Source organism: Canis aureus, chromosome 1 (genome assembly GCF_053574225.1).
Source record: "Canis aureus isolate CA01 chromosome 1, VMU_Caureus_v.1.0, whole genome shotgun sequence".
In the NCBI taxonomy this organism is placed as follows: Eukaryota; Metazoa; Chordata; class Mammalia; order Carnivora; family Canidae; genus Canis; species Canis aureus.
Window position 1 is genome coordinate 25,974,251 of NC_135611.1, and position 144,179 is coordinate 26,118,429.

The window sequence follows — 144,179 nt, forward strand, 5'->3', positions numbered from 1 at the left end:
CAGTCCTGTGGAATTTCATAAGGAGTTTCTTAAAATGTAGATTGACAGGTCCCACAGGGATTTCTAGTGAGGTAGGTTTTTCATAGGCTCAGAAATCTGTATTTTAACCAGCTTATTCCAATCCAGGGCTTATCAACTACACTTCGTGAAGCCCTGGTGCAAGGGATCAGAGGTACAGTGTCTTGTCTTTTTGGCAACAAGGCATAGGCTGGAATTTTTTCAGCTTTCAGAATGGGAATAAGTTTCCGTCCTAGTTCTACTGTATGGTCAATCTCTGTATCTTTTGAGAATTGTACAGGTCCACATATTCCAGAAGTTATGCAGGTGACACCTTGGACATTTAATAGTGGCTTTAACCATTCTTTACTACTTGAGGTAAAAACCCCTGACTCAGGGCAGCAGGGCAAGGCAGGAAGAGTAGGAGTCACAGAAGGTATATTCCTTCTTCCAGAACATAGAACTGTGGAATTTAAATTGTTGTGGGCAAAAGAAACATACAATTTTGTATCCTATTTTTTACTTACATCATATCTTTAGCATCATTTCATACTTCTATAAAATCTTCATGTTCTGCAAAACATAAAATCAAGCAGGCTTTCAATAATTCAAACAACTGCTCTGCTATGTAGGGTATAATATATCACTTCAAAGTTTTTCCTATTACATGGCAATTAACATCTCGGATGATAGAGTGTCTTTTCTTGTTTCCTAGGCTAAATTCCTACAAGTCCCAGGATACAGGTTGGGATCCTGCTCAAATGGCACATGCCTTTTTGTTCAGCTTTGATACATACTGCTAAATTGTGAGAATTGTTTAATGCAGCATAACCCTTGTTTTCAAGGAGACGCTTCCATTTGTAGTCAAAAAGAAGTGCCATAAAATCCTATTGGTTCCTAAGTCTCAAAATCCAGTTTCACAGCATCTGTGACATTACAATAGATTTCTCAAGATATTCAAGTATCTGGGATAATATGGAGGAAGCTAATATCATTCAATCTGGACCCACATTTATATTAATTCGTCTGAAATTAGAAATGCTTCTTATGCCCTATGAAAGAGGAAAAACCAAATAAGATTTGTCAGATCAGCTACAGGCATCTATCGCACTAGATAATTGCAGCTCTACTAACACTTTATGATAAATGTGTATTTGTGAAAACAAATACCCTGCCCCAATTCATGTCCAGATTCTACACTAAGCCAGCTCATTGCACAGACACAGCTCATTGTCAGTAACACTGCCAAAGATGCCTAGCACAACAATGAAGTCTTCCATGTGATATTTCTGTGGCTTCTGGGGTTTTCTCATGCTTTGTATAGATACTAATTTCTAGAGTCCTACTTTTCAGTCTAGAAAACATGAAAAAAGAGGCAACAGAGCTGAGAAAATTGAATATACACATTGATTTGTCCTCATGCCAAAGTGAGTCTTAAGGTAAAACGAAGGTTCATTCAAGCTCATTCAAGATTAGTTAGGACTAGAATAGCCATTGAAGAAAAGAGGAATTGTTCTGGAGGGAGATTGTAAGAGTAAAACAAAACAAAACAAAAAAAAAAGTTTTGAAAGGTGAAGATAAAGATGTTGGCCACAGGAAAGGCCAGAGCTTCCTGGTAGGATGCAATCTCAATGAAATGGATTTTTGTGAGAAACAGTAGTAATTACGAGGATGGGCAACATCTTTTATCATTGTGAAGGCGTGGGAGCAGAATGGCACAGTAGTTGAGAACAGTTGGCCTAGGTTCAAAACTTCTCCATATGTTAGTTAGCTGTGTGACTGGATAAGCTACCTCCCTAAACCTCAGTTTTCTCTGTCAATAATGATGGTGTTAATACCCACCTCCCAGGGTTGCTGTGAAGATAAAAAGGTAATGCATAAATGGTTCTTAGCACAAGAACCATTGTGGGGTCCCCTTTAGGCACTCTATGAATTTAGCCATTAAAGATGCTGTGGGTCCTAATGACAATTATTAATAACTGCCCATAAATAGCACAGGACCATGAACTATAACCGAGTAGAAGTTAAATGTAAAAGCATATTATGAGCACAAGGTAATTTCTGTATTTTCTCCCAAACTCCAATCCGTCAGTAAAATTTAATGTCACACAAATGTATCTATGTAACCAGGGCCTTGGAAAGTGAGGTGAGACCATGTTCAAGGTTTGAAGAAAAGAAAACCAGAGAAAAGCTGGAGCAGTCAGTAGCAGTAAAGAGGAGCCAATACAAACCAATATGCAGTCGATTTCAGAACAAGATCTGGAGGTAACAACCACCCACATATTAGTATCCTCCTCAGGAATGGCTGAAACAACTGAAGAAAATGTCAGATCCCAAAGCTACTTAAGATGGGGACTGAAGTTATCTTATTTGATTATTCATGTAAAAGGTGACCCCAATATCCTGGAAAACTTAGAAAGATTTGAGTTACATACATATAAATGTGGAATATCTATCTACATTTTAAAAATTCTGGAAGGATATAAATGGTTAAACAATATTTCCTGGGAAGGGAGATAACTGGAAGCCTTTGGTTTTCTACTTTCCATATTTTTACATTGTTTAAAAATAAACATGGACTATCTTTATAAACATGAAGATCAGTAAAGATCTTTTCATGACCATTATTTTTATGTACCCAGTGATAACTTACCTGATGGTGTTGTTTAGAAGGTCTGAGCTTTATTATTCCCACTCTCTCTGCTGACTAGCCAACAGGACCACCAAGGCATCCTTCAGCCCTGCCATATGTCTGGGAGACTCTTGTGGGAAACAGAACACTAGCATCTCCTCATCAGTCACTAGAGGCTGTTGATTGCAGAAGTAGGGCTATATTGCTGGTCATTTCTTGCTCTGAAAGCAACCAGGTGACTCTCAGTGGATGTGGCTCTTCCTGGAGAATTCTTAATGCGAAGGCAATTCAAAATAGGTCATCTGATGTTCCTCTAAGTCCCACCCACCGTAGTTTCTCATAGTTACTTCTAATCTTACATTTGATAGACGGATAGACAAATAGCTTCAGTTTATCAAGTAACAAAATCTCAGTCCTTTCCCTCTTGGGTTTGTCTAGAATTTTCTAGGAAAGAGAAAGAGTGTGTTGCATGCAGTTGGAGTCGGCTCATTGGTTGCTTCGCACCAGCTGATGTTCTGCGTTCAGGAAAGCATCTGCCCCTGGACTCCAGCACCTTAAACATATGCCCACAGGCATGCTAAGAGATTCAGCAATTATGACTTCAGTGTGATCTCCTGGGTGCCCACTTTTTCCCCTCTCCCATCACTGCCAGAACTCTTCCTTCCTGCCACTAGGTCCTTGGACTCTAAATGATGCTACCTCAGCTAAGGTATGTCCATGGATGTGCTGATCAGGACCTGGCCTGTGTAACCCTGGGAACCTGTTCATGCTCTCATGTCTGCTATCTCTTGTCCGAGACTCTCTCTGTCTGCAGTATGACTCCTGATCCCAGTACTAATTGCCCTCTCTGCCAGACAGGAAGCATTGTTCTCTCCCTGTGTCCAGCTCTTTCAAAAAAAGTCCTCATAGCAAAGAAGTAGCTTCTTAGCAATCTGCTCTATTCCCTTTCCTTTATAGTACAGCTTTATGTGGTAAAATAGACCACTTGAGCAATGGTTTATGAATCTAACTGCTAGACAATTTTATTGCTACTAAGGACCCTCATATCCCTCCTGTCTTCCTTTGCTTCCACACTCACCATTACTCTCACCCTACTCAATCTGTCTACTGGCCTATCTCCATTCAACTAAACCCAAAGTGTGAACCAATTCAATGCCTTTTGTGGGGATGTATGCTAACAAGGGCGAATTGTTTCTAATTGCCTTCTAATATTCTGTGACAGAAAAGCTTTGAAGCCTGTTTGGCCATGTACACAGATACCCTTCAGAGAGATGTTAGCTGTGGTCAGAAGTGGATTTATAGATTTACCATGTTGTTAGCAAAGCTTAATATTTAGAGTCTCTCAATTGCACCTGCTCTAAAGCTTGCAGTATTCTCTGAGTAACAAAGAAAGAAGTGGCCCTAGCCATGTGCAGGAGGCAGAAATGCTGGAAGTGGTACTAAGACTGTAGTGGGACTTGTAGGCTGCCAGGAATACTTCCGTGTCATCCTGGGCCTCGACTTATAACCCCAGTCCCTATTTTGGACTCCAAGGAGAAGGGCCAAGGAGATATTTCCCTGTCTGCAGGGCACTATGACTTTTCTGTCCGCCATCTCAGATACTTCCCCATGGGAAGAAGGGCAGCAAAGACCTAATCAAAGTGGACTGTCTTCTGTGCCAGGGGTCATCAGCATCCATGTTCAGTGAAAAAACATACTGGAATTTTGCCATGATTTTCCTGATCACTGCCTGAGCAAGAAATCCAGATGTGGTATCACCAGTAATGAATGATGAGCCAAGCAAACTTTCTCCTCTATGTTTCCACCAATCACAATAGAGGAAAGATTGAATTATATTTTTAGTTTCTAGAGGAAATATTACAATTTTTCCTATGAAGAGATAAAGTGTACGCTGCCCCAAAACAGGAAGAAAATTGTTATAGAGGTGTTGGGCAGGTCATAGTCAACATTACTACTGTTGTTATTAGAAAAATTTATTTTTCTAAATGTTGTGTTTGTAGTATTTTTCAGATTTTTTTTAAAAAATAAGGTTTAGTGATTCATTTTCTTATTCTACTCACTTTTATAATTTTTATATTCATAATTTTGTGGGTTTCTTAAAAAAGGTCCGCCCACCTGGTATGTCCAACACTAGCTGTTGTCTGGTTCCCATTCAGGCTGTTACTTAGCAAAAGCTGACCCTGCAGGGACAGATGCAGAAGGTACAAAAGTTTAATGTTGATGAACTTCAAAATAATTAAATCAATTTACCACAGTGTAAGGACTTATATATGGTCTCTCAAATCTTTTTTTTTTAATTTTTTTATTATTATTCATTTATGATGGTCACACAGAGAGAGAAAGAGGCAGAGACACAGGCAGAGGGAGAAGCAGGCTCCATGCACCGGGAGCCTGATGTGGGATTTGATCCTGGGTCTCCAGAATCGTGCCCTCAACCAAAGGCAGGCGCTAAACTGCTGCGCCACCCAGGGATCCCTCTCAAATCTCTTCTATTGATCTGTATGCCTATTCTTGTGCCAAACCACATCATCTTGACTACTGTGCCTTTACAGTATGTTCTGAAATCAAGTAATATAAATCTACCAATATTATTTTCCTTTTTCAAAATTGTTTGGCAATTCTATAACTTTTGTATTTCCATGTAACTTTAGGATTGGCTTGCCAATTTCTATAAAAATCCCTATTGGGATTTTAATAGAGATTACACTGAATTTAGAGATCAATTTAAAGATAATTGCCATCTTGCAATATTAAGATTTCTATCAATAAACAAAGTACACCACTATTTATTAGATATCTATTTTTCTCAGCAATATTTTCTAGTTTTCAATGTATGAGTCTTGTTCTTCTTTGTTAAATTGTTAAACCTATTCCTCAGTATTTTACTTTTTTTATTTTACTCTTTTTGATGCTAATGTAAATAAAATCATATCTTAATTTCATTTGTAGAATTTTCACTGTTACTAAATAGAAATACAATTATTGATTTTTTATATTATCTTGCATCCTCCAACTTTGCATAACTCATTTATTAGTTCTAGGAGCTTTTTTGTAGATAATATCTGATTTTTTATATAAATGGTCATGTTATCTGTAAGCAATGACAGTTTTACTTCTTCAATTCCCATCTAGATGCTTTTTTTCTTTTTTCATTATTGCAATGACTATAAACACTAGTACAATGTGATATAGAAGTGATAAGAATGGGCATCTTTGTCTTATTCTCATTCAGAGGCAAAGCATTTAGTCTTTCATCACTGTGGATGGTGTTAGCTTTGTTCTTTTAAAGATGTTTTTATCAGGTTGAAGAAGTTTTATCATGAGGCGTATTGGATTTTGTTAAGCGAATTTTCTGAATCTATTAGGTTGATCATGGGTTTTTTTGCTTTGTTCTATTTATATGGTATGTTACATTAATTGCTTTTAGATGTTAAACCAACCTTGCACTCCATTTTTGATGTTTATCTTGTTAAATGTAATCTTTCCTCATCTCCTAATAAGGAGTACTCTTTCTGAGCTAATCAATGGAACAATTGGAGTTTCTCCAAAACGAAGAAGCATATGTTATGGCATTTATAGGCACACCGCAGGGTCCAGATAGGTAAATACTGTGTCGCTATAGTGATAAGTGGCAGTGATTCTTCCCAGGATGACTTAACAGTAAATATTTTATTTATTTATTTATTTATTTATTTATTTATTTATTTATTTATTTATTTATTTGAGAGAGAGAGAGAGAGAGCACCTGTACAGTTGGGAAAAGGGCAGAGGGAGAGAGAGAGCAAGAGAATCTCAAGCAGACTCTATGCTGAGCAGGGAGCCTAATGTGGGGCTCAATCTCACAACCCTGAGATCATAACCTGAGCAGAAATCAAGAGTTGGACACTTAACCAACTGATCTACCCAGGTGCTCCACAAACAGCTCCTCTAGAAGTATTTATCAATGATCTTAGAGTCCCCTACCCTGAAGATTTAATAGAAATACAGATGAAGTCTCTAGTGAAGTACAGAGTTTAGTCTAAACTTTCTGTAGTATGTTTGCCTGTGTATGTCTCTGTTTGTATCTCCCCAATAATTAGTTGTGTATGTTTCAATAAAAAAAAAATAATAGTCTTCTAAGTAGTAGTGTCATTTTGTAAAAGATTAAACACTATTAAATTTACATAATTTGGAAACACTCAAGCAGAGAAACAAAAATTAAATGATAGTATTTAAAGAAAAGTTAGGTATAAATAAGTATTAGGTAAGTATTGAAAGATTTTTTCATTTCTTTCAATAAGGGTAATATTTACCTTTGCCTTAAGATCTTGATATAACAAATATTTTCCAGTTAATGATTTGTCCAACAAAAAGAGTCAATTTCTCTTTGCTCTGTTCCATAGAGCTCAAGGAAGTTTTTATATTAAAAACAATGAAGAAGAATACAAATGCCCTATTGGAACCATTAAGTGGGAGCTGTTGGCCTTTTATTTATTTATTTATTTTTTTTTTAAATCATTTTTTTTTAATTTTTATTATTCATGATAGTCACACACACAGAGAGAGAGAGAGAGAGAGAGGCAGAGACATAGGCAGAGGGAGAAGTAGGCTCCATGCACCGGGAGCCTGACGTGGGATTCGATCCCGGGTTTCCAGGATCGCGCCCTGGGCCAGAGGCAGGCGCTAAACCGCTGCGCCACCCAGGGATCCCGCTGTTGGCCTTTTAATTTGTTCTTAATACAATGATTAAATTCCTCTCAGAGGACATTCCTCCTCTCCATCTGTATTTTAGAAATACAGAAAAATTAATAGATTTATAATGTAATCAATGTTGAATTAAGACCCATCAAGCTAATTAAGTGCTTAGGATACCAGCAAAGCAGACAAACCATAAATAACTAAGAAAAGTTTAACTGTGGTAAATTTATACAGCACTTCAAAGTAAGAAAATCTACAAGATAGTAATCTTAATTTCAATATTTTCGTGAGTTTATGACCTTATGAAAAAATTAATTCTTTTCAATTACATGTGGGGTTATCATAATCTCTTCTGTATTTGGAGCTTCTAAAATTCTCTATCCGGTTCTGGATACAAAAACTCTCAACTCTCTTAAGGCATCAAAGTTGAAAGCTAGTACACTTACAACTATTTATATTGCAAAACCTTTGCCCTTCTGGGAGAACATGCAGTTTCCCAAACACTAACCTCTCTTTACAAGGTTATGCTTATTAGCTGGGATTTGTAGCTCAATGGCAACACTGTTCATCCTTGGTTCAATTCAGATTGTAATTTCTTTTTAAACTACCTGACCCTTATAATCATATGGTGAGTAGGTCTGATCATTCATCTTCCCGAAGCCAAGTTTTTGGTCTGAACACAGAGTCACTTGTGTTTCTGAAGCCTCTCAGCATTATGATGATTGGGGTAAAAACTGAGAAAAGTTTGAAAGAAACCTTTCATACAATGTTTTCATTGTCTTGTTCTTTTTCTGGAACTAAAAATCCTGATTGAAAAAACCAAAGTCTTTCTCATTTATATTTTCTCTCTCCTTGTCTGTCTTTGATACAATATGCATTATTTCCTCAATTTACTAATGATTCCTTTAGCTGTAACTAATGCTCCTAAACTATTCATTGAGTTATATATTTCAATAATAATATTTCACAGTTCTTTAAGGTCTGTTTGGCTTTTTTTATTATCTGCCTTATCTTTTTACATACTGCTTATATCTCTTAAATTCAGTTATTTTTTTAAGAATTTCATAGCACTACATTCCTGCTAATTCTAATATCTGAATTCCTTGAATATAAAATCAGTTTCCCAGTCAAAATGGCTTATTTCTCCATGTGCTTGATTAATTAATCTGAAGCATTAATTAGGAAGGCCTTCTTTCGGAGAGGATTTTCATTCACTTCTTAGAGAAACCATCAGAGTTTATTGACCTGGGACTACTTTCATGCATTAAAGATTCCTGGTTGGGGATCCCTGGGTGGCGCAGCGGTTTAGCGCCTGCCTTTGGCCCAGGGTGCGATCCTGGAGTCCCGGGATCGAATCCCACGTCGGGCTCCCGGTGCATGGAGCTTGCTTCTCCCTCTGCCTGTGTCTCTGCTTCTCTCTCTCTCTCTCACTGTGTGCCTATCATAAATAAAAAAAAAAAAAAAAAAAAAGATTCCTGGTTGAATGCAGGAGTCTTACGTTCAGCTTCTTTATTTACCTGTAATCCTTAACTTATCTCAGAATCACAGCCTTTTTCTCTTTCCCAACTACTTTCGGTTTGATTTGTAAGATGATTATCTTGCTTTTTAATGAGCCAAAAAACGAACCAGATATTATGTGTTTTACTTTATCCAATAACTTACTTATTTTAGTGGAAGGATAATTGAGCATATCTAGCCAACCATACTGCCAAAAGCAGAAATCATCTACTCCTTTCTTAGTCGATTTTGGCAATTGGCACTTTTCATATAACTGTTTATATGTTATCTGTTTTGTAATGTGTTTGTATAAAGTTGTTTAAAGTGCCTTCTTATTTTTTAAATCTCTCCTGTGTTTTTATTGATCTCCATCTTCATTCCTAATAATTTTGTCTCTTCTGTTTTTCCTTAATCAATTTCACCAAAGATATATATATATACACACACATATACACAAATATATATATACACACACACATTTTTTTTTAAAGACCAATTTCTGACTTAGTTTAAGTGGACGCTCTCTACTGTATCAGTTTTATACTCCAGAGGTCAGCAAATTTTTTTCTGTAAAGGGCCAGAAATTTTAAAACTGAAAAATACAGTAATCAGAATAAAACACTTAACTGATGGGATCAATAATAGGATAGAAGAGACAGAGGAATAGGATGGAAGAAACAGAGGAAAGAATCAATAAACTTAAAAATAAAACAATAGAAATTAATCGATCTGAATAGCTGAAAGAAAATTATTTAATATTTGTGTCTTCAGAGTCCTAGAAGAAAGAACAAAAGCAAGATGGAAAAGAACTTGAAGAAATAATGGCTGAAAACTTCCTGTATTTGGCAAAAGATATAAATATATCGATTTAAGAAGTTGACCAAAACTTAAATAAGTTATTAATCTCCAAAAATCTACACCAAGACCCATCAGAGTCAAAGTTCTAAGACTAAAGGAAGGAAGGGAGGAAGGGAGGGAGGGAGAAGGGAGGAAGGAAGAAAGAAAGGAGGAGAGAGAGGGGAAAAAATAGAGAAATGACACCTTACTTATAATGGAAAAACAATTTAAAAAAACTGAGTTTCCCATCAGAACCACAGAGTTCAGAAGGAACTTTTGGGAAAAAAAATCTCAAAAGTTCACCAGTTTGTTAGTGTTGAAATGAAAAAGTAGAATCCTGTATTTAGTGAAAACATCCCTCCAAAATGAAGGAAAAATCAAGAGAATTTCAGGTGAAGGAAAACTAAGAGACTTTAATGACAATAGACATATAATAAGAACAATAAAAGGCCAACAAAATTTCCCTAAACAGAAAGGAAATGCTACATAAAGGAATTTTAGAAGATCAAGAAGGAGGAATGTACGTAGTAAGTAAAAATCTGGGTAAGAACAATGTACTTTTCTCCTCTTGAGTTTTCAAAATTATATTAGATGGTTGAAGCAGAAATTACAACAAATATGGTTCTAAATATATGTAGAGGTACTATTTAAGATAATGACTAATATAGAAGAGTAAAGAGACATGAAGGGAAGTAAGATTTCTACATTTGACTACAACTGGTAAAAGGATGACACCATACATGTTGTGAGCTATGTATTTATAATGTAATACTTACAGCAAACATTGTTTATGGTTTATAAATGGTTTATAAAAAGATGTGCTAAAAACATCATTGAAAAATTAAAATGGAATTCTAAAATCTATTCAACTTATTCCCAGGAAAGCAAGGGAACAAATTAATGAAGATGGCAGAAACCAATAAAATTGAAAACATTAAAACAATATAGCATATTAATGATGCAAAAAGCAGGTTTTTTTCAAAAAAAGTCAATAAAATTGACAAACTTCTAGCAAGATTTACAAAGAATAAAAGAGATAAGACATGAGTTAACAAAATCTGGAATGAAATAGTGGATATTACTGCAGACACTAGAGACATCAAAAGTATAACAAAGGAATATGACAAATAACTTTACAAACATAAACTTGACAAATTGAGATGAAATAGTCCAATTCTTTGAAAAAACACAAACTACCACAACTCAATATGAAATAGGTAACTTAAATAGCCGCACAAATATTATGGAGATTTAATTTATAACTAAAAACCCCCTCTCCAAAATTCCAATGTCTAGATGCTTTCATTGGACAATTCTACCAAGTGTAAAAATAATTAGTATCAATTCTAAACAATCTCTTAGAAAATAGAAGAGGAAGGAACATTTCCCAATTCATTTTGAAGCTATTACCTGATAGTAAAACCAGACAAAACACTACGAAGAAAAGAAAGCAACGATAAGTGCCTCTTATGAATACAATTGCAAACATCCTTAACAAAACATTAGCCGATATAATTCAGTAACATATAAAGAAAATTATACACCATGACCAAGTGGGGTTTATTTCAAGGATGCAAGGCTGGTTCAATATTTAAAACTCAACCAATGTATCTACCATATTAACAGGCTAAAGAAAAAAAATCACATGATCATATCATTGGTGTAGAAAAAACACTGGACAAAATTGAACACCAATTCATGAGAAGAAAAACTCTCAGAAGAATAGGAATAAAGGGGAAGTTCTCCAACTTGATGAAGAGCATCTACAAGAGACCTACAGCTAACAATATATTTAATGATGAAACACTAAATCCTTTCCTGAGATTGGGAATAGGGCAAGTATATCTTTCTCCACTCTTGTTCTGAAAGTTCTAGGCACTGTATTAAGTGGGAAAAAAAATAAAAGGAAATAAAAGGCATACAGATCAGAAAGAAAGAAAATATTGCTATTTTCAAATGTCATGATCATCTATGTAAAATATCCCAAGAAATCTACACAAAGCTCCTAGAACTAATAAGTGAATTAAGCATGGTATTGGCATACCAGAAAAACATACAAAAAAAAATTGTATATATACTTGCAATAAACACATGAATATGGGAATTAAAAACAGTATCATTTACAATCTCTCAAAAAAATGAAATGCTTAGGTGTAAATCTAATAAAAGCATATGTAAAACTTAATATGCTGAAAACTACACAATACTGACTAAAGAAATCAAAGAAGACCTAAATAAATGAAGAGACATCTTGTGATAATGGATTAGAAGACTTAACATAGTAAAATGTCAAATTTCCCCAAATTGGTATGTAGGTTTAACATAACTCTTATAACAAAATCTCAGTAAGATATTTCTGTACATATGGGTAAGAGTATTCTAAAACTTATATGGAAAGATAATGGACTAAAAAGTACCTAAACTGATTTTGAAAAAGGAGAATAAAGTAGAAACAAGCAGTCTATATGATTTCAAGCCTTAGTAAATAGAAAAATCAATATTGTCTAGTATTGGTGGAATTACAGACACATAGATCAATGGAATATAACAGACAACCCAGATATGGACCCACACAAATACACCCAACTGATTTTTGTCCAGCTTGTTTTTGACAGAGGAGCAAAAACCATTCAATAGAGAAAAGAGCCTTTACAACAAAAATGATACTGGAACAACTGAACATCCATAGGAAAGAAAAAAAGAAAGAACCTAGATATAGGTCTCACATTTTATGCAAAATTAACTCTAAATGGATCATTGACTTAAAAGTAAAATGTAAGACCACAGAACTTTTAGAAAAGAATGCAAGATAAAAGTGAAAATCTTTGTATCTAAGGATAGGCAAAGAGTCTGTGATACCAAAAAAAGGAAAAATTGACAAACTGGACTTCATCATCAAAATTAAAAACTTTTGCTCTGTGAAAGACCCCACTATGAGGAAGACAAGCTACAGAGTGGAAGGAAATACCCGGAAATCAGTTTAGATGTTGGACAAAGGACTAGTATCTAGAATACATTAAAAAAAAAAAAAAGGCACTGAGAACTCAACAATAAAAAAATAAACAACTCAATTAGAAAAAGAGGGAACGACATTAAGAAATACATCACTGAGGAAATACAGGTGCCAAATAAGCACTTGGAAAGGTGTTCAACATCATTAACCACTGAAGTATAAAAGAAAACCTATCACAACAGCTAAAACTAAAATTTGTGATATCACCAAATGCCGATAGGGAAGTGAAGAAACTGGATCATTCAAACTTTGCTGGTGGAAATGCAAACTGGTATAGCCACTCTGGAAAATGATTTGGCAATTTCTAAAAAACTAAACATTCAATTACCCTATGACTCTGCAATTTCACCACTGGGCATTTATTCCAAAGAAGTGAAGACTACGAAAACACAAAAACCTGTACACAAAGGAATATAGCTTTATTCATAATAGCCCAAACTGATCAGACATCCGTCAGCTGGTAAATGTTTAATTGTGATACAGCCAACACTGTGGAACACTACTCAGCCCTAAAAAAGGAAAGAACTACCAGGTACACTTGATACATGCAACAGGTGGTATGACTCTCCAGAGAATTATGCTGAATGCAAATAGCTAATCCCAAAAGAGTACATTCTGTATGATTCTGATGATATAAAATTATTGAAATAATAATTATAAAAATGGAGAACAGATTATGGTTGGAAGGAGGCTGGAGCAAAGGAACTGGAGAGGTTTTTGTGCTTGAATGCGTATATGGAAAGTTCTGCATATTGACTTTGTCAATGTCCTTATCCTAATGGTGATATTGTTGTTGTTTTGCGAGGTGTTACCATTGGGATAAATTGGGTGAAAAGTACATGAAAGGGTGTTCTGTATTGGTTTTTACAATTGAATGTGAATGTCCTATTATCTCAAAATGAAAGTTTAATTTAAAATTTTAGCATTAAACACATTTCACATTTTATAAAATGGGCTTTTTATTTGAAGTGCCTGTGCCTTTCCAAAGGTAAGTATTGGTCATTTACCTCCATTTCAGGTTTGAGAAGTTTCATGTAACATAGACAACTTCTAAATTACTAAGAAAAATGAGTGTAGATAAGAAAAGACACAAGGGAAGTCTGAATTCAGAACAAATAATATCCTTTTGCATCCAAAATAGAACTAATTTAAATGATATATGATGGTTATCTTACCAAGTTGGGGTATAAACCCCACCCCAAAGTAATAATTAAATGTTAAAATATGGTAACCGTTAGGAAGATTAAAACATGAAGCCTGGCATTAGATATAGGTTAGATATGGTCACGTACACTGAAAACACCTTTAAATGAACTTAAAATGACTATAGTACTTGGGTTTAGAAGAATGAAATAAAATACAATATTCTCCACTAAATTATATATATATTTTTTAATTTCTAGAATCATTACTGACATTAGAATCTGCTTTGATCTGAAAGCTTTTTATGGTTAGGTCTTTAGTATACAGGTTACTAAAAGCTTATATCTCTGTCTTGGGTCTGTCTAGTTTTTAGAGCTATAAACTGGTTGTCTTTATCTGGTCTGACTTCAGTATTTCAGATCTGTCCTTAAATAGTGGTATGAAACTTTCAGAAGGCACTAGAAACTGAAATTAGTGTCGGGAAATCTTCATCGAGGCTAATAACTGCATTTCTAAGTTTTCCACCAAGGCTAATAGGTTTTGGAGTTAGCAACTACTGTCTAACAGTACTTACAGTAAACACTTAAAAATCTGTACTTTGGGTTTGCCAAAGTGGGAATTAGTGTCCTTTCAAGTTTATTTAAAGACACAGTGCAGTTCTAGCAGACTCCCTCTAAAACAGGTAGGGGTGTTATGCATGTAACGACTACACAGGAAATCTGGTTTTGGATTCCACCACTTACGTTTTAAGCAGAAATGCCATCACTACACAAAACCTACAGGAATCCCACTCTGAGTAATTAAGTGACCAACCTCTTAAAAACCTGCCAGGAGCAACAGTGTCTATAAAAATCTATTTAGTGTGTGTGCCAGTTATTTAGTTCTATTTCTGCACTTAAAATTACGATTATTTGGAGAAAAATAAATTATCACATAATTTTCACGCTAACCAAATAGTTGCCAAAACAAAGGATTAAGATGGACATTCTGACACCTCCGTGTGTCCATTACGAGCACATGAGTTAACAAGAGCTGCTGTCACGCATTGTCAGAGAAGTGGTACAGTGTAGCCCTTTCAGGTTCCTGCTGGTGAAATTTCCTTGCTTGAGACATCAAGCTCTTCAAATCTTAGGGTGGATTGAAGAGGCCTGGGATCCACAGGGCACTGCTTCATTTTCTTAAGTCAATCATGAAAATACACAAACTGACTCCCCCGCCCCTACCCTGGGGAAAGCAGGAAGCCTGATGATGTTCTTTACCACTAATGAGAAATTTTCATCATATTTAAATGAACCAAAAACACCATTTAATTCATAACTTGCCCGAACTCTATCTCCCTCTGAAATTTACTTTGATTGCAGTAATCTGGACATGTGTAAACAGTAGTCAATTCTGACTTTAGAAACACAAATGCTGAGTATGTTACCCTTGTAAACTGTTCTTTACTATGAAGGTGGACGAGGACTTTTTTCTTTATACAGGTTTTATCTTTTATTGTTTTTTTTTTTCTACATGAAGAAACAAAAATTACACCAATTAGAAACACTATTCTGCACTTTCCTTGCTAAATCAGACTAATTTAGTGGGACAAAAAGTCTTCAAAAATCATTTTTCATAATAAATTCATTGAAAAACATTGATATTCAAAACACTGTTTTTCTGTACAAAATGTCACCATTTCCTAAAAAAAAAAAAAAAAAAAAAAGCAGTGAGGATGGTGAAGGACCCAGCGGCAACCTCTTCAAGGTTCAGTGTCAGACAACGCTGCCCACGCTGCTGCTGGGTGCACTGGGTACTCGGAGCCTGACTCCAGATGCTGCCTTCATGCTTTGCTGGCCTGGATCAAGCTCCATTTGTGCTCACATGTATATTTTTCTAGAACTGATTCCATGCCTACTAGAAAACAAGCTGAATTATGTTGCAATGGCACCTGTTATTCTTTTACCATCAATTGTTGTGCAAAACCAAAATATTTCCATATTTAACGACCAGTACAAGTGTCAAACACATCCTGCCACACTACCACTCAATCTCAGCACAGAGATTTCAACGTGCGCTATTCTAGAATGTCTTTGGAGCACACTAAAACGAACAGGTGTCACGTGATGAGGAAACTTCTTCAGTCTGAGACTCAGTTGGACCCAAACAGATTCAAATATACTGACTGCCATAAAAACAGCCTCAACTTTATTTTCTATAGTGTAAGCTTCACCTTTCTAAGCGATTCTAAAATTAACTAAAGGAAAACTTTGAGAACTTGAAAACTTCGGCTATTGTGCTGTTTTTCATTTTATTGTTTCAAATCAAGGCTATTCTTTTTGCTCCAAATATTTTGGGGTAAAACTTTCCCTAAATATCAATGCAAGCTACTAAATTTCTTGTTTTTAATCAGTGATCTGTGTCCCAAGTAAAATAACTGATAAAATATTACACTTTAAATGAAGATCCTAAAATCATGCAAAAAAAAAATTAAGTGCTTTTGCTATTACAGGGAACTCAACATGAAGTGAATAGAATAAATGCATTTACCTATATGAGAATAAACATTTTATCAAGTACAACTCTGGCAAAAATATTGAACTGACTTGTAGGAGCCATTGGGAGTTATGTGCAGCCATAAGATACTGGTTTATCGCATGAAACAACACACTTCTTTGTGCTCTTACAGAGAAAGACCATGTTCAAGCAGGCCTGATGGGCTTGCACTGACCTCAGAATTCCACTCCCTGTCTGGCCCATTCTGTTTCACTAAAGCAAACTGATCTGGTAAACACAGTCTCCAAGTTCCCAATCACTCCCAAGAAAATTTTCTACAGTCTCTTGTGGAAAAAAAAAAACAAAAAACAAAAAACCAGAGTTTTGCTGACACGCAGCTTCTACTAGTAGCAGCACTTAAGACTGCCAAAATAAAACACCAAATAAACCAGTACTCCAGAAAGACAGAGAGCTGCTGTGTGATCATGTCAAGTGTTGGTCCCACAGAAGCAGAATCCTCATGAAACAGAAATATCCAGACACTTTTAAAGTCATCTTTATTTTGGTTGCGAAGATACAGTTTACTTAATATTTTATTTGTTCCCATTTGAAGTCTCAATAGCTTTGCCATGTAAAACACTGACTTCACTATCAAACTGCTATATAAGAACATTATAAAATACAAACTATAAACTAAGATAATCCCCTTTACAGTATTCAGATTAGTGCATTAAAACAACATTGATTTTAAAAAAGCAAGTGAGTTAATTGGCAAACATCCAAATTGTTTTCTAATGAAGGATGGTACAAAATGGTAGGCAAGGTAAACATTAAATTTTTAAGTGTTAGTGCTCAAAAACAGTGATTCTGGGAAAGTTTCTCACCCAAAGTAATTCTGACCCAAGGATACACATGTAGCCATCATTTTAAAGGACTTAAGGGAAGGAAATTAATTTTCCACAGTGATAGCTGTGGAAGTACACAGCAAAATAACAAGTTGGGATTTTTAGATTTCTAACAATAGGTACTGATTTTTCATACTCTTCCTTCAAATTACATTAAACATTTCTAGTGACTACACATATCTCAGCAAACATCAGACTTTAGCAGGGTCTATGTAAAAACAACCTACCCTTAGTATTTTAAGAGGCAATCTACAGCAAATGCTTAACAGATACACATCAGGAGTATGAGATACTCTAGGAAATTATTCATTGATTTCATTTAGAGTAAACAAGAGTTTTAAGAGAAAACCAATAATAAAAGTTAAATCGGTAATGTGTGCTGCTATGCACCAGAAAAACAAAACAAAAAACACCACAAACAGGTCTGTTAATTATTTTAAGTTATTAAGAATATTTCCTCTGTTGGCCCAAATTGAAATTAAATTTGAGATTTTTTTATTGAAGTAACACAAATCTGGGTGCATGCCACTCTGTGACAGAGACAGATGCACATGGAACGCACACACACCTTTACATTTACTCATTCCAAGAGCTAAGTCAACAGGGTAAATAAATTATAAATGAAAGGCATATACAATGTGAACAAAACCTCACAGTTGCTAGATCGAAAAGCATGGAAGTAATGCCAGAGGTCATATGAGGAAAACTTTCAGTGTTAGAAAATATCAGATTGAATCTAAAGGAAACTCCCCTCTCCAATGAAAGTAACAAAGTTTTGGGAGCCATCCTTTACGAAGTACTTTTAAAATAATAATAATAATAATAATAAAAACCATGATTACAGGAATCCTCCTACATAATTTAGAGAATGTAGTGCAATAGTGTGCTCCTTTATAATTTAGCTTTTCACTTTCCATATGATGAGACCAAGAATTACAACTCCGATGACAATGATAAAAATGATGATGCACAGGGTTTTTCTGGATTTGCGCTGCAGATGCAAAAACAAAAAACATGTTTACTGATGTAACAGAGCATCTCTCTAGCAACTGAAAATCACTTGGTTTACTTCTGGAGTAAAATCAATAGTAATTAACCATCCTCAAATTTTGGGCTGTATTTTTTTGCTTTTCAAAAATCTCTTCAAATACAAGTGGCACTATTCTTTCAAAGAATAGTCTTCTTGAATTAATGATATAATTCAGGGGCCAGTTATTCAACTTTTGTCGGTAATTTTTCTGGGTGTGGTTAGGCTTAAAAAAGACACAAAGAAATGCAAGTTACTGACTTAGGTGACAGACTGAGCAAACCTATGTGTAATAACTAAGAACAGCTTAAAAGCTTATAGATTTTTAAACTTTCATCAAAGAGTTGCTCTGCAAAATGAGTTCTCTGAAAATATCAGCAAGTACAAATGCTTGGCAATTTTTCCTGAAGTAAATTATTAGTTTCCAAAATTCCCATTTTTTAATATTAATGGAAATTGCATTTAAAATCTCAGCATACAAATAAAAAAACAAAAAGCTAAAAAATTATAAAGTAGCAATTTAAAATAGAGAGTTAAGAGTTTTGTTCTATTCTTCATTCCTGGTCCAGCTGCAGATTTCTGTATTTCTTTAACAGCCTGCATATCTCACAGCAACATGCAAAAATCCTTTTTATTAAAGATTTTATTTATTATATTGACAAAGAGAGAGAGAGAGAGAGAGTGCACAAAAGAGAGCACAGGGAATGGGACAGAGGGAGAAGCAAACTCCCCATGAGCAAGGAACCCGATTGCTCAATCCCAAGACCCTGGGACCATGATCTGAGCCCAAGGCAGAGGCTCAACCGATTGAGTCAGCCAGGTGCCCCCGAAATCCTTTTTCTTACAAAGTTGAAAAGTTTGTAAATTTTCTTTGTCAACTAGTAGTACCATAAAATTTATGGAAAGATAGGTTTCCAACTCTGAAATTCTCCTGAAAAACTATGATGCCTTTCAGTATACCATATATTCAGTAATTTTTTTTTCAATTGAATACTCTTCCTTATACGAAGCACAACTTCTCTAGAGTTTCAGTCATCTTGCCTACAGATTTTCCCCAGCTCCACCTGAGCATCACAGACACATGTGTGATATACCTGTAAGAACCATCACAGGCTTCCCCCTATGGGGTATCTGTGGCCCAGGGACCCTCCCTAGTGTGGTGTGGTGAGGTCCCAGGGTACTGCAACGAGAAAAGTACTAAGCAGCTTCCCTTCCACTCATGGTTCACCCAAACTATTTAGAAGTGCCATATTTTGCAGAGGCAAGAGTCTAATGTCAAGGCTTCCAAGAAGAACTACAGGGAAGCTGCTTTTTTCCTAGCACTTGTGCTGCATGGTTCTTTCCTCATCCTTTCAGGGCCTGTGGGATTCAGTATGGGGCAGCTCCAGATATGGAGGTTTGGCTTGGGAAGATGTATTTCTTTCCCCCAGGGTGGCTGTAGAGTTTTGCCCTTCCCTAAGGAAGGGGAAAAGTAAAACTTAGGAGATATATCTATATCCTTCCAAATACCAAAAGCAAAACAAAATTAACATGTAAACCTAGTTACTAATAAATCCTGTTAAACACTGTATTTGAGCAGTCAGGACTATTAGCATTTACGGATTTTTGTGTGTGTGTTTTTGACATTCATGAATGATACCTACAGTCTATGATATTAATTCTACTGAGCTGCATACCTGAATCACATGCACATAGAAGGTCAAGGTGAGTTAGAGCTACGCCATCACTGAATACAGTTGGCTGTAACTCAACAATCTCTATAAAGCTTCACTATTCCCTATGTAGCACTACGTACGCAGTGATTTGTCTAGTGTAAAATGGCACTGAAATGAAAGGGGACTTCTGAGGTTAGTGAGCAAAGTGAAAAGCAATTGGAAAACATCTAAGACTGTGACAATATCTTAGATATTTTATAAGGTGGCAACATGGTCTAAGAAAAATAATTATGAACGACAACATGAAGTGGAGTTTTAAAAAGGAAATCAAATGCTACGGTGGTATTTAGGGCTTCCCAAAGGGCCTGGCCTCATTTTATATTGTATGATATATTCATAGTTCACAGTCCTAATATTTGTGTAGTAGTGTCATGTCTTTTATATTGGTCACATATATGGACTCCTTAATTAATTAATTAATATAAGGTCACATATATTAATCTGATCCATCTAAGAAATCAGTTCATTCCTGGTGAAGGATCTGCTGAATGCTGATTATACCTAGTGATCAAGGACACTCCAAGAGAATATAATTTCCATAGGACTTGAAGAGAACTCTCTAGAGCAAAGATCGTTGCCTTTTCTGTGCAGAGTGTCACAGACAAAAAAGAAAGAAAAGGTGGAAAGAAACAGTGAGAGAAACAGAAGAAGGGTATCAAGGAGATTTCTGGGTTGGAAGGTTGGAAGGTCACAATGGCATCAGAGACCGCCAGCTGTCAGAAACGCCTGGAGGTGTCCATCTATGGCTCCTCTCAGGACTCTATAAACACTGAACTTCCCATCCCTGGGGGCCAGAATTCTGGTTTGACCCTGAGAATAAACAGGCCAACATCAGTTTCAAACTAACTGGCAGATTTCTGATCTGTCTTCCATGGGGCTTTTACAATTTAACATCTCCTGATCAGTCTCTCTCTCTCTCTCTCTCTCATACACACACACACACACACACACACACACAGAGTGGAAAGCCTAAATTACGAGAGAATTTACTGCAGTTAATATTACCTGATACTCTGCTGCCCTTGACAGCTGCTGGTTTGCTTGCTGAACATGCACGTCTGCACTTTCCACATTGGCTTCTATGCTGTCTTTAAAACAAAACACACACGCGCGTGCGCGCGCGCGCACACACACACACACACAGCTGTTAGATGCTCCAGTAAGAGAGGTGCATAAATCACAAGATTTCATTCAACATAACACCAAACATGTTCACTATTCAAATGTTACCATCAGTTTACCATAGGGGGAAATTTGAATGTTTTTTTTTAAATGGCACTTGGTCTTCCTTATGCTATTTGTCAAATGATCCAGACAACACACAAATATTTGGAAAGAAACTGGATCATCCTCGTTATAACACAATTCCAGTTCTACCTGGTAACTCCTGAAAAGTACTATTTTGTTTGTGGGCTCTGATGGCCAAAGCAACTCTAAACATCTAACAAGTGTTCCTGAGGAAACAGAGTACTGAAAACCATCATTTGCTCTGCGGTCATCACCAACCTACTTCTGTGCTAAAACCTAGTCCTCCCTGAGGGCTCATGCAGCCTCCTGAAGGGGCGCCAGCTTTCCTCTGGCCTAGACATAGAACCAGCGGCACCCTGCAGCCTGAGACCTCTGTGTCTCGCTTCTCCCTGCCAACTCTCACTTATTCTCTGTCGCAGACATTTACAGAACTCCGGTCTTGCCTTTATTCTTGGAGTATTTCTGCTCTGGATTCACTGATGGACCCTTCGATGCTTCTATTACCCAAAACTGGCAATTTCACAAGCCAACTGCTGACCTAATACCTTGCCTTTTCAAAGCCTCGACCATACTTTTTCAACGACTTTGCCTGTTTCCCTCTCCCAGCCACCCATCTCCAAGACCATATACCAGCCCTTGTCATTACACTATTGCAACCTCTCTATAAACTCATTCAAACCTCACTCCCTGAGTATCACCTGCTACCTACATAGCACACTCCTTCCAACACCCGACTTCACTGACCCTACTACTGTTTCACCATCTCTCAACACACTTCGTGCCCTTACGTTCCTCCTTACCCAGCTTAGGTCCCCTGGGCCACCAGTGAACCACACTTTCTTGCATTCACCCTCGGCTCCCTTGCCACCTACTTTAGCCAGACTTACGTGACGAAACTCCAACCTGCACCTTTGTAGCTGAATATGGGTACAAAAAAAAAAAAGACTGATGCTGATTTATTTCCCTTGTAATTTGTGACTGCCTAGCAAGCTAACTTCATTTCAACTTGTACCTCACACTTAACACATCTAAAAATTGTTGATTTCTATCCCTCTAAACCTGCTCTGGTTATAGACTGCTCCATCTCAGAAAATGGCAGCATCATCCTTTCTCTGGCCTTGCCAAAAACCTGAAGAACCGTCCTTGAATTAATTCTATCTCACACTCACATCCAGCTGGTCAGTAAATCTTTTTGCTTCTACATTTTATTCATTCATTTATTTATTTATATTTTTTATGGTTCTACATTTTAAAGCTATCCACAATTCTGCTTCTCGCTGCTTCGCTGCCTTCCATCCTGATTTGAAGCAACACACTGCTCACTCCGATTCCTGCCATCATCTTCTAAGTGCTCTCTTTGCTTCTGGTCTTGTCCCTTTATGGTCTGTTCTCAAAACGAGTAGCCAAAGGGAGTCCTTTAAACCTTGTGTCCGATAATAACATTCCTCTGCTCAAATCCTCCTGTGGCTTTCCATTTCCAACCATCAGTAGTAACACAAGTCCTCATGATGGCTCAGGGGCCCTCCACAATGCCAAAGTTTATGACCTCTGACCTCATCTCCATCTCCCTCATTTCACTCACCAAGAACACCAGACATACTTCTGCCTGAAAGGCCTTTGCACTTGCCCTTTGCTCTGCCTGGAAATTTTTCTTTCACTTGTTTCCTTAATGCCATGAAGTCTTCACTAAAATGTCACCTGTCGGTAAGGTCTTGCTTGACCACCCTAGGAAAGCAGAAACATTCCCCACTTTTAGCAGCCCCATCTCACTGCTTGCCTTATTTTCCCGATAACACTTCTCAGCATTTACTTACTTTTCTTTCCTTTTAAAAAATCGTCTCTCTCTTCCAATTAGATTGTAAGATTTATGAAGGCAGAGCCTTTAATTTCATTTACTTTCAGCTAAATCTCCAATGCCTAGACTTGTGCCTGGATATAGTAGGCACTCAATAAATACTTACTGGATGAACAAATTAATTGATTTTTGAAATTTTACCCTGTGATCTATTGTGGCTACAGAGAAGCTGTAAGAATGGGCAAATAACAGTTATAGTAAAGTACAGGTCCAAGTGTCTCAATGAACCAAATTCAGAACATTTATTAAATGTATCTTTAGACACATCCATTGAGATCTTCATATTTCGAAATGATAAAAATGGTCAGGACACTGATCAGCGCCAATGGTTATATCCTAACTGAAGAGCTATCACATTCAAAACTTAGGGGGAGTCTTAGTTGCTGACTTTTTAAAAAAAGAATTTATAAAAGAATGCTTAGCATCTAAGTAACACTACTAAATTAATCGACCAAAAAGATATTCGAATAAATGATTAGGCAAATGGATACCTATTCCCTTTAGTCTAAGAGACAAAATAGCATGCACAATCATAAACAGCACAGGTTTTCCAGGAAGTGCTTGTTGTGCTGAGAATCAGCAGGGGTTAAGATGGAAACCAGGGATCCAGCAAACAGGCGGCAGTGAGGATATGTGCTGCCTTCCACAGTCTTAGCACAGGAGGCTCTGATTAGATCTGGGGCTTCAGGAATAAATGAAGCCAGTTGATTCAATCAGTAGGAGCCAAAAATGAGATCTGTTTTAGATAATGACAAGGGTGATGCTTTGTCTGTTGTAGACACTGTGCTTTTCATTCCAGGGGACCCCCAAGAGACAGGCTACTCTTGCTTAAGAGGTTACCACAGGTAAACTGCGTAAGTAGCCTGTTCCCATCTCAGCAGGGCTTACCTATCACATCTCCTTGCTCATGAATCATCATTCCCAAATCTTTAAATATTTCATTAATATCCATAATATCAGCCTGAGAGAAAAAGGCACATGTTATTATAATCAGAATTCAGCTCCCAATCTACAAAAGAAGAAAATTAAAAAACAAAAACAAAAACAAAAACAAAACAAAACCCAAACCACCACTTAGACATAAGAGAAAATGACTCTAGGCTTAATACATCAATTTTGGAAATATCAAGAAACTATTAGACAAAAGGAAGCTTAAATAAGATGACCTTGAAAAACTGTAACCAGTTCTTTAAAAGTAAGTTTGTGACATTAAAAATACCAAGTGAGGCAGCATGGAAACCAGGAATCTTTGTAACAGAGAAGGACCCTGGGTCATTGAGTTTATGTTTACGTAGTCTGATAATTTTTTTTATTACTAGCAGTATTTCCTCATAAGAGTATAAAATACCATTGATATTACACATCAACTTGACAATATAAAAGTATAAAACATTAGGTCTAAGTCTAAACTCTCATGTTAATAAATTTGATTATGCAGTGGAATAGCAATGAACAAGTTATAAATTCACTTTTCTTTAATATATCATAACTATTACTTTGCCTGATTAAAGAGTAAAGTTTAAATATTCTATATTGGGGGGCAATTTACATATTCATCCTGTGCCTTAGTTTCCCAATCTATAAAATGGTGATGATGATGACAAGGTTAACTAACTACTTCATGGTTTTTATGAGAGCTGAACAAGATAGTGCAAAGAATTTATCAAATGTGGCTTGAAAACCCTCAAAAACTGTAGCCAACCTTCTAGGGAATAGGTAGGTTTCACAAGAACTAAGGCTTTCTCCATGCTAAGGACCTGAGGTGATCTCATAGGATAAAAAACAAAAGTTGGAGACGAGGGAGGTATGCTTTCATTTTAGCGCATATTCTAACGAGATTTGTTTAAAAAAAAGAAGAAAACTATTCTCATTTATGAGAAATGCCACCACAATGATATATTTAGTTTTCTTTGTCAGCCCCTCCCCTAGCACTGTCTAAGCATCTTGAGGACAGACACACTGAAGATGCCTGAGGACAGCGCAGCCACCCAGCTGCCACGGCAAACTTACTTCAAGTTGCCTAATGGAAGATTCTCTCTCATGAATAAGGCGGAGGTCATCTTCTGTAATTTCTTCCTCCTGCACCTGTACCTGAGGTTGAGCTTGGCTAACAGAACAAAACATCGGAAAAAAAAAAGAATGGTATTAAAATAATGGAAGTAATGGGATTTCTTTTCTTATTTAAGAAGCACAAAATAGTGTGTCTTTTCTTCAACGTCAGAGAACTGCTTCAATTTCTCATTTGTATTCTTAAGTTTTAAGATTATAACAGAAATATTAATCAAATTTTATTCATGTTTCATTTCATTGGTATTATTTTTTTAGAGTTATTAATTATTGGACTCTACATTTGGCAACCGGGTATTTCTTCTTGGTTGACCTAAATGTCACATGAGGAAATAAAAAAAATCTCCATCAAATAATAATTAAGTCAATAAAATTTACTTGTATAAACATTTACAAATTACTGCCGAATTGGAATATTTTATATATATATGCTTTATAAATGATTACTTTGAAAAAATTTTTCAAATTTATTGCTTTGTATTTATAACTTAGGATAGTCATGACATAATAAACTGAAAGCTTTCATTCTGTTCCAGGAACCATAAGGTAGAAAACACATTTGAAAAATCATCTTCTCATCTGTATGGTTTATATTTCTTACCTTTCCCAGGAAACGAGATTCCTTTCCTTTGAGCTGTCTTCAGGAAAACCACCCTGGATAATTCAGTAATAGAATGCATTGAGAAGTGGCAAAGAAAAAACACCATCATAACACTCACATTTTCTCTTATGATAATCTAAATGGGTTTATGTACACATGTGTATGTCTATGTACAGAAAGAGAAATGTTTTTGTTCTAACTTTTTAGGTCAAGTGCTTCAAATAACAATAAAATTATTTCCCTAAGCTGACAAGGAAGGAATTCATTAAATATTCTCAAGGGCCAAATAATCAATATTATATGATTAAAATGTAATATAGTCCAGGAAACTCTACATTAAGGAATAAGGAAACAACCGGCAATGGTTTTTGAAGAAATTTAAAATGAGATAAACTCAAAATTCCACTAAAAGTTATCCCTTTGTTTATTTTCTTCAGGCTTATATTCATTTTCAGTATTCATGCAATTGATTCACTCTGTTCCTTTCCATCATCTTCATATAACCCAGGAGTAAAGCATTTCCTACATTGGCCCAGATGCAAGGTGACAGCCCCTAGTACAAACCAAAGTGGGAATATCATTCAGGATCTGAGCCCTAGTCTTTTCTGACAAAATGTTCCCATATTTTTATATAGTAATCTGTAATCTTTGGCTCCCTGACATGGACAAAATAACTACAGCAATATATAACTGTCATCCTTCTTAAAACTGAGCAGAAAAACCTGAAAATAAATATTCAAATATTGACTTCCAAGACAGTCAGTCACAGATCCTTACGACTTAAGAAAACGCTGATGCAGGCCTTCAAGGGAACAGCACATGCACTTTATTACGCCCTGTTCAATACTCACAGATACTCTAGAGCTGGCTCTCACTCGAGCAACAAACTCTTTCTCTTTTTCAGCGGCTTGCCTCTGGACCTTTTGGAAGTTTGTCAGTGACGTTGTGAATTCAGCTACTAAGCGATCCTTCTGTATTTTCCTTTGACGCTAGAGGAAACGGAGAAACCTACTAGAATCAAGGTATAAGGTTCTATAGAATTCACCAAGGTTGTTTCGCCACGAGTTGGCTCTTTATTCTGAAGTTTCCACTCACTCTCCAATTTCCTACTGTTTACATCTAAGCAACATTTTGACAATATATTAAAGTACTATGTATATGTACTATCTTGAGGCAAAAGGTCCATAATGTTGGATTTCTCACCCAAAATTTTCATCTTAAAAACTGGGTCATGATTTTGAGGTTATTTTGAAGTAGTAGTTCTTTTGTTTTCTTTTTAGGAAAATAAAACCTTGTACTCTTACCTAACTATAACTTCCACTAAATGATAAGCAAGGAAATAAACATGCGCCCCTAGGAAACCTCACATCATGAATGTGTGCGTGTCACATGGAGTCAGTCCTGGAAGGCCAGGAAACAATTACTCAGGGGGCATTTTCTGAGCACTTGCTTAATTATGGGTCAGGGCAACTGCATGGAAATAATTTTTGCTTTATTGAACCACAGGATACTACCAGGGCAATTAAATATAGTTTTGTGTTCTGTGAACTAATCTCAAATACAATTTTCCCCCTTCATTTCCTTTCTAGCATAAAAGTTCAAAGACCCTATAATGCATGTAATTTCTTTCACATTCAATACATCAACAACATGTCTTAAGGCTTGATACCTGTTCACTGGGGGTGGTGGGCAGAGATCCAAACTCTTTAATGTACTTATCTGTTTCTTTGGCAAGTTGATTAGTATACTGCTGCTTCTGTTGCCTAAAGTAAAAAAAACACACATTATAGAACCAAAGAACAAAGAGATTTCTTTAAGTTACAACTCTGCCAGTTGAATCAATCCTTATAAATAGTTTGATAAAAATCACTATTTTATAGAGTGGCTCTAAATTTTATCTATGAAAACAAAAATTTCAGGGCACCTATCTGGCTGAGTCAGTAGAGCACATGACTCTAAATCTGAGGGTTGTGAGTTCAAGCCCCACATTGGGTGTGGAGCAAGTTTAAAAAAAAAAAAAATCCAGATTCTATTTTTTGATAAATACTGGTCAAATATTACATGGAAAGTTCTTTACTCACACAGGGCAACCAAGCTTTGAGAAATAAATCTCAGCAGCCATTTAGAAGGGAAGATGACTCGAATCAAAGCCAGACTATGGGATGTCTGATGTTTTAGATATGGAGGTGTTGGGTGGTGAGAGCCTTTTGTCTGCATCCCACTGTTGGGAGATCATTTTAATAAATGAAGAGGATTTGTCGCCAGACTTTGTCTTGTTCTCAGGAGTACATCTAGCCTCTCTTCTTTCTCTATCTGGACATTTATATCCTTATAGATTTTAAAAAAAAAAGGTGGGGGGAGAGGTAATCAATATACATTTACTATTGTTTTTATATTTACTATTTTTAAGTTTGCTTTGGAAAGAATAGCATTTCTCTGTAAACAGAAAGAACACAATAAGAAGTAAATCCTATCAGTATCTGTATCTATCTTTTTTAGCTAGCTTATAAAGTAAAAAGTCAGATTTTTAACTCAAGAACTTGACTCTAAAAAAAAAGCTTAATCTAATGTTATGCTTTACAAATTACAACATCAGTACTTTTCAGTATATTATCTCTCCTTTTAAACACTTATTTAGTTATACTTGGAATCCTTTAAAATAATGAGATACTGTATAGGAGTATTTTTAGATATAGATACCTGTATTTGACTGATAAGGAAGAATTACAACCTACTTCTATCTATTTTCCAAATCTTCTACCTTTATTATTCCTTTAAAATCTTTAGAAATTGTAATTTAGCTAAATTTCTGAAAAGAAGGCTTACTGATGTCTATCTATTCACAATCTCCACTACTAACCTTAGCAAAATATATCTATTAAGAATTACATGTTTCTATTCCATTTTAGTTTTTTTTTTTTAATTTATTAATTTATTTGAGAGAGACAGAGACTCTGTTCTGAGTGGGCAGCCTGATGCAAGGCTTGATCTCACAACCCTGAGATCATGACTGGAGTGGAAATCAAGAGTCAGACGCTCAACCAACTGAGCCACGCAGGTGCCCCTACATTCCATCTTAGTTTAACAAATGGTGGTTTGTTATTTAGACTTGGGGTATTTTTCCCACCCCAACATCTCTCCATGGCAGAAAAAGTCCATGTAAATTACACATCACTATAAATTCTTCAAACTGTACTTCATAAAAAACACGAATTCCCATCACCTATCTTTTAATTTAGTCCTTTTTGCGATTTTTCCTTCTATAGCTAACGTTTTTTGGAATATCATTTATGACATACATATTACTTGAAACATTGCTGTAACAGCACTTAATTAAGACTCAACTTCACAATGATGTTAGGCAAATCATTACGCTCCTGTGAGACATATTTTCCTTATGAGCAAAATGAAAACAGTTATTTGATCTATGTATTTTACCCCAGATGAGAAAGATTCAGATGAGAAAATGTATAAAAACACTTTAAATATGCAACACCACAAAGTATTATTGTTCTTCTAACAGCATATTAACTTACTGAAACATGTACCACATAACTTCACTAGACCTTTTTTTTTTTTCTTAACAGAGGCTAATGCTTTCTGAAATTCAAGGATTTAGGCATAAGTTTTTGGAGGGATAACAATTCATACTGAATATGTACTGAATTTAAACCAAATAAAAATCTAGTCACTGGAGAGGAGGGGCAAGATGGCAGAAGAGTAGGGTCCCCAAATCACCTGTCCCCACCAAATTACCTAGATAACCTTCAAATCATCCTGAAAATCTATGAATTCGGCCTGAGATTTAAAGAGAGAACAGCTGGAATGCTACAGTGAGAAGAGTTTGCGCTTCTATCAGGTAGGAAGACGGGGAAAAAGAAATAAAGAAACAAAAGGCCTCCAAGGGGTAGGGGCCCCGCGATGAGCCGGGCTGAGGCCGGGGCGAGTGTCCCCAGGACAGGAGAGCCCCGTCCCAGAGGAGCAGGAGCTGCACCGACCTTCCCGGGCGGAAAGGGGCTCGCAGGGAGTTGAGCAGGACCCCAGGAGGGCGGGGATGCCCTCGGGCTCCCGGGGACAGTAACAGACACCTGCGCCCCGGGAGAGTGCGCCGAGCTCCCTAAGGGCTGCAGCGCACGGCGGGACCCGGAGCAGCTCGGAGGGGCTCGGGCAGAGGAAGAGGCTCCGCGGAGGGGGCTGCGCGGCCGGAGCACAGGGCGCCGGGACACAGCCCAGGATCCCGCCTCCCCCGGGACAGGCAGAGGCCGGGAGGGCCCAGGACAGCGAGGACGCTCCTGCCCCAGCTGAGCAGATCAGCGGCCCCGCCCGGGAGCCTCCAGGCCCTGCAGACCGAGAGCTCCGGAGTTACTGCGGGGGCTGACTCCAGGGCTCCAGAGCTGGCCCCGCCACTGGGGTTGTTCCTCCTGGGGCCTCACGGGGTAACAACCCCCACTGAGCCCTGCACCAGGCAGGGGGAGAGCAGCTCCCCCAAGTGCTAACACCTGAAAATCAGCACAACAGGCCCCTCCCCCAAAAGACCAGCTAGACGGACCAGTTCCAGGGGGAGTCAAGGGACTTAAAGTATCAGAATCAGAAGATACTTCCTCGGTTTTGTTGTTGTTGTTGTTGTTGTTGTTGTTTTTGCTTTTTGATTTGTTTGCTTCCCCCACCCCTTTTTTCCCATTCTTTCTTTCTCTTTTTCTTCTTTTTTTTCTTCCTTTTTTCTTTTTTCTTTTTCTCTTTTCTTTCCTTCTTTCTCTCCTCTCTTTATCTCCTTTTCCCAATACAACTTGATTTTGGCCACTCTACACTGAGCAAAATGACTAGAAGGAAAACTTCACCTCAAAAGAAAGAATCAGAAACAGTCCTCTCTCCCACAGAGTTACAAAATCTGGATTACAATTCAATGTCAGAAAGCCAATTCAGAAGCACTATCATACAGCTACTGGTGGCTCTAGAAAAAACCATGAAGGACTCAAGAGACTTCATGACTGCAGAATTTAGATCCAATCAGGCAGAAATTAAAAATCAATTGAATGAGATGCAATCCAAACTAGAAGTCCTAACGACAAGGGTTAACGAGGTGGAAGAACGAATGAGTGACATAGAAGACAAGTTGATGGCAAAGAGGGAAACTGAGGAAAAAAGACACAAACAATTAAAAGACCATGAAGATAGATTAAAGGAAATAAATGACAGCCTGAGGAAGAAAAACCTATGTTTAACTGGGGTTCCTGAAGGCACCGAAAGGGCCAGAGGGCCAGAATATGTATTTGAACAAATCCTAGCTGAAAACTTTCCTAATCTGGGAAGGGAAACAGGCATTCAGATCCAGGAAATAGAGAGATCCCCCCCTAAAATCAATAAAAACTGTTCAACACCTCGACATTTAATAGTGAAGCTTGCAAATTCCAAAGATAAAGAGAAGATCCTTAAAGCAGCAAGAGACAAGAAATCCTTGACTTTTATGGGGAAGAGTATTAGGGCAACAGCAGACCTATCCACAGAGACCTGGCAGGCCAGATATTCAGGGTCTGGCAGGATATATTCAGGGTCCTAAATGAGAAGAACATGCAACCAAGAAACTTTATCCAGCAAGGCTCTCATTCAAAATGGAAGGAGAGATAAAGAGCTTCCAAGACAGGCAGGAACTGAAAGAATATGTGACCTCCAAACCAGCTCTGCAAGAAATTTTAAGGGGGACTCTTAAAATTCCCCTTTAAGAAGTTCAGTGGAACAATCCACAAAAACAAGGACTGAATAGATACCATGATGACACTAAACTCGTATCTTTCAATAGTAACTCTGAACGTGAATGGGCTTAATGACCCCATGAGGGGTTCCAGACTGGATAAAAAAGCAGGACCCATCTATTTGCTGTCTACAACAGACTCATTTTAGACAGAAGGACACCTACAGCCTGAAAATAAAAGGTTGTAGAACCATTTACCATTTGAATGGTCCTCAAAAGAAAGCAGGGGTAGCCATCCTTATATCAGATAAACTAAAATTTACCCCGAAGACTGTAGTGAGAGATGAAGAGGGACACTATATCATACTTAAAGGATCTATCCAACAAGTGGACTTAACAATTCTCAATATATATGCCCCGAATGTGGGAGCTGCCAAATATATCAATTAATAACCAAAGTGAAGAAATACTTAGATAATAATACACTTATACTTGGTGACTTCAATCTAGCTCTTTCTACCCTCGATAGGTCTTCTAAGCACAGAATCTCCAAAGAAACGAGAACTTTAAATGATACACTGGACCAGGTGGATTTCACAGATCTCTACAGAACTTTACATCCAAACTCAACTGAATACACATTCTTCTCAAATGCACACGGAACTTTCTCCAGAATAGACCACATACTGGGTCACAAATCGGGTCTGAATCGATACCAAAAGATTGGGATCGTCCCCTGCATATTCTCAGACCATAATGCCTTGATATTAGAACTACATCACAACAAGAAGTTTGGAAGGACCTCAAACACGTGGAGGTTAAGGACCATCCTGCTAAAAGATGAAAGGGTCAACCAGGAAATTAAGAAAGAAGTAAAAAGATTCATGGAAACTAATGAGAATGAAGATACAACCATTCAAAATCTTTGGGATGCAGCAAAAGCAGTCCTAAGGGGGAAATACATCGCAATACAAGCATCCATTCAAAAACTGGAAAGAACTCAAATACAAAAGCTAACCTTACACATAAAGGAGCTAGAAAAAAAACAGCAAATAGACCCTACACCCAGCAGAAGAAGAGAGTTAATAAGGATTCGAGCAGAACTCAACAAAATCGAGACCAGAAGAACTGTGGAACAGATCAACAAAACCAGGAGTTGGTTCTTTGAAAGAATTAATAAGATAGATAAACCATTAGCCAGACTTATTTAAAGGAAGAGAGAGAAGACTCAAATTAATAAAATCATGAAGGAGAAAGGAGAGATAACTACCAACACCAAGGAAATACAAATGATTTTAAAAACATATTATGAACAGCTATACGCCAATAAATTAGGCAATCTAGAAGAAATGGACGCATTTCTGGAAAGCCACAAACTACCAAAACTGGAACAGGAAGAAATAGAAAACCTGAACAGGCCAATAACCAGGGAGGAAATTGAAGCAGTCATCACAAACCTCCCAAGACACAAAGACCCCACCAAAAAGGAGAATTACAGACCAATATCCCTGATGAACATGGATGCATAAATTCTCAACAAGGTACTAGCCAATAAGATCCAACAGTACATTAAGAAAATTATTCACCATGACCAAGTAGGATTTATCCCCGGGACACAAGGCTGGTTCAACACTCGTAAAACAATCAATGTGATTCATCATATCAGCAAGAGAAAAACCAAGAACCATATGATCCTCTCATTAGATGCAGAGAAAGCATTTGACAAAATACAGCATCCATTCCTGATCAAAACTCTTCAGAGTGTAGGGACAGAGGGAACATTCCTCAACATCTTAAAAGTCATCTACGAAAAGCCCACAGCAAATATCATTCTCAATGGAGAAGCACTGGGAGCCTTTCCCCTAAGATCAGGAACAAGACAGGGATGTCCACTCTCACCACTGCTATTCAACATAGTACTGGAAGTCCTAGCCTCAGCAATCAGACAACAAAAAGAAATAAAAAGCATTCAAATTAGAAAAGAAGTCAAACTCTCCCCCTTCGCTGATGACATGATACTCTACATAGAAAACCCAAAAGCCTCCACCCCAAGATTGCTAGAACTCATACAGCAATTTGGCAGCGTGGCAGGATACAAAATTAATGCCCAGAAATCAGTGGCATTTCTATACACTAACAATGAGACTGAAGAAAGAGAAATTAAAGAGTCAATCCCATTTACAATTGCACCCAAAAGCATAAGATACCTAGGAATAAACCTAACCAAAGAGGTAAAGGATCTATACCCTAAAAACTATAGAACACTTCTGGGAGACATTGAGGAAGACACAAAGAGATGGAAAAATATTCCATGCTCATGGATTGGCAGAATTAATATTGTGAAAATGTCAATGTTACCCACGACAATTTACACGTTTAATGCAATCCCTATCAAAATGCCATGGACCTTCTTCAGAGACTTAGAACAAATTATTTTAAGAATTGTGTGGAATCAGAAAAGACCCTGAATAACCAGGGGAATTTTAAAAAGAAAACCATATCTGGGGGCATCACAATGCCAGATTTCAGGTTGTACTACAAAGCTGTGGTCATCAAGACAGTGTGGTACTGGCACAAAAACAGACACATAGATCAATGGAACAGAATAGAGAACCCAGAAGTGGACCCTGAACTTTATGGTCAACTAATATTCGACAAAGGAGGAAAGACTATCCATTGGAAGAAAGACAGTCTCTTCAATAAATGGTGCTGGGAAAATTGGACATCCACATGCAGAAGAATGAAACTAGACCACTCTCTTTCACCATACACAAAGATAAACTCAAAATGGATGAAAGATCTAAATGTGAGACAAGATTCCATCAAAATCCTAGAGGAGAACACAGGCAACACCCTTTTTGAACTCAGCCACAGTAACTTCTTGCAAGATACATCCTCGAAGGCAAAAGAAACAAAAGCAAAAATGAACTATTGGGACTTCATCAAGATAAGAAGCTTTTGCACAGCAAAGGATACAGTCAACAAAACTAAGACAACCTACAGAATGGGAGAAGATATTTGCAAATGACGTATCAGATAAAGGGCTAGTTTCCAAGTTCTATAAAGAACTTATTAAACTCAACAAACAATCCAATCACGAAATGGGCAAAAGACATGAACAGAAATCTCAGAGGAAGACATAGACACGGCCAACATGCACATGAGAAAATGCTCTGCATCACTTGCCATCAGGGAAATACAAATCAAAACCACAATGAGATACCACCTCACACCAGTGAGAATGGGGGAAATTAACAAGGCAGGAAACCACAAATGTTGGAGAGGATGTGGAGAAAGGGAACCCTCTTACACTGTTGGTGGGAATGTGAAATGGTGCAGCCACTCTGGAATACTGTGTGGAGGTTCCTCAAAGAGTTAAAAATAGACCTGCCCTATGACCCAGCAATTGCACTGTTGGGGATTTACCCCAAAGATACAGATGCAATGAGACGCCAGGACACCTGCACCCCGATGTTTATAGCAGCAATGTCCACAATAGCCAAACTGTGGAAGGAGCCTCGGTGTCCATCGAAAGATGAATGGGAAAAAAAAAAAAAAAAAGAAAGATGAATGGATAAAGAAGATGTGGTTTATGTATACAATGGAATATTACTCAGCCATTAGAAATGACAAATACCCTCCATTTGCTTCGACGTGGATGGAACTGGAGGGTATTATGCTGAGTGAAATAAGTCAATCGCAGACGGACAAACATTATAAGGGAGTAGAGGGGAAGAGAGAAGAAATGGGTAGGAAATATCAGAAAGGGAGACAGAACATGGAAGACTCCTAACTCTGGGAAACGAACTAGGGGTGGTGGAAGGGGAGGGGGGGTGGTGGGGGTGAATGGGTCACGGGCACTGAGGGGGGCACTTGACGGGTGAGCACTGGGTGTTATTCTGTATGTTGGCAAATTGAACACCAATAAAAAAAATTTATTATAAAAAAACATTGTACACCTCAAACTTAAAAAAATCTAGTCACTGAAGAAACGGTTAGGTATGAGAAGTAAATCACATAAACAGAGAAGCTTAGAATATCATTTTTCAAAAGCCATCAAAACAACCTATTCAAAAAAGTATAAGACAACTAACTTTTTTTTGCTAGAGTAAGCCAGCTCTTTAAAATAAAGAAAAACATCTGCCTACCTTGAAAAGGGAAAAACCAATACAAAAACTTGTACAAATAAAGGAACTGAAAAATCTTACTACTTTTCCATTGTTTCTCCAGTAAACATAACACTACATCAAAGGAATATAACAGTGGGGTTTTTGGGTTTTTTTTTTAATTATTAAATACTTACAGCTGTTGCCTCAGTTCAGGTGAATCTTGAGGTGTTCCAAGTTGATTCAGACTCCTCTGTATTTCCACAGCTATTTTGATGGAAAGATAAATGTATAATTGTTACAAATGTTAGAGCAACAGAAATTAAGTTAGAAATCAGTACAGGCAGGGATGCCTGCCTGGGTGGCTCAGTGGTTGAGCGTCTGCCTTCAGCTCAGGGCATGATCCTGGAGTCCCGAGGTTGAGTCCTGCACTGGGCTCCCTGCATGGAGCCTGCTCTCCCTCTGCCTAAGTCTCTGCCTCTCTCATTCTCTCTCATGAATAAATAAATAAAATCTCAAAAAAAAAAAAAATGAAATTAATACAGGCAATTGGGCAATTAGAAAAAAAAAACCCAAAGAGATGAAAAGAGAACATTAACTGAGAAAAAAATGAAAAATAAGTGGTTTATTGAAATCTAATTAGCTACAATAATGAATTAATTTTCAAGAGGAAACTGTGTGGGACGATAACATGTGAAACTGCACTTATGATCCGAAAATACTATTTTCTGCTCTAGCTCCTCAAAACATTTACAACAATGGCACATGGACTTTCACTTAACTCTACTGGCATAAAAACTATGAGGAAAATAATTGTAATAGTTACATAATTCAGTGGGATACAAAGTGAATGAATGATTGCTAATAAATGAGGGAGGAATAATAGAGATGAAACAAATATTTTATAATTTTCCATGTAATAAGGGATCTAGGCAAGTGTCAAAGAATGTAGAAACCATAGGATAATCACAGATTCTGAAATTATTACCATATGGGTGACATTAATTGTAAAAGAACTAACTTCATTTTAGATAAATTAGTTGCTTAAAACAAATGATCAGGTGGCTCAGTTGGTTAGCATCTGATTCTTGATTTTTGCTCAGGTCATGATTTCAAGGTCTTGATATCCAACCCTAGGTTGGGCTCCCCACTCATTGCGGAATCTGCTTCTCTCCTTCTGCCCCGCCCCCACATTCATGTGTATGTGTGCTTTCTCTAATAAAATTTTAAAAAATTACAAATGATCAAATTTTTTTGTTTTTAATTTTAGAGAGATGGGGAGAGAAAAATAGTGGAGGGTGGGAGGGCAGAGGGAGAGAGAGAATCTTAAGTAGGTTCCATGCCCAGCATGGAGCTCCACCCAGGGCTCAATCTCATAAGAGATCATTACCTGCCAAAATCAAGAGTCAGGCACTGACTGAGCCACTCAGGGGCCCCAGAACAAATAATCAAATTTAGCAGCACCAGTGAGAGAAAGTGGCATGATAAGCTTTCTGACATGATGCAGTGAAAGTCATAATATGATCTAAGTATTTTTTTTTTTTGCCAAAATGTTTAACCTGAATCTAATCATGGGGGGAAAAAAGAGCCCAGACCAATCTAGACTGCAGGATAATCTACAAAACTGGTCTGAGTTTTAAAAGATGTCAATGTCACAAAAAGAGGAAAGAAAAAAAAAAAAAAAAAAAAGACAAGGCCGGGGAGCTTTCTAAATTAAAGAACTAGGGCAGCCTGGGTGGCTCAGTGGTTTAGCGCCACCTTCGGCCCAGGGCATGATCCTGGAGACCCAGGATCAAGTCCCACGTCAGGCTCCCTGCATGGAGCCTGCTTCTCCCTCTGCCTGTGTCTCTGCCCCACCACCCCCAAACCCCGTCTCTCATGAATGAATAAATAAAATCTTAAAAAATAAAAAATAAATAAAAGAACTAAAGTGCCCAAATTACTAAAACACCCAAAAGGCAAAGTAGGATTTCTGAATGGATTCTAATCAGAAGGAAAAAAATGCTATAAAAATATGGGCAACTGAAAAAACTTGATTTGATTTTGAAATTCAAATTCAGAAAGAGATATTAAACAAAAGTGGAAAAATAACTGGTGAACTCAGGTAAAGGATATATGAAAAGTTCACTGCACTATATTTTTCTGTAGGTTTAAGATATTAAAAATTAAAAGAGTTAAAATTCAGGCTAAGCACACAGTCCAAAGTCTACAAACACTGCAGTTTTATAAAAAGATTATTATTCACAAATGGGAAGGTCCTATAGCTTTATGCACGTGTGCAAACAAATGTCAAATACAAGATGAAAATCCATCTCCAAAGTAAAGAATTTGCACATTTCCAAGAACTACAGAAAAATGATCCAGCCCACCATTCTTTTTATTTTAAATGAGTGGTTTATTTATATAGCTTAAATGTTTTTAAACAGTCACTACTTATTTATGGGATCAAGGGAATAACTATATCCCAAATTCAGGATAACCTTTGTTCATTGAGGATGATGTAATGACACTGCTTTCAAGTCGAAGCTGAAAAATATAAATTCTGGAAAAGAATCATATAGCATACAGCAACTATTAACCATTCACCTAGTTTCAAAAGAATTTTTTTTTTGCCTTTTTTTTTTTTTTTTTTGCGGGGGGTAGTAGATTTTTCTTTTGTAGAGCAGAGAAATTTTGTTTGCTTTGTTTAACTTATGACTGCTTGCTATTAGTTTTATACTTCCTTTGAATCTCAATAGGTTTTCTTGGATTGCCTTATAGGAGTTTAAAGTTTTTATTTTCAAAAATAAGTATGTCAATAAGATAAACTGTAGCATGACCATTTATCTCATCTCTCGAGGGTTCTTGTCATTTAAAAAAGTCGTATTATGTGAGAAAAAAATGGAAATTTGATAAATGATAGCAGGAAAACTGATTACCATTAGAAAACTACCTTGTGTTAGCAAAATAAATCTGCAATTATTAAGCTGAAACCATTAAACTGCTACATGAAATGATAACATAAATTTATCATATGACTTTTTTATGATCTTGGAGTGAGGAATAAAATATCATTTAAGCATGATATTAAACTAAAAACCATGGAGGAAAATATGTCAAACTTGACAACATAAATAATTTTTAATGTGCTATGCAAATGTGTATTTGTATTACAGATATACATTTAAATAACGTGTATGTGTGAAAGCATCTGCAGCATATGAAGAGCAAAGGGGTTAATGTCCCTAATACAGGGGGAAAAAAACACCTCCTATGAATTGATAACAGAAAAATAGTCCAGTGCAAAAAGGATAAAAGACGTCATCATGAAACTTACAACAAGCAAATACACATAGGAAATAATTAAATGTCATGGATAATCAACTTTTCATATATCAGAATGGTACAAGTTAAGAGAAATAAGCAAGTAAAGATACAATCAAAAGCCTTAAAAACAAAATGCAGAGACATATATAAGAAGGAGCAATATCCATAATATATGAAGAACTAGAAATAACTAAGGAAAGTGAGACAAGCCAGTAAAAAAAATGGGCCAAAAACAGGGACTTAAATATTACTCACTGAATAAATGAATAGCAGTCTTGTTAAAAAGGAAACAATGGTATACCAGATAACAAAATGACTTGAGTTGTCCACTAGCTGAATTAGGTGTTTTATTATCTTGTTGGTGTATTTCTTTCTATGTTATGTGAATCAGCCTGTCCCTTGCCCCAAGTCCTACAGTACTTTTTCAAAATTATAAACTAGCTGTGGTGTAGGAATAAAAGCCATTTATATAGGCTCACCAACATTAACTTCCCCTTACTCAGACTATCAGGATTATTGATAATGCCATGTACCAATTTGCAGCAATAGCAACCAAAAGTAAATATGTGATACGGTACTATTCTTGGGGTTATTAGCCAGCCACCCAGTGACATGATAATTATGCTTCTTCCATCTTGAATGAAGCGGAATTTAAATTCACTAAAATAGTGATTATGGATTTTGTTATGCTTCCTCTATTCCCTTCCTCTGTGCTTCTACCAGCTTCCTAATCTGTGCATTAGTCACAATCGTGGTTCTCCACACATCAGAGTTTCTGATTCAGATATCCACTATACAGAGAAAAGAAAAAGGACAGATCTTCCATAGATAATGGAGTTCACTGGTTTGCCAGTACTCCATCATCTAGCAGCTGTTGGACTCCTAGAATGTTTACTGGCCTATTTTAGACTCAGTTATGGTATCACTTGGGCGACAGTATCCCAGGAAGGTAAAGCTCTGTCCTATGGAGGATCTTTATGTTCTCAAAGAACCACCACTCCAGGATGCTGTTTTACTCAGAACCAGGAAGAAAACTTAGATTTGGGAACTCTGTGGTCAAAATGAAGAAAGAGACATTTCACGTTTACATCTCAATCACCCATTTGTAAATTTTCTTCCACACTTGGGAGTTTAATTTAGAGACAATATCCAAGCAAGGGATACAACTATGTTTCTACCTAAGCAGAAGCTGAGATTCCATGTAGCCATTTGGAGCCAGGATAGTATAGTATCCACTGACTTAACTGCTAAGGGGATGTAAGAGTGTGCCCACACCAAAGTGAGAAAGAGGAGTGGAAACACCTCCTGGGAGATTAACTGGGAAGAACCTGCTAATGCTATCATCTTTAATCATCAAACACATGAGCAGAAGCAACAAGGACAGGGTGACTCCAAACAGAATGGCTACCAAAGGAGACAAGATAATTAACGTGAACTGCAGCTTTGTTTCTAGCTGTAGAGCAACAGCTGTAGCACCTGTCAATGTTTTCTTCCTTTTCCGCAATGTACTCTTTAGATGTTGTAACTATTTGTCTTTGCCCTTGCCCATATCCTCAACTGTTTTATAAAGGGTGTGCTGTGGTGCTTACACCTGCTCTCTGGTCCACAGGCTAAAGAGTACGTGATTCGTGATTCGATATTGCTGGAACAGAGTAATGGACTGGAAGTCACCCTTGAGACTTGGTACTGGATGCAGAAATTCTGAATAGATCTTGGTTTTCCCCTTTTGTGGAGATGGGAGAAGAATTCTTGTGGTAGAGAGAGCAGCACAATGTCAGGCAGGGGAATTTTTTTAAGGTAATTTACAGGAAGGAAGGAAGGAAGGAAGGAAGGAAGGAAGGAAGGAAGGAGGGAGGGAGGGAGGGAGGGAGGGAGGGAGGGAGGGAGGAAGGAGAAAAGAAAAAAGAAAAGAAAAGATGTTTGCTGTAGGAAACAAAAGGGATGAACTATAGTGAGTATTTTTTTTAAGGACTTTATTTATTCATGAGAGATCCAGAGAGAAAGAGGCAAAGACACAGGCAGAGGGAGAAGCAGGCTCCATGCAGAGAGCCTGATGTGAGACCCGATCCCGAGTCTCCAGGATCATGCCCTGGGCTGAAGGCAAGCGATAAACTGCTAAGCCACCCAGGCTGCCCTATGATGGGTATTTATTTTTGGCCACCTAATACCTAGAACTTTTACTTACATCCAGATCTTCTCCGTTATATCATGACCACTGAGAAGGATCGTCACAGATCTGTCTTAGGGGGAAAAAACCTGGTGGTTAAAGCAGCAAAGCTGTTCTAAGAGGCTCTGCATTTTGCTTACCTCCACTTTGTGTAATACAGGTGATTAACAGTAAGAGACCTACTAGCAATCACAGAGAAAAGGAGACTCTTCAACAAGCCTAAATGGAGGTGGTATTTGTAGTGATTTCAAACTACAGGGCACTTCAGCTTGGCAATTCAAATCTCTAATACCATATTAGCATATAAATTAAAATAATTAAATTATTTACTGTCTCCCTGACTTGAAAGTAAACTCCTTATAAATGTAAAAATTAGTCATATTCATTTTTGTACCTCTAGAACTCACCACGTGGTTGACAATGAATATTTGAAAAGCTGAACCAAAAAAGGGCATTAGAAAGATCAAATCTTATGTAAGAAAGGATATGTATTTCTAAAAGGATATGTATTTCTAAAATAAAAGGCACAGAAGGGAGTAAGATAGGTAAGTGTGCTCAATTATTCATCATTCATACAAACATCTGCTGAGCACCCACTATGCATCTGGCACAGTGCGAGAGGTTTTGTACATTAACACTGATTCAACTGTGTTCCTTTCATTTCTATAGCTCTAAACTTGAGGCTCATTTAAAAGTTACCTGACAAAGGGCCTATGGAAACATAAATCTGAAATTACTGAATCAAGTTTAGGAGAAATATTATATGGCATTAGTTTGATCCCATTTTATAAACAAAAACATTGAGAACCAGACAGAGTAACTGACTTGACCAAGAAGTCAGTTACTTAATAGAAGAGCTAGGATTAAAAATGTAGGTTTCTGAGTTTACAAAACACTATTTTTCAGTACACTACAAGGGCTAAAAGTAACAGATTTTTTAAAAGATTATTTCATAATATAGGGGTATGTTTGCCAAAGCAAGTAAGAGACAAGTAAGCATATGCTATACTTGGAATAAAGAATTGAGCTGTAGGTTTCGTGGCCCACCTGTTGATCTCAAGGATCCTTCAGCCTGGCTGAAACTGATCAGGAAATAAATGCCTGTTCTTTCTTCAGGTCTGATGAACTGGCAAGATTCCAGAGATATCATTTTACGTGACTAGTGTTACCCTTTCATATCCAGGTCAGGAAATTATGGCCTGTCTTGTACAGCCTTCCAGCTAAAAATGGCTGTTACATTTTTAAAGAATTAAGGGGGGAATACAACAATAACAAAGAAGCAGTAGAAGCAAGGGACCAGATGTGGCCACAAAGCCTATTCACTATTTGGCCCTGGCCAACCCCTGTTCTAAATTAGGGAAAATTGCTAAAACTTTATATTTGCAAACTCTGACTCAGTATATTTGAATGTGTTAAAAGTACTGTTACTAAGCCTATGTGGTACAATATTTAAGAGCTTGCAAATTGTTTTTTACCAACCAGGCATGTACACGGAGTTGAATTTCTGCAATTTTCAGGAAGAATACATAATAAGTATGTCACAGGTGCTGGTTATTTCAACTGCTGCTCTTTTCACATTATTTTAGAAACAGAATTACAGTTACTGTGTCATCTACTGGATGAACAATACTGTAGAGTAAGCACTGTATTGCTACCACTCTATTATTTTACTAATCTCTAGTTTTTCACTATCTCCTAGTTCTTATTCTTCTGGCAAATAAGAACAGTAGGATAGCGGCCTGTAGGATCTTTTGCCATACCCAAGTTGACCATATTAAAAAAATGCTTAAGAAAGATGAGCTTATAGAGAGAGAGATAAAATAAAGTCTCTAGAAAGATGACAAGCAGGCTGGTGATGTGAAAAAACTGATTACATTCTTAGTTTCTCCCAAGTCAGGCTCTTTATGGCCTCACTTCATTATCAATAGTCTCGGGTATTGTAAACGTATAGGATAGTCATATTCAATTCTAATCGGCATATGCCCAACTTTGAAGGAAAGAACAATCTCATCAAACATGAAAATTAAGGAACAAATTCTTTACATAAACATAAACAGTGTCTTGAAGAAAAATTCACCTACTACAGGGAGGTAGGATTAAATCAAGATGTACTTCTACAAGAATATAAAGACCAAATTATTTTTGCATTATCTGCAATTTTGAACTATTTCTTCCATTGCACCTCTAGAGAGGTGACTCTAAAGAATACATCACACTTTTCATAACATAAAGAGAACACTATTTCCTACACCTCCAAAAGAAGGGTGCATTATTTCCTTAAAAACAAAGCAGTCCCCTTTCCGGCCGTTCCCTTTCAGTACCACAGACCTACTCTAGTCCACGAGGGTCTGCTGCCATCTAGTGGATTACTTAAGAGAAAAAAAAAATGCTTCATTGCAAAGAGTATTTTTTTTTTTGCCATGAAATGGTTGGTTGGTAGGTAGGGACCCCGGAACTGTTCCAAGCGGTCAGAGCGCGGCTGTCTGTGCAGTGAGGGTGGCTGGCATGCAAGGGTACCTGAGCCAGCCCTGACAGGCACACAGAGCCCTCAAAGAATTATCTCCCAAAACCAGAACACAACACAGCTATGTTCTCTTTTAGCACCAACCATCTCTGTTGCTCAACCCCCAAAACAACTCAGAATTGTGGCCTGACCTGGAAACCTGGCTTCACTTCTTCCCCACAGCCAACCTGGGCAGTTTACCCACCCTCCCCAGGCTGTCCCTGCCTCAAGAGTTACACCGCAGAAAATCACCTCTTTCTCAGTTATCATTAATTTCAGCTGGGAACAACTTGCACTGGATATTGTAAGAAAGAGCTCAATAAATGGAAGCTCATGGTGTGAAGCGGTTTACGTCTTTCTCCTCAAAGTCAGAAATGAACAATAAAAAAAATTTTTTTTAAGAGTGAGTGAGCAGAGGGGAGGAGGGGGAAAGGGAGAGATTATTTTTTTGTTTTTCTTAGTATTTTATTTATTTATTCATGAGAGACAGAGACAGAGGGGCAGAGACACAGGCAGAGGGAGACGCAGGCTCCCCGCGGGGACCCTGATGCGGACCCGACCCCCAGACTGGGATCACGCCCCAAGCTGGAGGCAGACGCTCCACCGCTGAGCACCCCCCAGGTGCCCCAGGAGAGTGGATCTTAAGCAGGCTCCCCACTCATCATGGAGCCCAACACAGGGCTAGATCTCACGACCTAAGATGATTACCTGGGATGAAATCGAGAGTCGGGCACATAACCAACCCCATGTGCCACCTAGGCGCCCCAAAGAATATTCTTATTAACATATCTTAGCTAACTAATGTTAACTAATGCTTTGGGAGGAAATTTTATAATCTTTGATATAGTCACTGCAGAGATGATGATAAATATCAAACGAACTGATACAGAATAGCTATATCCTTTAATTAGAATGGAAGAATTAGCTATTGCCTGACAGTGACAACTATCTGGCAGTTACGTACAAATGATATAATTGAAACTGAACTAGAAAACAATGAAATGTTAAAAGAAACAAATTCTGTTTTAGCCTCCACTCTTTTCTTATCTATCAACCAATTCCTTTATTTGCTTTAAAGGTTGGTTTGGATTACTACAGCAGATGATATATATGAAAACATTTTGAAATGGCATAGGCTTAAGAATGAAAGATGCTATTACTGGTAAGTTTACTAGGATTCAAGTTAGAACCATGTGGTCACTTTCATTACACAGTACAAGGTGCACAGTAGATCTTTAAAAAAAAAAAAAAGTATTGAGTTGAAGAAAAGTATCAACACAAAAAGGTTCTGAGAAAAAAAATGGAGTGAAATGGAGTGTATTTCACAGACCAAAAAAAAAAAAACGAGAAAAGTGTAGTATAATTCTAAAAAGCACAACTGGGAAATCCCCAGAGAATCTGAAAGACAACTACTTGGGCTTTTTTCCAATATGCTTTCTATCTCATGCTCTGTCTTGTGACCTGGATAGGCAGCTTATCTTCTTTGTGGATAAAGAACTGAAGCAAACTGTGGAGAAGAGAGGGAGTAAGAGGAAGATGAAGGATCTTCTAAAGGATGAGTCTTGAGCTGAGACTCCACTATGGAGTCTGTGCCTCCAGAGGCCAAGCCCACTGGTTTGCTGCACTCTCCTTCTGGAATTACCCTAGCACACCTGGAAGCACAGCCTCTTCCACAAAGTAATCTCAAATTCAGAACACACTGAACACATTTAATTTTAAATTTCTCATTGGTTTTCTCCCCAAATATTTCGAAGGTAGAAAGGCATACAGATTAACAAAGTGAAAATGTAGGGTATTTTAAAGCTATTGTAGATTAATAAAGAGGTAAATCTGAGGGCATGGTTCTTAAAGTACAAAATCAAGCCATTTGAAAACTGTATGTAAACAATACTCTGGATTTCTAAGATGGCTGGAACATTATAAACTCTCTTAGCGAAGATATACAGCGTGAACATTTTATCACATGGACTTACTAGTTTACCTACTCTGAAGAAATCTAGAATCAGAAGTCACAAAGGCCCAGAGGTGGATGCAGCCCCTAAAGAAGGTGATTTGTTTGAGCAGGAAGCCCAGGCAAGGACTTGCCAGTGGCCAAGCTCCCAGGCTTCCTGGTCCTCCTTGATGAGCTGCTTTCCTGCCATCCACTGAACGGTCCAGCCCGTTCATTCTCCTTCTGCTCCAAAAGCACCTCCAGTTTGTATGGCAATGATCTGCAAACTACTACCTCACTCTTAATTCATGATCAGTTCCATGTGCCAAGACACTGCTACTCAGATGTCATTAAAATGGATTGAGAATGGATTTCTGCTCCCTACAGGGACACAGGGTAAGTCTGTTTCTGAATCTTCCTTCTTCTCCTGTCTTGAAGCCACAGAGAACAGAGGGGGGGAAGAAACAAAACTCATAAAAGTTTTGTTTGCAGAGAAATGAGGACAATAAAAACTTCTAAAATATATATACATGTGGCCAAAAGCAACAGGAAAGAACAGCTCCTGAGTGTGAAGCCATATGGGTCAGGTAGGGAGTAGGGGGCTGCAGAGCAGTGTAAGAGCGGGACAGCTCCAAGACGTCAGCAGCCAGTACTCCCTTCCAGAAGAGGATAAGCACACCCTGCGTGGGACCAGGAGAGGGCTGAGAAGGGACTGGACACCCTCGAGGGGGAGGAGGTGGAAGGAGGCTGGGCCATGCCCCAAGCCGCTGGCACTGACCTGGGAAAGTACCATCTTTCCCTGGGAGCAGGCAGCCGCCTTACAAAAACGGTAGCTGTGCATCTTGGGGTCAACACAGTGACGGCGGGGGTGGGGGGGTATCTGGACATGGGGGAGGGCCCTCCGCACAAGACGAGGTTTCGAGAGACAGAGGGGGAGAGGAACAGTGCCCCGGGAGCCAGACATAGAGCCCCTGAGCAGAGACTGTGCACTCCTCCCCCACAGGGCTCCCCGGCCAGGAAAGCCGCTCATTCCATTCAATGACCGAAAAAGAACCGACAGAGCAACCACAAAAAGGACCATAACAATTGTGGAAAAGAACAACAAAATTCCCTTTGAAGAAAACACAGCAGGAAAAAACGTGGCCACAAAATGGATAGGGTGAAGAAAAAAAAAAAAAAAACACAAAGTGGATAGGGTGAAAACTGCAGCCCAAAATAGTACCACAATTTTTTGAACTCAATGAGGCAATTAATTGTACTTTTAAAGTGAGAGCACAAAAGAACTCTTACACCAGCCAGCTAGATAAAAGGGACTTGGGAAGTAGGAACCTGCGGAAGTCAGGAAAGAAAGCGAAAGGCAAATTCAGAAGGGAAGACTAAGTGACAAGGAGCACAAAAAAGAACAGACACAGAAGCCTGGACCCCGTCACCACTACCCACTGCAGCTGTGAGCACATTGCGTGCTTCGGCCACACCACCTCGCCTGCTAAGGATTTCAGCTCCAGGCTCAGGGTCACTCTCTATTCCTGCCTCAATTCTCTGTGATTTCAATACACATGTTGATGATCCTTCCGCCAACCTGGCCTCAATTCTTTGCACACTCCTCCCCAAAGATCTCGTTCCCCATCCCACCTTAGTCACATACTCAAGATCATATCAAATATTTGCTTGTTGCCAGTAACCATAACTCTCCCACCACCTTACTGTCACACATCCTATTTACCACCCACCACCTCCTGTATGTCTTGCTCACTCTCACTGGTACCCTGGCTCCAACAAGGAACCCCAGACTCAACAGGACCTTCCACCCTTTGGTCCCACCACTCGGCCACTGTACCTCACACAGACTCCCTGTACCCTCATGTCTTCAGTCACCTCCTCCCCAACTTAAACTCTATGGTCAGTCATCCTCTTTACTCTCCAGTACATATATATTATATATATATCTTCCTCCATCCCCTCTCTTCATTTATCTTAACCACCTGACAAATCTGGAACTATAGCTGGAGCCCACGAGCCTCCTCTGTCACAACAATGTGTTGCATGGAATTTAACCAAATCTCTGTGTGTTTAAAAGTTGGAGAACTTACCACTATACTGCCTCCACAAATTAATCCTTCTGAGTTCTATGTAGATCAAATAAATGTGAGGCTAGCTGCATGATAAAATTCTCATATCTATGTTTCCACACTCCACTTATGTAAATGCTCAAAACCGTTGTTCTACTTGGAATAAAAGCCCGAGTCCTTACAGTGGCCCACAAAGATTAACCCAACCCCAACCCAGCTCCTACTCTCCCTTCTCTGTGCTCTGTGCACACCGGCCTCCTCACTACATCCCTAAAACCCTAGTTCTGCTCCCACCTCAGGGCCCTTGCACTTCTTAGTCCCCATCTAGAACATACTTTCCCCAGATACAAAATATCTAGCTAAGATAACTAATGAAGGTGGCTAAACTAAACAACAGATTTTCCATGTAGATGAAACAGCCTTATACTGGAAAAAGATGCCATCTAGGAATTTCAAAGACAGAAGTCCATGCCTGGCTTCAAAGTTCCAAAGGACAGGCTGGTTCTCTTGTTATAGGCTAATGCAGTTGAGGCCAGTGCTCATTTACCATTCCAAAAATCCTAGAGCCTTTAAAAATGATGCTAAATCTACTCTTCTTTTGATTTATAGGTGAACAACGAAGACTGCATGACAGCACATCTGTTTATAATATGGTTAATTGAATATTTTAAGCCCACTATTGAGACCTACTGTTCAGAAGAAAGATTCCTTCAAAACATCACTGTTCATTGGGGCACCTAGGTGGGGCAGTCGGTTAGGCGATGGACTGTTGATTTCGGCTCAGGTCATGATCTCACAGTTGTTGAGATCAAGCCCCGTATCCGGCTCTGAGCTCAGCGCAGTCTGCTTATCCATCTCCCTCTACTCCCCTCCCCCCATAATTGCACAGGCTCTCTCTCTCAAATGAATAAAATCTTTAAAAAAATATTCTTGTTGGGGATCCCTGGGTGGCGCAGCGGTTTGGCGCCTGCCTTTGGCTCAGGGCGCAATCCTGGAGACCCGGGATCGAATCCCACGTCGGGCTCCCGGTGCATGGAGCCTGCTTCTCCCTCTGCCTGTGTCTCTGCCTCTCTCTCTCTGTGTGACTATCGTAAATAAATTTTTAAAAAGTTTAAAAAAAATATTCTTGTTCATGACAATGCACCCGGTGACCCAAGAGCTCTGATAGGGATGTGCACTGAGATTAATGCTCTTTTCATGCCTGTTAACACAACACCCCTTCTGTAGCCCATGGATCAAGGAGTCATTTCAACTTTGAAGTCTTATTTAAGAAACACACTTTATAAAGCTAGAGCTCTCACAGTTACTTCTCTGATGGATCTGAGAACAGCAAATTTAAAACCTCTGAAAACGATTCACCACTCTAGATGCTATTAAGAACATTCATGATTCATGGGAAGAGATCAAAACATCCACATTCACAGGGGTTTAGAAGAAGTCAATTCTAACCCTTATGGATGACTTGGAGAGGTTCAAGAGTCCTGGGAGGAAGAAACTGCAGATGTGGCACACATACCACGAGAACTAGACTGAAATGTGAAGCCTGAAGATGATATGACTCAATTGCTACAATTTTGTGATAAAACTTCAGTGGCTGAGGAGCTGCTTCTCGTGGGTCACCAAAGAAAGTGGTTTCTTGAAATGGAATCTACTCCTGATAAAGCTGCTGTGAAGACTGTTGAAATGACAACAGAGGACTTACAATATTACACTTAGTTGGGCAGGGTTTGAGAGGACTGATTCCAATTTTTAAAGAAATTCTATTGTAGGTAAAATGCTGTGAAACAGCATCACATGCTACAGAGAAATTTTTCATGAAGGGAAGAACCAATTGATGCAATTTCACTGTTGTCTTATTTTAAGAAATTGCCACAGCCCCCAACCTTCAGCAGTCACCACCTTGCTCTGTTAGCAGTCATCAACATCCAGGCAAGACACCCCAGGAGCAAAGAGATTATGACTCCCTGAAAGCTCAGATGTCAGCATGGTTTAGCAATAAAGCATTTTTTAGTTAAACCATGTACATTGTTTCTTTAGACATAAAGCTATTGTACATTTAATAGGCTATAGTATAATATAAATATAACTTTAGATGCACTGGGAAACCAAAAATTTAACTTAATTTATTGGTTTGAAACCAAATCCACAATACTTCCAAGGTATGCCCATTGTTAAAAGATACTAATTCTACACCTTTTAAAGTTTTGTGAATAAAGTAGGATGTACTGGCAATACTACACAACTAAAATCACTGGATGTATCTGGGCCATCCTGTCAGCTCTCCTCTCAAGCCCCAACAGCAAGACAGTGCTCTGGGTATTCACAAATAAGAGGGCCTCAGTTGGCTTTTTAGCTAGTCCTTTTCACAGTCCTCAATAAGAAAGTAATAGTCCACAGGCTAGGAGGGAATCTTGTTGATGTTTGTGGGCATTCTCTTGGACTTTAAATGGGATAATGACCAAGCTATTACAGAGAAGTAGATGGCCATACCCAATACCAGTGACACACTACCACAACAATGGTTTCTTCAAATAATGGTCAAAGATAATGACATTCCAACAAGAAAAAAGACTGGGAAAAATAAATGTACCAAGACTTACAGAATACTATTTTGTATGACTTTAGGCTCTTCCAAATAAATTCACAGGCAAATTCTTTAAGAACTGCTTTAAAAAAAAAAAAAAAAAAACAGTCTGGAATGAGTATAAAAGGCAGTGACTCTTTAACGGAAAATACTGCTCACTAATTGGTGAAAAACAACAAAAAAAGAGAGAGAGGTGGACAATAATTGTCAAAACCATTATAGGAAACCAAAACTAAAAAACCTAGCCTAATATCTGCTGTCTGGCTCCCACATCATCACTGAGCCAACTAAAATGTACAGATAAGCAGCACCACGGGGCAGTTGAGAAGCCGTTACACAACCAACCACAAACTTTACTGTAGTAAAAAAGAAGCTACTTTGTGATATACAATTACTGAGCATATTGCATATGTTTATAGTGAAAAAATCTAATAATAATTATAATGTTTTTACATACGGGTATGGAAACATGCATGAAAAATTTTTATCATATAATCAGCATCACACTTTACCTACACAGAACACACAGGAGGATTCATGTGTGGAGGCAGCATAAATGGTAAGTTCCCCAACTTTTAAACACCTAATGTGAGGATAAAATGCCCCTGAATAGAGGATTGGTTAAATGATGCGTGACACATTCATATAATGGAAAATTATTCAGCCAACACAGAAGAAAGAAAAAGTAAGCAGGAAAAAAATGTATAGTATGATATCATTTTCATAAAAAAATGAAAGAATATAATAATGTGTAAATACTTTGTAGCATTAGATTCACATTCCATCATAAACAGCACTCATATTAGGTTGTGCAGGAAAAGCCACCAGAAAGAAGAAAAAGTTGTCATACTCTGTTAAAATTCTCTTGGATAAGGCATTAATTCCCATACCTATCTCTGTGCTTTGTCAACAACCTAGGCATGAAGAAAACCACAACAATGAAATCAAGGCTACTAAAGTTTTTCTCTTCAAGGGGAAAAAATCCAACCAAGTATTTTCAGATGTGTGATATCAAAAGTAGATACATCAAATCGTGTTTTAGGAGGCAAGGGGAGAAGAGAATAAGTTTTCAACTCCTTTTCCTCCATGAACTGCCTTCCCAACTACCGATATCCACCAACAGACTGCACCTCAGGAAAAAAAAAAATCTTCAATTCCAGAGTAAATATACAGTTCTAGTAAATTTATTAACTTCTCAGGACTGCAGTTCTTTTTTTAAAGAAGTTTGTTCTGGCACCAAAAAAGAGAAGTCGATGATACTGTTTCCCTTTTGTTTAGTCATGTATTGACTAAAACAAGTGTTCTCTTCACCAGATTCTAATGAACTGTATTTATTCCCCCTTTTTTTTCTGTATTCATTCTCAAAAGTAACAAAAGGACTCACAAATTTATATAGACCTTATATTTCATCTCAAAGTCCTAAGAACCTTATGAGGGCAAGAGGTAAGCACTGATCTTTTTAAATAAATAAGGAAAGTACCCATATAGAATGAGAGCTAATTACAACACAAAGAAACCAATATTTCTGCAACTCTAAACAAGTCTGTGTCGAACTAATCTAAGGAGATAAATGATAAAAATGAAACAATGAAGATTCAACATTTTCCATAAACATTTTCCAGTCACCTTCTCTTAAGCTTTACAGTATGTTCAAGTTCACACATTTTATGCCTCCCCAGAAGGTTCTGCTTTCCCAAATCTCCTGGAATGAACACACATGCACATAAGACATGCTTATACATATTTTAGCAGAAAACTTCTGCACTCATAAATTTGGCAGAGTATATTTATCATTGCTAATGGATCGAATTTGTTCATTTTCCACAAGCTAACTTTTAGCCACTCTTTCTCTTTCAGATTATTGTTTTTAAAAAATACTCAAATGCCAGCATTCTCCTTAGCTTTGGTGGTAAGACTTACTATGTGTACATACGGGAAAATTTTATTTCAATGACTATGTTTCACAGTCAGCTGTTGATATTTCTACTCATCAATTTCCTTCAATTCATACCTTAATGCAGACACAATTCACACCAGAATCCTTCATGACTGCAATTCTCCCTTCTTCTAATACTTAGAAATAATACCTAAGTCTTAGTGGAACTTTAGCTGGTCTTGTGAATTTCAAGTATGGAATTTTAAAAGTATGTGTTATGGATCCAGATATGGCAATTGGTCTCACAATAACACAGAGAATAATGCTGTGTATGTTAGAAGAGCTTTCAACATTCTTTAAAACTCTGGTTACAACTATAGCCTGTTAAAGTCAAGAGACCACAACCTAGCCCATAGGAAATATATGTAAGAAAATCACGTCCTAGGAAGTACAAGAGCTTACTTAAGGTCACACTGCTATCAGGATCCAATTTCAGGAAATGTGCAGGCACTCACATAGACCTGGCTTAATTAGAAACCTTTCCTGTTGTCTCATTGATTTTCCTAAATCAGTGATATTCTAAAAAATCTGATTCTGATCAGGGAATTGCAATACAAATCACAGTGAGATAGAACTATGGCTAAAAGGGGTAAAATTTAAGGCTGTAAATGCCAAAAATTGGCAAGGATTTGAAGCAAAAGGAACTCTGATATACTGGCTGGTGGGAGTACAACCCAGTACAATTACTTTAGGTAACCACTACAGGTAAACATACACACACCCTACATGTTAGCAACCTCTGAAGTACATACATGAGACGAACACGTAAAAATGTTCAGCATTGTTTATAATAGCAAAAAACAAACAAAAGACCCAGAGACACTCCAAATGTCCATAAACAGTAGAAAAAATAAATAGATTGTGGTCTGTTTGAATATAACATACTGCTTAATAATGAAAACAAACGACCTACAGCTATATGCAACAACATGGAATTACACAAAACATAATGCAGAAAGAAGTCTAACATAAAACATGATGCTTGACTCTATTAAAGTTAGGAAAATGGAGTATTAATCAGTGATGTTAGATATTTACTTTCAAAGAATGTGGAGTGGGTAAAATATAAGAAGAAATTCGGGGGGCTGGTAATTTTCTTTCTCTTCATATGTGTGGTGTTGTAACAGATAATTCATTGAGCTATACACTAATAACCAGTGTACTACTCTCTGTATATAACATAGTTCTACTTTTTAAAGATTAAAAAAATCTTTAATTATGTGATGGATTTCAACAGATTTATTGTTTCTTTCAAAAACATGAGTTACTTCTGTGTGATCTGTGTCCTGAATACATTTTTCTATATTTTTCTTTTTGTTTGTACAAGGATGAATGGCCTCAGGGAAAATATCCTACTCTAGTTCTATAATAGGCTCAACCATTTCAACCCATAAAAGCTTGCTTATCCTTGTACTATACCTCACAGGTAGAAGGTTGTTTCAAAAATATAGACAGATGATAAAGGGTAAATGGGTGCTTAACTCATTTCCAGGTACTACTAATAAAAATGTTACTTGTAAATATCTCAATTCAAAGCTTGAGCATTAAGTCTACCCCTTCTCTGATGCATGATGATCTTCTAGACCTGGCGTAACAAATGGTTTTATTTACATGCCAACTCCAGTCTACTGGGAGTGGTTGCCTGGAGCGCTGGGTTGAGAAAGACTGGATATTGTGGTGAGGCCATCGACAGAATATTGTCTATGCCACAGGCAACGAATGGAGTGTTGGGTCACAAATACCTTGCTGATTCTGTGACAGACGTCAATATAACACTTTTTCTCACAGGATAAAAATATCTTCTTAATCAAGATCACATAGGGATCTAAAAACTTTCCTCATTGCTTCCACCACCACCACCACCTCACTGTCTGATGTATGATCTGTCAATAAATTCCATATTTAAGAAAATTTTCAAATAAATAGTTCCATTAAGACAAAAAAATATATTTTTTTCTTAATTATTTTAAATGTTCCACAGAGAAATCCCTAATAAAGTTCTAGTCTGTTAAACATATCAGTCATTCTTAAAAAGTTATGGTAAGTTAACCTATTTCTCCCTAATATAGTTTATATTTAAGTATTTATAACATTTAAGTATTTTATTTAATATGTTATATTATTGTAATATGGTTTAAATAATTCACTGGTAAAGCAAATTGATAAGATTACAGATTATTTTTAACAAAAAGTATCCTAAGACCCAAAAAGAGCTTAAAACATTTTGTTTCATTTCTTCTGCTCTTTGCAAAACAGAACTGCCAGAATATAATACTATTACAAAAGATTATATTCTGTTATATTCTGTTATATTGTTATTCTTTTATAATCTAGTTACAAAAGATTCTCATCATAATAAATGTTATTCTTGGGTCCCTCTAAGAATCAAAAATCCTTTTGATTGTTATTTTCTTTTTTGGTATAAACTAAACCATACAAATGACTGTTTTACAAGTTTTCACTGATCTTACTCAAAACCAGTATCAAATACCCCTTTCCCACTGCAGTACTTAAAGAGGCAGCAGCTCCAGCTGGGCAGATGCACGTATCCTAACGACAGGGGCATTATCCTTCTCAGAGTATTTTCTCTTTGGGTCTCTTCTGTACAACTAGCTCACATGCACCGACCCAAATTCAAAGGATGCAGATGTAGTGCACAGAGAAACACCTGAACGTGGTGCAAGTACCATGTCATTCGATCACAGTCAGTATTATTAGCATTACCACGTGAGAAAAAAATGAACTGAAATTTCACACTTCTGCCTTTTTACTTCCACATTTCTTCACATCCGTACTGGTGATGCTCACGGGAGGTAAGTTAGATCTTTAACAGCAACTACCTCTACCTAATCTAAATTTCCCTTTATTCAGTTGCTCAATCTCAGAATTAGAAAAAAATAGTGATAATTGGTTTCACTAAATTCATGACCCCAAATTTCCAATGAGTACTCAACCTGCCAAACATCCGTTCATTACTTCTGAGGCACGTCAAACTTCTCCACTGTCAAAACTACAACTAATCACTTTCTCTTCTTTCAGTACACTGCCTACAGCCTCCCCCATTCCTCTGTCCAATGCCCTTGCTTCCGATCTCATTTAAAGCCAGCCCCCTCTGACAAGAATGCCCCCATCTTTGTCTACCACGTTTACTGTCCACACCACACTCCACCTGGGCTCTGTCCAGGGACGAAAGGCAAACCGTTCCCCTCTCCCTCTCACCTTCAGAGACCTTTCTTTTGCAATTATACTCTCACTGGACTCTGTCTTTTGTAGTGGAAAAATGCAATCTTTTCTTTGACCCTCTTTCTACTTCAATAGTGGAACCTGTCAGTTGCCTGCCACATACTGATTTTTCCCTTCTTAAATGGAGCAATCCCCAATTTAGTGAGCATAGTGCAAGCCAGCCTCCTTAGTAGCTAAGTATAGCCATGTAACTAAATGTAAACTCTGGTCAATAATACAAGCAGGAGTGAGTGGGATTCCAGGAAGTCTCTTTCGTTGTAAAAGGGTCAGTCCTTTTCCCCATCTACACTCAGGACATGAATATTCTTTTCAAAGTCACCGGTTTGCATGATCCAGTTCTCTGCTTTTTAGTCTCTTGGCGGCATCAGACACAAATGATGTCTCACTCAGTCTTGAGACACCTTGTTTTTAATTCTGGAAATCCAACATATCCTGATTTTCTTCTTACCTTACTGGTCACTCTGACTCTTTATGCTTTCTCCCTGTCTTCCTAACTTCTACATTTTTTTTTTTTTTAACTTCTACATTTTTTAATGCTCCAGCTCTCTGCTCTTATACCTTTGATTATTTTAGACCTATGGTTTCAAATACTATTTACTCTCTGATGACACTCTGAACTCCAAATTTGTTTACTTATTTATTTATTTAAAAGACTTTATTTATTCATGAGAGATAGAGAGAGAGGCAGAGACACAGGCAGAGAGAGAAACAGGCTCCATGCAGGAGCCCAATGCGGGACTCAATGCCAGGACCCCAGGATCATGCTCTGGGCCGAAGGCAGACGTTCAACCACTGAGCCACCCAGGTGAACCACCAAATTGGTATATTTAAACTAGATGTTTGACATCTCTGCTTAGATGCTTAAAAGACATCTCAAACTTTACTTGGCCAAAACAAAATTCTCTCTGCTTCTGAACTATAGTCTTTCCCACTTAACTATATACTTACCACCATCCACTTGGTTGCTCAATGCAAAAAACCATGGAGTCACCCTGGACTCCCCTCTTTCTCTCTCAATCCACCCACATTCATCAGCAAGCCTAGCTGGCTTTGCCTCCAAAGAACATCCGTCATGTACAGACATCACCTGTCCCCACTGCCACTATGCTGGTACAAGCCAATATCTCTCTTATCAGACCCCTACAATGGCCAACATGTCCCCATCTCAAATTCCCCAAAGTCTACTTTCTAAGCAGTAGCAGCCAAAGCAATCTTTTCAAAGCACCAATCTGATTGTGTATCTTACTTCTTAGAATGAAATCTAAACTCCCTTGATGGCCTCCAAGGCTTGGGGTGACCTGCTTGGCTTCCTCTCTGATTTCATCTCCATCCACTCTTGCCTCTAAGTGCTGTGTTTCAGCCACACTGGGATTCTCTTTCTTTGCTATTTTCTGAACACCGCACACTCTGGATTGCTTCAGGGTTATAATACTAGCTATTGGCCGCTTCTAAATGCTCTTGTCCTCCATCTTCCACTGCCAGCCCCTTCTCATCCTCACACAGGGGACCATCTCCACTAAGGCAGCTTCCCCCTCAGGAACCTGCTCTCACAGCTCTCTCTCATTTTCATCATAGGACACGTGTGATTAATTTTTTTCCTTTTTAAAAATTTTTATTTAAATTCAATTAATTAACATATAGTGTATTATTAGTTTCAGAAGTAGAGTTCAGTGATTCATCAATTGCATATCACACCCAGTGCTCTTTACATCATGTGCCTTCCTCAATGCCCATCACCCGTTACCCCATCCTCTAGCTCCATTTCCTTTTTTTTTTTTTTTTTTAAATCATCTGTTTCTTCTTACATTATAAACTACAGGAGAACAGGGCTGTGGGGATCTTGCTTACTGCTGGATTCCTAAGGTCTGGTACCATGACTAGTAAGTAGCAGGTGCTCAATAAATTATTTGCTAAATGAATAGAGAGAGAATATCATAATTACAAGTCATTCAGACTGCACCATTACTCCACTGTTTAAACCTCTTACTAAACAGACCTGAAAAATAGTATCTGACCACCATATGCTGGTCACTTAGTAACAAGGACTACACTTCTCTGGGGCATGCCAATTCCATCCTTGAAGAACTAGGATTATTCAAAAGCCTAACTCCTTCTGGAGCTGAAGTCCAGCTACTGTTTGCTTCTATTCATTTGTGGAAGCCTTCATGACCATGCAGAACACTTTTCTTGTATTTTATACAGGACAGTGCTTCAAATATCTGAAGGTGGGGACTATGGCTTCTCACAGGTAAATGGTCCTAGTCTTCTTAACCCCTTTTCACAAGGCAGAGTTGTGGGTCTTATCATTACCCTACCCGACAATCCAAAGCTGCGCTGAATCACACAGTACAGTCACATACATAGTTATCAGTTATGCCATGAATATGCTACTTTGGCCCAAGGTATCACTTCTCATCTAGTTGGATCATATGATCTCTTTCTCAGGGGACATGACTTGAGTTAACTCTTACCTTCTTCCAGTTCAAGCTCACACATCATCTCGAATCTGTGTATCTTTCATACCACTGGATGCTTAAAGCCTCTCTAATCTCAGAGGCTCATTCCTCCTCCTCTTCCCAGAATTCCTAACACATTTACCTTTCCCAACACAAAAGATCTGCCCTGTCCTCTGGAGGAAGGCTTCCTGGCCTCCTCTCTTACCTAAGGATTTTAGGTCCTGATTTTTCCACAAATGTAAAATAAAATTATAACCTCTCTGAATTTTCACACATTAGCCTGAGGCAGACCAGCACTATTTCTTTCTTTTCTTTTCTTTTCACCAGCACTATTTCTTTCTTTTTTTTTTTTTCACCAGCACTATTTCTAACAAAAAAAAATTTTTTTCCTTTGGCTTTTTTATTATATCACTGTGCACAGCAGCACTTTTTTAAGAACCCTCTATAATCCACTTTTACTCCTTTTGCCTCCAAAACATGCTGACATCTCACTGAAATTGTTTGGGTAGAACAGTAACTTCTGGGAAGTTAATGATTAGATAAGAAAACATGGTTTGGCCATCTGAAAGCATTCTTTATTTTCAGTGTGTTAACACATTCTGGGAAAGAGAACAGTAGACTTAACAAACTAAGCTAAAGAATAATGCTGTATTAACATAAAATAGAGTTCAGGTAATGCCCAAAGGGCCAAAACATTGATCACCACAAAGTGACTATAATAATACACGTATGTAATTAGCTATGAATCAGAAACAAAATGTAAAACAAAAAATCTATAGGCTCCAATCTACTAGAGTGATCTTCTAAATAATATATATATATGTATCTCCCAAGGAGTAATAAGTTCCAATAAAATACTACATGGGACTGGTCTACCAGGATTGTTTTTGATAGGTGTAGCACAGGTGGTTTGTGGAACTCTGAGAATTCTCTTCTAGATCTGTCTCAACAGATTAAAATGTTGCTTTGTTAGTTATGCCCTGCTTCTTAATAAAGAACCATGTATTTTCCCTTTACAAAACTTTATTTTTTAATAAATGTAAACTTCCAGTGTTCCCCAGTTCCAATCCTAATGGGATTTGGTCAACAGGTCTCTTTAATCTCATGCAGAATCAGATGGTTTTAAAGCAAATATAAGTATCTATCCTTTTAAATCTTTATTTCATTAATAAAATAGTGTATTATGTGCCTGGCACTCTACAGAAAAATGCAATAAGTGTTATCTCTTCTAACATAATTATCTTTTATATTCATTCCAAGAGTTCTGGTCTTTTTTTAATTTTTTTTTTTTTAATTTTAAGAGTTCTAGCCTTCTAAAATCTGCTTTTAGAGGATTTCTCCTCCTTCTCTTGGTCATTGGACCTACTACGAACCCCTAAGTTCAGTTAAGAATTGAAAACTGGGGGCATCTGGGAGGCTCAGTGGTTGAGCGTCTGCCTTCGGCTCAGGGTGTGATCCTGGAGTCCTATGATTAAGTCCCACATCAGGCTCCCCACAGGGAGCCTACTTCTCCCTCTGCCTATGTCTCTGCCTCTCTCTCTCTTTCTGTGTCTCTCATGAATAAAAAATTAAAAAAAAAAAAAAAAAGAATTGAAAGCAGTGAAGTCAACTTAAATTTCAACTTACAACATTGTGTGATCTTCTGGATGTTAGAAGAGATACGCTGGGCCAGTAGAGCAGGGTCACCACCAACTCCCACAGTGTAAGACATAGTTGATTTGCTTAGTCACTAATTTCATCAGATGTTGGCAGGTTGGGCAGTTTTCTATGCAGTCACCTAAAAAACTGAGGCATAATGAGAATAAGTAACTTGCTTAATCTAAGAGCTAAAATTGGGATCCCTGGGTGGCACAGTGGTTTGGCGCCTGCCTTTGGCCCAGGGCGCGATCCTGGAGACCCGGGATCGAGTCCCACGTCGGGCTCCCGGTGCATGGAGCCTGCTTCTCCCTCTGCCTCTCTCTCTCTCTGTGTGTGACTATCATAAATAAATAAAAAATTTAAAAAAAAATAAGAGCTAAAATTTGAAACATAGTATCTTACAGCCTATATTTTTAAAAAACTAAAACATATTGCTTCATTGTATAAAAAAAACTCAGGACAAGTGAACCCACTCATAAAAAAAAACTAATTTACCACATTTCTGCAGACTCTGCTCTTAGGATGAGGAACAGAGCTGGGGTAACTACATGAGATCAAGGTAACAACACAGCTGAGTAGTTTAGTCCTTTTCTTTCTTATTCTAATAGTCCTATCTAGGCGACAACAATGGTTGGCCCTTTTGATGAAATATGAAAAAAAGGAGTCAAATGACTGACTTTACTGCAAAAACATATACACAGATACACTATAGTTACAGCTAACTATAAAATGACTTAAAAGTTTATAATCTTTGCATATAGACCAGAATAAACCAAGTTATTCTGATAGCTGCTGTCCACACCAGTCTCCAGCACCTAGCCCAGATATAACAAGCTTTAAGCACTCTTGACGAATATTTTTGAAAGCTCATTCAGAATTCCTAGTTTTATTGCTCAGAATAACATAACTCATTATCCATACCTGCTCTATCAAGTATTCAAAAATCACATGTGAGGCCAATGATTTGTATAGTTCATGTAAAACATTTCCATCACAGCATAAAGTTCTACTGAATAGTGCTTATGTAAACATCTTAACAATTACATTTCTATGAAAATATATAAGCACTGTAAAGGGAAAGAAAGAAAGAGAGGATCAAAGGGCAATACTCGGGGATCCCTGGGTGGCGCAGCGGTTTGGCGCCTGCCTTTGGCCCAGGGTGTGATCCTGGAGACCCGGGATCCCACGTCGGGCTCTCGGTGCATGGAGCCTGCTTCTCCCTCTGCCTGTGTCTCTGCCTCTCTCTCTCTCTCTCTCTGTGACTATCATAAATAAAAAAAACAAAAACAAAAAACAAAAAAAAAAAGGGCAATACTCATAACAAGGATATTCTCAAGACTTTCTGTAGAGCACAAATAAAAGAACAAAGAAAACTGTGAAAAGTTGTGTCAAGCACTACTCCCAGGTACTACTACTGTACACACTGCAGAATCCTAAGACTCTCATTAAACATAAATCTCATGCTCTATAAATCAAGCATGGATAGAGCAATAGAAATAGTCAGTTTCACCTTCTTAATAGTGTGTACTGGCATAAAACAATGGACTTAACTCTACCCCTTACCCCAAAATATAAGTACCCAGAAGAGCAAGGTTTTGTCTGTGTGCTACATTAGTCTAAGTACTGGGTTATGTAATAGGTGTTTAACAAATATCTGAAGACTGAATGAATAAATGTGTCTATTTCCTAAGAACACAAACCTAGTCTGAGAATAAACATTACCAATCCTCAGACACTACATTCCAGTGTCTTCTTTCAGATCCTAAATGTACTGGGCTTATTATTGCCTTAGGGCCTTTGCTGAGTGCCATTTCCTATCCCTGGAAGGCTCTTCCCATGATCTTCACATGACTGGCACCTTTATACAAGCAAAGTCTCATGGCATGCTAGGTAAGTCTTTGGTGACTTCGGATCTGCAATGAGAAGTCACCACCCCGGCACTCTCTGTTGATCTAACTTCCTTTATCATCATGCTACTCACCACTCTAAAATGATCTAGGTAGTAAATTGCCTTCTATTCCTACTTTGGTGATATAAACACAAGACAACCTTGTCAACCTTGCAGAGTCCACAGTATAAGGCGCATAGTGGATGTTCCATGAATGGGGAGACGATCATTCCATGATAGACATGAGTGTTCTCTATCTAAACCAAATTAACTGAATTCTTTAGCTCAGCATCCCCATCTGTTAAATTTTTATACTATTTGGTTTTACTCACAATACCAAGGGTTACTTTTCACCCTTCCATACACTAAACTTTAAAATTAAATGGAATCGCAGCAAACTTTACTCAGACTTACTGCAGATGTTTTATATATTTATTTTTCCATCCTTAGATCTTGGCTAAAGTTTGATATCCTAACTAAAATGAGGATATAACTCTACCACTGGGAGCAGCAGAAGTAAAACATCTGAAGGAAAATGATGCAGACATTAGGAGGTACTGTGGTATCATTTTAACATCTACGGAAAGTCTGAAACTAGACCATAATTCTTAATTAGTCACCGTCTGAGACAAACTTCCCAAAGCGGCCTTCAATGCAAGGCCGTCCACATCCCAAGACACGGCTGAACACTGCTACAAGCCCCTGCCCTGCCCGGGTGAGGCTAAGGCTCCTGAAAAAATGTCCACCTGCAACATTACTCAACAACAGAGCCCTTCAGAATCATTTTCTTCCAGATTCTGTGAAAGTTTTAAATTATATATAGTCATAGCCAAAAGACACTGATCTAAATCAAACAAAAAAATCAATGTATCTATAGGAAAGCCAAGCAAATACACGAAACCGGAGAGGGAAAAAATATATAGCATTCGACCAGAAAGGTATTTTTCTTTGTGTCTGAATTTTTAAAAAGCAACAGCCTAAAACACAATAAGGGGGGGTGGGGTGGGGGGAGGAGAGGCGGATCTTGAAATACTTTACACATTCTTAAAGGTTTTGGGTAAATCATTAATGACGTACACTGAGATCAAAGAAAAAGGTAGCGTGTTTTGAAGCCAGACAGAAAACCAACCGCAAGGAGCCTCCGAAGGGACAGATGTTACACGGTTCCTTTACTCTCGAGCCATCCAGTTTCAGTTCCTCTGTGTTAGGGAAGAGAGCTTTAAAATGTGTTTTCTAACTCCATGCGTCGTAAAGAGGAAGCGACCGCTCGGTGACCCGCTCCGGGCAGCAGCAGCAGGACTCCCGAGCTCCGCCCCAGCCGGCCCCGCCCCGGGGCGCGCAACCCGCGGGGGCACCGGAGCCAGCGCTCGCGGGATCGGCGGGCGCGGGGCCGGCGGGATGGGCCGGGGCGGGCGGGATGCGCCGGGGGGGGCGGGATGGGCCGGGGCGCGGACCGCGGCGGCGCTCCCGGTTTGGGCAGCGCCCGCCCCCCCGGGCTCCCGACCACAGCCGCAAAGCGTAAGGCGGCGGCCAACTGGCAACGCGCACAGACGAGGAGGCGCGGCCGCCGCGGGGACTTAGTGCCTCAAGAACGCGGGATCGGACCCCCCGCCCCCCAGGCTGCTCTTACCCCGGCTCCTCCGCGCCGCCTCCTCCTCCTCGGGCCAGCCGCACCCACCGGCACCCGACCCCCAGCTACGGTTCTCAGCTGATGGGCGGTGGCACTGGGACGCCCAGTGCGCATGCCCGCGACCCGGCTCTGGGGAGGAGGAGGGGCTCGTCCCCCTCTCGTTGGCCAATGGGCTTGAGTGACAACCATCCTGCCCCGCCCCCTCCGAGTCTGGGCTAAGGAATGGGGGCGGGGGACCAAAAAAAAATTTGCAAAGGAGGTGTTTTTCGAGGCCTAGCCTTACAGACGGCAAAAAACAAGAGGAGGGAATGGAGAGCAGCTGCGCTGATCGGGTGATGGCGGTGCCCCCAGGCTCACGCCTTCAGCCTGCCCCATCAGGGCCTGCCCAGCCTGTCCTTACTCTGCAGTGGAACGTATCCACAGCTCCATTAAAAAATGCTAACGCAAATAAGCAATGCTAGCAGGAACAAAGACAGCATAAGTGAAGAGTCACCTTCGTGTGCCCATTTAGTAGACTAGTTTTCATAGCACATGCACGTCGTTCCAAGCATCCTTGAAGGGTAGAGTGTTGTTTCAGCAGGGTTTGAAAAAAGCAGAGAATGTTCTACTGGTAACTATTAAAACATAATGTAATTGTTAGATAAATGCATCAGTTGCATTGGGTGAAAGAAATACTCAGCAAATTAATTAGAAGATAGAATGGGTTGGCCTTTGCCTGTATTAAGGCAACACTATTATTCTGAAAGGATCATCAGGACATGAAATGTCCAGATGCACTTAGGTGAAAAAAATCAAAACGAAAAGTCTTGAGTTGGTACCATCTGAGCCAACTCTAGGTTGTTTAGTAGTGTACATACATATGTGCCTAAGAGAGTGAGGTCAGACAGGAATAAGAAACACAAGGGTCTCTCAGTCTGTTTTTAATTGTTCTGTTTTTAACAGAAAAAAGGGGAACCAGAAATATTTCCTATTTCACATCTTTCCTGAAGTAAACTGCAGTACAAGTGTTTTAATAGACAGCCACCTTTATTCTGCTTCTAAAAAGGGGGCAATAGAGTGGGTCTGCTGGCCAAGCAAAAGAAATTCATCCCTTCTAAAGGAAACATGAGGACAGCCTGGGTGGCTCAGCAGTTTAGCACCACCCAGGGTGTGATCCTGGAGACCTGGGATTGAGTCCTCATCAGGCTCCCTGCATGGAGCCTGCTTCTCCCTCCGCCTGTGTCTCTGCCCCTTTCTCTCTGTGTCTCTCCTGAATAAATAAATAAAATCTTAAAAAAAATAAAGGCAGCATGATTCAGTTAGCACTGATTGCAGACTTTCGGAAATTCAGATTTTTATGTGAAATCCCTTTTTTCAATATTCTTAAACTTTTAGAAAGCATTATTTGATCAGATAAAGTATTTCAGCTTCTATAAGGCAATAGTTTCAGCTATAAAGTATAAAAAAAAACAAACGAAAAAAGCTGGAGGAGGACTTACAGAAAATCTAGTTCTACTTCCTCATTTGGGAAATAGATTAAAGGAACTGAAAGCCAAAGAAACTTCGTCAAAAGGACACGAATAATTATAAGCAGCACCGGTCCAGATGACTTAATTCAGATTCTTTAGTTCTTCCTACTATCTCATCAACTCAGCAAATGTTCATTGAGAACCTGCCATAAGCCAGGTACTATTTCAAGAGCTGCAGATATCAAGATGGGGTGTATAGTATTTTCCCTCAAGGAACTCAAGGCGTGAGATCCTTCCCAGGACACTATAAGAAGTGCTGTGATAAAGATTTATACACAGATTGGCATCAGCCTAGGGGTGAAGACGCCTTAGTGTCTGGTCAGGGACCATTCCAAAGGGGAAGTGCTACCAGAATCTTGAAAGATGTGTAAGAGTTCACTGGGAAGATAACATGGGAAAAGACATTTTAGGCAAAAGGAAGAGCACATAAAAATTCACAGGCAAGTGCAAACTCTTAGGGATCTCTATATAAATTTATTTAGATTGGAGGAACATAAGACTGGAAAGGTAAGTGGAGTTTATATAATGAAAAACCTTTTCTGTATCATGTTAATAAATGAATATTTAAGAGGAGTTAAACTATTAAAGGATTTTAAACTAAAGTGTGATGCGTTCATAATACTATGCCATGAAGAAAACTCTGTAGGAATGGGGAATATTCAAAGGAATTACACTGAGACTGGAGAGAGAGAGAGAGAGAGAGAGAGAGAGAGACTATAACCATTTAGAAGGCTATTTTAAATAGTAGCACACACCCAATTTAGAATCTTCCCAATATCAGAGATATTGAAGGACTGTCCTAAGGCAAGTGCACCAGGAGAGAAAAGGGAAAGCCTGCTCTGAGAAGTACTTAGGAAGACTTAGAAATTAATTGGATACGAAGAATGGAAGAGATAACTACTATTTTCAGGATGTGCACTAAACATGATGTAACTATATCACTAATATAGTAACTTCTGTTTGAGGATGAAGGTGGTGGGATGGGGCGGTGGCGGGGAGTGGGGTGGGAGAGAATGCTACAGTAAGTTTATCTTTGAAAGTATTGTAGTTAAGATTCTGGGAAAGTGATATCCAGTTTGAAATATCCTCCAGGTACTCTGAAAATGTGAACTGGAATTTAAGGGAGAGCTCTGGCTGGACTTATGGGAAGAGATGAGGTCATTAACTCTAAGGATGGAATGTTATAGACTCCTGTGTTTCAGGGGAGCTGAGAAAGAAAAATCCTGAAAAAGTAATCAGAGAGCTGGGAAGTAAACCAGGAAAAGGTAGAGGAGAGAGTGAAGGAAAACATTTCAAAAAGAGGAAATGCTCTGTGATAGCACATGTCATAGAAAGTTCAAGTAAATTAAGAACCAAAAGCTGTGCATTGAATTTGAGAACTAGGAAGTGGTTGGTGAACAGGAAAAGGAATTTCAATCATTCAAGAAATTATCATGAAAAGACCTTACATCTGCATAAGGCCTATTGCATTTTCCAAACATCCTTTCCTTTTTCTTTTGAGAGAACCCAGGGCTGTGGGAGGGAAAGTACAGTGCAACAGAGTCTGAGCCTAGGTGCCTCTTCAGGTTACCTGCTAATTACTGACTGAACTAGGACCAAAGCTCAGCTCTCTGTCAACTCCTCCTGGGCAATTTTCAATTTTTTTCATGTTTTAAAATACACTGTGAAGGGATTCCTTTCAGGTCTTTTGAAAATTAGTAAGATGTCACCCCTTTGCATTCAAATGGAAAAAATACAGACTGTAGGGAACCCTGCAAAATTTAGAGACAGAGAGGGCAAATGAATTCCAAAAGCGTTCCTGAAATGTGTAGTATCCCATCTGAGCATCTGCCTGCTATTTAGGGAAATTCAGTCAGGTGCCTTGAACCCCGTGGGGCTCAAAAATTCTGCTCATTTGATCAATTATCATTTCACTTCTCAAACAAATCCTTTACACCTGCAGGAGTTACTTATATGTGAAGCCTTGTAATTTGGATTTTTTCCAGAGCTAATAATTTTGGGGATCTGAGCCTTCTTAGAAAGATTTTTAAAGTACGATTCAAAGTCCTCAAGTGGGAACTGTATCAGTTCCAGTCCCATTTGCTGTGTCCTTATTAATGTAAATAACATCTCTGCCATGTTAGGATGGGAGACTCTCCCACTGCTCCAGCTCCAGTGTTTGGGAGAGCAATTCTAGTGAATGGGAGGGAATCATTGCCCATTCATCCAATAGTTCATGAGCTAAAAATAATTTTTAAAAGACCACCATGTGATCTTGTGGGAGGACCAGAGAGGTAAGAGACACACACAAAAAATATATAGCAAGACAAGGAATTTATTAATAAACAAGAAGTACAAGTTGAGTTATAAAAGTATATTTTTTATTTGTAATACAGTGGACAGACCACAGTTCTAAGAAATCTGTGCTAGTTTAAAATGCAGCTTAAATGAATATCTAATAAATTAGAGTTTGCTTTATTGTGCCTTATTTGAAGCATCTCCATCATCCTCTGCTGTTCTCTTGTTTTCTAAAACCGCACAAATGCCTAGTGATATGCCAAGCACAGAACAGATTCTGCTCTGACTTTTCAACACATGTAATAAATAGGCAGCCCATAGAAATCTTACCTGAACAAGTATAGTTTGACGATTGGTATGTTCAATGCTAATTTTGCCTTCTACATATTGTTGATATGTCCCTCTGTCTGTGTCTTAATCCACTGTGTCAGCCTCCCCAACAGTATCTCTATATCTAGTTCTACTCAAAGCCACCTCTGAGTACTGGAAGCATGGATCTGAAAACATCACTCCTCTATCTCCATGCCATCTTCATGATTGCAGCATAACCCCAAATACACTTCTTAGAAATAAATGTGCTGGGGCACCTGGGTGGCTCAGTCCCTTAAGCATGGGCCTTCAGCTCAGGTCATGATCTCAGGGTCCTGGGAATTGAGCCTCATGTTGGGGACGGGTCCTGCTCAGCAGGGGGGTCTGCACCCCCCACCCCCCACCGTGCTCTCTCTCTTTCTCAAATAAAAAAATAAAATCTTAAAAAAAAAAAAAGAAATGAAAGTGCTTGGACTGGGCAGCAGTGGGAAGTTGTGTAGGTTGTAGGACAGAATCAGAGAAGGCTGTGGGAAACCATAGTGCTTGGACTGGGCAGCAGTGGGAAGTTGTGTAGGTTGTAGGACAGAATCAGAGAAGGCCGTGGGAAACCATAGTATGATACATCTTGAAGATTCACAGCACGTTTGTAAACAGAAGGCTCAAAGATGTGGTTCAACAAAGTGACAAGTATAACTTTCTTTAACTCAGTTTTTTCTGAATGTATTTGATGGCAGAAATTTATATTTAATGGCTGTGAAGACTTCAAAAGACATGTGATGGAAAACATTTCTCTCAAAATCAAGTCCAAACCCCTTCTCATGGTATATAAATAGAGGGATTGATCATATGTCCAGTTTGCCTAGGACAGTCCCAATTCATGCTTATTTTCCCAGTTTCTTGTATACTGAGGACCCCTTTTATTCTCAAAACTGTCCCAGTTCAGATGATACATTACATGGTCACCTTATATATAAGGACCTGCATGATCTGAACCCATGCCTTTCCCTGCATTGAAATTTATGCTTCAGAATACGCCACCTTAGAGAACTTCTCCATCTTTTTCTGCTCCCACCTCCCTCACACCAGTTCTCTAACCACACATCAGGGGTTTTCTTATTTTTGTGCTTTGCTCAGGCAGTTCCCTTTAACTAGAATATGTTCTCTCTTCCTCCTCATTTTTTTTAATGTAAACTCTTTATTTTAGAACAACTGCAGACTTACAGAAGAGTTGCAAAGATAGTCCAGAATTCCCATATATACTCTACCCAGATTGTCCTAACTTGAACATCTTGTATAACGACAGTGCATTTGTCAAAACTAAGAATGTAATGTTGGTACAGTAGTAGCAACCAAAGTATTGATTTGATTTAGACTTCACTAGTTTTTCATTAATGTCCATTGTCTGTTCCAGGATGCAATCCAGCATGCCACATTTTATTTACAGCATATGTCTCCATGGTCTCCTCCAATTTGTGACAATTTTCTGTCTTTCCTTTTTTTGTCATGACCTTGACACTTTTTAAAAATACTGCTCATTGGGGTGCCAGGGTGGCACAGTCGGTTAAGTGTTCACCTCTTGGTTTCAGCTCAGGTCCTGATCTTAGGGTCATGGGATCAGCCCTGAGTCAGGCTCTGTACTCACTGCTTAGTCTATTGAAGATTCTCCCTCTCCCTCTGCCCCTAAAACCCCCCTCCCTACCGTGCTCTTTTTCTCACTATATATATCTTTAAAATATACATATTAAAAATACTGGTCAGGCTTTTTGTAGAATGTGCCTCAGTTTAGGTTTGACTAATCAAGATCAGATTGGGCTACAGATTTTTGGAAGGAATACCACAGAGGTGGAGGTTTCTCATCATATCATTTCCTGGGGTACATGATATCAGCGTGATCTATTACCGGTGATGTTGATCACTTGGTTCAGGTGATGTCTGTGAGTTTTCTTCAAATTGAAGTTACTATTTCCATACTGTATTCATTAGAAAAGAATCACCAAGTCCAGTTCACAATCAAAAAGAGGAGAATTAAGTTTCACCTCCAGAGGGGAGGAATATTAAAAATTTTGGACATATGTTGAATCTACCACAAAAATCAATAAACATTTGGAAAGAGATGCTTTGTGGCTATGCACTGACTTTTCCTTAAAGTTTGGCCCACTGATTTTAGCTTTCATCAATATATTTTGCCTACAACATTTATTATTCTTGTGTTCTGAAGGTGATTTTATATTTGTCACTTCTTCCAAGTTCATTTATTGTTTCAAGAATGTATTTATACCAGTACTGATTTATGGATATTTATCATATTCTTTAAGTTATAATTAAGTTACTTTTTCACCATTAGGAATATTTTTAGGTTAGCACCTGAGTCCATTTTTTTCCCCTTGCACTTCTTTACTTAATACAACAGGGTGCTCCAGGCTCAGTCATTTTACTATGGAGCCCTGTTGTTTTCATGGCAAAATTATATTTAGAAACCAAGATCTGAGTGCTAGCCTTCTCATTATAACTGGGGCATCATTACTTCCATGCCCTCTCAGTGGACAGAGCTAGCAAATCTATGTATACTCATGTATACACTTGTATCTATAATGTTATATGGGTCTATCTATCTATTATCTATCTATCTGTCTATCTATCTATCTATCTATCTATCTATCTATCTATCTATCATCTACCTATCTATCCACATGGGTTCATATAGGTATTTCCAACTCTAATCTGACATCACAGGGTTATTTCTACCATTCCCTGTTTCCTTATTGCTAGCATATTTCTCTAACAGTGAGGAACCTGGCTCCTACTATCTATAATTCAAGGACTTACTTGACAGTGTAGTTTCAGAATTCTTCTTTTTTTATTTTTTAGAGAGGCAAGATAGGGAGGGGCACAGGGAGAAGGAGAGAGAGAATCTTAAGCAGGCTCCATGCCCAGCACAGAGCCCAATTCAGGGCTCAATCTCACAACTCTGAGATTGTGACCTGAGCCAAGATTAAGTGTCAGATGTGTAGTTGACTGAGCCACCCAAGCACCCCATAGTTTTAGAATTCTTAATCCATATTTCTGTGAGAGAAAAACTTAAGTACAGTGTTTATAGGAAATTTTTTTGTCCTTAGCATTACAGTATTAAGTCAAAACCATGTTTTCCAAAATTACCAAGATCAGTTCTTTTTTCTCCTACTCCCTCCACTGAAGTTATATTTGTGTTGCGGTGAGATTCATGTGTCACACATCTGCATTCCACTTGGGATTCATCAAACTGGCTGATTTTTTTAAGTTTTAAATTTGAGTCACATTTACTCTCTGTGGTATACAGTTCCATGGGTTTTTGACAAATGCATGGATGGAGTCATATATCTATTACCCCAGTACCATGCAGAACAGTTTTGTCTCCTTAAAAATTCCCTTTTGCTGTAACTTTAGTCAACTTTTCCCCAACCTTTGTCAACTACTTATGTTTTCTGTCCCTATAGTTGAATGTTTTCCAAAATATAAATTGAATCATACAATATGTAGTCTTTTGAGTCTGACTCTTTTTCATTTAGCAGAATTCTTTTATTTTTTTTAATTATTAAAAATTTTTTCTTTTTTAGAAAAACAGACTGCCATCTGCAGTGCTTCATTTGGATGTGTCTGGAGTTTTGGAAACTTGACTATCCTACTTTCTCCTACAAATAGACCCTGAGAGCTTATATGGAAATTCTAGTAAGGGAGCGCAGCTACTTAGATACCCTTGTCCAAGACCAATACTCCTCTGTTCAGGAAGGTCAGATTCTTCAACCCAGCTCACTGCTTCAAGAGGGATGCACATGGAGCCCTAGGAGAGGAAGGGGACATGTGCCAAGCCAGCCAGATCAGCAGAACCAGCCCTGGGGATCAGTGTAGTGGCAGATGTCTCACAACCTACCAGCCTTCTTTTAAATACATCCACATTGTTATATAAATCAATAGTTTGTTCTTTTCCAGCATTTGGATGCAATGCTGTTTATTTATTTATTTACTGGTTGTTTCCAACTTTTGGTAATTATTAATAAAGCTTCTACAAAAATTCACATATAGGTGTTGATAAAAAAAATACAAGTTATCAGTTCATGTGGGTAAATATCTAGAAATAGGATTGTTGGGTTATATATGTTGAATTTTATAAGAAACTGCCAAGTTGCTGTCCAAAGTGACTGTATCATTTTGCATTCCCACCAGCAACAAATAAGGATTTTTGTAGTTCTAAATCCTTGTCACCATTTGATATGTTAGATTTTCTTTTTAAATTTCTAATTTAATTTTAATTCACATTCTATTAAGTATGTAGTAGCATTTTGTTGTGGTTTAATTTCATTTCCACAATAATATTGAACACCTTTTATATGTATAATTGAAATCTATATTTATTTTTTAGTGAGGTATCTGTTGAGATCTTCTACCCATTTTTTGTTGTTGTTGAGTTGTCTTCCTGTTGTTGAGTTGTCTTCCTATTGTTGAGTTTTAAAAGTTCTTCATGTATTTTGGTGCTTTGTCAAATATGTCATTTACAAGCATTACCTCCCATCTTGCAGCTTGTCTTTTTATTTTCCTTACAATACCTTTCATGGAGCAAAAATTTTTAATTTTGATAGTTCAATTTGCCAAATATTTCTTTTATGGATCATGCTCTTAGTGTTCAATATTTCATCATCAAACCTAGAGTTATACAGATTTTTTCTCTTATATTTTCTTATTGCAGTTTTATACTTTTACATTTCACATTTTTTTATAAATTTATTTTTTATTGGTGTTCAATTTGTCAAAATATAGAATAACACCCAGTGCTTATCCCATCAAGTGCCCACCTCAGTGCCCACCACCCAGTCACCCCCACACCCCGCCCACCTCCCCTTCCACCACCCCTAGTTCGTTTCCCAGAGTTAAGAGTCTTTCATGTTCTGTCTCCCTTTCTGATATTTCCCACTTATTTTTTCTCCTTTCCCCTTTATTCCCTTTCACTATTTTTTATATTCCCCAAATGAATGAGACCATATAATGTTTGTCCTTCTCCGATTGACTTCTTTCACTCAGCATAATACCCTCCAGTTCCATCCACGTCGAAGCAAATGGTGGGTATTTGTTGTTTCCAATGGCTGAGTAATATTCCATTGTATACATAAACCATATTACATTTCACATTTAGATCTATAATCCATTTTGAATTAAATTTGTATAATGTATGAGAGTTATACCAAAGTTCTTTATTATCTATTTATTTTCTAATGATGCTAATTATTCTAGCACCATTTGTACAAAAAATTATTCTTTCTCCATTGAATTGTCTTTGCATTTTTGTTAAAAATCAGTTGCCTACATTTGTGCGTATCTATTTCTGTTGTCTCTATTCTGTTTCATTAGCTATATGTCTACCTATTTGCCAGCATCATGCTGTTTTGGCTACTGAAGCCCTAGAGTAAGTTTTGAAATGTGAGTCTCTGATTTACTATTTTTTCCTAGAGTTGTTTTGGCTATTTCAATTCCTTGGACTTCCTACACAAATTTAAGCAGCAGCTAATCAATATCTACAAAATCTTACTGGACTTTTGGTGGGACTGCACTGAATTTATAGAATGCATTGAAGAAAATTGATGATATTGAGACTTTCAATTCTTGAATGCAGTGTATCTCTTCATTTATTTATATTTTCTTTTATTTTTTGTCAATGTTTTGTAATTTTCAGTGTACACATCCTATTTATATTTCATGAGTCATATGTAATTTCATTTGTCTTGATGCTACCATAAACATATATTTTCTTTAATTTCAAATTCCATATTATCTTAACTGATATGTAGAAGTTATTCACATTTAAAGTTATTATTGATATGTTTGAGTTAAAATCTACCAGCTTTCTAATTGTTGTCTATTTGTTTCATTTGTTGTTTATTTTCCTTTTTCTTTCTTCTCTGGATTTAAGGATTTTTAAATAATTCTATTTTATCTTCTCTGTTGACTTATTATATGCATTTTTTAAAAGAAATAATTTATACCTCTTTTAAAAACTAATCTGAATTTACCTTCAAGTAATGTGTTTCTGAAGACATAAGTGTATTCCCAGGTCCTCCTTCTCATTTCTTATGTTGTCCTTCATTTCATTGAGTCATGTGTAATTTCTTCATTTTTCTTCAATTTCATATGCTATAAAAACATAATATATTTTTCTATTTTTTATATAAAGTCATCCATCTTTTGGAACAGCTTAATATGAAAGGAAAATTATTTTATTTTTATAAATTCTATTTCAGAATCTCTTCATTTCTTTGTGTAGATCCAAGTTTATTACTTATGTCATATTCTTTTCACTTGAATGCTTTTTTCATCTTGGAGTGAAAAAGGCAAAGAAAGCAGAAAACTTAGAGAATGATTTATATTTATGACACATATAGGTGGGAGGGGGAGTTTTTTCTCTACTCTCTTAAGTTCAGTATCTCAGGCTTATGAATTAAACCAATAAAAGACAGCTTAGCAGGGCAAAAAGGTTGATTATCCATACATATAGGAGCCAACAAAGGAAGTAGCTGGCTTGTCAAGGGATTGGAGTGAAGGCTTATATACCTAACTAAGTAGGGGAAGAGTAGGGAGGAGAAAAGTCTTCTCTAGAGAAGTGCAAGGGAAGAGGGAGGAGGGATGTTTACTTTTGCTTTCCTTCCTCCTCTTGCTTCTCATGGATCAAAGCTCACCACACCGATCATTAAGTCCCCCTCCACTTTCAGGTTATGTTACTCAGGTTCTAGAAAGTCAGATCCAAAACTTAGAACTATACTTTGTTTCAAGGAGGAAGTGGAAAACAAGCCATGGCCTCCATGGATTGGACTGGTTTGGAGCTGTAGCTCACTCAGGGCATATGATGAAGGTGTTGCAGGAACCACATGCGTGGTAGGCATGTGCAGAGACCTGGCAGTGTGGAACTACCTCCAGTAGCTGGATCTCCTGGAGACAAATGGCTACAGTCACCTGGGACTGAGCACATCTGGAGAGGTTTAGAAACTATATAAGAAGGCACCAAAATAGCCCCAATAATCACATTTGAAAAGCCAACAAAATCACACAAAGGAAAAAAACAAGCTGTTTTGTTGTCATTGCTTCAACCTGTTAAACAAAAAAACAAATCTGAATTTAGTAAGGAGACACTTAACTTAAAAGTTATTGCAATGGAAGAAAGAGACTCTTGTGATGGGGAGAAACTTCTGACCATAGGATCTACAAATACCTTAGGTGTTAAGCTATACGATTTTTTCTTTTATAGACAGGAGTAAGCAAGATTAGAAAAAATTGAGTGTGGATATTTGGTATAGACAGGAATGGCAAGAACAGAAAATGTTTTACCCTTAGGCCAGTTTTCTCTCTTAACAGAGAGGCTGGTAAGGAGGGGCTGGCTGTGTGCTGGCTCAGGTTGAGGGTGAACCAAAGTTCAGGCACCTGGGGAAGGAGAGAGTCTTAAGCAAAGTTTGGTTAACAAGTATTTTGTCTCAATTGATCTGTAGAGTCAGTAGTTCAGCTAATCATTTATGAGGCAAAGAATGGGAATTTGACCTTTTCTTCTGGCCTTGTCATAGGTAAATGGCTAGGGGTGGGGGTGGGGAGAAGGGGGCGTATGAACCTTATCTGTGTCATATGCCGAAAGGTGGTTATTGCAATAAATCATTTCGAGGAACACCAAAAGTGTGGGGACCTTAGCCATCACTGTTTTTCAAGATCACAGAACTCAGGTAAAGTCCAGCAATGTTAGACCTAACAGACTGGCAACATGTCAAAAACAGTGAAGAACTTCCTGCAGCAGTTAGTCAGCTCATGTACAGTTTAGGAGATAACCAGCTAAGCATTGGCTTCGGATATTCCCAGTTATAAGCTCCAATGGCTCTCGTCCTCAAAACTCCCTAAGTCCTTCCCCTTCCAACTTCCTTTTTCCTTCTTGAAGTCATGCCTCACTTTTTTTTTTTTTCATGCCTCACTTTTCACAAGACACTAAATTGAGGAAGATAGAGATAAAAGGGCACTGAAAAGTCCTTGTCTTCGGATAGCGTCCAGAAAGAGTAGAAATCAAAGACACAGGTTTATTCTAATCCTGGTTCTGCTACTTCCTCCAACCCTGTACCACAGTTTTCACATGTCCGGTAGAAATGATAATATCACCTTCTAGAGTTGTGATGATGAAATGAGTTACCAATGCAAAGCTGCTTTTGTGAGAGTGCCTAGCCCAGGCTCAGTGCTCAGTGAGTGTTCCTGCTATGACAGGAGTTGTGGGCGAGACAAAGCACTGTGCATGGATGGTGCCCTTGCTTTAGGAAGGACCTCAAGAGGAGGTGGCTGCAGTGCTGAGCTGTGAAGGAGTGAGAATTCCCATCCTTTCCTCTGTCTTCTCATCCTTACCCCACTTCTCTATCTCTGTGTATCCCATTGCCTTTCATGTCACACTGTCTCCTATTTTCCATTTGAACATTTCTTGGGTTTAATTGAAGTTCTGTGATCAATGACAAAGCTAAACAAAAATGCATTACAGCTTTCTGTTTGGTGGATTATTGTCAAGTTATTCAGGAAGTTTGGTGAACATTAGGACCTTAGCTGTTTTAGTTGGAAGAATACTAAGTGGTTCTTTGTAAGACATCTGGATCCTATATATACATGGGACCATAAACCATTAGGGGGATGTACCCATTGGAGTCAATGAACAGCATCTTGGGGTCCTTGATTTTACCTATCGCAAACATGGCAACCACTGTAAGCTGTAAAGCCCACTATCAAAAGTGAAAAGCACCCGAAACAGCCATACAGTTACAAATCCACATGCATGTAACCTGTCTTTTTCTGACGCAAGTGACCAATGGAAACTTGGAGAGTTTGGAGATGTGTGCAGGGTCACAGAAACGGGAACCTGAAGTGCCATTGTCCTTACTAACTCAATTCAGAGTCTCTACCTGGAGAACCTTCTAAAGTGAATGCCTCAAGCTGACTCTCCCCAGGGCCCTCCCCTCCGTCCAGGCCTGGTCTCACGGGATTCTCCTCTTACCTCTTTCCAGAGTTCTTATCTCACAGCCCTGTGATTGTTTACCTTGGCCTCTCCCAAACTAAACTATGAACTTATTCAGGCTAGGGATGGTGGCTTTCATCTGCATTCTTAGCACCTTGCATGGATAACTGGACCTAGAAGGTGTTCAGCAAGTATAGTGGAATGAACGGACCTGAATTTTCTGACCTAAGCTTAGGGTTCTGTCCTTGATAACTTGCTAACTCCCCTGGAGCAGTGTTACTCATAAAGGAGCCTGTAGGAGAATGACAGAATCAAAGTGATGCTTGGTTCAAAAAGCGTATTTCAGGTTTTACTTCTGGGGAGAGAGGTTTGGTCAGCCCAGGAGTGTTCAGAGTGACCACTAGGGAGCAGCAGAGTATGGGCAAAAAACGAGAGGGTCATAAAACAGAAGAGACGTTATCTTTGAAATAGTTCAGGAAGAGGACATGCCAAGAGTTAATGAGATAATATGCCTCGTTCCCCTTCATAGTTTTACATGTTATTTGGGGGAATCTTATTTTCATGCATATTGTATTTAATATATTATATTATATTATATTATATTATATTATATTATATTATACTATGTTATTAAGTATAGGATTTCTGGATTAGAAAAAGTTTTCTCAAAATCAAGAAACTAGTGTTTAGAAACAGCCTTTTCTTCAAATCAAACAAACTATCCCAACTGAAGATATGTTCGATACTGGTAAGTCAAGAAATGGAAATTTCTTAAATTGTGAAAAAAAAAAAAACAAAAACAAAAAAACAAAAAAAAAAACCTCTACACTGTCATTTGAACTATGTGACAGGAAATATTGTATCAATAAGATTTTGATGAAGAAAGAATCTAATAATGGAAATTTCAGAGCCATTATAATACCTGATTAGTTCGATGCTCTATAAAGCAAATGCAGAATCTTGGAAAATTTTATTCAGGCCATAACGAGGAATTGTAAAGTCATTCACTGACTTGCAATTTTATTGTGTTATAGTGACACTTAGTAGATGCCTGACACACAGACGATTCGTAATAAATAAATGATCTTTCCCTTAGCACTGTTAGTTCCCACGGTGATTGATTACGACATATATGGTCCCCAATAACACTTTCTAGTCTTTTGTTTCCACACAGATCGATCCTTTTGTCCACTGGACAGTTCCCAGTTTATTGTCCATAGGTGCCTCAACTTCAACAGATCCCTCTCACTCTGGAATTCTCATTCTTCCTCACTCATAACATTGAATCCATTTTTATATGGTTTTACGCAGAAATTTAGCTCATTAGAAAAGTTTAGGGTGGATCCCCACATCTCCATGAAGGTAGGAGTACCAGGTCCAGAGAGGAACCAAAAGAAGACGACACCCCAGGAACTTTCATTCTCAGCTGACCTCTGCCACTTCAAACATGGGATGGCACTACCAGTGCTCTTCTCAAGTCACTGCAGCTGCTGTGAAGACTCTGCCACCCGAGTTCTGAATGGATACATGCATCACCTTTGAGACATTGGTGTAGGGAGAGGGTCTTAACATGGGTCCTAATTTCCCCTTTCCTAGTATATTCACAATAGAAAAAATATTTGAATACAAAGTATTCAAATTAATACATGTCCCCTACAATCAACATTCTCTTTCTCTCATACTTACATGTCAAAATGCATCTTTTTCTCTTCACATAATATTCCTTACAAAGCCCAACACACATTCACCTGTTACCCAAGTGACAACTCAGTCCTCCCAGTTATTGCTTCCAGCTCTAAGGTCACGGTTTCTGGATGGCCTACAATCCTCTCTCAGTATTCAATAACTTACAGACTAAATCATAAAGGTAAATACCACCAATATACCCTATATAAAGTAGTGAAATAGAGGGAGATAAAACAAATGGAAAAAGTAATTATACAATACATTTTAAAATTAAGAAGCTGAGAAAATTAGGTTAAGTGAAACAATCCCCTTTTCTACAATTGGTCATGAGGTGATAGTTGCCATTTGTCTTTTCTTTCCCACCACCCATTCCATCCTCCTCTGCCTTGAGCCAAGACTTTAGTTGTTAGGTTTCTCTACTCAGTGGGGATGCTTCATTTCTGAGAAAATTGAGCCTTTATAAATCCTACTTTTATCAGAATAAGTTATTCCTTTAATATTTGCCACTGGTCAAGGGTTCCAGGCATCTCCTTTACTGTGCTCATGGCCCAGCACAGCCCAGGGTGATTGCTGCCCCAGCAAATATCCTACCCTCTTTCTACGCCTGGTCGCATTAGGAGCCCAATATGACCAGATAACAACCTCAGTTCAAATTCAATGAAATGATTGCTCAATTCGTTGAAATTAATATGGAAACATTCTTTTTTTGATTGATACATATCTAAACCCCCAGCCAGAGTTATTATCATGGGAAGAAACAGTTTTCAAGTGGATAGTCATGGGAAGCACCCGTTATATCAGGTGCTTAGTAATAAGATAGATACATAGGCTCAAGTTGACCTAGGCTCTTAGGTAAAACCTAAGAAATTGTTATGATTTTTTTAATTTCATTTCATGTGCATAACTGACTTTGTTTTTGTAATTTTGTATTCTTTTTCTAAAGGAAGATTTTGTCCATAACTGTTCCATCTAGCTCTCTACATATTTGGGCGGGGGGGGGGGGTTGGCTGAAACTATATAGAAACACGAAACTCAAAATAGCGATTTTTACCAGCATGTTACTGAGGGAGCACAAAAATAGATTCACTGTGTATTAAATAGATTCTAGGTATTTGCCTTTCTGTGTCTGGTGAGGTTCTGCTTCCTGGTTCTGTCTTTTCCCTGTGTCCTCACCTGGTAAAAGTCAAGTTTGTTAAAGATTTTATTTAGTTATTTATTCATGAGAGATACAGAGAGAGAGAGAGAGAGAGGCAGAGACACAGGCAGAGGGAGAAACAGGCTCCCCACAAGGAGTCCAATGTGGGACTTGATCCCAGATCATGGCCTGAGCCAAAGGCAGACGCTCAACTGCTGAGCCACTCAGGTGTCCCATGTTTGTTTATTTGTTTTTAAAGATTTTATTTACCACTGAGAGAGAGAGAGAGCACAAGCAGGGGAGGGACAGAAAGAGAAGCAAACTCCCTGCTGAGCAGGGAGCCTGACTCAGGGCCAATCCCAGGTCCCCAAGGTCATGACCCAAGCTGAAAGCAGACGCTTAAGCTTAACCGCTTAACCGACTGAGCGACTCAGGCACCCTGCTCTTTAAATCCTTGAACCTCATTTCTGCCTTCTTCGTGTTACTTTTTCCCAGTAGTGTCTCAGTTTTACAGATATTACAATGACATTTGGTTGAATTCTGCAATTGCTAATGAATTTCACTATATGGTCATTGAATGCATCCATGATGCCTGTGTTCCTTACATGAGATTCTGGTTCTGTAGGCATAGGATTATATTCTGGGCACCCCCCAAACCATTTCAGTGTTAATTTTGGGTGGAGGCACAATTACTATTTCTCTTTCTCTGGCTTTCTATGTTCCTCCATGATTCACAGCTCAGCCTCTCAGGGCAAACTATTCTTCCCTTTCCAACAACTGTATCCCCTCAGGAAGACTGTAATTTTATGTTCTTTATCATTCCCAGAGAAATCATGAAGTTACCAGAAAGGTAAATGCAGATATGAAGTGTTCTGCTTTGGGGGTGTCAGTGGTAGCATTATATTAACATGACAAGCATCTCAAGGCTTTCTGCATTATGGTGGCAGGAAAGATTGATTAATTCAGACAGGAAATCTGATCTGCTGCTGGTTAAGAGGTTTTCTGTGGGCCAGGTGGTGGGGTTTGACAGTGGCTTGCATATGATGAGGATTAAAAATGAAGACACTAAAGGTCTACATTTTCAAAATTGCTTTTTGCAAAAGAAAGTTTTTATTTGGAAATCATTTTCTACCCACTGAAAAGCTGTGCAAAGTCGTATGAACCACACTTAGGTACTCTTTACCTGGGTTCACCTATTTTGCTCTATTTGCTTTGACGTATGTTCCCTCTCTCCAACTTTATCAATGTGTGTGTATATATATATATTTTTCTGAACCATCTAAAAGTAAGTTGTAAACATCATGGCTCTTTAGCCCTTCACATTTCAGTAACTGAATACTGATGCAATACTTTTACCATCTGCAATTCACACTTCAATTTCGTCGGTTTGCCCAGTAATACATTCCATTCTAAGATCACATATTTTTTTGGTTGTCTTGCCCTTCTGTCTCCATTATCCTGGAAATGTTCTTCAGTCTTCTATTACATAAATATTTTTGAAGAATATAACCTTCCACCTTTTAAAAATAGACTGTCTTTCAACTTGGGTTTGTCTGAAATTTCTTCATGATTAGATTCTGCTTATGTATTCCTGGATAGAATAATATATACATTTTATTGTGTGCTTCTCAGGGCATCCCTCCAGAGACATACACGGCCATGTCCTCCTCAGGATGATGTTAGTTTTATACCCAGTCAAGGTTTTATTTGATTTCTCCGTTGGAGAACTGCTATTTCTTTTTCTTTTGCAGCTAATGAGCAATATCTAGATGACATTTTACGCCATATAAATACCTGACTCTCATCAAAATTCCCCTCTCTTGCTATAAGATTTAGCATCAATTGATGATCCCCGCTTTAATCAATATTAATGTGATGCTTCCAAAAATTATGATGTTCCAGCAAATACTTTCTCCAAATATAATATCAGTTATAGATTGGTATTCTAGTGTAAAGAAGATCCCTCCTCTAGCTAGTTAGCTAGCTAGCTAGCGTCTATCATAATTATGGACTCATGGATTCGCCTCCCTCCCCCCACCATATAACCTTTTACTCTCTCTTATTGTTTTTGACACACAATTTCCCACATTTGGCTAATGAGAGTCTATTCAAGTTAGCAACAGTGTCCTTGTAAAATGTCAATGTCAACATTTAACAAAAATCTCTTAGTTTCTGATATAAAAATATATTTCGGTTTCTTCCTGTACCTTTCTGGCCCCATTGCTTGGATGAAACATTTCTTTGAGAAGCACTAGTTCATTTTACTGGTGAAAAGTATTAAACATCAAAATGTGGGTCTTAGGTGTGCTCATTACTTCTCAAGTGCCTTTGTTTCTAAGGTTTTAAGACCTTCTGTTAACACTGAAGTCTGTTATTCTAAAGCCTGAGTATGAAGACTGGAGGAAGGGCTCAGGATTTTTTGTGCAATAGCAGCATTACTTGGGCACCACTGAAGTGAGGCATTCTAAAGGTTGAGGACACAGTGTCCTGTACAAAGACACTCAGACTTTCAGGCAGGGCACCATCTATGGTGGCAGTGGTGAGATTCCTTAAGTTAGATTGAGAATAAAATAGGAGATGGGGTAGACTTTCTCAGGAGAGCTGAAGCAGAAGAAGAAAATACAGGGCTTATGAGGGGAATCCCAGGAGTAAACATGAGACATAGATTTATGCCATAAAACCACTGAGGGCCTGTGTGAAGCATGAAGCTGGGAAATAAAATTAAAAATGATTTGATTTAAAATTCACAGAATAGCAAAGCGTGAAAATACCATGGGTATATTCACAACCACCACATACACTCACCCACACACAAACATTTAAAATGTACAGACTAGTGAAATCTACTACCTGGGGAGTATCCACACCTATGTATATACATGCAGGTTTTCTAGGATTCTGCACTTGCAACAGAGGTCAGACCTAGGGTATGGAATAAATGGCAATACAAGTACCCAGTCTCTAGGTCAAAGATTAAGATGAAGATTAGATGTAATATTATACTTTTTATGTTTAAATAAAGTAAGAATTAATTGCTCACTATTGTTTGGTGAGATCTGCAAACTGTTTTTAAAATTGTGTGCCTTAGGATAAAAAGAAAAATCCTCAAATGCCTAGAGAAACAAACTTATTCTCTATTTGAAATTTGGGTGATTTAGCATGAATCTATTCCTTTCAGAGACATGATGAATCTAGAAATACCCCTCCAGTGTGTACCCAAGAGGTACCTACTCTTCTGTGCTGGGTTTAAAACGATACTATGTTTTTGAGAATGGGGACATGAGGGTTTAGGGGAGTTATTTCTTATTTTAATCAATCTTATCGATTTTAGATATCTGAAACTGTCCATTAGCCTGGAAAATACTTACAAATTATATTAGTATCACTTTGTAAGAATAGTCCTCCAAGTCATCTCAAGCTCTCCAAACCATGAGTAAAGAAAAAAGGGGGAAAAAAAGCCCAAAATTCTGAAAATATAAGCAATAGAAGAACTGTATTACCCAAATAAGTTTAGTAAGCTACTATGAGTAAATCTTTGCTCAGTCTTCACAATGTTATACTATAGGCATTTTGAGGTCATAATTTGAAGGGGATGTAATTCATTTTTCCTTCTTGAAAAAAATGAAGTATAGTTTGTCATTACTGCTGAATAGTCACTCAGGGGAGATAACTTCAAAAATATAACCCAACCTTTGGTTGCCCAATTACTTCTCAACGTAGGTAATAACAGCAATATTTCCAAAGGTAAAATAACACAAAAAAGGGATTCTCTAATGTTGAGCCAATTACATTATAATAAAATTCAATGTAATATAATCTAATATTAATCTACATATATATCATTGGACTAAATGTATTGCCAGTCCTTTATTTTGTACAAAATATGACTATAATTTTAATAGCTTTGTGCAACAAGTTCCGATTCTAAATATATTAAAAAGTTGGAGAAAGGGCGGGGCAAGACGGCGGAGGAGTAGGGTCCTCAACCCACCCGGCCCCATCAACTTACCTAGAAAACTTTCAAAACATCCTGAAAACCTATGAATGAGACCTGAGATTTAAAGAGAGGACAGCCGGAAGCCACGGAGAGAAGGGTTTTCGCTTCTAACAAGGTAGGAAGGCAGAAAAAATAATATAAAAAAGAATCCAGTGGGGGAGGGGCCCGCAAGGAGCCGCGCTAAGGGGGCGGCGGGAGCCTCCAGCACAGGAAAGCCCAACTCCGAGAAGCAAAACTTAAAAAATCCCCACCGGATTCTTCCCGGACAGAAAGGCGCTCAGCAGGGAACCCGGGCAGAACCGCGGGAGGGGCAGTGGGGCCTCCAGTCTCCCGGGGTCACTAATAGATGAGGGGCCCCGGGGCAGACGCGCCACACCGCGGGGCCGAGCACGGTAAGGGGCTGGAGCGCCCCGCGGGGCCTCGGGGAGAAGCCGGGGGTCAGGGGGGCTCCACGCAGAGGGGGCTGCACCTGCTGCCTTCGGGAGCCCCGCCCGGGAGCGCGATTCCAGCAGCACAGGCCCCGGATCCCAGGGTGCCGGGGGACACAGCCCAGGATCCCGAGTTCCCCCGGGACAGGCGGAGGCGGGGAGGGCACAGGACAGCGAGGATGCTCCTGCCACCGGGGCTCCCAAGCTGTGCAGATCAGGGCCCCCCAACGCCCGGGAGCATCCAGGCCAGTGTGGACTGGGAGACTGCGGTAGTTACTGGGGGACCTGACTCCAGAGCTGGAGAGCTGGCCCCCGGCAGTGTTGTTGTTCCTCCTGGTGTCACCGAGCCTGGGAGGGGAGGGGCCTCCAGGGACCGGAGGCATCAAGGGGTAAACAGCTCCCACCGAGTCCGGCACCTGGCAGGGGGCGGGGCAGCTCCCCCAGGTGCACACACCTGAGAGTCAGCACAGCAGCCCCTGCTTCAGAAGACCAGCTGGAAGGACAGGGGAACAGCAAGTTCTGGACCAAGCAGCACTGGAAAGCTCCAGGGATTCACAGTATATAGAACCAGAGGGTACCAATCCTATTTTTTTTTCTTCCTTTTTCCATTATGACCTTTTTTTTTCAAAAAAGATATTTTATTTATTTATTCATGACAGACAGAGAGAGAGAGGCAGAGAGACAGGTAGAGGGAGAAGCAGGCTTCATGCAGGGAGCCCGATGTGGGACTGGATCCCGGGTCTCCAAGATCACACCCTGGGCTGAAGGCGGCGCTAAACCACTATGCCACTGGGCCTGTGCCCATTATGACTCGTTTTTATATCAGACTGTAAATTTCCAATTTTTTTCCTCTCTTCCCACCTTAACTACAGTATTTTACCACCTCTTCATTTTTAAGATTCTTCATTTTTGACTTTCATATTTCTACAATTAGAGGTCCTAGATATATTTTCCACTTCTAGATTCTCTTCAACATACTCAGCTTAATTTGGGGAGATATACAAGATATGTGGTTTTTTGTTTTGTTTTGTTTCAGTTTGGGTTTTTTTTTTTTTTTGTCTTTTTTGTTTTCTCTGCCTCATTTTGTTCTACAATGGTGGAAGTTAATACCTTCTAAAACATGACCAGCATGCACCCAGAACCAAGTGGTATACTGTGCCAGTTCATTATGTGAGATTCCTCATTCCCATTCTGCCTCCCTCTTTTATCTCAAATGTTTTGGTGGTCAATGGTGGGGCCTTCTACAAGTATTTCTGGTTTATATAAATTTGGGACTGAGCATTATTTCTGACATACAGAACTTAATATACTCAGAACCAAGAGGATTACCCTCCAGGAACCCTCAGGTACACTACATTCTCCCTCCACTACAACTTTGTCACCACCACCATCTCCCAGTCCCCTCCCCCTTTTATTCTTTTTTTTTTTTTTTCCTCTTTTAAATTTTTTCTCTTCTTCTTTGGGATTCTTGGCCTTTTATTTTTTACTACTTTAATTTAAAATTTGTTTTTCACTTTAGTGGTTCTTTGTTTTATTTCATTCTGATCTTTGTTTTCAATTTCAGGTCTCTGACTTCGGCGGAATCATCTAGGGTGAAATTTACTTAGCTCGTGGTAGACATTCTTGACTCAGCCCACTCATACAGCCACTCTGCACTCAGCAAAATACAAGAAGGAAGAACACACCACAAAAGAAAGAATCAGAAACAGTACTCTCTGACACAGAGTTACAGAATTTGGATTACAATTTGATGTCAGAAAGCCAATTCAGAAGCACAATTATAGGGCTACTGGTGGTTCTGGAAAAAAATATGAAGGAATCAAGAGACTTTATGACTGCAGAATTTAGATCTAATCAGCAGAAATTAAAAATCAATTAAATGAGATACAATCCAAACTGCAGGTCCTAATGATGAGGATTAATGAGGTAGAAGAAAGAGTGAATGACAGAAGACAAGTTGATGGCAAGGAAGGAAGCTGAGGAAAAAAAGAGAAAAACAGTTAAAAGACCATGAAGAAAGGTTAAGGGAAATAAATGATAGCCTCAGAAGGAAAAAAGTCTACATATAATTGGGGTTCCAGAGAGCACCAAGAGGGACAGAGGGCCAGAAAGCATCTTTGAACGAATCATAGCTGAGAACTTCCCTAATTTGGGGAGGGAAACAGACATTCAGATCCAGGAGATAGAGAGGTTCCCCTGCCAAAAAAAAAATGAATAAAAACCATTCAACACCTCAACATTTAATGGTGAAACTTGCAAATTCCAAAGATAAAGAGAAAATCTTTAAAGCAGCAAGATACAAGAGATCCCAAACTTATATGGGGAGAAGTATTAGATTAACAGCAGACCTCTCCACAGAGCCCTGGCAGGCCAGAAAGGGCTGGCAGGATATATTCAGGTACTCAATGAGGAGAACATCCAGCCAAGAATATATCAAGCAAGGCTCTCATTTAGAATAGAAGGAGAGATAAAGATCTTCCAAGATAGGCAGAAACTGAAAGAATATGTGACCTCCAAACCAGCTCTGCAAGAAATATTAAGGGGGTGGGGGGAAGCCCTGGTGGCTCAGTGGTTTAGCGCCACCTTCAGCCCAGGGCCTGATCCTGGAGACCCGGGACTGAGTCCCACATCAGGCTCCCTATATGGAGCCTGCTTCTCCCTCTGCCTGTGTCTCTGCCTCTCTCTCTTTCTCTGTGTCTCTTATGAATAAAGAATAAAATCTTTTTTACAAAAGAGAAATATTAAGGGGAACCCTGTAAAAGAAAAAGGAAGCCCAAAGAAATAATAAACAAAAAGCAGGTATGAATAGGTATTACAATGACTCTAAATTCATATCTTTCAATAGTAACTCAGAATGTGAATGGACTAAATGATCCCATCAACAGACGCAGGGTTCCAGACTAGATAAAAAAGCAAGACCCATCTATTTGCTGTCTACAAGAGACTCATTTTAGACCTAAGGACACCTACAGCATGAAAATGAAAGGGTGGAGAACCATTTACATCGCTATGCAAGCATCCCTCAAAAAATTGGGAAAAAACCTTAAACACGCAAGCTAACCTCACACCTAAAGGAACTGGAGAAAGAACAGCAAATAAAACCTACACCCAGCAGAAGAGAGTTAATAAAGATTTGAGCAGAACTCAATGAAATGGAGACCAGAAGAACTGTAGAACATATCAACAAAACCAGGAGATGAAAGAATTCATAAGAGAGAGAAACCATTAGCCGGCCTTATTAAAAACAAAAGAGAAAAGACTCAAATTAATAAAATCATGAATGAAAGAGAAATCACAACCAATACCAAGGAAATACAATTTTTTTTATTTTATTTATTTACGATAGTCACACACAGAGAGTCAGAGAGAGAGAGGCAGAGACACAGGCAGAGGGTGAAGCAGGCTCCATGCACTGGGAGCCTGACGTGGGATTCGATCCCGGGTCTGCAGGATTGCGCCCTGGGCCAAAGGCAGGCGCCAAACCGCTGTGCCACCCAGGGATCCCCCAAGGAAATACAATTTTAAAAACGTATTGTGAGCAGCTATATGCCAATAAATTAGGCAATATAAAAGAAATGGAGGCATTTCTGGAAACCCACAAACTACCAAAACTGGAACAGGAAGAAATAGAAAACCTGAAAAGGCCAAAAACCAGGGAGGAAATTGAAGCAATCATCACATACCTCCCAAGACACAAAAGTCCAGGGCCAGATGTCTTCCCAAGGGAATTCTATCAAACGTTTAAAGAAGAAATAATATCTATTCTACTAAAGCTGTTTCAAAAGATAGAAAGGGATGGAATACTTCCAAACTCATTCTATGAGGCCAGTATCACCTTAATTACAAACCAGACAAAGACTCCATGAAAAAGGAGAATTATAGACCAATATCCCTGATGAACACAGACACAAAAATTCTCAATAGATACTAGCCAATAGGATCCAACAATACATTAAGATGATTATTCACCATGACCAAGTGGGATTTATCCCCGGGATGCAAGGCTGGTTCAAAACTTGTAAAACAATCAACGTGATAGATCATATCAACAAGAGAAAAAACGAGAACCATATGATCCTCTCAATAGATGCAGAGAAAGCATCGTTTCCTGCCTTTTGGCTAAGATCAAGTGTAGATGCAGAGAAAGCACATGACAAAATACAGCATCCATTTCTGATGAAAACTCTTCAGAGTGTAGGGATAGAGGGAACATTCCTCAGCATCCTAAAAGACATCTATGAAAATCCCACAGCAAACATCATTCTCAATGGGGAAACACTGGGAGCCTTTCCCCTAAGATCAGGAACACGACGGGGATGTCCACTCTCGACACTGCTATTCAAGATGCACTAGAAGTCCTAGCCTCAGCAATCAGACAACAAAACGAAATAAAAGGCATTCAAATTGGCAAAGAAGAAGTCAAACTCTCCCTCTTCCCAGATGACATGATACTGTACATAGAAAACCCAAAAGCCTCCACCCCAAGATTGCTAGAACTCATAGAGCAATTCGGCAGTGTGGCAGGATACAAAAATCAATGCCCAGAAATCAGTGGCATTTCTATACACTAACAATGAGACTGAAGAAAGAAATTAAGCAGTCAATCCCATTTACAATTGCACCCAAAAGCATAAGATACCTAGGAATAAGCCTAACCAAAAAGGTAAAGAATCTATACCCTCAAAACTACAGAACACTTCTGAAAGAAATTGAGGAAGATACAAAGAGATGGAAAGAGATCCATGCTCATGGATTGGAAGAATCAATATTGTGAAAACGGCAATGCTACCCAGGGCAATGTACACGTTCAATTCAATCCCTATCAAAACACCATGGACTTTCTTCAGAGAGTTGCAACAATAATCTTAAGGTTTATGTGGAATCAGAAAAGACCCCAAATAGCCACAGGAATATTGAAAAAGAAAACCAGAGCCAGGGGCATCACAATGCCAGATTTCAGGTTGTACTACAAAGCTGTGATCATCAAGACAGTGTGGCACTGGCACAAAAACAGACACATAGATCAATGCAACAGAATAGAGAACCCAGAAATGGGTCCTCAACTCTATGGACAACAAATATTCAACAAAGCAGGAAAGACTATCCACTGGAAAAAAGACAGTCTCTTCAATAAATGGTGCTGGGAAAATTGGACAGCCACGTGCAGAAGAATGAAACTAGACCACTCTCTTTCACCATACACAAAGATAAACTCAAAATGGATGAAAGATCTAAATGTGAGACAAGAATCCATCAAAATCCTAGAGGAGAACACAGGCAACACCCTTTTTGAACTTGGGCACAGCAACTTCTTGCAAGATACATCGTGAAGGCAAGGGAAACAAAAGCAAAAATGAACTATTGGGATTTCATCAAGATAAAAAGCTTCTGCACAGCAAAAGAAACAGTCAACAAAACTACAAGACACCCTACAGAATGGGAGAAGATACTTGCAAATGACGTATCAGATTAAGGGCTAGTTTCCAAGATCTATAAAGAACCTATTAAACTCCACAGCAAAGAAACAAACAATCCAATCATGAAATGAGCAAAAGATATGAACAGAAATTTCACCAAAGAAGACACACAGACGGCCAACAAGCATATGAGAAAATGCTCTGCATCACTTGCCATCAGGGAAATACAAATCAAAACCACAATGAGATACTGCCTCACACTAGTGAGAATGGGGAAAATTAACAAGACAGGAAACAACAAATGTTGGAGAGGATGTGGAGAAAGGGGAACCCTCTTGCACTGTTGGTTGGAATGTGAACCGGTGCAGCCACTCTGAGAAACTGTCTGGAGGTCCTCAAAGAATTTAAAATAGAGCTACCCTATGACCCATCAATTGCATTGCTGGGGATTTACCCCAAAGATACAGGTGCAGTGAAAAGCCAAGACACCTGCACCCCAATGTTTGTAGCAGCAATGTCCACAATAGCCAAATGTGGAAGGAGCCTCAGTGTCCATCGATGTGGTCTATATATATAATGGAATATTATTCAGCCATTAGAAACGATGAATACCCTCCATTTGCTTGGACGTGGATAGAACTGGAGGGTATTATGCTGAGTGAAGTAAGTCAGTCGGAAAAGGACAAAGGTTATGTGGTTTCATACAGGGAATATAAGAAATAGTGAAAGGGATTATAGGGGAAAGGAGAGAAAATGAGTGGGAAATATCAGAGAGGGTGACAGAACATGAGAGACTCCTAACTCTGGGAAATGAACAAGGGGTAGTGGAAGGGGAGGTGGGTGGGGGGATGGGGTGATTGGGTGATGGGCATGGAGTGGGGACACTTGACAGGATGAGCACTGGGTGTTATACTATGTGTTGGCAAATCGAACTTCAATGAATAATATACCAAAAAAGAAGGAAGGAAGGAAGGAAGGAAGGAAGGAAGGAAGGAAGGAAGGAAGGAAGGAAGGAAGGAAGGAAAAGGAAGAAAGAGAAAGAAAGAAAGAATTTCCTGCATTAAAATCAGAAAGGATAAATTTCTAACTTTTGAAATTCTTTTAACTTCTTTTGATGATTAGAATGGAAAAAAGGATAGATTATAAGGCAATACTTAAAAGTAGTTGCTCAAATAGGCAGTTTTATTTTTTTTATAATTCTCAGAATTGGAAAACTTTATTTTTACCACAAGGAAGGACAGAAATTGGGACACATCAAACTGCAGAAACCATGATCAGCAATCTTTCCCACCCTGCTACTGTGCCGCTTTGTTATGAGAGTGTGAATGGATCTTGTGTGAGAACTTCCTACTTGCTTGGATCCAGGTTGATTCTGTACTCAGTGTTTCGTTTTGTATCTTTGCTAGCTGTGTTTGGAAACCCCCGGGTGGTGATTTCCATCCTGCATGTCAAACAGCTGCACTCTCCAACCAGTGTTATCCCCTCTCTGGCTTGTGCTGACTCTCTGGTGCGGGTGACGGTCATGTCCTTCATCAAGGTCAGGTCTGTGGACAGCTGCCAGTACTTTGGGCCAAGTTTCTGTACCTTCCACATGTGCTGCAAAGTGGCATTTTGCTACTCCTCTCTCTTCCACTTGTACTTCATCTCCATTGACAGGTACCTTCCTGTTACTGTCCCTCTGGACTATCCCACCAAGTTCACGGTGACTGTGTCAGGGATATGCGTCAGCATCTCCTGGATCCTGCTCCTCATATACAGCGGTGCCATGTTCTACACAGGTATCTATGATGACGGGCTGGAGGAGTTAGTAAGTGCCCTCAGCTGTGTAGGAGGGTGTCAGTTGTAAATCAAGACTGGGTGTTGATAGATTTTCTATTCTTTTTTTTTTTTTTTTTTTTTAATTGGTGTTCAATTTACTAACATACAGAATAACACCCAGTGCCCGTCACCCATTCACTCAGATTTTCTATTCTTTATACCTACCCTTGTTAATGATAATCCTCTATAGCAATATTTTTCTCGTGGCTAGACAACAGGCTAACAAGACTGAATATACTGGAGGGAAAACAGAATCATCATCAGATAGTTAGAAATCCAGAGTGGCCAAGAGGGAGAGAAAAGCTGCTAAAACCCTGGGTATCACGGTGGTAGCATTTATGATTTCACAGTTACCATATAGTATTGACTTATTAATTGATGCCTAAATGAGCTTCATAACCCCTGCCTATTTTTATGAGATTTCCTTTTGGGGTGCTTACTATAACTCACCCATGAACGCTTTGATTTTACCCATGGTTCAGGAAAGCCATAAAAGTCACTGTGAGTGGCTGGGTTTTCAAGGACAGTTCAGCCACCGTGAATTTGTTCTCTGAACAAATGTAAACAAATGGGCTGAAGAAGTTAAAGAAATCTTTACAATTTCTGAATGAAATGAATTTTTGAAAATCAAACAAGACTATTCATGAGGAGAAAACACAATACCCTTCAAGTTTAATTAGGTAGATCAATGTTTTTCCAGTCATGTTAAATTGTGCACTTCCTTGTCACTTCTCCAAAGGCATGCACTTTCCTAATAAATGTTAAAATTTTATTTGAATTACTTCAGAACTCAGCCTATCCCATTTCTAAAAACACTTCCCTCCCTCATTTCTTTTAATTCACTGACTCTTCCCTTTGTTCTGGGATGTCACCTGAAAACATCTTTCGTCTTTGATACCCTTTCCTCTTGTCTTACAAAGCTTTTTACTCTCTCGCAACCTGTCAGATATTTCACCTGTGAATTGCCTTCGCAAGGTTCCTGCTTTCTGTTGCTTTTCTTAATTTCCCAAGGGAGGCTTTTGGGGGCAATTATTTGTATTGTGCCTAATGTCTGAGGAGAGAGATCTGAAATAATTATCTATAAATTGTGTGTAGAGTAACACAGACACCTTGTCTGATTCACACTCAAGACCTCTTGGGGGTTGAGGGTCATCTGCAAACATAAACACCATCCTGACCAGGCTGTTATCATTGCCAGACAAACTTCCATCCTAATTATGTCCTCCCCCAATGTGGGAAGCAGAAGCCATTGCACTTCCCTAAGTGATGATAGGATGATTATTTGTCTGTTCTTCTTACTACTAGTAGTACTACTACTATTCAAAACTGTGTTAATGGTCGGTACGGATAGCACTCATTGCTATGCTATTCTGTTCAAATACATTGAATATTGATTTTTCATTCAGGAAGAGTCTCCTTTGAATGAAGCCTCTAGTTCTTTCTTTTTCTGTGACAAAACTTAACTTCAACAGAAAATTTGCTACTTTTAGGAGACAAGTGGAATATACATCAATAAAAATATTCATGTATTCATCTTTCTTTTTTTACTTATAAAGCATGAACCACATGCTCACATTGTACCAAATCAGTGCTATATTATATAGAAATAGGTAATAGGCACATACTTTATCTTTAAGAATCTGTAACTCTGGCAAGAAGCAATGTTGTTTAACTGCGGAAAATTTTAAAAGGACAAACACCAGCTCAGCTAGATTAAGGTTAACATCAGCACTGACAAGTCATGTTGATATCAGAATGCCCTTGTATGATATGATAAAAATGACATGTATTTCTACAGTCTTTTTACCCAAAACTTATAGCCCCAGTGAAATAGTGAGAAAAACATCAAACAAACTAGTCATTGAGGACTATCCTACAAAATATCTGACCAGTGCTTCTCAAAACCATCAAGGTCATCAAAAATAAGGGGAGTAAAAGAAATTGTCAGGGTCTAGAGGACCCTAAGGAGACATAACAACTAAATGTAATGTAGCATCCTAACTGGGAAGCTGAGACAGAGAAAGGAGATAAGGGGAAATGAGGAAATCTGAATAATGTGTGGAGTTTTTAATGATACATTAATAATAATATTGTTATAATATCTTTATAATAATAATGTTGGTTCATTAATTTTAAGAAATGTATGACAATAGGAGAAATGGGCTGCAGGGTATAGGAATTTCTGTACTATCTTTGCAAATTTTCTGTAAATTTAAAACTATTCTAAAATAAAAAGTTTATTTTTAAAGATACAGGTACACAATTATGTGATGACAACAGGCATTGATCCTTATACTGACTCATTCATTGATCCATTTCACAAATATCTCTGAAGACTTGGCATTCTGAGTTCTGGGTTCAGAGTTTCAGGAATACAAAACAAAAAACTTAGAATATCTTGTAGAAAAAACCTGATATATTGACAATTATGGCTTGGGATTCACAGAGGTTTAAATGATAAGAGGTGTGTTTGAGGAGCACAAAAGGGAGGAGATTGGCACCCCCATGGAAGATCATGTAGGCATACTAGAAGTAGCGTTTATGCCGGGCTTTAAGAGATTAAGATTTTTTTGCAGGAGGGAAAGGAGGGAAAGGTATTTTTAGGCTGAAGGAATAGCTGACCAAAGAGACTGAGAAAGTACACAGAGTATTCAGAAAATATGGAGATAAAACAGCTAAACAATTACCAAGGGAATTGTCACCTCTTCCACCTTCCTAAGGTTGACATTCAAGCCTCTCCCTACAGCTTCCCAAGCATTCTCCATTTCAATGTAAAGACTTACCTCCATCCCTCTGCTCAGGTCTTGACTCCTCTAATTCTCATTATCTTCTGAGCCAACATTTACTAAATGGGGTTTTATCAGTCATCCTATAAAGTACTCTAGGGAAAAGAAGTTTCTGCATCAGCAATGTTTTGGAATTGCTACATATTATATCCTGCTCTTGGAGAATAACACGAGACATGACATAGTAAAGACTCTTGAGACATCCTGTTTCAACAAAAACCTGTCTAGCAACACTTAAATATGCATTTTTAAAAAATTATTTATGTGGAGTTCCACCTTGTGATACAGCTGAGTGTTCTTCTAAGACAGATAATGCTATCTATGTTCAGTGGAGTGGGAATAGGTGTGGATTTTATTCTAGGAAGAGGAAAGTAAGTTTTTTAGAGTGGTGACTGATTTATACTTTGCAAATTATATTTATTCTTGTATCTAAGGCACAGTGTTCCTTGATGTCTCAAAATTGTATATGTTAGGATGAATCTTAATTTATAATTTTTTTCATTTAACTATGTGATAATACTTGAGTTAATTGAAAAAGAAAGAATAATTACTCCCAAAGAAAAATTAAGCATTAAAAATACATTGAAAGGGATCCCTGGGTGGCGCAGCGGTTTGGCGCCTGCCTTTGGCCCAGGGCGCGATCCTGGAGACCGGGGATCGAATCCCACGTCGGGCTCCCGGTACATGGAGCCTGCTTCTCCCTCTGCCTGTGTCTCTGCGTCTCTCTCTCTCTCTCTCTGTGACTATCATAAATAAATAAAAATTTAAAAAAAAATTAAAAAAAATACATTGAAAAATGTTTACAATAAATATTTTTTTTAATTAAGAAAAACAGTAAAGCCAATTTATCTCTCTAGCCAGAAAGAAAGAATGAAATGAAATAAATTTGCTTCAGCAAACTTCAATGACAAAATAAAACATTACTTTTTTGGATTGATTGGTTTATGTTTGTATCTATAGTACATTTATTTGTACTTCAGAGACCTCAAATTAATTTACAAGTAAGTTTTCCAAATAAGCAATTATCAATTTGAAAAATATTCAGTGAGAAATGTGGGAGTTTCTAGAGACCTGTAGGAAAAGATTTAGGAAGAAGACAGAACCAAAATGTACATAGAAGATGTCAGTACCTTTACTGGTAATAGCCTATAAGAAATACTTGGTTCAAAGTGGAACAAGAATGTGGCATAGGTACTTGTTTTTCCAAAGAAAATCATATACTAGTGTCCCGGGAAAGACAGTAGGTCTAATTTATGTGATTTTTTTTTAAAGGAAGAAATATTATAATGGAATGATGTGGATCATTACCACTTTACAAAATATTCCACTATTTCCAAGTTTCAATTATTAAAGAAAAGGAATAAAGCAACCACAAAAAATTATTAAAGAAAAGGAAGAAAATATTCCTTCAAGAATATAGTACATTTAGTCAGTAATCATTGAAATGGATGAAGCCGGCTTAAAATCCTGTTTAGTGGTGGGGTTCCAAGGAGACAGGCATTCTAAAGGGAACATTTTGAAAAAGAAATAGTCTAAACACTTGACTATGATTATGAAAAGTGATGTGAAATTAAGATTCAAATAACATTTCCCAACGTTAAATTGTACAATATTTGAGCTTCAGGATACCTTAGAGAACAAACATTGTGAAATCCTGATTTTCTAGCTGGAGCTCTGTTAGATGGGGAGGAATTCAAAGACTGCCAAAATAGCGTCACCCAACACTGCCAGTTGGCAGAACAAGGAGGAGAATTCAGAAATCCCGACCTCATGCTCTTTTCTCTCCACCTCTGTATCTCCTCCGTCTCAAGGAAGTTATAAACAAGGAACTGAATATTTTCACAGAATTTTAACTTATCCAACAAATATCTGGTTGATTTAATTTTCTCCTTGTCCTAAATTCTACTATAGAAACATTCAATAAAAAGAGTGCTATATTTCTTTCTGACTTAATAAATTGTTTTTTTTCTCCACCACTTAACCCATGGTGCCTAAAAAGCATGCCCACAAACTCATGACACAACACAGCCCACTGCCACAGCACGACTCATCCTTCCTGCAAAGACCTACCCCTTTCCTGCATTCAGTTGAAGAAGTCATTCTTGGTACAAATCAATAGTGGGTGTCCGAGGTGAGAAGATCTCCTGACTCAGGCAGAGTTTCAGTGCCTTTCTGAACCACCGGTAGGAAAAGACATAGATGATAGGGTTGCAGGCTGAGTTGAAATAAGCAAACCAGATAAAGATGTCAAAAACCAGTGGTGGTGTGATGAAGTTAAGGAGGGTGTCAACCAGAGTGTCAATGGTGAAGGGAAGCCAGCACAAGAGGTATATGCCCACAGCGATGCCCAGGGTCTTGGCAGCTTTTCTTTCACGTTTGGCAGCCCCAGCCAGGTTTTTGCTCAAGGTGCTGATCTGCTGAGCCTGCTTAGTAGCAACCACAAAAATCTTCACATACAAGCTGATCATGATGAGGCAGGGGAAAAAGAACATAGGAAAATTTAACCAGCCCCAAAACTTATTGAATAGCAGCTGGCAACTGCCCACACAAGGCATCTCTTCCAGCCACTGACTGAGCCCATTTTCTACCACATCTGTGTAGAGGAAGAAGGCAGTGTAAGCCGCTGGAATCCCCCACCCTGCCAGGATGTACCTGACAGCCACCCTGACTGTGAACTTGGAAGGATAGATCAGGGGCTCACAGATGGCACAGTGGCGGTCAATGGAAATGAAACAGAGATGAAAGATGGAGGTGAGACAGAAGAGGGTGTCCAGGTAGGTATGCAGGCGGCAGAGGAAGTCTCCAAAGAACCAGCAGCTCTCCACTGAGCGAATGGTACTGAGGGGCAGCACCAGCAGACCCAGAAACATGTCAGCCAGGGCCAGGGAAAGCAGCAAGAAGTTGGTGGGAGTGTGAAGCACTTTGAAGTAGGACACAGCAAACACCACAAACAAATTTCCCAGGACTGTAATCAGCATGCCTACTGCACAGGCCATGTAGATGGCCAACTGGATGTCCAGAGGATGGACTGTCCTGGGGCAAGACCCATTCACCTGGTAGCAGAAAGTGGTGGGGCGTTCTTCAGAACCTTGGCTGAGGACAGTGTCCATTTATGGTTTCTACTCTTCGTCTCTCTCTCTGGGAACTGACCACCTGTCTCACTGGGGGCGGGGTGGGGGGAGATAAAGAGGAGAAACTGAAAGACAGTTTGGAACCAAGTACAATTTCCTTGGCTACTGAATCAAATGTGCTTTGAAAATCAGCGCAGCATGGGACTTATGGTCTCATAAGAGTCACTTCTCTACTACCTCTGGTTTGTCTGATTGGGCATTTCTGAAATTAGCATAGACTGTATCTTTAAGGAAAAAGAAGAGCACAGGCTAAACGTTCCCTCAAAAACAAAGCAGGCGATGTTACAGCAGGTACTACACAATTTATTGAGAGCACGTCTCTTCTATTTTGTTAAGTTCACCTATGGTCAAACGTATGAATCTGAACCAAGGGAAGAATTAGCTCTTTGCAACAAATCATTACTTGGAGAAGGAGTAACTTCTGATTCCTCCTTTCAAAAATTAAATAAATTTTTTAAAAAATTAAATAAATTGACAGTGAATAAATAGATTAAGCATTTTAATTACATGTCAACTCTTCTAAAGAAAATAATTCAAAATATAAATAATTAAAAGAGTAGAGAATGACCCAATTTCAGTTTTGCATGTTACACAATTTTTAAGTAGAACACACATTGTTTATACATTTCGAAAGAACTATCTGATATGATATGAAAAAGTATTCTATATATCTTAACAGTCACCTGTGACATTTTAAACAGGTTCTAATGAATTGAATTCAACATTTCTAAGCTACTTACAGAGGTAAGAATTAGAGTCACTTCATCAGAAGAAGCCGTTCCTATAGCCAGTGAGCATAGATATGTAGAATTCTCTCCGATCAGCAAAGATGACAGATGTGCAATCAGTTAATGATCTTACACTCCAAATAGAAACTAGTCCTCAGTGTGGTATCCGTATGAGGGCTGGAGGAGCACCTAGGGACCTAGTTTGCACTATTCACAAATCTCAGTAGTTTGAGGCTCCTACTCAGGACAGGATCATTTATCCTGCCAATTAATTAAAGATGAAAATTGAAGACACTGGTTTTATATATCCTTTTGTTTAATTTTATTTTCAATGAGTTCCATATATTCCTTCTGTTTTGGGATTATTCATGTACATTTCTTTCAAGAAAATAGTTGAGAATAATTAATTATAAGCTCTTTGGTTTGTGCCCCCCACACTGAATTCATCATGGTGTTTTTTGTTTTGTTTTGTTTTTAAGTTCTATGCTTTGTGTTGGTTAAAGAAATCCCAGTAGATGAGGATCCCTGGGTGGCTCAGTGGTTTGGCACCTGCCTTCGGCTCAGGGCATGATCCTAGAGTCCCAGGATGGAGTCCCACATCAGGCTCCCTGCATGGAGCCTGCTTCTTCCTCTGCCTGAGTCTCTGCCTCTCTCTCTCTCTCTCTCTCTCTCTCTCTCTGTCTCTCATGAATAAATAAAATCTTGAAAAAAAAAAAAAAGAAATCCCAGTAGATGAAACAGTGCCCTGAACACAGCAGAGTTAGATTCTGGTTCTGTTACTGCCTGGGTCATCACTTATCCTCTTCATGCCTCTGTCTCCCCATTGGTGAGAGTACCTACAATTAGACTTATATGTCCATGTTTTACATGGATATTATCAAGGAAAATAACATATTCAATCATATTCTGCTCTCTCTAATTTTTGGTACCAAACCTCTAGAGGATTGAACACCTCTTTATGGCCTTGAAGAGATCATTGTATAATGTAAGTCAAACTGATGTTGCAAAAATAACATAATTCTAAAGGTGACAAGAGATTATATCTGCCAGTGTGGCCTTTAGTAGATGGTGTAAAGGCCAAAAAAAAAAAAAAAAAAAAAAAAAAGAAGGAAAGAAAATGGAAAAAAATGAAGGAGGTTGGCAGGCATTTCCACCTTCTCTACAAAGTCTGGGCTAAACTCAGTGGTGACTGCTAGAAACATGCCTTGTATCAAGTCCATGTGCATGGAAATAGATTTCTGACTCCAGAGCTTAATAATCAGACCAGAAAGGATCCTGGATTGTCACATACCATGACACCCCTCAGTTTATAATAACACTAAAGCCACTAGCCTAGGCTATAAGGCAGAAATATTAATGTTTTCCCCCCAAAGCAATGTCAGACTACTTTGAAATAAACTATTAGTGTCGGTTCAGGAGATAGAAAAGCTATTAGGAGATATTCTCAAAAAAGAAAAAATCTAATCGATGATCCCCAAGGAACCCTCAAATGCTCATCAATATTTGGGACAGGCAGTCAGTAAGTTTTTAAGAATTGGCTCTATTCATATTTGTAGTCTGAAACAACAATCACACTGATCACTAAGGTCTAAGGAAGTGAGGGCTTTTTTTTTTTTTTTTTTTTCAGAAAGAATAGTAAAAACAATTCCCTTGAAGATACAAATAAAGAAGCATTTCAGATCTTGATTAGGGAATATAAGATTTCTAGTTTTTAGTAGCTCCTCTGCAATCCAAAGATCAACTAAATGCATACGAAAGGGAAAACCTAGATTAGCAGTAGATGAGGTAAAAAGCATGGACTTTACCAAGAATTAGACCTGGTTTTGAATCTTGTAATATTGGAAAATTGCATGATCTCTTAAAGAAACAAGGATTTATGCTAGAGATTAGAGGGAGTGCTAAAATCAGATATTTCAATGGTTGGAAGTAGCTCAATCTAATCACATTCCTTTGACCTAAAATGAGGACAGTCTTCTTTACATCCCAAGCTGGGCAAAATATTCCTCCTCCACATTCCTATTGCTTATTGTGCCTGGCTCTATCATAGGACAAATTACCATGTACTGTAATTGAGTGGCTATGTCTCTCCTGTTAGACTATATGCCCCTTGAAGCCAGAATTTCAATTTTATTCATCTCTAAACCAAAAACACTCAGAAGTAGCACTTGGCACATAGTAGATGCTCAGCAGTGAATATTTATTGAACTGAGTGGTTTTCAATACAGAGCAAAGTGTCTATGGCAGCCACCATCCTCTTGAGATAATGGCTGCTCTATTCAACCTAGATATGTTCTGGAAAGAAGAGCACTGGATTTGGAATAATAATGGAATGATTCACTTTTCCTCAAACTAGCTGTATGTCAACTGATAAATGAGTATGTACTGAGTGAATGGCTGCCCTTCCTGTTCAGTCCCTAGGCTCAAGCAGTTCAAATAGCCTTGCTGAATCCTTAAAGAGAGAGGAAGACCCATTATGGAAAGCCGATTGCAAAACGCTCCTGCCATCATGCACTGCTTTATCTACTGCTCCATCAGACCCAGAGAGGGTCTATCTTTGCCTAAAGCCTCAGAAACTCCTCCTGCTTCTTTGGTTCTTCAAAAGGAAGCAGTATCTTAGCCTCTGGAATGTTACCTTCAGGATTAGGGGCAGAGGAAATCTCCCCCTAAAGGACTGAATTACTGTAATCATTAAAGAATAAACCAATACTCTACTAAGCATCTCAAAACCTAATTTCAATTTCAATTCCTGTTCTTTGACAACAATAATTTGGTGAAACATCTCAAGACCAAATTTGCTATATTCAAATGACTAAATTACAAGCAGAAGCCCCAGGAAGCTCTTGATATTCAATAGAACACAGGCATACAGAGAGTATTGGGGATTCTCAACCTAATAGAGATGTTATTAAATGTGTTTGGAGTAATGAGTCATTCCTAATAGTTAGTCCACAGTGAGAATAGAGTCAAAAAAAACAAAAAGGTTCACAACAGCATTTAGGATATACATATAATAAACTTTAGAAACTTCAACCATATACGTATGTATGTATGTATGTATATGAACATTAGAAACCTTAAAGAGTAAGATGTCCTGCCTGGAAGTTAATGTCTCTTGGCCAGGTCAAAGAATGAAGACGGTATGGCTAACCAAACATTCTGATATTATTATAAGAATCACTGTAATAAAATGCACTTATCATTAAAACCTATGCTGATGGTAACAAGTTTTCTCCTTAAAACCTACCAGTGTCTGAAAGTTACATTTTGCAAAGTAACCTTACCTCCTACAAAAGTAAGCAAAGGTTATAAATAAATTGCATTGGCCACATATGAACAGTTATAAGTTTGTAGATATATTCTATTTGGCTGGAAAAGTCCTTTCATTGAATATCTCCATTTAAGAAATTTCCAACCTGTCAATCTATGAGATAGTTAACAATATTTTTACATGACCAAACCTTTCTATAAAACACTTCCACTATTGAGGTATTAGGAAAGGGAAGGGAAAATCTGATTTCTATTCTCTCAGGAAGCTCACTATATGAGCATGAAAGCTGTATTTTGAATATTGCAAATGTTTCTGAGTCAATAAGCCATTTTCCACTATATGCCTTTGCTAGTGGGGTGTGCATAGAGGGATGATGCTAGATACGTTGAGTTTGAGATCTTAATGGAACATTCAAAAAAATATTTCACTGGTAGTAAGAAATGAGGGACTCAAAGTTGGAAGAAACGATACAGCTGAAAAGAAATATATTTAAAAGAAATCTAGACAGACATAGACATGGATGCTGTGAGCTTAGCTAAGGTTAAAACAAGTTTCTCAACCATGGACTCTATTGAAGTTTGGGGCCAGATAATCCTTTAATGTTGTAGCTGTCTGTGCAGCTCCAACTGTGCAGCAGTTGGAGACTGTTTAGCAGCATTCCTTACCTCTACCCTCTCAATGTCAGTAGTCCTCCCTCCCTGGTTGTGAAAACCAAAAATGTCTCCAAACATTGCCACATGTCCACAAGGAGCAAAACTGTCCCTGGTTGAAAACTACCAGGTTAGAGAGATGAAGAGATGGTGTGAAGGATGAAAAGAAGATTGTAACAAAACAAGTTTATGGGATAGAAGGAAGAAAAAGACATGAAGAGAGATTTGAGGCATTAAGTATTATCCTAAAACTCTGGGATAGGGCAGGAACTTAAGTTTGTGAATGAAGCTCGGTGAATAATTACTATGTACACACAGAAACCCAAATATGTGGCAATACCACCTATATGTATATACACAGGCCATATATATATACACACACACACACTCATATACATATATACATATAGATATACATATACACACACACAGTTATATATTGGGAGAAAGAAAGAATATATTCCCAAACTCTTTATTTATTCTTCTTATTCAATAAGACATTTCAATTTTATCAAAATATTACAAAACTCACATCAATTCTTTTTGAAAGAGGTTAAAGTCAGAACACAAAAAATGAAAGTAGTTGCGCTTGTCTGCTTTCTTCTCCCCTTCCACATCACTCACATGCTCAATAATCCAGGTTCCCAGTGTTCTCAAGCTCTCTCCCCCACTCTTCTAAGATACAATAACAGTGATCTTTTTTTAAAAGATTTTATTATTTATTTATTTATTTGACAGAAAGAGAGAAAGAGAGCACAAGCAGGTGTGGCAGGCAGAGGCAGAGGGAGAAGCAGGCTCTCTGCTGAGAAAAGAGCCTGATGCAGGTCGGGGCTCGATCCCAGGACCCTGGGATCATGACCTGAACTAAAAGGCAGATGCTTAACCAACTGAGCCACCCAGGTGCCCCAGATATAACAATTATCTTAAGAAAGATTTAGATAAACTTGGTGTGGCTGTAAATAAGTGTGACAACCAACTGTGTCTCTTCTTCTGATGTGTATAAGAAAAAAAAAAAAAAAAAGAGGATCCCCCATTGGGTTTAAGCCAAAAGAATGAAATTCTAAATCCCTGATTTTGTAAATTCAGGAATTAGTAGGCCATGCAACAGAGTTTCTTTTTATTGGAGGTGCCTTCCCCAGAACTCCAGAAACCAACCACTTTGGTAGCTCTGGTACACCCAGAAGGTTAGATCTATTGCTCCTACTTAAGTGTCCATAACACCAACTGGAGGAATCTCCTTACCCAGTAAGTTCATGGCCCTACTCTTGGGAAAAGATCATCCAAGATTCCCTACTAAGAATCTTGGAGAATGGAGAACATTGCCTAAGTATCTGCAGGATATAGGTTTAGGGTAGAAGAGTCAGGGTGGAAGATTGTTCCAGTGACAATCATCCTCAATGCTTTTCGAAACCAGGGATAAAACATGCCATATATAATGGGATTGAAAGTGGAATTGAAATAACCCAGCCAGAGGAAGACATTGTACAAATCTTCAGGAGTTGTAAAATTAATGAAAGGGTCTATGATTGTCAAGACAAAAAAGGGCAGCCAGCACAACACAAACACTCCCATGACTATGCTTAATGTCTTGGTGGCCTTGCTTTCTGTTTTGGATGATACTTTCATTTTGCTTTCTGACCCAGCTTGTCTCTTGATAGGACCCATGCCAATTTGCCTAGCATGCTTCCTAGCTACTGTGAAAATGTGTACATAAATCCCCACCATTACAGTTCCAGGGAGAAAGAAGGCTATAAAGGAAGCCAGCACCCCCCAGAGTTTATTAAATATCAATATACACAAACCTGTGCAGTCAATGGCTGCAACAAAGTCCTCTGTACCAATTAGGTTTAACTCTGAGAATACCAGGCCAAAGGCAAAAAAGATGGGAATAGACCAACTGATGAGCAGAAAGACCTCTATTACAGGGATGGTAATTTTGATGACATAATGCAAAGGGTCACAGACAGCATAGTAGCGATCCACTGAGATGAAGCAGAGGTGAAAAATAGAGGTGGTACAGAGCATGATGTCACAGCAGCTGTGGACTTTGCAGAAGAGGTCTCCAAAATACCAGCAAGACTCAATGGACCTGACCATACTGAAAGGCATGACCACACAGCTCAACAAAAAGTCAGTGGTGGCCATGGATAGGATCAGAAAGTTGGTAGGATGCTGGAGCTGTTTGAAGTGGGCAATGGAAATTATCACAACCAGGTTGCCCAACATGGTCATCACTATAGCACCAATCATGACAATATACATGGTACACACACTCAGCATAGACCTCATATTTCTAGGGCATGAATTGTTGACCAAGGCAAAGCAAAATTGTAGTTCTGGAGGGTTGTAAATGTCAGGTGAATTCATCATCTTTGTCCTGTGGATACTATTAGTCTTTTGCAAAAGTACTATGCTTCTCTCCTTTCTGTGAAAGAAAGAGGAAAAACAATAAAAAATTGTTGGTTGGCAATTTTTCAGAAAGGCCCAGCTAGCTGCATATCCGATCCCAGATCGAACTCCCTATCTACCAGAAGCATTGCTTCTCAAATATTAATGTACATAGGAATCACCTAGTGATCTTTTTAAAACACAGATTCTGATTCTGGAATGGAGGTTGAGAGTCTGCATTTCTTATTGGCTCTTGGGAGATGCCAATACTATCAATCTAAGGAATGCCTCTTAACTAGGAAGAGATTAAAAGCAACTAAATGAATATTGTCACCCAATGTCTGAGTAACCCAGTTAAAACCACCTAAGTGACCCAGGTAAGTGCCCATGTTCTGATTGCACTAATATGTAGTCCTTACTCAGGATTCCAGATCTATAGACACATCAAGACTTTTGTCTGTTCCACTTACATTAACCAGTTTGCTGATAAAAGCCAGGAATAACCAGGATTATTGAATAACCAGGATTTATGAAACCATGATTTAGTGTTTAGCTCAAACAATAATAACAATCTAAAAATTGTGTTTTTTCTCCCCGTTAACTTCTCTTGTGGGTATTTGCAAATGCTCTGGATCCCATTGCTTGACACATCTACTCAATTTAAGAAACATTTCTCTTTCCAATGTGAACAATATAGTTTTTAGAATTTAGAGCAATTTATGGTAAACTAAAAATGTGCTAAAGCCTACAAACTTATATACACGAGTAATCTAAAAAATAGGGAAGGGGATGCCGAAATGATAGATTCTGTAAATCTCATAGGTTATCTCCTTCCATTTAGCAACTGCATCCATGAATTTGAATTTAAGTTGAGGTCTCCTTGTCCATAGATTGCAAGGCTAATATTGGTAACAAATTGGACACACAGACGTGCTCACTGTGTAAACTGTCACTTTACATAATTTATGCTGTTGACCTAAAAATGTGAAAATAATGAGACTGACTCACCCAGAGTATGACTGAAGTTTGATTTGTTTTTCCAATGCCAGAATTGGATGTGTGACTCTGATGACCAAGAACAAACGTTACTGAGCTATAAGGCCAGGTTGAAGAAGTGGACTTTGGCTTGAGAAGAATACATTAAATAAGAATGCAATAACTTTGAAAATATTGACAGTACTTGCTACTATAGCTCAATAATTTTTTCCAATGTGTATTATTTGAAATGTTAACATTATGACACATTTTATTTGCTCTAGACATATTAACTTAATGTCTCAGATTACCATTTTTCTTTAGATATGTTTTATCTAATCATACACTTATCCAATCAAATATTATGCGATGGAGTTGAACTTGAGAAACCAAAACATAGGGAGAAGTAAGAGGTAAGAAGGACAAAAACTTATTCAAGTCCCATTTAAATTGGATTATCGATTTTGGAACACACGGTACAAATAATTTCACTACTTAATCACTTTAGCCATAAAATACTGAATATAATGAAATCTTAAACACCAAATTAACTTTCTTAATAAATTAACTTTATTCTGATTTTTATTTTCTTTATTTTTGTGACTTTAAATTTTTTAATTCTTTAAAAAATTATCTTTAAAGGTGGATAACAGGTATCACAAAATTACTTAAGCATTTGTCACTGTACATCCACAGACACAGCATTCCTTGTAAAAAAATATACACCCTTCACTAGTTGATGGTATAATTTGGAGAGTCTGAAGTTTCATTTTTGAAAACTTAATGCCTGAAAGAATTGGTATAACTTTGTAGGTTTGCAAAGTGAGTATCATTGATTTCACCTTATTTATTTATTTTGTGTGGGAGGAAACAAAGTATAAAACAGCTGCCTGAATGAAATAGCATCATCTAAAGATTGTGCTGCAAGGTTACATATATCAGGTAAGTGTTTAAACATTTAAGTGTTATAATAAGACTAAAAGAATAATGCATACGTTTACTTAAAAAGTTATTACAGAGGTGAATTGTGAAGGTAATGTCAAAGGTAATAATACTTTTAAGTTCTTGGCCACAAATCACAAAAGCAAGTAAACAAATGCCTACATGGCTGCTGGTCTACTGCTTCCTTAAACAAGGAAATTGTCATGAAATCAAGCACAGTTGGGTTTTGTTTGTTATTTAAAACTGTAACAAAATAGATTCCTTTACTTTGAAGATTCACCTTCAAAAAAGATACAATCATTTTTAATAAGATTAAACAAAGTTAAATCTACTATGACATCTCACTTTTATTAGAGAATATTATCACATGTATATGATATATATATATTTCTTGATTTTTAACAATAACATTTCCAGATGCCAAATGAATGACAACATTGTAAACAATCACCAGATATAAGCATAGGAAATTGCTAGTTATTTTTGCTAGGAAGTAATAAGAAACAGTTGCAAACAACTCTGGAGAATTCCTTAAGGGAAAAGATAACCTAATAAGGAAAAGATAACCTAGTAAGGAAATAGACACAAGGACTCTGAAAGAATGATTTCCCCAGCACTGCAAAGAAAAAATGGAAAAGGACCTACATAATAATTTTCCCTAGTCATTAAATACTAATTAAATATTAATATATTTGCATTTCTCTCAAATAAGAGGGAAAATATCCATCAAGGTCAATAATGTATTGTAAATAAAGTGGAAATTTTAGGAAGGACATAACATACCTGCTTTACCAGGCATGATTTTTCTTCTCTTAGCTGGTGACATACCTCAGCTGTTTTACCTCTGAGACTATTTCTGCGAAAAAAAAAAAAAAAGTTTTTATCTTATTTTGATGTATCTCACTCACACAGTAGTTTCTCCCATAAGGGCACTTACTTGTGAAGTATATTCAAGAAAGAAGAGCTGTGGGTCCTCTTATCATTGCCTCTTTAGAATCTCTGTGTTTTTTTTTTTTAAGTATCGAGATATATTTTTTAGATCAGTATTTTAAGTTTGGTTCCTTTCAATGTGCAATCAATAAATAAATATATCTAATTTTTTTCCTTCTTTTATTATATTTTTCTCTGGCTCACCAGAATTTGTCTCATTAGGTAATTTGGAGCTAAAATCATTGAGAGATGAATTATCTGTTGTACTAAGGTTTCTTACTGTGCAACTGGGCATCGTGCCTCATGGCTCTCCTCTTTGCTGATACCGACCAGGAAAGGCACGTAGGCCCAAGCTCTTCTGGGTAGACTCTCAGCAGGCTAAGCTGTCATCAGTACATATCCACAGAATATGCCTCCTGAGACTGCATTACCTACTTTTGTCCTACTTTGGATGGGTGTGCCCTTTAACAAGATTCAATGTGCTACCAGCAAAGCGATTACAGCAGGTCACCAGAGAATTGGCTCTTGGGGAGTGAATCAGTTTGTGCGGTTTTCCCTTTGACTTCAAAGAAACAGCATAGACTAGCTTCACAGAAGGCCAAAGCGGAGAAAAATGAAAGGGAAGGAGAGACAAGGAAGGAAGAAGGAAGAGTAAGGAAGGAAAAATAATGAGTTAAAATCCAAAAAAAAATGCTCACTCCACTTATTACCAAATGATAGAAAAAAGTTTAATCCCTAGTGAAAATTTGACTCATTTATACCCTTTCCTTTTACTGCCATCCACAGTTCAGTGATATTCACACTGCACTGAAATCCATAATTTTCCATATGAAGGTCTCAGCCAAACAAAAGTAAGAAGAACCATGTTTCAAACCAACCAAATGAAAAGTGAAAACTCCCAGCACCATGTAGGTGTCATGTGATCCCTGGGGGAAAGTGTTTCTATTAGGCTACCTCAGTTCTGAACACTAAGCTTCAGCTTGTTTACATTGATAATTTTGTCATCCATCAGGGACACAGAACTGTTATATCTAAATACTCAATGCTTTAGACAGCATCAGAGCTTAAGTATTTATATTTTAAAAAAAAGAATAAAATTATTTGTATTTAAATTAACTAGTAAAAACTAACTTTATTTCATCCTCTGAGGATTTTTCTTTATAAAATGAAAAGCCTCAGCAAATAGGGATGGTTAAAAGAGGTTGGGTTTTCTTTTAATGCTTATCTGGGTTTATAAAACTTCTCTTTCTAAGCTTCTTCCTAGACGGACCACCAGTAACTATAGTATATTTTTATAAATTTTCATTGTATCAGGCCGGGTCCTGTCAGGAGAGTAGAAAGGAAAATTGTTATTTTAACCAAAAGAAATTAATCATGAAATTTTCTTAAGAGATATTGGAGGATGTGTGACCTCTTAATGGCTTTAAGAGTTTGTCCAGTCTCAAGCTGAGGCTCCAATGCTTCAATGGTGTTTGACTCAACAAAATTATTTAGCATGAAGATAACTCCTCAGTGAGCTTCCGAGCTGATAAAGCATAAAGTACAGGCTTGGCTGACTTGGCTGCTGCAGTCAGATTCTGAGCTGTCTGACCAATGGTCACAGCTCTTCTGGGGCTCTACAGAGGGTAAAAGGACTTTTAGAGCACCAGGACTTAATTATTACTAAAAGAACTTAGTTTGCAAAAGGAAAAACAATGACCTTAGGAAGATTTTTTTCTTTCCTTGGCATTAATTTACCAGTAAACCACTCTCAGCTGTTCATCCCCGAAGATGCATAGAATAGTATAGGATAAAGCATAAATAAGAATAAATTAAAATAAAAGAAATAAGAATGAAGTAATAAAGAATAAAATAAAGATCAAAGATTAAAGTAAAAAAACAAAAGGAGGGAAGGAAAGGAGAGAAGGAGGGAAAGGCAGACAATTAATAGATACAAACAGCACACTTGAATTTTCAACAGGATTCTCTTCATACACTAAAAAAGTAACATATCTAAATTAAACACAAAATTTAAATGGATCAGGCTAGGTATATTATACCTGAGAAGCTTTGCGAAATATGTGTTCATTTGCCTTTATGTTTTCTTCTCTTTCTTCTTATGTTTCTTTTCTAGGATTCAAATTTCTAGAGCACAGGATTTGATTCCAGTTTATCACTGTGTCTGTTCTGGATCCCTCTGGTTAGGCATCAATAACTATGCATTGTGCTCAGTCACAGAAGGAGGAGTGATATACTGTAATCGTTGAAATGCGATAAAACAAATATCACAAAGCTAACAACTAAGGTATTTACTGATATCCAATGATGAATATACATGTGCTTACATGGATATTTATTGCAGCATGACTTGTTACAGCAGAAATCAGAAACAGTAGGGATCCAGTTAAATAAATTATGATATTTCCAAATAAAGGAATATTTTACAGACTTTTTGAACAATTAGGCAAAACTGTTCCCCAGTATAGAATGACTCCCTAAGATGTGTACTAAGTGAAAGAACTAAGTGGCAGAACAGCATGTATAGATATTTTGCCATTTTTTTTAAATTGTGAGAGAACAATATGTACATTTATGATTATTTGTGGAGATGCCTGTGTATGTCCAGAAAGATATGTAGGAAAGAGATTGCCTCTAAAAAAAGAGGTCTATAAGATGAAAGGACAAAGACTAGAGGGAAATTTATTTTTTTTAATGTACAGACCTTGGTTCCTTTTGCACTTTTTAATATGCATGCATTCCTTTAAAAAATAGATTTTTAAACAAGCTTTTCTTTATTTTATTTTTATATATGTCATTCAAACTATTAATTAGAACTTTATCTAGCTGTATGCAGGGTTTAAAAACCCTTATAACTTGGGACACCTGGGTGGCTCAGTGGTTGAACGTCTGCCTTCGGCTCAGATCGTGATCCCAGGGTCATGTGATCGAGTATCGCATCAGGCTCCCTACAAAGAGCCTGCTTTTCCCTCTGCCTATGTCTGTTTTTCTCTGTGTCTCTAATGAATAAGTAAATAAAAGTCTTTAAAAAAATACTCTTATAACTCATGCGCATGAGGCTCCGAATTAGTTATAGAATGCTGTCATCCAAATTCATAGTATTAGTATAATCTATGTTCAGCTTAAAAGTAATCTTTGTAAATTTGCCATTTTCAGTATTTGTAATATTTAAGAGAATTTAGCAGATTAGTACCTTTATCACCATAGCTTTGTGATTCCCACTTAAAATGTGTTATTATTTTTTTCTGTTACATTCTTAAAAGTTTTTTTTATTGTAGTACACATACCCAGTGCACAAATATCAAGCATACAGCTTATGAGTTTTTAAATGCATATAGACCTACATAGCCATAATCCAGAAGAGACATAGAATATTTCCAGCATGTGGGGATCCCTGGGTGGCTCAGCAGATTTAGCACTTGCTTTTGGCCCCGGGGCATGAGCCTGGAGTCCCAGGATCGAGTCCTGCATCGGGCTCCCTGCATCTCCCTCTGTCTGTGTCTCTGCCTCTCTCTCTCTCTCTCTGTGTCTCTCATTGATAAATAAATAAAATCGTAAAAAAAAGAGAATATTTCCAGCATGCAGATGATTCCCTCATAACCACTACTCTGTCTTCTTTCATCGAAGATTAGATTCTCCGGTCCTTGCAAATTTTTAAAAGTTTATTTCATTTTATTTTTTAGTAATCTCTATACACAACATGAGATTCAAACTCACAACCCTGAAATCAAGAGTTGCAGGCTTCTCTGACTGAGATACTCAGGCACCCCTCCTACAATTTTTATAGATGGGATTACAATATGTATACATTTAGTGGTGCTGCAATCTTATGTCAGGTGACCATATATATGTGGATCTGGTTCTGGAATTTCTGCTGTGTTCTATCCTTGCACCATGGTAACTGTGCAATTACTGTAGCATAGTAGTATGGAATACTTGCTGGGGAAGTCCTTAAGTTTGTTCTTCAAAATTGTTTTCTATATCCTTTGCATTTCAACATAAAGAATGGTTGATGGGAGGGCAGGATTTATTTCCAAATTTTGGACAACTGGTAAGTCTTCAGGAATGTAACTTAGATCCATGGTGCTTTATTACTTCAAAAGCCTTTTTCTAGGAAGATGAATCAGTGTTTCTTCTCTTCTTAAAATGATTCCCATAAATGTGAGCTCCTGAGATTTTAATAAGATTCAAAGTCATCTGTTACTAATTCATTTCCATATTTATTTATGTAATCATTTAAAATAACTCAGGAATGAGTTATCTGCTGCATTAAGGAAAGAAAAGTTTCAACTGCTTATTCTTTCCTGTTCTTGTTTATTCTATTCCATCCATTCATTTATTTACTCAACATGGGTTTATCTATTGAGTGCTCTATTCTTTTTAATTTATTGGAAGCTCCTCAAGAGTTTATTCTACCTATATAGGTATCTATAATAGTCAAACTCATGAAGCAGAGAATACAGTAGTGATTACCAGAATGGGGAAGTGGGGAGTTATTGTACAATGGATGTAAACTTTCAGTTATGCTAGATTAAGAAATTTTAGAGCTCTGCTGTACAACATAGTACCTCTAATCAACAATATGGTATTGTGTACTTCAAAATTTGTTAAGAGGCTAAATCTCATATAAGTGTTCTCAAAACGCACACACAAACAACTAAAACTAAAAAGGGATGGGCAGAAGGTGTTGGCAATGTCCATTACCTTGATTATGGAGATGGTATCACAGGTGTTTGTGTATGTCCAAACTAATCCAATTGTGCAGTTCTTTGTATACCAATTATACCTCAGTAAAGCTGTTAAAAAAAAAAAAGAATTTGTGGTCAACTTTTACCTTGAACAATGACTTTTCTAGAAACTCCTTTGAACTACAAGTTAACATCTCTCCTAAAAATACTTAATACACGAAAACTAAGTGAGTTCACAGTGTTTTTCTTTATGCATTCTTTCAATATTTCAAAGTCTTCTTTTTAAAGAGTCTGTAGATGTTGTAAGAGTTTTAAATGGATATGACTGTTGAAATATATGGAAAACTGGGGCATTTGCTCCTCCTGCTTGTGCACTCCCTCTCAAATAAATAAATAAATTTTTTTTTTAAAAACGAAATATAAGGAAAATCATGTACCTATGGGTCAAACCATGAACCTGGGTCAATGCTTCATAGCTTCTCTACTCTCTATTCCCTTCCTGTCCTCTCCTCTGTCCTTCTCTTTTTCCCTATCCTCCTTGTTTCTCTTCCCTATGTTGCTTGAATTTTATTATTCATCTGAAATTCTAACTACTGGAGCCATGTCATATATGCCATCCCTGAGTGACTCATAGGGACCACCAATTTTACGTTCACAGACTTGAGCCAGTAAATCTCACATGATTCCCCTTATTGATCACAGTGGGCTGAATGAAAAATAATGGACAAATTGGCATAAATCCAAACTCTTAGTAAGTTATTGCACCTGCTTTGCTATTTACTTTGGGGACATACACCTTACCATGAAAAATAAGTTCACTGGCTGGTTCTGGAGACACTTGACGGTATACCTCTCACAGTGTATCATATCTACTTAGTGGGTTACAGAAAAACAAGTCCAGTTTTGACTGAGTCAGACATAAGAGACTCTAGACCTACATCAGATTCTCCCAAGCCATAGAGATTCAACCAGAGTGCACCTTGGTGCAGGCAAGCATTTTGGCAGACTCAACTTAGTTTTGCCTTTGGAACCCTAAGAAAGAGCACAAAAAGTCCCTCTCTGGTCTCAAAGTGTCAGAAGCTCCTTTCATTCCTTCTGATTCTATCATTCTTTCCTGACTAACCCAGAGAAAAAAAGAATTTGTCATGACAGAGGAACCTGTGTCATGTTAGATGGAGAAGCTCCTTTCTCAAGACTCAGGAAGATTTCTCTTTACAAAGTCTTAGAGGATCTCTTTTGAGCTGGCTTCCACATGGCTCTCCTGTTTGCTCTAGTTTAGGGTTTATTTCCAAAGAAGAGGGAACTAGAACTTTGGACTCCGGGTTTTTCTTCTAGTCTGAACTTCACCTCTCCCTACCTGTGAGCTTCTGGTCAAAGGAGGTATGCTAGACTAGATGGACCTTACAGGTTCTTTCAGCTCTGAAAGTCTGTGAATGATAGGTAGCCAAAAGGGCATCAGTTTTAAATCATCTTTCTGTAAACAAATAGAAAGAAGAAAAACAGAAATAAGATGAAAGAAAGACAAGGAATAAAGGATGTGGCCCAATGTAGGAATTCATTGAATAGTACTTTAATTCTGAGGTACATCTGACCAAGTCTCTACCTCTGTAGATACTCCTCCACTCCTTTCTTCTTTTTCACTAAGGAAAGGCTATGAGCATTTAACCTGGACCCCACTTTAGCATACAAGTGATAGCACTGGATAAACAATTGTTGAATGTAATCTGTGTTAAAATATACACCAACTCACATCTTGTATTTTCTTGACTTTATCTCCTAAAATAAACTCTAAGTAACAACTACATCTTATCAGGCACAACTTTTTAATATATTATCATGAGGCAAGGAAGCTGTATATCTTATTAACCTCCGGATTCTCAGCACCTTGGTTGGCGCTTATGACAGACACTTTTCGAATGAATAAAAATATAAATTTTTGAATGAATAAAAATATAAATATTTTCGAATTAATAAAAATATAAATTTTCAAATGAATAAAATATAAGTAAATGATAAGTTTTGGTTTGTTTAAAAAAATATATGCATTCTTCCAATAAAAGCAGTTGCTTCAATATGCTTGAAACCTTGCTATAAACAAATAGACTAGATCCAAGAGCACAGTTCATGAGCTTATCTTCCAGGACTAAATTGCTTCTATGGTGCTATAAAATAATCTCTTGTTATTTAGGCAACATTTAGACAAGTAGAAAGATTACTGTAGACATATTTTACTGATCCCTTAGGCTACTGAGAAGAGGATTCAAGATACTGAGTTTAGATAAATACAAAAGAGTCAGTGGGGGCAGGGGCTCCTAACTGCTTCAGCTAAATGCACCTGGGAGGTGGTGACAGTGATGGCACATGACTCCTTGGCGTTTCATGAATGCATTAAGATGGGGTTATACTGGCTCTTTCCAGTCATTTATGCAATGTTTTAGCACCTTACCTAATCACTTCGCAGAGTTGGAGATTTTCTTCCAGCTGAAACTCACATACTCTCATAAATTAAATAGTGTATGGAAAGCACAGACTCACAATTAAACTTGCACAGTATGTAAGTCCTTGAAGACTTATGTACTTCAAGTATATTATTGCCCAAGAAACTCCCTGTCACATCTCAATTGCCCATATGACCTTAATGATGACAATTATGACCCTGAAACAACATCATGGGAGTACTGCATATAAATAACTGCTCCACTTTAAGGATTGAGAGGATTCTAGGAGGCGTTTTGACATGAGGTCAAATTTTCCACCTTGCACATTACTATTTTATACAAGGGAAACTTCACTTTCAGTACTTCGGTACTTTCAGAACTGGAGAAGACCTCAAATGAATGTTTACAAAGATGTATTGTGTGATGCAGTTTCCAGTCTCCTAGCTGTCTTACATCCTACAGTAGGGCTTTGAAATCAGGCTGACCTGGTTTGATGATTGGCTCAACCACTTATTAACCATATTACTTTGGACAAGTTTTTCAGTGTCCCAGAGCCTCAGTTTCCTCTATGAAGTGGAGAAGTTGTCTCTGAAAATATTTAACACCATTAGCATTATTTTTACCTTCCTCCCTGCTTTTCCTCCTAAGAATTATGGCATCTCCTCCAAGTTTGCCTTATTTTGAATCTTCCATGTAATTTACTATGTTGAACTACATGCCTCTATGAAATTGCCATTTTTGTAAGTTTAAAATGTTCAAATATTGATAATTTGAGGAACTTACTCTGGGGATCTTTTTCTTTTTCTCCCTTAAGTTTCACTTTCAAGCACCGACTGATAAAAAGTTTGGCGTATCTCCAATCACATACATGTGTAAGAAGTCAGATTTTCAATGCAAGATTATATCATGGAGCTAAAGCTCATTGAAGAGAATCTTCAGTGAACACATTGATTTTAGTAGGAGGAAAAGGTAGCCCAACAGCAAATTTTAGGTTCAGAATCAAATTTCCATAACCTTAAAGTGCTAGTATTATATAAGATGTAGTAGAAAATGGGAAATTTATGATCCATGGTTCTAACAGAAGGAGGCAGATATTTGTACATGCTATCTGTAAGGCACCAACTAATACAAGTATCACCACTGCTAGAAAACACAATATCCTGTTCTGGATCCTATTTGGTAAAGAACTTAAAATCGCCATTGCCATCTATGTATGTATGTACGTACATACACTGTAATCCAAATTAAGATTTTTCTCATTTTTAACTGTTGAGAAATATCAAGTATGAAGGATCAGCAAAGGGAGATATGAATAATTAGTACTGTTGTTCTTTAATACACTGACTCAAATTAAATGTAATAAGAAGGAAATTTTAAAGTTTTTAAAAAAATTTGAACACAAATTTGGATAACAAAAAAAAAATTTGGATAACATTAATAAATAATGTGCTTTCTTTTTTTTTTTTCTCCTTTGAATTCTGATTGTCCTGGAATTTAAGGCTGAAGCCTTGCATATTTCAACTGATTGCCCAACTGCTTAAGAAAACCACATAAAATTTCAAACTAGCCTCTGAAACCATGCACTCTTCTGAAAGTCTGCTCATGGTGTGCCAGTAAGAAAGAGTCTCTTATCAAAACCGGCACTGATTCAAAGGCCTAGAACTAACGCTAACAGTGTTTCATTTCTCTTACCACAAGTCAAAAAATGATGTCAATTTTAATATAATCTTCTAAGAAATTTATCTTAAGCTACAAAGTCTCAAATATGAATTCTGTTTTTAATGCTCTATCATCATGCTTAGCCTGATAGTAAATCTTACCCAAAGAGCAGATTTGTATTAATTTTCTATTGAATTTGTTAAACCAAGACAGCAGGGTGACAGTACAAGGTGTAAATAGTATAGGTAGTATAATAAAAACAAACAAAAAGCAAAGGTTTGAAATTTATGAAAATTCATATATTGGATCTTTTCTGCTTAATTCCTTAATACCTAATATAGTCTATAAGGACTATTTAAAGACTACAATCACAAAGACTCCTTGGAAGACATTTCAAGGATGACAGGTAGACTATATTCAAATATAACACTGAAAACTAAAAAACAGAAGGAAAATAGTTCTTTCTGTAAGGCTACTTTATAACTGTAGTAGTTTACATGTGATGACACCAAAAAGTAAAAGTAGCATCTGGCACGTAAATGACTGATTGATTCCAAATGGCTCACAGTTCGTGAGTCAGCCTTGTCTAATCACATAGCAGCTGGCCACGGATAGAGGCGACCTCTTGAGCATGTTGCCTTCTCAAAAGCAGCTGGCATCAGGAAACACATTTAAAGTGACAGTAAAAATGCACGGAGAACAGGCAGAGCAACCTGCATTTCGGAAAGCGAGGGCAGAAAGAAGAGCAAAAACAAAAAGCAAAGCCAAACATCTTTCTTATAATTAGCTGTAAACAATGGCATTTTTGAAAACCAGCAGAACAGAAGAATCTCTGCTAAAATTATGCATCAGAGAAAGTGTTAGAGGACCCAAGAGGAACTGTTCTAAGTATACTTTTTATCAAGATCACATACACGTTTTCCGTTGGACACAAGGGAAAGAGCCTGAGAAAGCACACCCTGGCTAGAACAGCAGAGCATGCTTCTGCACGCTGCAAGTATATGTTACCAGCATCTGTCTGCTGCCTCTTCTTCCTGCAGTTGGCAATAGCACAGACACTCTGCCCACAGCAGTCCCCATACTGCCCTGCAAATGCTCACTCCATGGCTTAGCCAATCCCCTTTCCTGCACCTGATTGCCCTTTTCATCTCTGACCACTTCAAGGCTCAGCAGAAGTATCATTTCCTTCCAGGATCTTTTTTTGACTCTCCCAGTTGGAGTTAACCTCATGAAATTATACAGTATTAGGGTGGCCAAAGATCACAGAGATAGGTGATTCCACTTCCTCATGTTACAGGGACTTTGATTTCAAATACCTTTGTTTCCTTCTGGCACAATTGTTTTCTAAAATAGCCTTATCTTAACTGTAAATCTCTTTTTTTTTTTAAATACGATTTTATTTATTTATTTGAGAGAGACAGAGAGCACAATGCGGGTGAAGGGAACAGAGAGAAGGAGAAGCAGGCTCCTACTGAGCAGGGAGCCCAAAGCAGGGCTCTATCCCAGGACCCTGGGATCATGACCTGAGCCAAAGGTAGGCACTTAACCTGCTGAGCCACCCAGGTGCCCCTTCACTGTAAGTTTCTTGAAAAAATTTTCTGTCTATCCCCATTACCCTTCCAACTCTTGCAACACTTTCTACAGAGCTGTGTACATGGCAGGTATGTAGTAACAGCTTGTTGAGTTAAATGCAAGGACACTAATCCCAACAACACCCGAAATCTGGTTAATAAGCATCTTCTCTCATGGTAGTAGAGACATCTGGTTTAGGAATGATTAAAATATCAGGAAAACAGTTAAGTGCTGCTCAGAACGTAGGTAATAAACTTCCTCCCAAAATAAACAGTATGCTAAATGAAACCCAGTCCACAATTAAAATTTTTTATGTCTTAAAGTTTCTAAATTACTTGAAAGGCACATTCCCACTATAACTAAAGCCTTGAAGTAACTATTGCCATTAAAGGCTGGAACCAACATTATAACCTAGGTCTTTTGGCTCCTGTTCAGTGACCCTCCCACCATGTCTTTCTTTCTCTAATTATGATAACAATTCACATCTGAGCTATTTGGACAGCAGAAAGTCTATGGCTTCATCTGCTTATCATTTCTCCCACTCGGCCTTGCTCATCAAAGCATGTTCCATAGAACAGCCACATTGTCATCTCCCAGGAATGTTTTGGGAAATGAAAAATCTTTTTTTTTTAATTTTTATTTATTTATGATAGTCACAGAGAGAGAGAGAGGCAGAGACACAGGCAGAGGGAGAAGCAGGCTCCATGCACCGGGAGCCTGATGTGGGATTCGATCCCGGGTCTCCAGGATCGAGCCCTGGGCCAAAGGCAGGCGCCAAACCGCTGCGCCACCCAGGGATCCCCGGGAAATGAAAAATCTTAAGCTATCCCAAAGTGCACTTCTTAGCAAGATACCTATGTTATTTGTATGTTCAATGAATTCCAGAAGAACAATTCTAGACAATAAGGAAACTGCATTTTTTGTTTGGACTCTTTGTATCTGAAGTGAGTAAATAATTTTGAGCAGCAAAGAACAGCTGAATACCTTAAGTCAATGCTGCTGGCAAGAGAAAAATACCAAAATTGAAATATGTAGTGAATTAAGTAGAATATAACAAGAATTGTTTATTAAATTATAATATTAAAGGGGAGAGTACAATTTAGCATTATTGAGACATTTAAGTACCTTATATTTATTAAATCGAGTTTGGCATAGTTCTTGAATTTTATAAAAACATGTTTTATATGCCACCACATAGAAATTTACAAACCTTGCCAAATAAAGTTTGAAGGAAAATTTACAAAGTTTCTTTCACTTAAATTTCATAATAATCATTTTCCAGTTAGGAAAAAAATCCTACATCCTCTACTGCAACAATTTCTGGTTTTCTATGAAATTTAGTGATCTGGTCCAACTATTTTGTAAAAGAGAGTAAATTGGCTTTTTTTTTTTTTTTTAAAGGGATAGTACATTTCCAATTTTTTAAATTGACCCAGTACCTTCCCTCTTCTGAAAAGTTAGTTGGGAACCATTGAGTCTCTTATGGTGGCTTTACAGGTGTGATGTCAGGAAGTTCTAGGAAGTGCAGTGTTAAGGATTGAGATATCTGATTCATGTAAGTTTGCCTCTGCTCTCAAGAGACCTGAAGTGGGGTATTCAGATCCAGGAGCTCCAACAGAGGAGTAAAGTGCAGAGCCCCAGTGTAATTGCCCTTCTAACTCTCTTTCCTGGAGGATATTGAAATATTCTGTGTATTTTTAATGTCCCAAGTACTTCTCAGGTTTTTTTTTTTTTTTCCCATATGAAGGACTATTTTATATCAGTTTCATGGGAATTTTGGCTTCATTCTGGGAGGATAAGGTAGCAAAGATAAGGTATCCTTCTATATATTAAAAATACACAGATATGTGTAGGCTAAATTAAACATTGGCTGATATCCAAAGGAGGGACAATTGTCTGATTTAGAAAAGATTGCTTTTTAGACCTTGACTCCTGAATGTATTAAGATATTGGTGGAAGAGGGAAGTATTTATTTTTGCTTTAGTGATTTATATCAATTTGACTAAAATCCTTAGTAAGAAAAGCCAATTAAAGTCTCACAAATCTTGAAAAAAATCAGTTCAGTCAGTGGACAAAGAACACTGCGTAAGAAGAGCCAGGTTCTAGTTCCGTTTTTATAACCGTCTGTATAATCCAGGACAGATCATTTAATATGTCTGGGCTCAGTTTTCTCATTTGCAAATTCCTTAAAAATCCTGGTTGTGGAAGGGAGACTACTTTACTAAATCTGGGAAATGATGAAAGCCAGACAGTATATAGGAAGATGTATTACTTCCTTCACTAGCAAACAAGTCAGGATGACTATATTCTGAAACCAAAAAGTGCCATGAAAACCTATAGAAAAAATGATCTGTTTCAATGAAAGGGGACTAACTGAGCAGAACTTTATGGAGGAACTATTTGATGTTTTTAAAATATGGATAGGATATCTAACAAAAAGAAAAGAAGCATTGTAAAAAACTTTATGGTGCACATAGAGCTAACAATTTTTTTAAAGACTTTATTTATGGGAGACACACACAGAGAGGCAGAGACACAGGCAGAAGGAGAAGCAGGCTCCCTGCAGGGAACCCAATGAGGGACTCGATCCCAGCACCCTGGGATCACGCCCTGGGCAAAAGGCAGACGCTCAACCACTGAGCCACCCAGGCATCCCTGGGCTGCCAAATTTTTATCACATCTGTAGGCACCAGCATAAACATCAACCACCATCACAAACATTATCCTTCTGTTAAAAAAAAAAAAAAAGGAAAGAAAGAAAAGAATGTCTAAACCTCTTCAACAAATGTCAGCAAACTTACACCAAGATATTTAGTTTTATTTTCTAAAGTCATATGTCAAAGAATTGGGAGAAAATTTAATAAATATTAATTCAAAATGATTCTACTTTGGGCAGCCCAGGTGTCTCAGTGGTTTGGTGCCGCCTTCGGCCCAGGGCCTGAACCTGGAGACCCGGGATCAAGACCCACGTTGGGCTCCCTGCATGGAGCCTGCTTCTCCCTCTGCCTGTGCCTCTGCCTCTCTGTGTGTGTCTCTCATGAATAAATAAATAAAAATCTTAAAAAAAAGATTCTACTTTACAATAAAACTAAAATCTATTTTGCTTATGTATTTTAGCAATTGGTCTTTTAAAATAAAAAGAAAAAATAAAGATAGGGACATCTGTGTGCATGTGTTCAAATACCAAACAGCATAAACATCAGTATTTCATTAAAAAGAATTACCAAATAGACTCAATAGCATCCAACATACCATATTAGCTTTCATAACTGCATATGGCTTTAATTACTCTCTTCTTGAAAAATTTTTGTTTCCATTTATTTTGTACTTGCAATTTCTTTCACCATCTCAAAGGATCTCTGCCATTTTTCCTCCAGTTAAGGCTATAGGGAGGGACCAACCTATCGGCAGGCTAGCAAGGATGGAAGGTCTAGACCATAAGTGGCAGGGCTATCTTTGGGCAGGTGGGCAAAACTAATATTTCAGCTGATCGCTGAATGGTCGTTGTTTGTGATTTGTGCAATTAAGTAATCAAAGCAGACTTACAGGCAGTTATGTAAACTTCCACAAAGAGGAAAAATTGCTAATCTGTTCATTGATATAGTGTAAAGAAATTAACCAAAAAAATTTTAGTGGAATGCGGTTAACACACACACTAACTAAAATTAAAATGTTGTAAGGTAATATTTACCCTTAATATAAGTGACATATTCTGAGATCTATTTTCTTCTGTTCTTTGCTTTTCATGAAAAATGTCATTTGCAGCCAGTGGTGTACTGGCACCACTCATATCCACTGACAAAAACAGGTTAAATTTTCAGGAATTCTGAAAGCCAGGTGATCTTACAATCATAACTTAAAACCAGCTAAATGTATTTAGCTAAATCAGCTAAATGTATATATACATTATATATATGTATATATATATATATATGAATCAGTTTCATGGAATAATGTAAAGGGCAATATATATACAATATATTTATATATTTGTATGTATATATATACATATATATTTGACATATATATATATTTGACAATTTTCTTGATATATATATATATATATATATATATGAAGAAAGAAAGAAAAATTGTCAAATTCTACAAATCAAAGCTTTCTCTTTCTTTGTTTTTCTTTCTTTCTTTTCAGGGCCAGGTGTTAAATACTTAGCAGCACACCACCAGTTGCAGACCACTAACTTCATTTCATGAGTTATTTATGGATCTTAGTTTACAGTTAAAAGGACACTGAATTAACAAATATATAGTTTCCAGTACCTAGAGCCCCCCCACACTATAAATATTAGTTTTCTTTTTAGCTTTCTCCTCCTACCACTCTAAGATTCAAAAATGTATGCATAAATATTAAGGCAAACAAACAAACAAAACACAACTTTTTGGTATATATTTACATTTATTAAAAATCAGAATACAGGAGCACCCAGATGGCTTAGTCCTTTGGTGTCTGACTCTTGGTTTCAGCTCAGGTCATGATCTCAGAGTTGTGAGATCCAGACATGAGTGGGGCTCCACACTGAGCATGGAGTCGGCCTGGCACTCTCTCTTTCTCTCCCTCTAACCTAACCCCCACTTGCACATGTGTTCTCTCTCTTAAAATAAATAAATAAATAAATAAATAAATCAGAACACCAATCCACAAAATGTGGATGAGTCTCAGGGAGGAAGGAAACACAGAGTAGAAGTCTCCTGCAAATAAATAGAAAACTGCCAGCGGCTGTGGTTAAGATGATATATGTGTGAAATCTGTGGTCTTTAATGTGTGGCTGCCCTTATTTTTTTTAAAGAAAACTTTAACCTCACCACAGTAAAATCTAGTAAAGCTTTAACTCTCTGGTAACCAATGATTGGTTTCTGACAGATTATGCAATTTTTAAATTATTTCTATATTCATTTATCTGTGATTATTAGTTGATGTTTTAAAATATATCTGGTCAGGTGCCAAGGAACAAAAAGCGAATAGAAATAGCACACAAAGTGCTGGTGCTGGTAGGAGGGGGCAGCAGTCATTAAGCTCAGCTTGTGCCCTGATCCCTTCCAACTGGTATAAAAGTCCTGTGTGTTCTCTTCACACCATTCCAGACTTTTCCTCATCTTCTCTTTATCTTTCTTTCTTCTTTTTTATTATACCTAAAAGTAGTGGGTGTATCATGTATTCTGAATAAGAGGGATTTGGAGTTCAAAGAGAAAATTCCTATTTTTTCCTCAAGTCTTAGAAATGAAAAGCTTGCCATGGTAGCCAAAAGCAGACACACACACACACACACACACTTTAAGTGACTTTCTAAGTTCTAGGTTTTTTTCTTCAATTCATTCATACAGAAGTCTATTCGGTTTCTTTTTGAGTAAACAAATTAGTATTATGGAAATGTGAGCTGAAAATTTTACCTGGTAAAATGTACTTCAGTTCTCTTCAAAACCAGGGATAGAAGAAACAATATATTAAGGGATTACATGTGGAGTTAAAATAGACAAACCGTATCAAAGCATCAAACAAAACCACGGGAGTAGAGAAGTCCAGGAATGGATCCAATAAAATTGTGAAGAAACAGGGAAACCAACATAATAAGAAAACACTCATCACTATTCCTAAAGTTTTGGCCACTTTTTTGTCTTTCCTCATTTGATTATTTTGATTTTCTGGCAAGTTATTGATTGTACGAGCATGTTTTCTTGATACTGCAAAAATATTGCCATAAATCTCCACCATCACAGACCCAGGAGTGAAGAAACCTGCCATCAACAAGGTGGTTCCCCATAGCTTGTTGAACATCACTGGGCAGGAACTGGAACAAGCCACCAAGATATCATAGCCTTCTATACCATGGGCGTAGGCCTCTGAGAAGACCACCTAGAAAGCAAATGCTTGGGGGACGGACCAGCAGAGAAGTAGCAACCGCTTAGTGAGGGAAATCGTCATTTTTGTAGAATAACATAAAGGGTAACAGATAGCATAAAATCTATCAATGGCCACAGAGCAAAGATAAAAAAATGGATGGTATGCCAAGCATCAGGTCAAAACTGTAATGAATCTTGCAAAATGTAAACCCGAAATACCAGCAAGTCTCCACCGATCTGACAATACTATAGGGCATGATTGGTGAGTCCCAGGAGGAAACCAGTGACTACCATGGAGAGGATGAGGAAGGTGGTTGGTGTGTGAAGCATCCTGAAGTAGGAAATGGAAATGATTATGGCAAGATTGCCAAACACCATGATGAATATGGCTCCTGCCATAAATGAAAACATAACAGCTTGGACACCCAGTGGTTGTCCAAGATCCATTTTGATATCCTGGGCAAGATCCATTTCCATATGAAGAGCAATCCCATATTTCCTTCAGAAAAAGCAAGGACACATGAAACTTTGTCAGATATATAATATAGGGGGCACCTGGGTGGCTCAGCAGTTGAGCATCTGCCTTTGCCTCAGGGCGTGATCCCAGGGTCCTGGGATCGAGTCCCGTCTGCTTCTCCCTCTGCCTGTGTCTCTCATGCATAAATAAATAAAATCTTTTTAAAAAAGATACATAATGCAGTACATAATACATAAAATAGTCTATATTTTATATAAATTTTCATAGAAAAATATAGAAGACTCAAGGAAGAGATTTAATTTATGCTAAAATATTAGTTATGATCTTTCTCATTTATTTACCTTAAACTTTATTTTCAAGTTCATAGAATGTTAACCTGAGTTTAAATGGTCGTTATTCACTGTATACTTTCCTGGTTACAAATTATATCACTCACATTTAGCAAGCTCTTACCTTATGCCAGGGCCAGAAATTTTAAAAAAGAAGAAAAGTCCAGAAGACTGGAAGGGGAGGTGAAGGAGAAGAGAAGCAACCAATTAATTATCTAATTTATTGTAACTGATGTTCCTTATGTTCATAGAAAGACTGAATATGTATTAGAAAATACAGTCACTTCTTTCTCAAATAAGTCTGGAACAAATAATCAGATTTTATTTAATTGAAGTCTACTGCCTTGTGGGACCAGGAAATTATTTTCACTTGAAAATTGTTTCATTATGTGTTGTGTTCTTTTCATGGTGTCTTTTATGTTGAAAGGGGGAATCACTTAAGGATGTATAATGATTGGAGACATTCGTCTTCAGCCAGGTGTGGAGCTTTGACTAGCATCTCACTAACCAGAGCACCTGAATCAGACACAGGTAGACGCCAAAGGTGGGCCACCCTTGCTTCTGTGTGAGGGGCAAGCACACCTCTGTGGTACTTCTCAGAGCTCTGGTCAGTACAGAACGGGCAAAAATGAAAGCCTGATGTTTTAGTATGGGGGTCACATAGAGAGCTAGCAGCAGACACTAAGTGAGCTTTAGGATGACAGGCTGTCTCCACTCCCTCCCCTTGTTGGCTCAGTATCTTCATTCTGCATACAGAAATTTGCAAAATACCATTTACATGTATATTTCTTAAATTTAAATTCAATTTGCCAACATGTAGTATATTAGTTTCAGATGTAGTGCTCAACAATTTATCAGTTGTGTATCACATCACATCACATGCTCAGTGCTCATCACATCATGTGCCCTTCTTAATGCCCGTCACCCAGTTACCCCATTCTCCCACCCACCTCCCCTCTAACAACTGTTTGTTTCCTATAGTTAAGAATCTCTCATGGATTTTCTCCCTCTCTGATGACTTCCCAGTCAGTTTTCTCTCCCTTTCCCTGTGATCCTCTGCCCTGTTTCTTATATTCTCTGTATGAGTGGAACCATATGACGATTGTCCTTCTCTGATTGGCTTACTTCACTCAGCATGATACCCTCCAGTTCCATCCACATCGAAGCAAATGGTGGGCATTCGTCTTTTCTGATGGCTGAGGAATATTCCATTGTATATGTAGACCACATCTTCTTTATCCATTCATCTTTCAGTGGACACTGAGGCTCCTTCCACAGTTTGGCTATCGTGGACATTGCTGCTATAAACATTGGGGTGCAGGTGTCCCGGCATTTCACTGCATTTGTATCTTTGGATTAAATACCCAGCAGTGCAATTGCTGGGTCGTAGGGCAGGTCTATTTTTAACTCTTTGAGGAACCTCCACACAGTTTTCCAGAGTGGCTGCACCAGTTCACATTCCCACCAACAGTGCAAGATGCTTCCCCTTTCTCCTCATCCTCTCCAACATTTGTCGTTTCCCGTCTTGTTAATTTTCCCCATTCTCACTGGTGTGAGGTGGTATCTCATTGTGGTTTTGATTTGTATTTCTATGATGACAAGTAATGTGGAACCTTTTTTCATGTGTCTGCTGGCCATTTTTATGTCTTCTTTAGAGAAATGTCTATTCATTTCTTCTGCCCGTTTCTTGACTGGATTATTTGTTTTTGGAGTGGTAGATTTTGATAAGTTCTTTTGGAAGGCAACATGCTCATGAATTAGGATAACTTTCCTTTTTAAAGTACATTGGAGAAAAAAGCACTATCTACTACAAAGCATAACATTTAATACTGTAGAGAGTCTTTGGCCATTAAAGATTTCACAAATATCAGACATGACCAGTTACTAATAGACCAAGTGATAGATCCTCAGCACCCATGAGCACCATCACGCATTGAGCAATAACTATTTACTGAGTGCCCACAACACACAAGACATAGTGAAAGAACAAGAAAGCATGAACTAGTCCCTGGCTGCAGAGATTCTACAAATCAGCCGATAAGGCAAAACACACCAACACTTAAAACCTAAATGATTCTGCACCACAGATAAAAAACAACTAGGTCTAGGCAAAATATGTAAAACAAAATATGGACAAGAGAATTTCAGGCTGAGGTAGACAAGAATGATCTGGTGGGGGCAAGACTTTCCATCTGGTTCTCAATAGATGAGTGAAATTTAAACAGAAGAGAGAAAGCTGGTTCCAAGCAGAAGAAAAGCTGAAGAAAAAGCATGAGGTTGTTCAGAAACCTTCGTTCTCAGGGTCTCTGAAACAGAGAAAATAAAGGTTGAGGAGAGAATAGAATGGGAGGAGAGAGGGTTTCTAGTTTCATTGTTGCCCCCTAAACCAGTGGTCTTAGCCAGTAGTCAAGGAGTTTCCCATTTTGTTCTTACATTTAAGTAATGATTTAAAAAAAGAAAAATGATTTTAAAAAATACATAAAACAATTAAGAGAGCTGCAGGATGATGAATGCAGATTTGAAATTTAAAACTTTCTTCAACTGATTCTTTTTTTATTGAAGAATAATTGACATACAAGATTGTATTCATTTCAGGTGTACAAAGTACTGATTTGGTATTTATAAACATCACAAAATGATCCTAACACAAGTCTAGTTATCATCTGTCGTCATGCAAAGTTGTTACAATACTGTTGACTATATTTCCTATGCTGTACATTACATCCCCATGTCTTACTTATTTTTTAACTGGGACATGTACCTCTTAATTCCATTTACTTATTTTGTCCATCCCCACCCTTGTCCCTTCTGATAACCATCAGTTTGTTCTCTGTATCTATGAGTCTGTTTCTGTTTTGTTCATATGTTCATTTGTTTTGGTTTTTATGTTTCACATATAAATGAAATCATTTGGTATTTGTCTTTCTCTGTCTGACTTATTTCACTTAGCATAATACCATCAAGGTCTATCCATGTTTGCAAATGGCAAAGATTCATTTTTTTATGAATGAATAATATTTCAATGTAAATATATATACCACATCTCCTTTACCCATTAATCTAATGCTGCAGTAAACATAAGAGTGCATATGTCTTTATGATTTTTTTTTGTTTTCGTCGAATAAATAGAAGTGTAATTACTGGATCACATGGTCGTTTTTTGAGGAATTTCCATATGTTTTCTATAGTGGCTACACCAATTTACATTCCTACCAACAGTGCACAAGGACTCCCTTTTTTCCACATCCTTCCAACACTTGTAATTTCTTATGTTTTTGATAATAGCCATTCTGACAAGTGTGAGATGGTATCTCATTGTGGCTTTGATTCGTATTTCCATGGTGGTTAATTATGTTGAGAGCATCTTTTCATGTGCCTATTGGCTATCTGTACGTCTTCTTTGGAGAAAAATAAAAATATCTATTCAAGTCCTCTGTCCATTTTTTAATTGGATTGGGGTTTTTTCTTTTTCTTTTTTCTTTTATTTCTTTTCTCTTTTTCTTCTGCTTCTTCTGCTTCTCCTCCTTCTTCTTTTTGATTTTGAATTATGAGTTGGGTTTTGGCCCTCCAACTGATATTTTTGGATGCTAATTCTCCAACTAATTTTAACTGTTGAATCCAAGGCAGTTCTATCCTACTTATCCTTCCTGCTCTGGCGTCTTATCCCCCCTGTGGAGAAATAATAGCCTAACTATTTTATGGGACACATTTTAGCAATGGAATTAAAGATAGAGAAGGAGGAACATGGCTGTTTACAACCATATAGGGATGCTACCAAACTGCATTTCGGATCTCTGCCAGCTAATCCCCCAACTCCTGTTTACAGAAATGACAGATTTATTCCTGAAAGATAGATTTAGCAAACATTTTCACCTAAAAATTTCTAAAGTAAGTACCACTAATTCTCAAGTTACATTCTTTTTAAGCAATTACTATAGGGGTTTCTAATATGCATATAACATTCATCTGCTCCTCCTACATCCTCATAGGAAAAAAAGGAAGAGGAAAAAAACTGAAGGTGAGGAATTTCATTCCCTTTCTTGTACCAAGGTTTTGTGTGTGTGTGTGTGTGTGTGTGTGTGTGTGTGTGTGTGTGTGTGTTTAAGCTAATTACCATTCTTGTTAGCCACCTGTTTACCAGTTAAGCATCAGCATGGAAGAAAATACTGGGAGAAAATGTAGTAGTCAACCGTGAACAACACAAGTTCAAACTGCATGGGTTTACTTATATGTGGATGTTTTTCAATAATCAGTACTCTATTGTAAATGTAGTCTCTCCTCCTAATGATGTTCTTCATAGCATTTTCTTTCTTCTAGCTTACTTTGTTGTGAGAATACAGTACATATAACATATAAAACATGTGTTAATCAACTCTTCATGTTCCTGGTAAGGCTTCCAGTCAATTGCAGGCTACTAGTAGTTAAGTTTGGGGGAACCAGAAGTGTATTTTCAACTTTGTGGGGTGGGAGGGTTGGTGCCCCTAACTCCCAAGTTGTTCAAGAGTCAACTGTACTATAAAATAGAAAGGAAGTTTCTAATAACCTTCAGTATACTCATCAAAAAGCATAGGAAAGCCAAAGAAAACCTTGTAGATTTATATTTAAGTCACTTTACTTTTTTTTTCTTTTAAGACAGGAAAGGAGGGGGGTGGGTCAGAGGGGAAGGGAGAGAGAATCTCAAGCAGGCTCCATGCAGAGTAGAATGCTGACAGTGGGTTAGCAGGGCTCTATCTCACAATTCTGAGATCATGACCTGAGTTGAAATCAGGAGTCAGATGCTTAACCAACTGAGCCACCTGGACACCCCTTAAGTCACTTTACTTCTTAGAAAGTAAAGCTGGGACGCCTGGGTGGCTCAGTGGTTGGACTCCTATCTTCAGCTCAGATTGTGGTTCCAGGATCCAGGATTGAGTCCCAAATAGGGCTCCCTATGAGGAGCCTGCTTCTACCTCTGCCTGTGTCTCTGCCTGTCTCTCCGTGTCTCTCATGAATAATCAAATATTTTTAAAAAAGGAAGTAAAGCTAAAAGAAACAAATAATTTCATTTTAATGAAAATGGCACACACATAGTATTCTCATGCTAAAGACAACTCTGTGACAATATATTTTAAGATTTAATTGCAAATTTTGTGATCATGGTTTACTGACTTTGATATTATGATCATCCTACTGCCCATTTTTGGAAAGTCATACTCAATCCTTCTAAGCTTCAAATCATAGGACATGAGCTGACCTCCCTTTTGTCTAGAATTCAGGAACCTTAATTAGCAAATCAACTCTAAGAACTCTAAGAAAGTTCTTTGAAACACATAGCATGATGCATACATTAGTATATGTCTTCCTCATACCCTCACCATAGAGCAGGGAGGGGTACAGCAGATGACTATTTGGTGACTTCATCAAACAAAACTTTGAAGTAACTTCCCTCTGAGAATCATTGTCTTCTATGGTGTATTTGGCATGTTTCTTGAATGTGACATCCATCATCAATTTAAACCCTTTGATGGCCGTATCTTTCATATCTTTCACAGTCATTGTCTGTGGATGTTAAATGCATAAAATACTTTCAAGGTTATATTCTTCAAGTGTCAATATAAGCATACATAGATACATGAATGGCAAGAAAATTAAAGTCTAGTCTTTTCTCCATTATTGTTCTATCTATAAGAAGCACAAAATTAGACTCAGAACATAACAAATTGCTTGCCTGTTCATGAATAATAAATAAATACCATATCTAAAGTGTATTCTATTAAATTGCTAAAAATAAAAGTATTTTCTACATTCCCTGGGAAAGTAATTAAATTGCAGGACCATGACCACAATAATAAGGAATTTTCTGATTTTTCTAATGCAATCTCATTTCTCTTTATCTTTTTAAATTTGGTAAGTGCTGCCATAGTAAATATTTCTTTGCTTTAGCAACCACTTTTTAAACTTTTAACAGATTTTTACAAAGTCCTTCTTCCTATTAATCATTCTTTTGACCTTTCTGGAATTATTCTACTTTAACTCAAGCTATTGATTTCTTTCAGTTTTTCAGCTCCTATCAAATATTCCATGTCAATGAATCATAGCATATTAAATAACACACATGAACAGCCTTAGCTCTGTATCAGGCATATACAAAGAACACTATCAAGATGGCTTTCTTCTCATCTTTCTTCCTTCCTTGTTGGGATGAACACCACATTCAAGAATACATTTGACTAAAAAATACGGTTCCTAAGCAAGTAAAGGAATAAGATTGCATGTAAAATCCTAGGTCTCCATCAACTCTCTCTACACTAATTAGGTGAACACCAGTGATAATGTACTCAGTCACTTGTGAAGAGGTAACCCTTTCCAGGATTCCATATCTTCTTCCCAAGAAACTTGTTGCACTGCCAAAAGGAAACGTATTATCCTGTTCACATAACAGAAAGACTCTGCCTTTTATTACAAATTCATATTAAATCCAGCACCTACCATCTTTCATGTTCCTCCATTCTCTTTGTACATGACAAAAATGCAGAAAAGAAGAATCAAGTAACAAGTAATGCTATCACATAATTAGAGTGGCAATTTAGTTCTTAACAAAACCTCAAGAGAGAGAAAAGACAGGTCTGTCCTTAATCCCTTCTCCACAAACCTGTTGTACTGCAGAAGATGCCATTGTTATTTCAATTCCTTCTGGAAGGAACTTCACTGCCTTTTTTCTTTTATATGCAACTAGAAGATCTGAACTATGTGAATTGTGCTTTTCAGAATTTATCAATTAGTCTCGAGGGAACTGGGACTGAAAATTTTAAGGGGGAAAGAAAGTAAAAACAAACCTTCTCTGTTCTAAAGTTGAAAAGCTTAATAAACCTAAAGCATTCCCCCATCCTCTCAGGAATTTCTGCTTACCTAAATTGTTGTCACCTGACCTGAGGTCTCTAAGTCTGCCATTACATAATGGCTGTAAAAGCAAATCTGAACTGTTGCATTACAGGTGGCCTTAAGGGACCTGATCCCAACCACACAGGGATGGGATCAGTGGTTCCAGTAGAAAAATGCATATGTGTCCTCCATCTCTTTAGGAAAATCTGAGAATGTGGGGATCCCTGGATGGCTCAGTGGTTTGGTGCCTGCTTTCAGCCCGGGGCGTGATCCTGGAGTCCTGGGATCGAGACCCACATCAGGCTCCCTGCGTGGAGCCTGCTTCTTCCTCTGCCTGTGTCTCTGCCTCTCTCTCTCTCTCTCTCTCTCTCTCTGTCTGTCTCTCATGAATAAATAAATAAAATCTTAAAAAAAATTTTTTTAAAAAGGAAAATCTGAGAATGTCACAGTCCACATTTGTTTCATATCCCAGTCACTGAGAAGCTGTACTATCCATTGTTTTTCTTTTTCTTTCTTTTTTTTTTTGCCCCCACATAAATGTGACTAAAGAATAAATATCATCAACTCTCTGAGATCTGGAAGAATGGAGCAAGTTGCTGAATTCTCTTATTACTTAGAAAAAAATTTTTTTTGGATTTTCTTCGCAATTAATAATACTATCTATAAATAATTACGGCTTTGTTTCCTCCTTTCCAAGGCTTTTGGTTTCTTATTCTTAATATATAGTGCTAAGACCTCTAGAACAATGTTGATTAAGGCACAATTACGAAATGATGAAGTTGCTTTTAGAACAAAACTCATACGTCTTATGACACTCAGAAAGTCTTTTAGAGATAATATGATTCAAAACCTTCTGGAAACTCCTTTCCACTAGTCTTAGATTCAGACACAAAAAGCTAGCCATTTTAGGGTAGTTCATGTTCCTTTCTAGGAAATAAATACCACAGCTTATTACCCAGCCAAATCACTTCGGCTTAAAGTGTTTCTTACTGTTTCTGAAAATCCAACTCACATTAAAGATTTTTTAAAAGTGTATAGTAGCCTTTCACAGAGATCCCTGGGTGGCTCAGTGGTTTGGCATCTGCCTTGGGCCCGGGGTGTGATCCTGGAGTCCCAGGATCGAGTCGCGCGTTGGGCTCCTTGCGTGGAGTCTGCTTCTCTCTCTGCCTGTGTCTCTGCCTCTCTCTCTCTCTCTCTTTCTCTCTCTCTCTCTGTGTCTCTCATGAATAAATTATAGAATAAAATCTTTGGGAAAAAAAGTGTATATTAGCTATTTTAATCTGCAAAAAAGAGAAGTACTTTTACTTTAGTCTGATAACGACTGCTCTGAATTAAAAAAATACTTACCGTGGCAACTTTCCTTGTCACTCAAATGCTTTGTACTGAGATTTTCAGTTTACACTGCATGACTGTACTCTGTTTCCATTTTATTTTTATCCTTATCCTTTCCCACCCCAAACACATACTAACAAAGTAGATTTTAAACAAAGAATTTTTATACTATGAAAAAGAAAAGAATTAAGGAAAGGAAGGAAGGGAGGGAAGGGGGGAGAAAAGAAATGAGAGAGGCATGAAAGGAGAAAGACATGTGTGATATGATCATGCTCAAAACTCTCCAATGGCTTCCCTTCTTGAAATAACATTCAAAGCTCCAATTTTGGCTTAAAAGTTCAGCTATTCTGGCTATCTATTTGAACTTATCTTCTACAACTCCCCTTCTTAAAAGAAAGCATCAGATTCAATAGAAAATAATCCAGCTGTTTTAAAGAGATGCATCTAAAACATAGGGATGGTTACAGACATTTTGAAAATGAAAAAAGAGAAAAATATTCCAAAAAATATATATCAGAAGAAAGCTTGTGTAGTCATGTTAATATCAGATAATATGTATGTTAAGGCAAAAGGTATTACTAGTGAAAAGGATACATAACAAAAAGAATTCCATTTGCCAAGATGATGAAATGTATCTAAATTTAATCACAGTCTATGAATCTATAAAGGAAAAAACTGACCAAACTACAAGGAAAAATAGAAAAAATCCACAATCCTTGTGGGAGATTTTAACATATATCTATCAATAATTGAAGGAATAAGTACAAAACATCAGTAAGATTTTAAATAAGCTAGACCTAGTGAAAATAATAGAACACAACAAAACAACTGCAGAACAGTCTTCTCAGATATTCGTAAAACATTTACAAAAACTGATAAAATATTGGGATATAAAGTAAAATCTCAACTAATTTCAAGGGACTGATATTATATGTATCAGGTTGTCTAAGTGCAGAGCAATTAAGTAAGAAATAAATAAAAAGATAACTAAAAAATACCCCCTTGGGATATTAAAAATATACTTCTAAATCACTTACTACCTAAAAAGAGAATCAAAGAGTAAGACTGGGACTTATTTTGAACCAAGCAATGATAAAATATATTAAGGCTTGAAAGAATCATCTAAAAATAAAACTGAAAAAGAAATTTGTCCTTTAATTGCTTATATTAGAAAAGTAGAAAGACTGAAAATTAGCTAAATAAACATTCAAATTAAGAAGTTAGAAAAGACCAATGGAATACCCAAAGAAAAGGAAGGAAAAAATAATAAAATAAGAGCAGTACTTGATACAGGAAACCAACATACAAAAGAAAGTCTAAGTAAAGTCTAGATATTTTTGAGAAAGAAAATAATATTAGAAATTAAAAACACTTATGGCTATGTGTAACTACATATTCAGCAAATATTAAAAAGGTAATAGGATACTATCAACAATTTTATACCAGGGGCACCTGGGTGGCTCAGTCTGTTAAGCAGCTACCTCCAGCTCAGGTCATGATCCCAGGGTTCTGGGATCCAGTCTCATTGCAGGGTCCCCACTGAGGGGCAAGTCTGCTTCTCTCTTCTTCTGCCCCTCTCTCCCCTACCCCCGACTCCTGCTTGTGCTCTCTCTCTCTCTCTCAAATAAATACTATCTTAAAAAAAAAAAAAAAAAAAACTTTATACCAAAAAAATGGAAAACCCTAGAAATACCTAGAAAAATATATTTCATAGAAACTGACTCAAGGAGAAATGGGAGATAGTCTGTTGGACAGTGTGTGTTTCCATACTATAAATTTGCTCATATCCAGTTGATCCATAGCAAGATGATGTCAGTTGATGTCCTTGTAATTCAGAACTATATGTTGATTCTCATGTGATCTTTCCCAACACATTAATGTTTTGAAGTAATTATGACAAGCTTCCTCACAACTGAAAAAAGAACCCTAGCGAGATATATATAGGTCTTAGGGATCTTCCTGAAGCATAAGTAGTATAGCTGCTTTGGTGGTTTTGAAGAGTGGCTTTCCTTGCAGCAACATGAATCTTTCTGGGGAAGCCGAGAGTATATGTAAAAAGGTAACAGAGGGTGCAGCCCTGGTGGCTCAGTGGTTTAGCGCCATCCTCAGCCCAGGGCCTGATCCTGGAGACCTGGGATTGAGTCCCACGTCAGACTCCCTGCATGGAGCCTGCTTCTCCCTCTGCCTGTGTCTCTACCTCTCTCTCTCTGTCTCTCATGAATAAATAAATAAAATCTTAAAGAAAAAAAGGTGACAGAGGTATTTCCTCCAATGTTAACTTTTTTTATTGATAATTAATGGCATGCCTGAGGTTATATTTTTAATTTAGATTTTGTTATTAAACTGATCTCTATTGGAAGCAAATGTATTAATGAATCCAGAAGCAAAGGCACAAGCAGAAGACCCATCAAAGAAATTCACTGTGAAACTGAGTACAAATTCCAGGGGAAATTTACTGTATTAATGCTTTTGTTAAAAGTATTATTGCTTTTGTTAGGGCCCCAGTTACAGTGCTACATGGGGCTTGGGTGGTCTGCCAGTAATCCTATTACCCCATTAGCTCTATTATTCATTCATAGAGCACAATTTTAATAGCATTGGTTTCTCTGGTACCCACATATTACATTAAAGCAGAAACACCTGTGACTAGTCTAGGACCATTAAAATAAATAGTTTGAAATATTCTCATAAGGAAAATTTCATGTACAGATCGTTTTAATAGCAAACCCTACTGAACATTCCAGAACCAAATGCCTGTCTTACACAAACCATCTAGAACACAGAAAATGGTCAGTCTGTCAGCTGATTTTATGAGGTTAGAATAAACATATGAGGTTACCAAATCCACACAAGGATATATAGGATAGAAAAATTAAAGTTTATTCTTACCCCAAAACAGAAATGTAATAGACTACTGATTTTCTTATTTAAAGAAAAGATAGGGATCCCTGGGTGGCGCAGCAGTTTGGCACCTGCCTTTGGCCCAGGGCGCGATCCTGGAGACCCAGAATCTAATCCCACACAGGCTCCCGGTGCATGGAGCCTGCTTCTCCCTCTGCCTGTGTCTCTGCCTCTCTCTCTCTCTGTGTGACTATCATAAATAAAATTAAAAAAAAATTTAAAGAAAAGATAAATTATGTGTACATTTTAATCCAGGTATGTAACCATGGTTTGACATTTTGACTTAGGACATGACTTGCAGTCATTCACAAGAATGTCAGAATAAGAGCAGAGATAATCATTCAATTATCTCACTTGACACATGGTAAAAATCAGATCTATTTATGACTTTAAAGAATAACTTACAGCAAACTATGGGGAAAAATTATTTCTATAAACCCAATTAAGAGTATCTCTGCAAAAATGAAAACTTTACAACAGAAATCTTACTTAATGAGGAAACATTATTCTCTTAAGAATGAGGAGAACACTCTGAAGCCCTCTAAAACCACTTAATTTCCTCCTTTTGCTGAAGGCTTTTGCCAGTGCTGAAAATCAGAAGAAAAATGTAAAAGGATTGGTAATGGCGGAAAAAATGTTATTATTGACAACTGATACAAATATCTATGTAAAATATTCAAAATATATGTTTACATTTTCAGAATTAATGAGATTAATAAGGTTGCTACTAAAAATCAGTGTACAGAAATATATTGCTTTTCTAACGAAAAAAGGATTAGGAAATCATACCTTTTAAAAGTTTATCTTTACAACATAATCAAAAAATACATAAAGGACCTTAAAAAAGAGTTGTGAAAGTTCTTTGTGGATAAGGTTTAAAGTTTTATTTAAAGGAGGGGGCGGGGCAAGACGGCGGAGGAGTAGGGTCCTCAACCCACCCGGCCCCATCAACTTACCTAGAAAACTTTCAAAACATCCTGAAAACCTATGAATGAGACCTGAGATTTAAAGAGAGGACAGCCGGAAGCCACAGAGAGAAGGGTTTTCGCTTCTAACAAGGTAGGAAGGCAGAAAAAAATAATATAAAAAAGAATCCAGTGGGGGAGGGGCCCGCAAGGAGCCGCGCTAAGGGGGCGGCGGGAGCCTCCAGCACAGGAAAGCCCAACTCCGAGAAGCAAAACTTAAAAAATCCCCACCGGATTCTTCCCGGACAGAAAGGCGCTCAGCAGGGAACCCGGGCAGAACCGCGGGAGGGGCAGTGGGGCCTCCAGTCTCCCGGGGTCACTAATAGATGAGGGGCCCCGGGGCAGACGCGCCACACCGCGGGGCCGAGCACGGTAAGGGTCTGGAGCGCCCCGCGGGGCCTCGGGGAGAAGCCGGGGGTCAGGGGGGCTCCACGCAGAGGGGGCTGCACCTGCTGCCTTCGGGAGCCCCGCCCGGGAGCGCGATTCCAGCAGCACAGGCCCCGGATCCCAGGGTGCCGGGGGACACAGCCCAGGATCCCGAGTTCCCCCGGGACAGGCGGAGGCGGGGAGGGCACAGGACAGCGAGGATGCTCCTGCCACCGGGGCTCCCAAGCTGTGCAGATCAGGGCCCCCCAACGCCCGGGAGCATCCAGGCCAGTGTGGACTGGGAGACTGCGGTAGTTACTGGGGGACCTGACTCCAGAGCTGGAGAGCTGGCCCCCGGCAGTGTTGTTGTTCCTCCTGGTGTCACCCGAGCCTGGGAGAGGAGGGGCCTCCAGGGACCGGAGGCATCAAGGGGTAAACAGCTCCCACCGAGTCCGGCACCTGGCAGGGGGCGGGGCAGCTCCCCCAGGTGCATACACCTGAGAGTCAGCACAGCAGCCCCTGCTTCAGAAGACCAGCTGGAAGGACAGGGGAACAGCAAGTTCTGGACCAAGCAGCACTGGAAAGCTCCAGGGATTCACAGTATATAGAACCAGAGGGTACCAATCCTATTTTTTTTCTTCCTTTTTCCATTATGACCTTTTTTTAAAAAAAAGATATTTTATTTATTTATTCATGACAGACAGAGAGAGAGAGGCAGAGAGACAGGTAGAGGGAGAAGCAGGCTTCATGCAGGGAGCCCGATGTGGGACTCGATCCCGGGTCTCCAAGATCACACCCTGAGCTGAAGGCGGCGCTAAACCACTATGCCACTGGGCCTGTGCCCATTATGACTCGTTTTTATATCAGACTGTAAATTTCCAATTTTTTTCCTCTCTTCCCACCTTAACTACAGTATTTTACCACCTCTTCATTTTTAAGATTCTTCATTTTTGACTTTCATATTTCTACAATTAGAGGTCCTAGATATATTTTCCACTTCTAGATTCTCTTCAACATACTCAGCTTAATTTGAGGAGATATACAAGATATGTGGTTTTTTGTTTTGTTTTGTTTCAGTTTGGGTTTTTTTTTTTTTTTTTTTTTGTCTTTTTTGTTTTCTCTGCCTCATTTTGTTCTACAATGGTGGAAGTTAATACCTTCTAAAACATGACCAGCATGCACCCAGAACCAAGTGGTATACTGTGCCAGTTCATTATGTGAGATTCCTCATTCCCATTCTGCCTCCCTCTTTTATCTCAAATGTTTTGGTGGTCAATGGTGGGGCCTTCTACAAGTATTTCTGGTTTATATAAATTTGGGACTGAGCATTATTTCTGACATACAGAACCTAATATACTCAGAACCAAGAGGATTACCCTCCAGGAACCCTCAGGTACACTACATTCTCCCTCCACTACAACTTTGTCACCACCACCATCTCCCAGTCCCCTCCCCCTTTTATTCTTTTTTTTTTTTTTCCTCTTTTAAATTTTTTCTCTTCTTCTTTGGGATTCTTGGCCTTTTATTTTTTACTACTTTAATTTAAAATTTGTTTTTCACTTTAGTGGTTCTTTTGTTTTATTTCATTCTGATCTTTGTTTTCAATTTCAGGTCTCTGACTTCGCCAGAATCATCTAGGGTGAAATTTACTTAGCTCGTGGTAGACATTCTTGACTCAGCCCACTCATACAGCCACTCTGCACTCAGCAAAATACAAGAAGGAAGAACACGCCACAAAAGAAAGAATCAGAAACAGTACTCTCTGACATAGAGTTACAGAATTTGGATTACAATTTGATGTCAGAAAGCCAATTCAGAAGCACAATTATAGGGATACTGGTGGTTCTGGAAAAAAACATGAAGGAATCAAGAGACTTTAAGACTGCAGAATTTAGATCTAATCGGGCTGAAATTAAAAATCAATTAAATGAGATACAATCCAAACTGGAGGTCTTAACGATGAGGGTTAATGAGGTAGAAGAAACAGTGAGCGACATAGAAGACAAGTTGTTGGCAAGGAAGAAAGCTGAGGAAAAAAAGAGAAAAACAGTTAAAAGACCATGAAGAAAGGTTAAGGGAAATAAATGACAGCCTCAGAAGGAAAAATCTACATATAATTGGCATTCCAGAGAGCACCGAGAGGGACAGAGGGCCAGAAAGCATATTTGAACAAATCATAGCTGAGAACTTCCCTAATTTGGGGATGGAAACAGGCATTCAGATCCAGGAGATACAGAGGTTACCCCCCCCCCACCTCCCGCACAAAAAAAAATCAATAAAAACCGGTCAACTCCTCAACATTTAATAGTGAAACTTGCAAATTCCAAACCTAAGGAAATCCTTAAGGCAGCAATTGACAAAAGATCCCTAACTTATATGGGGAGAAATATTAGATTAACAGCAGACCTCTCCACAGAGACCTGGCAGGATACATTCAGGGTCCTAAATGAGAAGAACATGCAGCCAAGAATACTTTATCCAGCAAGGCTCTCATTCAGAATAGAAGGAGAGATAAAGAGCTTCCAAGATAGGCAGAAACTGAAAGAATATGTGACCACCAAACCAGCTCTGCAAGAAATATTAAGGGGACCCTGTAAAAGAAAGAGGGAGCCCAAAAAATAATCCACAAAAACAGAAACTGAATAGGTATTATGATGACACTAAATTCATATCTTTCAATAGTAACTCTGAATGTGAATGGGCTATATGATCCCATCAAAAGATGCAGACTGGATAAAAAGCAAGACCCATCAATTTGCTATCTACAAGAGACACATTTTAGACATAAGGACACCTACAGCCTGAAAATGAAAGGGTGAAAGGGTGGAGAACCTTTTACCATTTAAATGGTCCTCAAAAGAAAGCTGGGGTAGCAATCCTCATATCAGATAAATTAAAGTTTATCCCAAAGACTAAATAGATGAAGAGGGACAATATATCATACTTAAAGGCTCTATCCAACAAGAGGACCTAACAATCATAAATATATATGCCCCTAAAGTGGGAGCTGCTAAGTATATCAATCAATTAATAACCAAAGTAAAGATATACTTAGATAATAATACGTTAGTAGTAAGAGACTTCAACACAGCACTTTCTGCAAATGACAGATCTTCTAAATACAACATCTCCAAAGAAACAAGAGCTTTAAAGGATACACTGGACCAGATGGATTTCATAGATATTTACAGAACTTTGCATCTGAACATAACTGAATACACATTTTTCTCAGGTGCACATGGAACTTTCTCCAGAATAGACTACATACTGGGTCAAAAATCAGGTCTCAACAGATACTAAAGACTGGGATTGTCCCCTGCATATTTTCAGACCATAATGCTTTGAAACTTGAACTCAATCACAAGAAGAAATTTGGAAGAAACTCAAACATGTGGAGGTTAAAGAGCATCCTGCTAAAAGATGAATGGATCAACCAGGAAATTAAAAAAGAATTAAAAAGATTCATAGAAACTCGTGAAAATGAAGATACAACCATTCAAAATCTTTGGGATACAGCAAAAGCAGTCATAAGAGGGAAATACATTGCAATCCAAGCATCCATCAAAATATTGGAAAAAAACCTCAAATATAGAAGCTAACCTCGCACCTAAAGGAACTGGAGAAAGAACAGCAAATAAAACCTACACCAAGCAGAAGAAGAGATTTAATAAAGACTCGAGCAGAACTCAATGAAATAGAGACTAGAAGAACTGTAGAACAGATCAACAAAACCAGGAGTTGGTTATTTGAAAGAATTCATAAGATAGATAAACCATTAGCCAGCCTTATTAAAAACAAAAGAGAAAGACTCAAATTAATAAAATCACGAATTAAAGAGGAGAGATTACAAACATTACCATAGAAATACAAATGATTTTTAAAACGTATTAAAAGCAGTTATATGCCAACAAATTAGGCAATCTAGAAGAAATGGAAGCATTTCTGGAGACCCACAAACTACCAAAACTGGAACAGGAAGAAACAGAAAACCTGAACAGGCCAATAACCAGGGAGGAAATTGAAGCAGTCATCAAAAACCTCCCAAGACACAAGAGTCCAGGGCCAGATGGCTTCCCAGGGGAATTCTATCAAACGTTTAAAGAAGAAATAATATCTATTCTACTAAAGCTGTTTCAAAAGGTAGAAAGAGACAGAATACTTCCAAACTTTTTTTATGAGGCCAGCATCACCTTAATTCCAAAACCAGACAAAGACCCCCCCAAAAGCAGAATTATAGACCAATATCCCTACTGAACACAGATGCAAAAATTCTCAACAGATACTAGCCAATAGGATCCAACAATACATCAAGATGATTATTCACCATGACCAACTGGGATTTATCCCCGGGATACAAGGTTGGTTCAACCCTTGTAAAACAATCAATGTGATAGATCATATCAACAAGAGAAAAAAGAGAACCATATGATCCTCTCAATAGATGCAGAGAAAGCATCATTTCCCACCTTATGGCTAAGATCAAGTGTAGATGCAGAGAAAGCATTTGACAAAATACACATCCATTTCTGATGAAAACTCTTCAGAGTGTAGGGATAGAGGGAACATTCCTCGACATCTTAAAAGCCATCTATGAAAAGCCCACAGCAAATATTATTCTCAATGGGGAAACACTGAAAGTCTTTTCCCTAAGATCAGGAACATGACAGGAATGTCCACTCTCACCACTGCTATTCAACATAGTACTAGAAGTCCTAGCCTCAGCCATCAGACGACAAAAAGAAATAAAAAGCATTAAAATGGGAAAGAAGAAGTCAAACTCTCCCTCTTCCCAGATGACATGATACTGTACATAGAAAACCCAAAAGACTTCACCCCAAGATTGCTAAAACTCATACAGCAATTCGGCAATGTGGCAGGATACAAAAATCAATGCCCAGAAATCAGTGGCATTTCTATACACTAACAATGAAACTGAAGAAAGAGAAATTAAGGAGTCAATCCCATTTACAATTGCACCCAAAAGCGTAAGATACCTAGGAATAAACCTAACCAAAGAGGTAAAGGATCTATACCTTAAAAACTAAGAACACTTCTGAAAGAAATTGTGAAAGACACAATGAGATGGGAAAATATTCCATGCTCATGGATTGGAAGAATCAATATTGTGAAAATGGCAATTCTACCTAGAGCAATGTACATGTTCAATGCAATCCCTATCAAAACACCATGGACTTTCTTCAGAGAGTTAGAGCAAATAATCTTAAGATTTATGTGGAATCAGAAAAGACCCCGAATAGCCAGAGGAATATTGAAAAAGAAAACCAGAGCCGAGGACATCACAATGCCAGATTTCAAGTAGTACTACAAAGCTGTGATCATCAAGACAGAGTGGTACTGGCACAAAAACAGACACATAGATCAATGTGACAGAAGAGAGAACCCAGAAATGAGCCCTCAACTCTATGGCCAACAAATATTCAACAAAGTGGGAAAGACTATCCACTGGAAAATGGACAGTCTCATCAATAAATGGTGCTGGGAAAATTGGACAGCCACGTGCAGAAGAATGAAACTAGACCATTCTCTTATACCAGACACAAAGATAAACTCAAGATGGATGAAAGATCTAAATGTGAGACAAGAATCCATCAAAATACGAAAGGAGAACACAGGCAACAGCCTTTTTGAACTTGGGTACAGCAACTTCTTGCAAGATACATCTATAACGGCAAGGGAAACAAAAGGAAAATGAACTATTGGGACTTCATCAAGATCAAAAGCTTGTGAACTGCAAATGAAACAGTCAACAAAACTAAAAGACAACCTACAGAATGGGAGAAGATATTTGCAAATGACATATCAGATAAAGACCTAGATTCCAAGATCTATAAAGAACCTATTAAACTCCACAGCAAAGAAACAAACAACTCAATCATGAATTGGGAAAAAGACATGAACATAAATTTCACCAAAGAAGACACACAGATGGCCAACAAGCACATGGGAAAATGCTCCGCATCACTGGCCATCAGGGAAATACAAATCAAAACCCCGATGAGATATCACCTCACACCAGTGAGAATGGGGAAAATTAACAAGATAGGAACCACAAATGTTGGAGAGGATGTGGAGAAAGGGGAACCCTCTTGCACTGTTGGTGGGAATGTGAACTGGTGCAGCCACTCTGGTAAGCTGTCTGGAGGTTCCTCAATGAGTTTCAAATAGAGCTACCCTATGACCCAGCAATTGCACTGCTGGAGGTTTACCCCAAACATAGAGGTGTAGTGAAAAGCTGAGACACCTTCACCCCAATGTTTATAGCAGCAATGTCCACAATAGCCAAACTGTGGAAGGAGCCTTGGTGTCCATCGATGTGGTCTATATATACAATGGAATATTCCTCAGCCATTAGAAACCACGAATACCCTCCATTTGCTTCAACTTGGATAGAACTGGAGAGTATTATGCTGAGTGAAGTAAGTCAATTGGAGAAGGACAAAGATTACATGGTTTCATACGGGGAATATAAGAAATAGTGATAAGTATTATAGGGGAAAGGAGAGAAAATGAGTGGGAAATATCAGAGAGGATGACAGAAAATGAAAGACTCCTAACTCTGGGAAACAAACAAGGGGTAGTGGAAGGGGAAGTGGGTGGGGGGATGAGGTGACTGGGTGATGGGAATGGAGGGGGGCACTTGAAGGGATGAGCACTGGGTGTTACATGTTTGCAAATCGAACTCCAATAAAAAATATACAAAAAAAATTTATTTAAAGACATAAATGAGTCTCTACATAAGTGAAGATTGTGGTAAAGATGCTAATTTTCCTCAAAATGAACCATAGATTTAATATAATCTGCATTAAAATCTCATAGGGTGTGCCTGTGCGTTAACAACTTGTCTGAATAATTTGTAAGGAATTACGAAGGGCTATATAAACCTAAACTCCCCAGAGGAAGGAAGAAAAAGAAAAAGGAAGAAGAGGAGAAGGATGAAATGTAGGATGACGAGACTTTTCTTTACCTCATTTAAAGACTTACTATAGGGGATCCCTGGGTGGCGCAGCGGTTTAGAGCCTGCCTTTGGCCCGGGGCACGATCCTGGAGACCCGGGATCGAGTCCCACGTCGGGCTCCCGGTGCATGGAGCCTGCTTCTCCCTCTGCCTCTCTCTCTCTGTCTCTCTCTGTGACTATCATAAATAAAAATAAAAAAATAAAAAAAAATAAAGACTTACTATAAAGTTATAGTAACTTAAAAATACAATGTGGTGCTGATACAGGTAATGGAAACTTCAAAAAGCCTAAAAACATATATTTTCCTATATACGTATGGAAATGTGATTTATGATACTTCCAACAACAGATTAATGGAGAACGGCTAGGGGTGTTAGGATAACTACATAGAAAGGATAAATGAAATTGGACCCTGTCTCATCCCACGCACAACAATCCATTCCAGAATTAAGGTGAATTTAAGACCTAGTTATGAAAGGCAAAGCTATAAAACCTATAGAAGACATTTGGAAAATCTTTTTATGATCTCATTATGGAAAAGGATTACTGCTGTCACAAAATAAACAAAGAATAAAGCACATGATTGATAAGTTTGACTACATGAGGAAAAGGAATTTACATGTAACAGAAGTTATCATGAGAAACCAAATATAAGCTACTAGTTGGGGGGAAGATAATTGTTACACATGTAACTGACAAAGAATTAGTGTATGGAGTATGCATAAAACTACAAAATCAATAATTTTTTAAACAATGCTACTTTTTCTAAACCGAGTATAGGCTGTGTGGATACTCACAGTGCTTTTTATGCCTAACATTTGTTCCTTACATATATTCTGTTAAATATTCTATTCAATATTTATCAGGAAGATCATCACCCTGCAATGCATTATGTGCAGTAATAGAACTATGCCTGACTTGCTTTTAGAGATCAGAGAAAAGGTACCATCAGGGTCTGAGTGGCCCTCTAACAGGCAGCTTCAGGAAAGAGTTAGGCTGAGGGATGGCTTTGAAAATGAATATGTAAACAATTTAATGAAGGACAGTCTTTTTCTTTTTAAAGATATATTTGTTTATTTGAGAGAGAGTGGGGTAGGGACAGAAGGAGAGGGAGAGAAAGAATCTCAGGCAGACTCCCTGAGTGCAGAGCCTGACCTTGGAGTTTGGGGGGAGCCCCTCAATCCCAGGACCCTGAGATTATGACCTGAGCTAAAACCAAGAGTTGGTCATTTAACTGATTTAGTCACCCAGGCACCCTGATGAAGGACATTCTGAACAGCAGAAATAGAGTGTTCCAAGTCCGGGTTTTGAAAAACCTGATTCTGAAAAGACATAGAATTTTCAGGAAATTTAAGTAACTTGGTGAGGCTGAAATATAATATGCTTGTAGGAGAGGAGTAGGAGATACAGATAGAAAAATAAACAGGACAGACCACAGACTGTTTTATGTTAGCCAGGGAATTTGTACATTATGGTGCAAGTAACACAAAAAATACTACAAGATACTTAGAGATGTTCAAGGGGCCAAATATTGGTTTTACATGAATTAGTGGCTACTGTGTGGA

General features: G+C 38.1%; 3 protein-coding genes and 2 pseudogenes across 7 annotated transcripts; 1 reads left to right on the plus strand and 4 right to left on the minus strand.

Moving 5' to 3' along the window:
* Positions 1–511: 511 nt before the first annotated feature.
* STX7 (syntaxin 7) lies at positions 512–62,968 on the minus strand. 5 transcript variants are annotated; one of them, XM_077893367.1, is made up of 13 exons: positions 62,835–62,921; positions 62,282–62,403; positions 59,305–59,463; positions 35,682–35,751; positions 27,359–27,452; positions 26,541–26,678; positions 25,690–25,742; positions 25,032–25,128; positions 23,910–23,982; positions 20,924–21,006; positions 4,745–4,809; positions 2,651–2,900; positions 514–570 (listed from the first exon to the last, which is right to left on the minus strand). In XM_077893367.1, exons 3-12 carry the CDS (start codon positions 59,387–59,389, stop codon positions 2,792–2,794), a joined length of 867 nt encoding a protein of 288 aa, XP_077749493.1. In that variant the 5' UTR covers positions 59,390–59,463; positions 62,282–62,403; positions 62,835–62,921; the 3' UTR covers positions 514–570; positions 2,651–2,791. The 5 variants fall into 5 exon arrangements, with proteins under 5 accessions (XP_077749502.1, XP_077749493.1, XP_077749483.1 ...); XM_077893357.1 differs by lacking the exon at positions 62,282–62,403 and having other exon boundaries at positions 524–570; positions 62,835–62,968; XM_077893384.1 differs by lacking the exon at positions 62,282–62,403 and having other exon boundaries at positions 535–570; positions 2,651–2,850; positions 62,835–62,968.
* A 26,882-nt stretch (positions 62,969–89,850) lies between these two features.
* On the plus strand, positions 89,851–90,962 carry LOC144281940 (trace amine-associated receptor 6-like; annotated as a pseudogene).
* A 4,318-nt stretch (positions 90,963–95,280) lies between these two features.
* On the minus strand, positions 95,281–96,294 carry TAAR5 (trace amine associated receptor 5). Its single transcript, XM_077845037.1, has one exon. It carries the CDS (start codon positions 96,292–96,294, stop codon positions 95,281–95,283), a length of 1,014 nt encoding a protein of 337 aa, XP_077701163.1.
* A 5,425-nt stretch (positions 96,295–101,719) lies between these two features.
* LOC144282035 (trace amine-associated receptor 4) lies at positions 101,720–103,381 on the minus strand. The gene has a single exon (XM_077845156.1). The coding sequence runs from the start codon at positions 103,329–103,331 to the stop codon at positions 102,285–102,287; it is 1,047 nt and encodes a 348-aa protein (XP_077701282.1). The 5' UTR covers positions 103,332–103,381; the 3' UTR covers positions 101,720–102,284.
* Positions 103,382–121,894: 18,513 nt separating this feature from the next.
* Positions 121,895–122,922, minus strand: LOC144282079 (trace amine-associated receptor 2-like; annotated as a pseudogene).
* Between the last annotated feature and the right edge of the window lie 21,257 nt (positions 122,923–144,179).

Coding starts and splice junctions, on each gene's coding strand:
- STX7 (XM_077893376.1), bottom strand. CDS start 59,389: ATGTCTTACACTGTGGGAGTTGGTGGTGACCCTGCTCTACTGGCCCAG. Junction 25,129..25,689: donor AATCTCGTTTCCTGGGAAAG/GTAAGAAATATA, acceptor TTGTTCTGTTAG/CCAAGCTCAACCTCAGGTAC. Junction 23,983..25,031: donor CTTCCATTAGGCAACTTGAA/GTAAGTTTGCCG, acceptor TTTTTCTCTCAG/GCTGATATTATGGATATTAA.
- TAAR5 (XM_077845037.1), bottom strand. CDS start 96,294: ATGGACACTGTCCTCAGCCAAGGTTCTGAAGAACGCCCCACCACTTTC.
- LOC144282035 (XM_077845156.1), bottom strand. CDS start 103,331: ATGATGAATTCACCTGACATTTACAACCCTCCAGAACTACAATTTTGC.